This window comes from Pagrus pagrus (assembly GCF_965226575.1).
Source record: "Pagrus pagrus genome assembly, chromosome: 14".
Taxonomy (NCBI): Eukaryota; Metazoa; Chordata; class Actinopteri; order Spariformes; family Sparidae; genus Pagrus; species Pagrus pagrus.
The window spans coordinates 3,831,070-3,975,248 of record NC_140198.1 but is presented as its reverse complement, the minus strand read 5'-3'; the positions used below and the strand labels follow the sequence as shown (position 1 = coordinate 3,975,248).

Below are 144,179 nucleotides of genomic sequence, written 5' to 3'. Positions count from 1 at the left end.
GCTGTTGTTGATTCAGGTGCATGCTGATTACACAAAGATGATGATGATGGCTGATGATGCCATAGTTTCCAAAATGCTCCGTTTTATGATGCACAGAAACTTGAGTTTTGAAAAATCTGCACTTCAGAAGAAATGTTCTGAAAGTCTCTGTTTCAGTGACCTAAACGCGAACAAGAGGCCAAAGCGCAGAGGAAAATGTTCCTGTTAGAAAATATCTGTAGACCTCACGGGCTCGGAGTCCCTCCTCCCTCAGCTCAACAGCTGTCTGATCGCTGTCCTGTTCTGTTCGTGTTCAAAAGCTGAAGCTGCTGTCAGAGACACTTTAGGTAAAATGTCCCTTTTCTCACCTGAACCTTGGCTGAACTGCCGGCAGTTCTGTCTGTCAGGTCAGATAGGATCCTCATCAGGAGTCAGGCGCACTCAAACTCACTGGCTACATCATGTTTTCACGATGCACACACTTCACAGTATATTCACTCCTCACTCTGTATTTTTGCAGGTGTCTCTGGTTTTGCTGCAGCTCGGCGCTCAGGAGAGTTTAGTTGTTTAATGAATAATGAGTTTCACAGTGAAATGAATTATAGATGAAGGAAAGACGAGTGTTAACGCGCAATGTTTGGACCACTGAATGTGTCTGCGCAAGGAAACAGAAAATGTACAGATATGTGAAGAAATGAGAGGAAAAACCAAGTGTGTCAGAAGGCATGTGCTCTTCTTTATTCTGGTGTTGTGATGATGGTGGAGAACATTTCTGAACATCTCAGCATGGATTTAAATCTGGTGATGTTATATGAAGCCTCTGCGATTGTCGTTTGTTCACTCGTTTTTCGATTTATTCTCCTTCCTTGATGTGCCACTCAAGCAACATTTTTCTTGTTGTTTCTTCTTACAGACCTTTTTCACATCCCGTTTGTTGGCATGTCGCAGCAGGAGAGGCCCAGATTTTATTGAAGACGATTAAATATTTGATATCGTGCACGCTGGATCCTGAACGAAGTTCACTCTCTCTCAAAGTGTCATCAGCTGATCGGCCTCCACCCGCGAGCTCCTGGCCCGACACCTCATTGGTTGTCTTGAATCTGAGCGAGCCAATCACCGAACAGAATCTACGTTAGAGGGAACGTTTCTGTTAAATTCATCACAAAGCTCTCTTTCATTGATGCCGTGTCACAGTTTCCGCTCCTTCTGGTCCACCTCAGGGACATAAAAACAAATGCACATGCAGGAATACAAATTGCCACATGATCTGATGAAGCACAATTAATTAATTAATGCAAAGACGTGCAGAATATTTCCTTTTGATAGAATGGAGGAGCCATTTAAAATGAAAAAAAACATGGAGTCACTCAGTGAAAACATCACTTGGCTTCCATGCAGCGCTGGATCAAGATGATACAGAATCTATAGGAAAGTGTCGATCAATCAGTCAATCAAACTTTATTTCTATAGCACTTTTCATACAAATCAATGTAACACAATGTGCTCTACACATACGTCGATGGAATAAGATGATTTTTCCAACGTTAAAGCTACACTGAAACTTTATGAAACGCTGACTACAAAAAAATCCTTAATTATTTGGCCCTTCTTGTAAATTTGGCATTATTGGAGAAAATCCCCAGACTCCCTTGAGAAATCAGTCAATTTTGTGAGTTGCTGAGTTGGAAGAAACTTTCTGTACTTTGTGAAACACTGTTGAAAACCAATTTGCAACTGTGTTGGCCTTCTTGTAAATTCGGCATTAAATGCATTACATTAAGTTGACTGCTTCAGCGTCTGAGTGCGTCTTACCTGCCAACATTTGGCAGCTGTTTGAACACACTGTCTCAACTGATTTTACTTTTTACACAAAATGTATTAAAGGCAACATTTTATTGATGGAAAACATGTCATATTTTACAAATGCAGTGAACAGTTACCAATATAGGCTACTTCTTTGTTGCCTGTGGAGAAAATCCCCAGACTCCCTTGAAAAATCGCTCAATTTTGTGAGTTGCTGAGTTAAGAGATACTTTATAAACTTTGTAAAACACTGTTGACAACAAATTTGTGACTATTTGGGCCTTCTTGTAAATTCGACAAACGTTTTACACAATACTTCTTTCTTTCTCTTCCACTTGTGATCAGGTCTTTCAGGACGGCTCTCGATACCAGGTGTGAATCCCATCATTGTGAAGTGGTTCAAAATTCACTCACTCATCTTACACTTTGCATGCACACGATGACACGCGCTCTTCAAACGTATCCTGCCGGGTCTCAGGTTTTAATTTGCAATCATGCGACATGAAGTGGATCTTGAACAGCGGCTGCATCGGGAACAAGAGCCCTCTTTGTTTTTATTGATTTAAGCAACCGCAGCAAAACACACAACACGAGGTGCTTTGATGGGATAAATGATGAAACATACGTGCACGTCATGGACACAATTGAGTGAAGATGGACCCACTTTAGCTCAGCAGATCAGAGTAGAGAAGGTGTAGAAGCAATTTTCTGGCTGATGGACACATAAAAGCAGAGTGCAGCTGACCTTCAGCTCCCCGACAGCTACAACTCACTGCTGTTTACTTCCTGTCCATAACTCCCTGAGGAGCTGTAGCTGTTAGCTTCACTGTGTGTGTGTGCTGGTGCATCAATGAGACAGTGCTGGGCTTTAAAATCCGTCTTCTCTCACATTATATTCGTTCTGTCCTTGATTTGTGGAGCTTTCTGTTTCGAGAGCAGAGCCACTGCTTCACCGATATCACGCCCTCTTTGCTGTTTCATCCATTTATCCAGTCACTTTGTGTCTCCGAGTCTCGGAGGAAGTGAAGGTGTGGATGCGCCCTGTGTGTTGCGTGTTTTGCCCGATCAGATGGTGTGAGGTTTTTAAAAGCAAAGTTTTGGGGCATTTGCTGACTTCCTACCGATTCTGTCCTCACCTTGAGTGGCTGCATGCCGGTGTGATTTATCCTCAGCCCGGTAACAACCGTGTCTGAGCACTTAACAAGGCGGTGTTGCATGTCGAACCATTCATTAAACATGCAGCGTTCCCTCACCTTGAATAGCCTCAGAAGAAAAGCTGAAGGTCTTAATTTCTCTCTCAAATATTTATTTCTAAAAGATACAGACTTTGTCAAACACTGACTTTGACAAATTCTTAAGTATTTGGGCCTTTTTGTAAATTCGGCATTAAATGAAATACATTACGTTGACACCAACACTAAGTTTCAACTGCTTTCACCGTTTACACTCAATTTATGAAAGAAGACGTCATTTCATTGATGGTAAACACGTGAAATTTTATAAATACAGTAAAAAGTAACTAAAATAGGCGACTTCTTTGACGCCTGTGGAGAAAATCCCCAGACTCCCTTACAAAATTGCTAGATTTTGTGAGTTCTTGACTCAGGAGAAACTTTCTAAATGTATGAAATGTTGACAACAACAAATACTTAACTATTTGAGCCTGCTTATGAATTCGGCATTAAATGAAATGCATTAAGTTGACTGCTTCTGTGTCTAAAAGGCGTCTTACCTGCCAACATTAGCAGCTTGTTGAACACACTGTTTCAACTGATTTCACCTTTACTGAAAATTCACAACATTTCAACATTTCATTGACAGTAAACATGTCAAATTTTACAAATACAGTAAACAATGACCAATATAGGACATTTCTTTGATGCCCATGGTGCATATCGCCAGACTCCCTTAAAAAATTGCTATATTTTGTGAGTTGTGCGTTCGGAGAAACTTTGTGAATTTTGTGAAATTCTTTTTACAACTAATTCTGAATTATTTGGGCCTTCTTGTTAATTCGGCATTAAATGCAACACGTTAAGTTGACTGCTTAAACATTAAACTGTCAGTCCCTGATTCTTGTCCACACAGTATGTCCCATCTCCGTCTCTCAAATGTGTATTATACAGTGTCTCATGAAGATAATGCAGTTTAATGGCTGACATCTGATGCAGTCAAACATCTGTGTTGATTTATGACGGCACCGTCGAACCACACTTCCTCAATTTCAGTCCAGATGGCTTCAGATTTCCATTCAGCAGCTCCAAACACGGCAGGTGTGAAAGCACCTTCATTCTCCGGCGAGAGGGATTATAACAGTCAGTCACACAAAGACGAACGTGTCTGCTCATTGAAAGTACCGGCGGATTGTTGGGATTTCATCTGTTCTGCCTCCAATCTCATTCCCCCTCATTGGATCACAGACCGGTGGTGGCTGTGAGTATTTTGTTATCAAAAATAGTTTTTCTTGTGGCTCAGGCAGACTATGGCTTTGTTTTAGAAAATAGGACAATCCTTTGCACAAAACCACTCTTAACGAGCTGAGGGACGGCTGAAAAGGAATAAAGGAAGGCAATTCTGCTAAATCACAACTGACTGCGATTACACAGAAGACTTGGGGAACAAACCCTGAATGGAAACAAAAACCTGAAATCCACCTTTTTTTCCTCCCGGTGTGCCGCTTCCAGGCAGGATTCAGGTCGTTCTCAAAATGCAAAAACCTGCAACACAAACACAATTATTTACACAAGTATGGGCACAGCTCACCTGCTGTTCGCCGGGATCACAAACGGCTCAGAGGGATGAACTTTAGCCTAAAAGCTGTGATTTCTTTTTTGCCAACAGTGATGAAAGCAGCAGCCTCTCCTGTGGAGAGGCAGGCTGGGGAGGTGGTGTTGCTGGTCGAATGCTCATGAAGACATCCGTTTGTAATTTGAATACTTTAAAAGTTCAGCTTCCACTCGTCCAATAAAACACTGTACAAAGACCAGAGGGGTGCTGGTGGACGCCAGTTTACCGACTGCCTGACTTGCTGACTGACTTTCAGCTGCTCACAGTTGATCATCGCTGTGACTGGATGGTGTCACGTTATAACTGACAGTGAGGCTCGGGAGTTTTTTTTTTTTTTCTTTTTATAAACTTTTTATATTGTGGTTTCATGAATGACATTTTTCACACATGAAGAAAACAAAAATTTTCATTTCAAAGCAAAAATTCTCCCAACAAGTTTATTTACTTGGTTTCACAGATGGTTTTTTTCTGTCCTAACAAAACTTTTGTTTTTCACACGAGGAAATTTTAACTTGTCCCGCCAACTTTTTTTCACACATGATTTTTTTTGTCTCCTCATAAAAATTTTCACCTTATCTCACACATTTTTTTCTCCTGATGAAACTGTTTTTTTCACTTTGTTTTTTTTTTACCACGATAAGACTTTTTTTCTTTTGGTTTCACATATGAAATTTTATATTTCTGAACTTTTTTCACTTTGTTTCACAAGGAAGAAACTTTTCATTTCAGAAAATAAAAAAATCTTCTGACAAACAAAATCTCCCAAACATCAAAACTTTTTTTTCTTGGTTTTACACGATTTTGTTTTGCTCTGTTGACAAAACTTTTTTTTGTCATACATCTTCAAAATCAAATCTTCCGCTGACAAAACTTTTAATTTCAAAAAATACAAAAATGTTCCCTGAAAGTTTTTTGTAAACTTTGTTTCACACAGTTTATTTTATAATGACAAAACTTTTTTCACGTGACATTTTTTTCTCCTGTTTGTTTTTTTTCACTTTGTTTGAAACAAAGATTTTTTTTTTATCTCAATTGGCCTCACGCATGAAGAAAATAAAATTGTCTCCTGCCAAAACTTTTTTCACTTTTTTTCACATATGAAGAAAATAATTTTTCTTCATATTTCCAGAAAAAAATTCTCCCAAAAAGTTTTTTCACACAATTTTTTTTATCATTACAAAACTTTTTTTTTTCACACATTTTCCCCCAGATTTTTTTTTTTTACTTCACACATGATGCAAATATAAATTGTCTTCTAACGAAATTTACTTTTCTTTATTTTATTTACTATTTTAACTTTTTTTCTCCTGACAAACTTTTCATTTCAGAAAAAAATCTTCCAAAAAGTTTTTTCACTTTGTTTCACACATTTTTTTTTCATCTCTTGACAAAACATTTTTTTTTTCATACATCAGGAAAATGAAAATTTTCTCCTGGAAAACTTTTTTTTTCACACATATTTTTTTTGGTCTCCTCACAAATTTTGTTCTACTTACACATGACATTTTTTTCACTTTGAGGAAAATTTAAATTTCCACTGACAAAACTGTTCATTTCGGACAAATACACATTTTTTTCCTCCAGATTTTTATCAACAAAGTTTTTTCACACATTTTTTTTTCACTTTTTTGTGTTTGTTTCATGCGTGATTTCCCCCCCCAACATTTTTTGTTAATTGGGTTCACACATTTTATCCTCTCCCAACAAAACCATTTTTTTCACTTTGTTTGAAACATCGATTTTTTTTCTCACATGAAGAAAATAAAAATTCTCTTGACAAAACTTTGTTTTCAATTTTTTTCACATATGATTTTTCTTTCTCTCCTGAAAAGACATTTTTTTCTGTCACGAGGAAAATTAACATTTTCTCCCAACTAAGCCTTTTATTCACTTTTATTCACACATTATTTTTTGGATTAAACTTTTTTTACCTGGTTTCACACAAGAGAAAAAGAATCTCCTGACAAAAACTTTTAATTTAAAAAAAAAAAAATGTCTCCCTAAAAGTTTTTTCACTGTTTCCCACAGTTTTTTTTCTCTTCTTTTTTGGTCACGCGTGAGGAAAATTATTTTTTTCCTGACAAACTTTAATTCACTTTTTTTTCACACATATATTTTTTCATGTTGTTTCAAGAATGAATTCTTTTCAGAATTATTTTTCTGAAACTTTTTCACTTCGTTCCACACATGAAATAAACTCAAATTTCTCCTGACAAACCTTTTTTTTTTCTTGATTCCCAACATGAAAGTTTTTCTCCTAATTTTTTATTTGACTTCACACATGAAGAAAATGAAAATTTTCTTCTGACAAAACTTTTTTTTTCCTTTTTTTTTTTTTTACTTTTTTCAGGTGTGATCTTTTTTTTGTCTCCTGCCAAAAAGGTTTTTCACTTCGTTTCCCACATGAAATTTTCTACCTCCTGAAATTTCATTTTCACTTTGCTTAACACATCATAACAAAGTTTATTTTCTGAAAGGACTAGTATAAAATGTTTTTTTGGTAAACCTGAGTCAGCTGGTGGTTTTCTCTCTAAAGCATCTGTCCAGAGTGAAGTTCAGCACCGCGGACAGCTACAGAAACCGGCCGCAGAGCTGATGCCAGATTCAGCACCACGGACAGAGACCACCTACCAGAGCTCAGCGGTGGAGGCCGAAACCATGACTGAACCTCCAAACAGCTGCAGGGCGCGTATCCACCAACACAGCATGAAGAGAAGACTCAGATTCGGATAAGAAACAGCTCATCAGCTGACTGACGTTTGGAAAAGTCTGAGTTTCCATCAGCACATGAACGCACCACAGCACAGACACAAATATCTGCTGCTCAGTCGTGATTTAACACTCTCCAGGTGACTGCAGTGAATATAATATCAGTGGAAAATACTTGTGTAGTCATTCAACATTGGCTTTTTTGTTTTGTTTGTTTGTTTGTTTGTTTTTCAGGTAACGAGAGTTCTGAGCTCAGAGGAATGATTAAATAAGTTGTTTCCATATGTTGTGTTTTTGTTCACTGTCCTTGACTGAATGACTTTATTTTTCTTAGTGTTTTCAAAAAGAAATAACAAACATTTTCTATCTTGTGTTTTTCTGTTATGCGTTTTGTTTATTTTCATTTTCTAATATTTGTATATTTTCTGTTTTGTGTGTGTATACATGTGTATACATGTGTCATTTATTCAACGTCTTCAGATTGTACGGGAAAGATAAATCCTGCTGAAAATAAGTTTAAAAGTGAAAGTTTAGTCGACGTCTGAATTCATAAAACTTCATGAAATCTTCTGAACGTCTAATAAACGTTGAAAAGGTTCAGGGGCTAAAACCTGACGTCTACTGAACTTTCACTTTTGAAACGAACCACTTAGACGTTGTGTAGTCGTTTGTATCTTGTTGCTTTAACTTGTACAAAAACCTAATTTCTGTGAGGTTTATGAGCTCAAGGTCACCTCAGTAGATTTAATGATGGAGGGAAAACCACTTCATTGTTTCCTCCCCACCCACATTTATCCTGCTGATGTGGAGATCCTCGCTTCTGTAACCTCCAGTCAACCACAATGATGATGATGGTTGATGATGTGACTTTATATCACATGAACAGACTTTCATACTCTGCCAAACCACTTTTTTAGGGAAATTATATTTTTTTATATCATCATCTGCTGCTAAATGATTTGTCGTGCTACCAGATGTGATCCACAAATGTCAACATCTGTTTATCTCAATCATCATAAAATGATGGTTAGATGGATGATTCATGAGCAGAAATGAAGCTCGGGGACGACGGTGACAATAACCACAGTTGGTTTGTTGGACGGAGGATAATGGAGAGCTGCGGCTCGTCCAGGCCAGCTGTGTTCAGGCCAGCTGTGAGGGACAAAGACCAGAACCCACAATGGGACACACACAATCCTTAATAACCATAATGTGTGTCACTGCTCTGAACAGCAGCTTATGCATCAATTTGGGAAGCGTCTGGCCGGCTGACCCGGGCCACACGGACCGCTCCGACTGTGTGAGGCTTAAATGGTGGTGACATCACAGCTGCCAGGATTAGCTGCGAGCTAAAAATAGATATGTGTGTTTTTTACAGCGCGAGGCTGCAGAAAAACAGGACTTTCAGTTTAGACTTTTAAACTTTCCTGGACCGCTGAGAGAATTAGGTTGTCAGGCCTCATGCTAGCTGGTTAGCATGCTAGTTTCAGTAGATATCTCTTCAACACAATACATCAACGTCAAAACTGTTATTTCTTCATATTCTTTTGCTAATTTTGGTTATTTTTTTTATGTTTTAAACCTTAAAATCATACATATTGCACCTTTGATTAATATTTAACATATTTCATTTAAGTTGACCAGATATGACGTATTGAGGTTGATGTGTTTGATGTGTGGGTCGTTGTTTTGTTGAGATTGTATCTTGATAAATCTAAATAAAATCTTTATCTTTAAATAAAACAAACGGTAAGTTGTGTGTTATGTCATTTGTTTTGTTTTTTCTAATTAGTTTCACGCATGAAAAAAAGAACATTTTCGCCCTCAAAAAATATTTAGTTTTACGCTTTTTTTACATTACTTTTTTCTTAAAATAACGATTTTCTCCTCACTTTCCTTCACACATGAAAAAGATCAATTTTTCCAATTTTTCTCCTGACAAAACCTTTTTTCACTTTTTTTCACACATTTTTTATTTTTTTTTTATTTTGTTTCACATGAATTTGTTTTTCCTGAAAAAAATCTAATAATAAAAATGTGTTTGGGCAGATAAAAGATTATTACTATACTGTCACATACTGTAGCTGCCATGCCGAGATTTTGCAGACATGTAATAAAAGACATCAACATCAATATTCTGTCTGGTTGTGTTGAGTCATCTGGTTTGTTCATGTCGCTCCCCATCTTTTCCCCGGAGGAATGAGGAAAGAGTCTCCATGGTACACTTTCATTTAAACAGAAACTTTTTCCAATTTCATCCAGTTTAAAAGCAACCGAACCCAAATTTTAAATTTCTTAAGGGGGCTGACAGTGACGATGCGATGTTTTGAAACATCTGTCGTTTTTTTCCCCCATTTTTTAATCTCAGTTCAGCTCTGTGTTTACGAGGCGCTGACATTTGGAGGAAAAACTCATCACGATATCATTTTGAGACATCTGTTGGTATTCCTCTTTGATTTTCTCTCTCACACGCACACGCACACACACACACACACACACACACACACACACACACACACGCATGCAGAGGCTGCCATTGTAAATCCAGAGCACAGCATGGCAATCTGTTAATTACACAGCTCCCAAAGTTCAATATTTCTGAGGCCATAGCTACAAAGGAAGGAATGAAATGTATAAATAATGAATTCAGCATTCTCTGTGATTAAAGCTGAATATCAAACCAATCAGACAGCCGTTGCGGCAGCTATCTGATTATCATTCGCAGACTTTTTTCTGGCTGGAGCGATGCTCACTTTCCTCTGCTTTCATGCTTAAAACACCAGGGAACACAGAAGTGGAGGGAAAAAAGAGTAAGCATGAAATATTTGTTATTCATGAGTTCATTTTATTCAGATTTGGCTCCGTGTGATAGTTCATATCTCGGCCTAATGCGGTTTCATGCCGACGAGTGTCTCGAGTGAGGCTCCGCAGTTGGTTTTGTTCATGAGAGAGACAAAGAGATGACTTTGAAGTGTTTGCACAGAAAGTGCCAGAACACAAAAGTCTTTCTGACGCTCTGACTCACAAGGTCAAACACACACGGAGGGGTGTCGGCTGTGGGCCTGCATCACTTGACTCAGATGAATAAGAGATGGGAGCTCGAGATAAAATGCTCTGTGTTTGCACTGCAGCACCTCCTCACCTCGGTCCTCCCACAGCACATTCATGTCTCTGTTTGGAACAAAAATATGTATTTCAGTCAATACCTCAGGCATCTGCTTTGCTTCATCCCTGTCCTCGTTCCTGTCCTCTCCCACCTCATCCACATCAGTCCATCCTTCCATCATTCCCTCTGCTGCTTTTCTTCTCCCTGTGTTCCTCCCTCCCTCTGACTCAGGGTCTCAGGTATAATTATTCAGACTGATGTTCACAGGACTTGAATGCAAGAAAAAAATGCATCTCTCTGTGACGAGTGGTAAAAGTTTGGTTTTTTTTCTCAAGAAAAAGTCTATTTTTTCCAAAGATTTTGACTTTTTTTCCTCTTAATTAGTTTTTCTCAAGATTCTGACTAAAATTTTGTTTTTCTCCCTAAAAATTCTAACTAAAGTTGTGGGGGGTTTTCATCGCGCTCCCTGGAGTGACTTAGCATGCTGCTTGTCAAATCCAGGGAGCTTTTGGAGCAGAGCCTTCAGTGCCAAGCCTAACTGTATAACATTTGTTGCAATAAATGGTTTTAATCAATGACGAGAGTGTTCCTGAATGAATTGTTCCGAAAAGAATCAGACAAAATTTTAGACTTTTTCTCTAAACATTTTAGACAAAAAAATTACTTATTTTCCCTCACAATTGTGATGTTTTTGTCGAAATTCTGACAAAAATTTAGACTATTTTTCTAAAAAAATCTGAAAAAAAATCTTACTTTTTTCTCAAAATTCTGACGTTTTTCTCAAAATTCTGACTAAAATTTAGACTATTTTTCAAAAAAAAAAAAAAAACGGACTCAAATTTTGACTTTTTTTTTTTCAAAATTCAGGGAAAAAAAGACTTTTTTTCCTCTAAAAAAATTCACACAAAAAATCTGACTTTTTTCCTCAAAAATTTAACGCTTTTCTCAAGATTCTAACTACAATTTAGTTTTTCTTCCTGAAATTTCTCACTTAAGTTGTGGGGGGTTTTTTTGTCAAAAATTCTGATTAAAATTTTGACTTTTCTTCTTAAAAATGTTATTCCATTTCTATAAACATTTCAGACATACAAATTTGAGATTTTTTTCCTCAAAATTCTGACAGAAAAAATGACTTTTCCTCTAAATTCTGACGTTTTTCTCAAAATTCTGACAAAATTTTAGATCCTTCAAAAAATTTCAGTCTAAAATTTAGACTATGTTTCTTTGCTGATCGCGATTCAGAAGGGGACTATTGCCCTCTGATGACGATCGCTCTTCAGACACGAATGACTCTGTTTGACTCTGTCAAACAAAAAAAAACTCACCTTTTTGGGAGAAAAAAACTCACTTTTTTGGGGGGGGGGGAAACTCACTTTTTTGGGAGGGGAAAAAAACACTTTTTTGGGAGGAAAAAAACCTCACTTTTTTAGTAGAAAAAAAAATCACTTTTTAGGGAGGAAAAAATTCATTTTTTGGGAGAAAAAAACTCACTTTTTTTTGGGAGAAAAAACCCCCCACTTTTTTGGGAGAAAAAAAAAATCACTTTCTAGGGAGGAAAAAAACCCTCACTGTTTGGGAGAAAAAAACTCAATTTTTGGGGAGAAAAAACTCACTTTTTTTGGGGGGGGGGGGGGAATCACTTGTTAGGGAGGAAAGAAAACTCACTTTTTTGGGAGAAAAAACCTCATTTTTTTGGGAGAAAAAAAAAAAAACTTTTTTAGGAGAAAAAAAAAAACACTTTTTAGGAGAAAAAAAAATCACTTTTCAGGGAGGAAAAAAAAACTAACTTTTTGGGGAGGAAAAAAAACCTCATTTTTTTGGGAGGGAAAATAAACCTCACTTTTTTGGGAGGGAAAATAAACACTTTTTAGGGAGGAAAAAAACCTCACTTTTTTAGGAGAAAAAAAATCACTTTCTAGGGAGGAAAAAAACTCACTTTTTGGGAGGAAAAAAAACTCACCTTTTTGGGAGAAAAAAACTCACTTTTTTGGGGGGGGGACTCACTTTTTTGGGAGGGGAAAAAAACACTTTTTTGGGATGAAAAAAACCTCACTTTTCTAGTAGAAAAAAAAAATCGCGTTTTTGGGAGGAAAAAAAACCTCACTTTTTGGGAGAAAAAAACTCAATTTTTGGGGAGAAAAAACTCACTTTTGGGGGGGGGGGGAATCACTTGTCAGGAAAGAAAGGAAAGAAAACTCACTTTTCGAGAAAAAACCTCATTTTTTTGGGAGGGGAAAAAAAAAACTTCTTTAGGAGAAAAAAAAACACTTTTTAGGAGAACAAAAATCACTTTTTAGGGAGGAAAAAAAAACTCACTTTTTGGGGAGGAAAAAAAACCTCACTTTTTTAGGAGAAAAAAAAATCACTTTTTAGGGAGGAAAAAACTCATTTTTTGGGAGAAAAAACTCACTTTTTTGGGAGAAAAATAAACTCATTTTTTTTTGGGAGGAAAAAACTCACTTTTTAGGGAGGAAAAAAACTCACTTTTTGGGGAGGAAAAAAACTAATTTTTTTGGGAGAAAAAAACTCACTTCTTTTTTGGAGAAAAACCCCCCCACATTTTTGGGAGAAAAAAAAAAACACTTTCTAGGGAGGAAAAAAAACCTCACTTTTTTAGGAGAAAAAAAATCACTTTTTTGGGAGGAAAAAAACTAAATTTTTTGGGAGAAAAAAAAAAACACTTTCTAGGGAGGAAAAAAAAAATCACTTTCTAGGGAGGAAAAAACTCAAGGTTTTTTTGGAGAAAAACCCCCCCACTTTTTTGGGAGGAAAAAAATAACTTTTTAGGGAGGGGGAAAAAAACACTTTTTTGGGTGGAAAAAAAACCTAATTTTTTGGGAGGAAAAAAAACTCTTTTTTTAGGGAGGAAACAAAAATCACTCTCTAGGGAGAAAAAAAAAACACTTTTTTGGGAGGAAAAAAACCTCACTTTTTAGATAGGAAAAAAACCTCACTTTTTTAGGAGAAAAAAAATCACTTTTTAGGGAGGAAAAAACTCAAGTTTTTTTTGGAGAAAACCCCCCCCACTTTTTTAGGAGGAAAAAAAAAACACTTTTTAGGGAGGAAAAAAAACCTCATTTTTTGGGAGAAAAAAACTCACTTTTTTGGGAGAAAAGAAATCACTTTTTAGGAAGGAAAAAAACTCACTTTTTTGGGGGGAAAAAAACCTCATTTTTTTGGGAGGGGAAAAAAAAACACTTTTTTGGGAGGGGAAAAAAACACTTTTGGGAGGAAAAAAACCTCACTTTTTTAGGAGAAAAAAAAACACTTTTTTGGGAGAAAACCCCCCCACTTTTTAGGAGGAAAAAAACTCACTTTTTTGGGAGAAAAGAAAATCACTTTTTTGGGAGGGAAAAAATAACACTTTTTTGGGAGGGAAAAAAATCACTTTTTTGGAGAAACAAAATCACTTTTTTGGGAGAAAAAAAACTCACTTTTTTGGGAGGGAAAAAAAAACACTTTTTTGGGAGAAAAAAAAACCATTTTTTCGGGAGGAAAAAAAACACTTTTTTAGGAGGAAAAAAAAAATCACTTTTTTTGGAGAAAAAAAACACTTTTTTAGGAGGAAAAAACATCACTTTTTAGGAGGAAAAAAACTCACTTTTTAGGGAGGAAAAAAAAAATCACTTTTTTGGGAGAAAAAATCATTTGTTAGGGGGGGGGGGACTCACTTTTTTGGGAGGGGAAAAAACACTTTTTAGGAGAAAAAAAATCACTTTCTAGGGAGGAAAAAAAACCTCTTTTTTAGGAGAAAAAAACATCACTTTTTAGGAGAAAAAAACCTCACTTTTTTGGGAGAAAAACCCCCCACTTTTTAGGAGGAAAAAAACTCACTTTTTTGGGAGAAAAAAACTCACCTTTTTTTTTGGAGAAAAAAACCTCACTTTTTTGGGGGGGAAAAAAACACTTTTTAGGGAGGAAAAGAAAACTCACTTTTTCGGTAGAAAAAAAAACTCAAGGTTTTTTTTGAGAAAAACCCCCCCACTTTTTTAGGAGGGAAAAAAAAATCACTTTTTAGGGAGGAAAAAAAACTAACTTTTTTTGGAGAAAAAAACTCACTTTTTTGGGAGAAAAAAAAACACTTTTTAGGGAGGAAAAAAAACTAACTTTTTTAGGAGAAAAAAACATCACTTTTTAGGAGGAAAAAAACTCACTTTTTTGGAGAAAAAAACCCCACTTTTTAGGGAGGAAAAATAAAATCACTTTTTTGGGAGAAAAAATCATTTGTTAGGGAGGAAAAAAAACACTTTTTAGGACAAAAAAAATCACTTTTTAGGGAGGAAAAGAAAACTCACTTTTTCGCTAGAAAAAACTCACTTTTTTGGGAGAAAAAAACCCTCACTTTTTTGGGAGGAAAAAAACTCACTTTTTTGGGAGAAAAAAACTCACCTTTTTTTTGGAGAAAAAAACTCAACTTTTTTTTGGAGAGAAAAACCCCACTTTTTAGGGAGAAAAAAAAATCACTTTTTTAGGAGAAAAAAAATCACTTTCTAGGGAGGAAAAAAAACCTCTTTTTTTTTGGGAGGGGAAAAAATCCCTTTTAAGAGAAAAGAAAATCACTTTTTTGGGAGGGAAAAAATAACACTTTTTTGGGCGAAAAAAACCTCACTTTTTTGGGAGGGAAAAAAAAACACTTTTTTGGGAGAAAAAAACCTCACTTTTTTGGGAAGGAAAAAAAAAACACTTTTAGGAGGAAAAAAACCTCACTTTTTTAGGAGAAAAAAAATCACTTTTTAGGGAGGAAAAAACTCAAGTTTTTTTTGGAGAAAACCCCCCCCACTTTTTTAGGAGGAAAAAAAAACACTTTTTAGGGAGGAAAAAAAACCTCATTTTTTGGGAGAAAAAAACTCACTTTTTTGGGAGAAAAGAAATCACTTTTTAGGAAGGAAAAAAAACACTTTTTTGGGAGAAAACCCCCCCACTTTTTAGGAGGAAAAAAACTCACTTTTTTGGGAGAAAAGAAAATCACTTTTTTGGGAGGGAAAAAAAAACACTTTTTTGGGAGAAAAAAAAACCATTTTTTCGGGAGGAAAAAAAACACTTTTTTAGGAGGAAAAAAAAAATCACTTTTTTTGGAGAAAAAAAACACTTTTTTGGGAGAAAACCCCCCCACTTTTTAGGAGGAAAAAAACTCACTTTTTAGGGAGGAAAAAAAAAATCACTTTTTTGGGAGAAAAAATCATTTGTTAGGGGGGGGGGAACTCACTTTTTTGGGAGGGGAAAAAACACTTTTTAGGAGAAAAAAAATCACTTTCTAGGGAGGAAAAAAAACCTCTTTTTTAGGAGAAAAAAACATCACTTTTTAGGAGAAAAAAACCTCACTTTTTTGGGAGAAAAACCCCCCACTTTTTAGGAGGAAAAAAACTCACTTTTTTGGGAGAAAAAAACCTCACTTTTTTGGGGGGGAAAAAAACACTTTTTAGGGAGGAAAAGAAAACTCACTTTTTCGGTAGAAAAAAAAACTCAAGGTTTTTTTTGAGAAAAACCCCCCCACTTTTTTAGGAGGGAAAAAAAAATCACTTTTTAGGGAGGAAAAAAAACTAACTTTTTTGGGAGAAAAAAACTCACTTTTTTGGGAGAAAAAAAAACACTTTTTAGGGAGGAAAAAAACTCACTTTTTTGGAGAAAAAAACCCCACTTTTTAGGGAGGAAAAATAAAATCACTTTTTTGGGAGAAAAAATCATTTGTTAGGGAGGAAAAAAAACACTTTTTAGGACAAAAAAAATCACTTTTTAGGGAGGAAAAGAAAACTCACTTTTTCGCTAGAAAAAACTCACTTTTTTGGGAGAAAAAAACCCTCACTTTTTTGGGAGGAAAAAAACTCACTTTTTTGGGAGAAAAAAACTCACCTTTTTTTTGGAGAAAAAAACTCACCTTTTTTTTGGAGAGAAAAACCCCACTTTTTAGGGAGAAAAAAAAATCACTTTTTTAGGAGAAAAAAAATCACTTTCTAGGGAGGAAAAAAAACCTCTTTTTTTTTGGGAGGGGAAAAAATCCCTTTTAAGAGAAAAGAAAATCACTTTTTTGGGAGGGAAAAAATAACACTTTTTTGGGCGAAAAAAACCTCACTTTTTTGGGAGGGAAAAAATAACACTTTTTTGGGAAGGAAAAAAAAAACACTTTTAGGAGGAAAAAAAAAATCACTTTTTTTTGAGAAAAAAAACACTTTTTTGGGAGGAAAAAAACACTTTTTAGATAGGAAAAAAACCTCACTTTTTTAGGAGAAAAAAAATCACTTTTTAGGGAGGAAAAAACTCAAGTTTTTTTTGGAGAAAACCCCCCCCACTTTTTTAGGAGGAAAAAAAAAACACTTTTTAGGGAGGAAAAAAAACCTCATTTTTTGGGAGAAAAAAACTCACTTTTTTGGGAGAAAAGAAATCACTTTTTAGGAAGGAAAAAAACTCACTTTTTTGGGAGGGGAAAAAAAAACACTTTTTTGGGAGGGGAAAAAAAACACTTTTGGGAGGAAAAAAACCTCACTTTTTTAGGAGAAAAAAAGCACTTTTTTAGGAGAAAAAAAACCTCACTTTTTTGGGAGAAAAAACCTCACTTGTTTGGGAGAAAAAAACCTCACTTTTTTGGGAGAAAAAAACTCACTTTTTTTGGGAGAAAAAACCTCACTTGTTTGGGAGAAAAAAACACTTTTAAGAGGAAAAAAATTACTCTTTCGGGAGGAAAGAAAATCACTTTTTTGGGAGAAAAAAACACCTTTTTGGAGGAAAAAAAAACACTCTTTCGGGAGGAAAAAACTTTAAAGGGAGAAAAAAAACTCACTTTTGCGGGGGGGGGGAACTTTTCTTGGGGAATAAAAAACTTACTTTTGATTTTTCATTCTCATTTTGTTTTGTTTTTTTTACGAAAAACAGAGTGGCAAAAGAGTTTTCACTCAGTTTTACGGGAAAAAAAAAATTTAGGAGAACATTTTTCAGCAGAGTTCTTTTGCGGAGAAAAAAAATCGCTTTTGTGAAAAATGTTACTTTTTTTGGGTGGAAAGATTACCTTTTCCTGGACAAAACATTCACTTTTTCAGGGGGGAAAAAATACTTTTTTCTGGAGGAAAAAAAAACTCACTTTTGTTTTTTCATTCTCATTTTGGAATTTTTTTATGAAAAACAGAGTGGCAAAAGAGTTTTCACTCAGTTTCACATGGGTAGAAAATTCCTCCGGGAAAAAATAAAATAAAACATTTTTTAAGAGAACATTTTCAGAAGAATTTTTTGCGGAGAACAAATTTCAGCTTTTTCTGAAGAAATAAACACACTTTATTTGTGGAGAAAAATTTCACTTTTTTGGGAGGAAAAAGTGTCAGTTTTCTGGGAGTAAAAAAATCACTACTTTGGGAGAAAAAAACACTTTCGGGGCGAAAAAATACTTTTTTCAGGAGAAAAAAACACTTTTTTTCATTCTCAATTTGAAAATTTTTAATGAAAAACAGAGTGGCAAAAGAGTTTTCACTCACTTAGAAAATCCCCCCCGGAAAATATAAAATATAAAATTTTTTAGGAGAAAATTTTTCAGTAAAAACTTTGGGGGATAAAACAATTAACTTTTTTCTGAAGAAAGAATTCACTTTTTCGCAGAGAAAATGTCACTTTTTTGCGGAGAAAAAATGCACTCAGTTTTTTTTCTTGTGTGAAACCAAGTGAAGAAAAATATTCAACTTGCTTTCCAACATTTTCTCAACCCTACTCCCTGGTTATATCCAGAGTCTTACACTACACAACAATAGTTATGGTTGTGAAAATGTTACAGCTGATTATATCAGACTCTGTCTTGATGTAATGGATGTGAGGTAATCAGATCACATACTGTAGCCTCGAGCCAGCGGCACTGATGTGTTGTGTGTGGTGGGAAACAGAATCAGTGTCACCAGCTCAGCTGATGGCTGCAGACAGCCTGATGTTGTAATGATGGAGAGGAGATGCAGTCAGGATGTTTGTCATCCTGCATTTAACGTGATTATCTGCGTGCCGGTATGAGGTAAATAATAAAATGGCTCAGATCTGGCATGTTTACAATAAAGACCCTCGTACTCGTATTTGCAGAGAATTCAATCACATGCATCCTCTCTCTCGCTGTTTGCCTCAAGCTGAGCAGATCACAGTCGGCCTTCCTCTCATTTAACAACCTATATCCTCTTCACTGCTGCCTCGATAGTTTCTTCAGCCTCAAAACAAATAACAGCAATAATGGGTTTAGCTGATTTCTGTCTGAGGATGTGAAGCTGAATTTCAGAGAGAGAAGGTTCGACTGACCCGTTGTTTCCTGAGCTGCTTTATAGAAAATATAATCTACAAGACAAATTGTTTTTGTGACTCTTTAGCCCGACAATCTTTTGTGCCTTTCGAGGAACCGCAGGTTTTGGTACTTTCACGTCGGGCCTCATTTTTCTGCCCCAGAGGTTGCTGGCGGTCTGATCTAAGTATTTCAAAATAAAACAAGGATGTTATAAATGCAGGAGTCGATACAGCAGTTACTTTCACTCACGTCAGTGCAGTCTGTTTTGTCTTGTAGCCTCCATTTTGGCAGCCTTCTGTATCGACTTTAACATGCAGCTTTCGCTCGATTCTCGCCTGATCCCAGTCAGAGAGGAGGAGATGTGTGGAGTCTGAGGGAGGACAGTGAAATCTCTGTGTCTGATTGCCACTGAGGGGAGATCCTGTCGGATGATTACGGGCCCAGCGTGGGGCGGATCACTCTCTGATGGCAGTGATGAGTAAACTGTCAGATGGCTGTCAACCTCACATCCCCTTTGTTTATTGGACTGTCAGGCTGAAAGCTGTGCTAGCTCCACGCTTATGTGAAAATACACCAGTATCATCCGTCTAAATCAAGAGCTGCTGTAGGGCAGCGTCTTATCAACACTAATTGGGGCACGGAATAAATATGAGATTTTCACTCTCGCTCGTCACTGGGAGGAATATTTTTCTGTCTAAAGGGAGCCACAGATCAAGATTCAGGAACCGAGTACAGAGCAACAAGGAGCTTTGTTTGGGGGAAATTCATTGATTTGAATTGTTTCTCACATTCTCAAACCAAATTGCTCCTGATGGCTTTTCCATCAGTTTTCAAGTGGTGGTATGAACGGCTGAGCAGAGACGGTGGAGCACTTTGGTTGAGAAACGCTGTATCGATCCTGATGACTCTCTGGGTGTAACAATCCATAGATCTGGATCGATAACTTGATTTATTGATTAACGATCCATTACCATCAATGCAAAGATCCATATTATCATCTGTAGGCCACACCTTTATTTTGAAATTCCCGTGGCACGTCTCCTAAAACGCTGCTCCTGGGCTTTTAAAAGTGGACAAACATGGCAGCTTGTTTGGACACTAGTTCACTGAAAATGTGTTTCTGAAGACATTTTTAGCGAGAAATAAGCTATTCTGAGTAATTTTACCTCGACAATGGTTCATTTTTATAGGTTTTCAGGAGTTTCCAGAGGCAGCGAGGTGGGCTGGACTTGCATAAAGATGCCTAGTACTCGCCAAAGCAGCAAAGAAAGAGGTGGCAGCTCCTTCTGTGGACTGGTTGCGTTAAACGGACAGAAGATAACATCTCATATCGATCGCAGGTATCATATAATATTGTCTTGTGATGAAACTAGTGATTTACGCCTTGCGTCCTGTCTCTATCATCAGTGTATGAATGAATGTGTGTGTGAATGGGTGACAGTGGCCAGTGTTATAAAACACTGTGAGTGGTTTAAGTTCTGTTTAAATCCAATTAAATTTAACATTTACGTGCCTAACCTGACATCACTCGCTAGTTAGTGAAGCTCTTTAAATGTAACAGCTGATCTGAGGCAGCATGAACGTGAGAGAGACGACTCTGGGGAGAAAGCAGGAGGCCGACTTGATTGGTATTCGAGGAGACGCCACCCCCCGATCCAGTCACGGACTGGAGGAAGAAACTGGAACTGAAATGCATTCGAACACAAGTCGGAGGGAAGGGAAGGTACAAAAACGGGATGTGGCATCTTTGGTTTATTGTTGCTCTGCCCACACGTGTCGCTGTCAGTTCCTATCGGGGCTGGAAACAGCCGGCGTCCTGATGTAGATGCTTGGAGTCATCAGCAGAAATGAGATATGAGCGGTGACTCTGAATTCAGCACGAAGGTCTGCAGTGGGAGTGAAGCCGTATGTCTGTTTATTCTCCCAACATCTCGACTGTCTGCTCGCCTTTCGCACTTTGTCCACCTGAAATGCGCTGTCTCTGTTTTTCTTTCAGTCTCTCAACTTAAAGCTGCTGTAAGTGAAGTATTTTTTTATTGAAAATAGTGTTAAATAGCTCTTTAGTCCAACAGTAATTACTGTTATAATTAGTTATTTGCTCAGATACCCATGTCTCTCCTCCCCCTGCTCATGTTGTAAAAGGGAGAAGAAATGTTGTGGTCCTGTCTGGTGGTGACGTAGAGAGGAGGGAGGGGAAGTTAGCAAAAACGACTCTGACAGGAGCTTTAAATAACTCGTGTATATAAATATAACTGTAGGGAGACTGAGGGGGAAACTGTGGACTGAAAACTTTCCAGAAAGTTACAATTTGAAGTATTGTTACTTTGCTTGAGTATTTCCATTTTCTGTTACTTTAGACTTCCACTCCACTTCATTTATTTGATAACTTGAGTTACTAGTTACTTAGATTTTCTTAGATCGGATAAGCAAAAGAACCAAGCAATGATTACGGTAATCAGAAAAATGCTGAATAATTATATATGTATAATTTACTTGTACTTTTGATACTTGAAGTTACTACAAGGAAGAAATAGTTAATCTTCTCACTGATGATCTCATTTGCATACGCAGTTCACACAGATGCATCGGTGTTAATTTGAGACTGTTTCATAAACTCCTCGGTGTCGTGAGACTTGCTCAGAGATTTGAGTGACTTTTTCCAGATGAATATTTTAGCGTGGGGGTTCTGCTGTGAAGGTCTTTAACTACGGGCGAGCTGTTATTATTCCCAATTATTCTCGTAGCAGTCCCATTATTCTGAACCTTCCATCTTTTGATTTCAGCTGAATGTCGAGTCCCTCTTGATTGATTGGAGTGGATTCAGATCACCTGTTGCTCAGAGAGTGGAGACTCCTGATTAATGATTGAGAGCAACTTGGTGCATTGCCCTCTCGAGTGTGATGGCGCCATTTTTTTTATAAGGTGGGGAGCGGCACACCCGGGTCATTCTGATCCTTTCTCGACTTGCCGCAGACTTCAATTTAACAATTTTCCAGACAGAAACTCTGCTCTGTTCGGGCCCTGTTGAGCTTTCTTTGTTGTCTTTGTTCTAACTGAGGGAAATTTTGAGCATCCTGCAACCTTGACTGTTTAAAAAGTCACCGTTCAGTGAGGTGAGTTGACTCAGTGCCTTTCAATAGCCTGGCGCCTGCAGGTTTCTTTTGTTGTATATCTTCATTGAAGCCCTTTATACCCGAGCCCCTATAGACGTGTTTCTTTGTTTCATGTAACTTGGGAAACTTTAGACGGAGATTAAAGGAGGAACTATATTCTGGTTTCATCATCATTGAAGAGGCAGTTAGTAATATATGTTTTATGTTTCTGTGGTTTTGAACTGGTTCTCAGGCTTTTCCCTCCAGTGCAACCACACGCTGTTTCAATATAATGAGAGTTGTGGGTTGACAATATGAACAATAAATGACAATGACTCACCAGTTCCTGTGTATGTGGGCTGAGGTAAAACACAAGAAGGTCAGCTCACTTCGTTTTGACGTTTGTTGGGCAACACTTTCCTAAACTGCTCCTCTCTTACGTGTCTTTTTATTGCACCATTACTTATCTGCAGCAAATCAAACTTGAATTGAACCTGACCTCTGCACAGTCTCCATCCTGGCTCCGTCCTGAACTCGCTAGCAGCAATGTGGATGGACTGTGTGGGTGCGATCTCCTCCTCTCACCCTCTGCCCTCGTCTAATTTTATCATCTGTCTGTCATCGTCTCTCTCATCACCTCTGCTCCTCCCTCATTCTGTTCTCCTGTTTTCTTTGACACTTTAATCTCTAATCTTGTGTCTGATTTAATACATTAACGGCTTCTTTCCGACTTTGTCCTCTCACTAATCTGTAAAACCACAAATTGAAAGGGGGAAACTCGTGCAGTAAAATCGACACGTGACACCATCTGAAAGACATCATAATGATACAGATGGGAACGGTTGATTTTTACACCTTGTAAGAGACTGTTGACATATTACAACTCTACTGTGTCAGTATGCAGCACATTTTAAATTAAATCTGTTATTTCTGTTTTTATTGTAGTTATATTTTATCTCACTCCATTTACCATCTGCAGCACAGTAAACTACAGGGAAACTGTGTTTGTCATTCAGGACATTACACTGACTGAGATGAGTAAAATAAGTCTTCTTGCATTTATAAGAACTTTCCTAAAAAAATTTAAATTAATTTAATTTTTGATGCATGAAAATAAACAATTTCAGGGGATTTTTTTCTTTCTTCTATGAAACTGAGTGAAAACAAACTTTGGTCAGGAAAATTATTTTTTTCCATGTGCGTAACCGACTGAGAAAAAAAAGGGGAACAAAAAAATGTTTTCCAGGTGTGAAACAGAAATTTTTTAATTTATTTTTTCTGCCGGAAGGAAATCTTTTTTTTTTTTTAATGTGTGAAACCAAGTGGGAGAAAAAAAACAGGATTTTTTTTCATGTATAAAACTAAGTGATTTTTATTTATTTTTTTTTTCATGTACGAAACCAAAAAATTTCAGAAGGGGAGAAAAACAAATTTCCAGGTGTGAAACTGAGTGTTTATTTATTAATTTTGCCAGAAGGAAGAAAACAGACATTCATGTGTGAAACTAGGAGAAGAAAAATCAAGATTTTTTTCACGTATAAAACCAAGTTATTATTTTTTTTTTTTTTTCAGGAGAATATTTTTTTCATGTGCGAAACAGAGTGTAGAAAAAAATTGTAAGTTTAGTTTTCCAGGAGAGAAACAATGTAGATCAGACTTAGAAAATGGATCACCAGGAAAAAAGAAAAGAAAAATGTCTTCACCTGCCCCTCGGGGCTTCCATAGATGGAAATATCCCCACGTCTCCTTTAAAAGTATCCAGTTGTTGACTTGAACTTGTTGGTTAACATCACAACACCACCGTCACCTCCTGATGTGAAAGGTGGCTGGTAATTATATAATGTCAACGTGATATATCACTTTTAGAACAAATGTCAACCTTGGACGTATCTGTGGTTTGCAGAAATGTTAACTGCTGACAATGATATCCTGGAGGCTGGGCTGGAAATCCTGGTTATATGGGGTCCTAAAAATAGATAAATGGGCCAGACAGGGGTTTTAAAAAAAAAGCTCAAATGAAGTTCAAGTTGTAGCTGCTGAGGATTCAGTTAAACTGTCTTAAACCTCAGCGATTAGCCGACTGAACCTGGGTTGTTGGAGTTGAAGCTGCTCAAAGAGTAAATCTGCCTCTTACTTTCCAGGCACTATTTAAATGTCAAACTACTTCCTGTTTCTAGTCGTGTCTCGGCGTAATCCTTTCATGCCGGGGAAAAGGATTACTCACTTCTCAAGTCATTAGCATATGTAGACTTCATGCTCGTTTCAGGACATTTAAGCAGGCTGTGCTCAGCGTCCAGACTGAGACACAACAGCGCTCTCACGCTGCCACCTAAACTTTATCTCCGCTCGGCTGCTTTAAACAAGCAGGACAGTGATGAATGTCATTTCTCTACAGAGCTGCACTTCTAGCAGAAGAAGAATCGATGTGAAATCACTGGAGACTTATCCTGCTCTTTGTATCCCTGCCACAGCACAGACACAACGACCTCAGCATGGGAATCACAACGGGCCTCATTCATCAATCCGAACCGGCTGGAGAAAAGAAAAAAAATCTATCCAGCATCAGTACATCAGGGTGTGTAATGGGTCTAAAAATAAATGTTCTGGCGTTTATTTAATCAATGCTGGGAGACAAAACTCACTTTTCTTGTCATTCTGACCTTGGAGCTGCGCGTCTGAGGAAACTTCAGACACTCTGAGATAATTACAAGTATGTTGATGATCATTTAGTTTGTACTTGCCATTCATTGAAAGATGGGTTGGGGTTAGGGTCGAGTATGTGTTTCAACATTTGTGAGATTGAAACTACTGGATATATAGTTAAGGAGACCTCGGGACAAATAACAGATATTTTTGACAGGAATTAGGGCCTGCAGCCGTGTTTGTGGACCCCTGACATCCCCATCTATCTTCGTGTTTTCCTAACCCTAACCGAGTGGTTTTTGTGCCTAAACCCAGCCACAGCATGAGAACAGCATTGAGACGAGAGAGATATCGAACCTGAAGGAAACGTAGAGGTTGAAGTTCGCTGTAGTTTCGCAGAAATGTACTTTGCCAACATTTATTCTGGTGATGTGAATAAACGAGTGTCGTCAGCATAGAGACGTCCCTTTTCCAAGTCATTTATAAAAATAGGCCCTTAAATGGACCCCTGAGGGACGTCCCTGGTTATCTCAAAGTCAGACTTGTTGCCTTCTGCATATACACACTGAAACACTAAACTCACTTAAAATGTTATCAAGTAAAAACTGTTTTTGCTTTAAACTGACCTCAAAGTCAAGGGAATGATAAAACTGAGAGTTGAGCACGAGCACATGTGACTCTCTCCATTCATTTGTGAAAGTGTATTTTGTTGAGGGGCGAGGTCGTCGTTTTGAGGTCAAGTCCAGACGAGTTTATGGACATTTCCCTCCCCTCCAGTCCTGCCTTCTGTCCATGAGCATGCTTTTTGAAAATGTTGTTCAAAGTGCCTCTCTTCTTGTAGTGTTAATGGGAAAAAATTAGCATTTCATAAAGGCTAGGTTACATGACAGGGAAAACAGAAAACTGTCCTGTGGCTCCAGGCCGCCCAAAGCCCCGGCCCGACTGTTTGTAGTGAATTTATTGATTGTAACTCAGTTTGGGGGATATGCAACACTGATGCACAATATGAACAGATGTGATGAGGGCCTTCAGGTGGGTTCTGCTCCACCCGATCGGGTTATAGCTTTTCCTACAAGATTGACCCTGGAAAAAAGTACAGATTTTTTTTTTAGATGATAACATGACTCACTGCCTCTCACTACCCCTGAAGCTAAGTAAGTCATTCAGTTACAGGAATCACCTACGATGATGTCTGAACATGTCAAGGAGGCTGTACAACATGCATCACAGTTAGATCTGAATAATTTTTATATAATTTTAGGATCTTAGGATTTTTATATCTGAGCTATTTTGCAGAAACAGCTGCCTGCTGCCTTTTGAAACAGGACTGATGAGCAGTGAGTGTGAACCAAAACGCAACTGAAAATACAAAAAAATACTCTGCAGAGTCGAGATGAACTGTTGAATCTTTGGGTTCAACATGTGCTTCTCGGCTTTAACCAAATTCCTGTTGGACTGCACACAGAAAGGATAATTTCAGGATTGTATTATGAGGCAGTTAAATATTTTTCTCTGTGCATGAGAGTTTTTATGTAATGACTTGGCACCAAAACACAACACTGACATCTGTGTGCATATCCCAATAAAACAGTTTAAATGGAAGCAGAGAACAATAAACTGAACCAAAGTCAAGCTGCAGCGTGGACTCGTGTTCGTATGCAGCATCACAGTCCTCTGTTTGTTTTGTGTCTGAGCTGCAGAGAAGTAGAGCGCGGGCAGAAACACCGATCCTTGGCTGAAGTTGAAAGAGAAAGTTTCTCTCGTTGCTCCTGAACACTGATGTTGTTCCTCTGTTTTCTCTCACTAACGATGAATCGATGAGGACGGTGGAGCTTCGGCTCCAGCTCGGTGTCGTTTTGAATTTCATGGGCCGACCTGTCTGCCTGTCTGTGGAGCTTGTTAGTTTGTTTTGAAGCAGGGAGTGGACGGTGATGTATTATCTCCCAGGCTGGTTGTATTATCCTTCACTGACCCAAGACCAAGATAACAAGGCTGAGGAGCAGAGGGCTGAAAGCAGAGAGAGGAGAAGAAGAGGGAGAGGCCATGAGAAACAAACAACATAATGTAGTCCACACTTTTCTTTCTTTATTATCTTTGTTTGTGTTGTTTTCTTGTCTCTTGGATAATTTAATCTGACTGAAGCTGTCTTCTGTTTTCTGCTGCAGTGAAAAAAACCCTCCAAACTTATTTCAGAGTCTGGTGAACTGCAGAGTTTGTTCATTTTACTATGAACACATATATATGAACCATAAAAAAGAAAAACAAACAAACAAAAAAAATCATCTAATCTTGTCAAGATCACAAAACTTTAAAGTTGTAGCCACCTTTATGTTTGCACTTAAAAAAAGTCAACCTGCATATTAATGTCCTTGTATTTAGCATTAGGTCATCAGGTCCTTATAAGTCTTTTTTTAGATGAAGATGCTTATAAAAATCATGTGTGAATAAGACTATATAACATAATATTAATTATATTTATGTAATAGTTATTATAAGACATAATGAGCAAAAACTTAAATGCTAATAAATGCACAATAAAGTTAGTATAAATCTTAATAAAGCAACAACAACGCTTAGTAAAAGTCTACAATGACATAAATGACTTTGTCATCTATAAATCTGTAAATAATTACTATAAGACCTTATAAGATGCTAACACTCATGTAGTAGTATCACTATCACTGTTAAGAAGTTTTTAAAAATGTCTTGTTGATATTGTTTACACTTAAATAGTCTTAACACAAAGTTAAAAAGCATCTTAAAAGGAAATTTATATATATATATATACACACATACACACACTATAGGCTAAACTAACATTTATAACAAGGACCTGAATATAACGCGTTACCACGAATGCTACATTTTGCATTGACAACATGCTGATTGAGAAACAGCAGTGGCTAATTGATAAAGAGGGGTTCAACTTGCTTTATCAGAAACTGTATTTTGCCCTGGTGTTTGATCCATAACAATAAATAAAGTAAAAGGGTTAAAAAGTCAAGGATCTAAATATAAAACAGAAGTTTACAACACAGTGTGTATGAACCACAACGATAGCTAGCTTTTGCCTGTTGGCTACTCATTACAGGAAGAAACCCTTACATCGTTCCCCACAGTACATGTGTAAGAAATTCTGCTGAACTTGTGATATAAAATATTAATGAGACCACTTCAGCTTTCTATGGTGGGGTCAAATGTTTTTACTGGAGGGCTGGATTTACCCTGCAGGCTGCTTTACAGCCATGCTAGCAGCTGTGAGGCTGTTTGAACATGTACATTTTAGCAACTTTCATTCATATGTGGGAAAAAAAAGCCAATAACTTGTAGAAATGTCCACCTCACATGTGACATTTTCTTTTCACATGTCGCTATTTGCAGTTCACGTGTGAATATACTGAGTTCACATTGTGAGAAGCCGATTTCTCTCCACATTTCCTCTGTAACCGTCCTGGTTTGAGTCCAACAGCTTCCTGCACAGCCTCCTCTCCTCCACTCTAAACTTTCCCGTCTGTCTCCATTTAGTCTCTCCCTCGATAGCAGGAAAAGCCAAAAATAATCTTGAAAAAAGGCAAAAAAGCAAGTTTCCCCACACAGCCCCGCAGTTAAATCTGTCAAACCCAACCAGCCCTCGGAAAATGTGTGCAACCAGAACCGTGACACACTGTCATTGAAACATCTTTCCATTTTGCTGCGTAATTGGAAAGAGCTGTGGGCCGAGAGAGGGGGGAGGCAGAGGGAGGGAGGGAGGAGGGAGGGTATCAGTGAATTATGGGAGACAATTGGATCGGCTTTTTCTTTTTATAATGGTGCTGAGCCCAATAAAGAACCTTAATGGATATCTTCAGTGGAACAGTGTGCAAATGTAATAGCCTGATCTCTGTCCCAGTTACAGCTCACCAGTCTGGGGGAATGCTGATTATTTGCTAATTAACTAGAAATAAATATAAATGGGGAAAAGCATTACGCAGAGAAATAACCTGTGCTGATAACATTAGTTTAGTTCCAGTAATAATACAATAAATAAAAACGCTAAATCCAATTTAATTAGCATTTTACTGCTTAACTGTTCTTCTCTTTACTGTGACTGTGTAATTATGCGATAGCTCGGTAACATCCCGACCGTAAAGGCGTCTCACGGTGAGACAAACCGAAATGTTCTCCTCCGTGACGCGACGTCCCGGGAGACGCCGAGAAATGGGGACGACTCGCAGAGGCAATATCACTCCAGCCGCGCATAAATCACCTGAAACCTGAAGGCTATCAGAGCTAGCAGGGTTTGCCGGGGGGGGAAATGATTATGGGATTAACGTTTGGGGAAAGTGTGTTTTTGTGCCATCAGTCACAGAAGCGATTAAAGTAATACAAAACCTACAACAAGAAGTGACAAGGGGAGGAAATTAGAAAGCTCTGGGCAGCTGAAGTTATTCAGAGGAGACGATCGCGGCTGGAATGAGCCGCCTCTCTGCCCAGCTGGTGCTCTGTGGACGGGTCGCCGCCTCACACACATTATTAAAGCTGCTGCTGCAGATGTGTTGGAGAAGGTAAGATGAGAAAACCTACATGCATTGGATTTGTACAGCCGCCCTGAGAGCTCACAGCACTGCAGCTCAGACTCATACAAATACAGAAATGGTGGGTTAAAGAAATTGGTTTTAACAACAGCCTCGTGTATCCTGCGTTTGTTCGGAGCGTCGGTCGTGCACTTCCTCAGAAATTAACGCTACATGTACACAAGATGCAATACGCTCATGAACGGGAGGCAAGGACAACAACGGGACAACGAGCTGACGTGTGCCCACTAGTGGTGTCCTCTGGTAACATGCAGGCAGGTATGGGGGCAACTACGTTCACGACACAGCCGGATGTCCACATGAATGTGTGGCTCAACAGCAGGTTTATCTCCGGCCTGAGCTGGTGTCAGAACACATCTGGCTCGATGTAACTGCTGCAAACTGCCCCACGTAAGAGTCTCTCCTCCATCCATGTCTTCTTCTGGAGGTCTGAACCATCTGTTTACCTTTAAAAACAGTGTGTGAAGGCAGAGAGGCGGCCATGACAGCAGCTGTGTAGCCGTACGTGGGCATTGCTTTGAGTCAGATGCTAACATTAGCATGCTAACATGCAGGTAGAATGTTAGTCATGTGTTCGCTGCTGATTCGACTCCTTCTGTTCTGCTTTCACGAGATTTATCAGCAGCTTTCATGCGACTTCTTTGGACTTTTTGGAGAATGTAGTTTTAAATCAGAGTAACTGGAGACTAATTTGTCACGTGTTGATGAAGGTTCTCAGTCATCCGGGTCGTGGTAATTCTACAATACAGCACTCAGAACTAATTCTTGTAAATTTAACCCCTGGTGAAAAGTTGCTCTTTGTAAATCACATCCAGTGGTTTAACTTGGGTGTTTTTTAGAGAGCAGGGAACAAATTATTGACAGAAAAATTACGAGCCACATTAGATTTAATAAAAATCCCTCATGACTGTCAGAAATAATAATAAAAACAACAACATGCATCACAAAGACACTGAAGTTTTGCACAAACTTTGATTCTGCCTCTGAATCATTTTGAAAGGCTTCTGCTCCAGCATGTCTGATTGTGTTTCATCAGTGTTTCCTCGTGTGAAATAAAAAACAAATTAATATTTCATAGAGAATTTTTCAATTTTTCACGTGCGTGTGTGTGTGTGTGTGTACGGGGTATTTAAAAACACATCAACAATTTTCAGTTGCCAGGAACTGTGTTTACTCAGCGATCAGCCCGTCTGTGATCTCAGCCCTGAAATGTTCCAGCAATAAAAACATGAAGCCTGACGAGGAAATAAAGCGAAGGGAGATGAAAAAAAAAACAACAACAAGAGATTTTTTATTTCTGGCAGCTGTTTACTAACCTTGCACCTGCAGACAGTTTCTATGTAAACACATGAAGCTGCAGCGTTTTCTTCAGACAGGTGTACTCCCACCTGGACAGGTTAAATATTTCAACCTCAGCCAAGATTGAAGAAGAAAGAGAGGAAATCAATAGGAGGCTGTCGGGCAGCATTTAGTCAGCTGTGACAAGCGTTGAGAGCGGACAGGACCGTCATTTTCTGGTTGATTTTAGATGAAAAACAGGAAATGTTTACCTGCTGGAGGAGGAGACGCTGCTTATGACTGCTGCTCTTCCAACATGGCGGCACGTTTTCATCTCATCACGTTCGTATTAAATCCTTCACCACAGACAGTCTTTTCCTCCAAATATAGAAACCTTTTTATTTTACAATTTCAGCAAAAATATCATACAATTCCAGTTAAATTGTACAGTTTGTTAAATATCTAAATACACTTTTACAGTTGCGATGTCAGTAGAAAAAAATATCGGATATTTTCTCATGAGATACAAAATTTACACGTCCCTACACGACAAAACTCACACACACACACGTACACAACACGTGTGTGACCGGCCCGACGCCGGCCGCGGACATTAGAAACCTTTTTGCTCTTATAAAATGAGATTTCTTTACATTGCTCAACGAATTTTAGTCTGACCGACAACGACATGGGGAAAAATCATCACAACAACGACAACAAAAAAAAAAGGCAGCACGTTTACACCGAGCTCATCCCAAAAACTGTGGAAAAAGTAGCGTGAAGACGAGATTTTATGCTGTTAAATGGTTTTTCAATGAGTGGATACAGGGTCGTTAGAGATTTCAATACTTTACCACAGTTAAATGTCACCTAAAGACTCAAAGCTCGACCCAAGTTACAGTTTGATGTAATGTGCAACAGAAAGGTACAATATTAGACGTTCACAGGCTTTCTCAATTAAGAGTTCACTTCAAGGATACAGTGAGCAACATCTTGGGCTAATTTCCAAAGAAAAGTCATTTAAGTCCCATTTTTACAGCTCAAGTTAACGACACTGTAAATGACCACAAATGTTCATAAACACTTCGACTTGGAAGTAACGTAGTGATTTTAGGACGCACACGTTTCATAAACCGAACCAGACTGCAGCACACATGTTATATTGGAACAGTGATAAATGTCTTATTGAGCTGCTTCCTAAAGCTGCACTGATTGATATTTTTTGGCCACTTGGAGGCAGAAGATCTCCACTGACGGACACAGACCGGACCTGCTGTCATCTTATAGTTGTTGCAGCTAACAACAGCGATTTTATATTTGATTTGAAGTTATGTTAATGTCCAATAACTACGGTTACGTTATGTTTGTGCCCATGTCCGTTTTGTTTGAACGGATTTCTACAAGACTTGGATTTCGGATGAGAATAGATCCTTTTACTTTTGGTGCTGATCATGATAAAGCCAGTGAGTACAACTGATGCAGATCGAGCAGATTTAAATGTTTAACTTGATGTTGGATGAGGCTCGACTGAATTAAAAGGGACTGAGGAGAAAAGAAAATACTTTTTAGCTGCTAAACGTTCCTTATTAGGGGAGAACGGCTGCCTGCTGCTGTTGAAAACGAGATGATTGTTCCTCTGAGACTGAACTCATCTCAGCTGAGCTCCAGAGTTTGGCGATTTTCATGGTGATGAGCGACTCCTTTCACATTAACTTCTTTTAATTTATTTCAATAAAATCTATTTGTGCATCTTTTAGCATTTTGATTTGTAATGAAAAAGTTAAACGTAGCATGACTATAACTCCAGATACAAGGGGAGCATTAGCGACCTTGCTGTCATGTCAGCACAAGTCTAAAAACAGGAATATTTGACTTTCAGCTGCGGTGGTGAGCAGAAGAATCCACCTTTCTCTGTTAGAGTTCAGCCGACATGAATCACAGTCAAGTTTTTTATTTTCCGAGACACTGTGGCCGCTCTGTGAGACGGGCTCGGCGGACTCAGACAAACCAGATGTTTTCAAACTGTTCTGATGTGGAAAGCCCAACATGTTGCTGTGTATCCAGCTCTTTACACAGCGGTGTCCCTCAGTACAGTGTCGGTATTAAACAGTCCTTCACAATAAAGTGACGTGATTGAACAGCGCAGGTTGAACTTCTGATCCAAACAGCTTTGTTAACACTGTGGTGTCACCACGGTGTCAAAAGGTCAGACAGGTGTTAGGTTTGGTCCCGTAGTGGAGACTCTGCTACAGCAGAGACTCCTGCTCACCTCTTAACAGTCTGACAGAGTACAAGTGGTCCACAAGGTCAGGGTGGACTCCACACACAGAGACAGGTGACCGGACTGATACAACAAGAGATTTTCAAACTGCAACAAAAACGACGAAAGACGACACGTGTTGACTGGGCAGTTCTGCATATACTGATAATTACTCGTGACTTTGGTTTTCAATTCAAACTTCTGACGTTTCCTCTGGAGCAGATGAAATATCTAACGGTGAAGTAAAGCAGACAGTTGGCTGAAATATCTCAGGGATGTCATGACTTTATAAAAAGACAACAATGGATGAGTCAGAGAAACTGACTCTTACTGACAGATTTTAGATTTCAGTCTGACGGTGACGTCCTCCTGACTGATTACATTTGGCTGATATAATCGCGACAGTTGAACGTTTTCTAAGTGGCATCGCTGAAATCACTGGACTCAAATAGTCGGCCGATGGCTGCACAGCCAGCTCCAGTCACATGGGGGCGCTCATCAGTGTTTTGCATGGACTCTGTAAACTGACTGTGGGAATATAATAGCTGTAAATAACAAGATACGTGAAATCGATTTTTATTTTTTAGCTAATTTTATGTTCAGTTCGAGATTTATCTATCAATTATTTATTACTCAGACTGAGATATCTGGTTCAACAGTTTCTGATAAAGAGATATAGACTTGACTTTTATATTTCGTGTGTGTGTGTGTGTGTGTGTGTGTGTGTGTGTGTGTGTGTGTGTGTGTTTGTGTTTGTGAGGTTGAGATCCTATCCTGCTCCAAACTATCTTCATATCGACCTGTAAGAATCCATCAGTCGGCCTCTGATACTGACGTGAGTCCAGATCAACTTTTTAATTCAAACATCTACAGTTCAAGCTGCTGGATAAACCTATATGAGCTCAGACTTTCAGTTTGAGTCGCATCAGCACAGCCAGTGATGCAAAGTAACTAAGTATATTTACTCAAGTACTGTACTGAGCTACTTGTACTTGATTATTTCCATCCTCCACTACATTTATTTGATAACTTTAATTACTAGTTACTTTGCAGTTTGTATCCTGCATCACAGTCACAGCAGTGCATTTATCAATTAACTTATTTCTAAGGCTGATAATCAGTCGAACGTTAGTTAACTGTTGATACATACATGTAACTATATTCGGAATTTATTTCTACTTTTGATACTGAAATATGCCATTTATTTAGCCAGAAAAGTACTTCACTACATTTAATATCAGATACTCAAAGTACCATTTATATGGGTGACTTTCAATCTTACCAAAATTACATTTTAACACGATATCTTTACTTTTACTCAAGTACGATTTTCAGGTACTTTTTACAGCTGCGGCTCCATTTCATCTTGATAAACTGTCAGGAGATGTTTGAGTTGATAAAATCTGCAACTTTAATCAAGATTCATTTGGAAATGTATCTTTTCTTGCTTTAACATGTTTGTGTTCGATACTAATTATCACCTGGAAGGTTTTCTTCAAACCCACACGGACAAATGTCATTTTTACCAGAGTACATTGTTGATATTTTATGTTTCTGCCAACGTTAAATTTGTAGATTTCATGTGTTTCACTGGATATTTTCCAGGCGTGTTTGTGGAGACAGAACCAGGTATTTTAAGCTGAAACATGATTTTGTGCCTCAACCTAACCAGAACATAAGCACAGTTTCAAGTTCAAGTTTCAACATATCCACAATTTTGCAGAAACGTAAACTGCCAAGATTTATTCTGCTAATGTCACCAAGTTAGCCTGATCAGCGACTTCCGAATACTCTGACTGAAGTATGTTTGAGGACATTTTGTTTTTGGTTTCACACCAGTCGAACTGAACACAACACCTGGAAGTGATGATTGAAACGACACACGCTGTACATTGTTCTGCTTCACATAATCGGATTAGAGAGCGATGCAGGCGACAGACCAGAACATCCCAGAACATCACGCCGAACAAAATCATCATCGGCTGAACGACGGGATCAAAAACAAAAACACGACAGAACATTTCATTAAAAAAAACAACAACAAAACAAATTCAAAAACAATAACGACAATAATTCCCTTTTCCCATGAAAGTACTTTGGATTGAACAGGTCGGGAAAAACAGCACAACAGCATCATGTCATGATTAAACAGAACGGAGGTCTTTCTTAGGGCTAAAGTTAACTTTTCAAGGCAGGAGGAAAAATAAGGTGGAAAGAGTCTTTAGCTCTATTCACAGCCAGCAGATACATGTGTGTTCGTTCAGAAAGCAGAAACCAGCGGTGCCTTCAGTGTCCTCGCCAGAGTCGAGGTCGAGTCAGCTTCAACTCCAGTTCGGATTTCAAGAAAAGTCCAGAATTGAATGAATCGTCCTCTACGCTGAGATGGACACACTGCACCACACACACACACACACACTCACACACACACACTCACACACGCACACACACACACACCTTACATCTAGTCCTCGACGACAAGGCACTAAGATTTCATTCAAGTTTATCATTACACAAGTGCTTTATGCATTTAAACCCCCCACATGTGTCTCGATCCCAGAGCTACCTCCACCCGTCTCTCCTCCTGCTCGCACTGTACGCTAAAAGTGATGTGTCAGCTCGGCGGCCGGCCAATCAGGCGGCCCCTGCTGCGAATCAGCCGGCCTGCCAGTCACGTAGCTAGTCATCCAGCCAGGCAGGCAGTCGGGCGTCTTTGCGGCCCTGCCCGCTGCTTTGCGCCGCGACGTGACCCCGCGCTCAGCCGTGTGTGACGAGGTCGTTCCGGCGACCGATTGGGTGGGGAGCAGCGAAGGGCGCACAGAAAGCAGGGGGAGACTCTGGGAGGCAGCTCATGTCACCATGACCACCACCACCACCACCACCACCACAACAAACAAGCCCTTAGCCAGCAAGAGTTGGCCCGCACAAGAACGTGGCGGCGGAACGACTCATCCATTAAAAAATAGCGAGGAAAGTACAGAATAAAAAAGGAAAAAAAGGAGCGTCTCTTTGTCGACTTCCTGCTGCTACGTTCAAAGCAGAGAGAAAGAGAGCAGGCCAGCAGGAACTACAAGTTGTGGGGGAGCAGGAGACACGAGGGAGTGAACGCGGGGTGGATGAGGGTTGTAAAGGAGAATCAATTCACCAGTTGATTTTCAGAGTGGTTCTGCCCGACTTCACCCAGGTGTCAGGATGACTTTGGCTCAGTAGGAGCGCTGTCCCCCATCCCCTCCCCTCCCCCCCGAGGGAGGATGTCAGAGCTGGAGAGACATAAGGGGATTTGAGAGGGAGAATGAAGAAGGTGGGCAAAGATGCAGTCATGCAGGCAGATAGAGACGGACGTGCAGGGAGAGGCGAAGCAGGAGAGACAGGACGGGAGAAAGAGATGGAGACGGAGGATAAAGGGAGACAGAGAGGCAATAAATAAACTTTAAAAGGAGACAAAAGAAATAAGAAAGGAGAGGAGAGGAGTGTGAGATAACTAATCAACAGCAAAATCAGGGAAGCGAGACGGACCGACCGCCACAGCGACGCCGTGACAGAACAAATACATCTCACACACACAGTCACTTGAAAAACACACACCCATCCATCAGAGATCAGTCTCTCCTCTAACTGATGTGTTTAACCAACTCCCCCCCCGCAGGTATCCCATCCTTCCTCACCGCCAAAGAGAGGCAGCCGTCACCTCAGGGGCAGGTAAACGGGGAACTGGAGTAAATGTAAAAACCCCACTTTCATCAGCGGCGGCAGCAAGTCTGCCTGCGTCAGGAGTTTTTCTTGTGGATGCTGCGGGGCCTCAGTTGGCGCCCTGGTTGAAGTGATCCAGTACGGTGGAGTTGGTTCTCTCAAACAGCCACTGCTGGGTGAGAGACGACGGGTCGCACGTGTTCATGAAGATCCGCCGCTCGTTCGGGCTGCAGTCGATGCAGCTGTTACTGACCGGGTGGTACAGACTCTTATCCTGCAGGACGGAGGGAGAGAGAGGGACAGGAAGGAATGAAAAACCAACAAAATAAAGCTTTTATTCATGTAAACCTTTAAAAGCCCACTGGTGATTTTTTTTCGGTCCACCACAGTCTCTTCCTGTGGTGATGCAGTTGCCAGCAGGAACCTTTTCAACACTGTTGGTGGTGCATTCATTGACATTCAGAAGTCTTAAAGCAGCGTTATGTATTCTATCTTAAAATAACAACTTTGCAATCATTTAAATGTTACGGTGGACTGTAACAGGGTTAACATTTAACAAGTGAAGCCATTTATCTGTATCTGTTTATCAGGAAACTCATGTGAATCACTGAGGGTTGAGGCAGAGCAGGCCGAGGACATCAGAGGGGAAATCACAAAACTTTGTTACCATAACATATAATTCAGTTTCACCCAAATCTGTTAGAAATGTGTTTTACAGTAGAGTAATCAGTGGAGCCCTCTGAGCCACCCGCTCACTGCTGGTAGCTGAGGATTGATGGGTGGATGGCACGATAAAACATGACTGGATTTTCATATAAAAATACAAAACGATTCATAATGTAATGTGTAGTCATGTTAGAGGGACCTCCGCACTCCTTTGCATTTAAATGATTTTTTTCGAGCAGTGCTCTGCTGAGCCTTTATCGTCTTTTCTTGTCTTTCAAGTGTTAACCGCTGCAAAAAAGCCTTTCTGTGACACTACATTAAATCCTACAAATGCCATAAAAATACAAATGTGGCCTCCTGCACGCCGTGTTTTTTGTAATAGCTGAGCTTAAATGCATAACAACGGCTATAATGAGGTCCTGTGAATATCCATCAGCTGCAGGGCACGTTCTGTCTCAATGTGCACAACTCTGCAGAATGATTTAAGACGCCTTCAAGTCATTTATTTTATTGCAATTATGTTTGGAGCTTTGTTGTTTTGTACAGAAAAGAAGGAACGACATGTTCAGAGGAGACAGACAGACAGACAGACAGACAGACAGACAGACACACACACACACACACACACACAGGTAATGTGTTTACAGTCGGGGCTCTCGTTACCTTCCTGTAGCGCCACAGCTGGTTGCCCTTCATGCCGTGACAGTCGTACAGGGTGACGGGGCTGTTGTGGGAGATGGCGTCGAAACACACTTTTTTAGTGTGCATGGGGTCGCCGACACGGATGTCCTCTCTCCAGCCGAATGTGAACACCTGCGGGGAAACACATGTCACAATCTTCATGATTTCATGTTAAAATACTGAAAAACGCCCAGTCGCCATGATAAATAGCTGCAAACCACAGATATGTTCGAATCTGTCGAGCTAACTTTAGATGTCTAGAGGTCAGTGGGGCCAAGAGTCAAGACAGGTACCAAGCCAGAGACCACTGTTCAAGAAGCTGTTTCAACATTTGTGAAACCACTGGATATTTTAAACGAGACATGATCTTAAAAAGTCTTTAAAAGTTTGAAGATTCGACCTTCTGTTAACTCTCCATTAAGACACGAGGCACCAAAATATGTTCAGTGTTGTGCCCTCATTTAAAACGTTAACCTCCATTTAAAGTAATAACCTCAAAGCAAGAGGAAAGTTTTGACTATGAATCATCTCTCCTCCCTTCAGACTCTGGTGTTGACCCTCGCACTCAGTTTCACTGGCTGGACACAATTAAAGTTTTACTCCTCTTTCACAAAATGTCAAGGTTCCCCTGACTGAGTTTTACTGTAGCCTTTGCATTCACTATCATTGGATGGATATTGTGTTTGGTTTTACTGGCTTTTAACTATTAATCCATTAAATGTAAGTGTTTGTTTCTGTCTCACCTCAGATCTGAAGCCTTTGTGGGTAAAAAACAAAGCTAATGCTGAAAACTGAGCAGCTAAAAGGTTCAGTCTGACTCGCGTAGGCTGCTGGGTGATTTTATAGGCTAATCAAGGTTAAATGTTTCACAGGCTTGTGACTTTACAGCTGTATTGAGCTGAAAACAATATAGCAGGTACGTAATTCATATCATCATTGACTGTATATATAAGGTATAATCACCAAGGTCAAGAATGAACCTCCACACTTCATAGGAGAAAAGTTCTGAGTGCTGAGAATAAAAAGCTAACAGCCATTGAGATTGTACGTCAGCAGATCTGAACACAAAGCAACTGAGCAAGCTCCATCCACAGATGAAGACCGTGTGGTGTTGATTTAATTAGAATGAATTGGAAAAGGCTGGTAAAGACTCATTTATACTGAATGTCTGCAGAGCTGTCGGTCTGAACGATGATGTTTTTTTCACGCCGAGTTGTCTCCTCACACTTAGATTTAGTTGTTTTTAATTGTTAGTTGGAGCTGCAACAATCCATCGATTAGTTGTCAACTTTCAAATTCATTAAGGAGGAATAACACATAAGATACGATATATCTGTGATATCCGCAGATAGCACTGGCCAGTCCATATATCGGTCGGACAAAACGCTCCGATTCCGACTTGTTAAATGTGAATATTTTCTACTTTGTTTCCTCGTCTGTGACAGTTCACTGATTATCTTTGGGTTGTGGAGAAAACAAGACATTTGAGGACGTCATCTCGGGCTTTGGGAAACACTAATTGACTTTTTTTCACCATTTTTCTGACATATAGACCAAGCAACTCATCGATTACTCCAGAAAATAATCAACAGATTTATCAACAATGGAAATTACTCTCCACCTCAACAAAGTTTGAGGTGGACCGAGACAAAACACAGACGGTGAAAGCGTTTCCTCTGAATCTGAACGCATGTGACAAAACTGCAGTTTAACACATGATATATGTCGTGAAGATTCCCTGTACCGTCTGCAGAAGCTCCCCAGAGTTCACTGATCATCTATATTGATTTATCTAAAAACTGCAGTGAGATTGTGATGACTCGGCACACTGAGGAGACTCGTACCGGACGCTGAGATTGATGATCGTCCCTTTTATCTAATTGTTTGTCACCCTCCGTCCGTGGCATTAAAAACGACCACGATGAGCTCAGCAGTCAGGACCGGTGACTTCTTTTGCTTTTACTGCAGTTTTTAACTAAAACAATTCTACTTCCCCATATTTCTGTTGTCTGTGATTTAATTTTGGACCTTGTTACAATCTCGTCAGTGGCGTCCGGGCGGCTGCCGCTGCTCCAGCTAATAAAGACTTTGTGAATAACTTCCTCTTCTCCTCTCGTACAGAATCAAAAAGCCCCCGACAAGGACAGCTGCCAGAGGCCCTCCTGTGATTTGCAGTGAATCCATTTCTCGCCCCGGCTGCTGAATACAGACTGCAACTGTGACACAGATTAAACTACAATGCATCTTCAGATTAAAGCAATTAAAGTGTCAGAGCTGTGAGGCGGCAGTATTTCAGCTGAGGAAACAAAAGGGGACGTTCAATCCATTAAGGTTGTATTATGAGCTCGAGTTTAAAGATCCTCAGTGTGACGCGCGAGAACAAACAGACTCCTTTAGAACAATGAAAAGATGATGAAGCAGCACAGTGTGTTTGTGTGTCAGCGTTAGCTCCACTGACATTAATGTGTGTTTAGCATCACTGACGAGACAATCTACCAACAACAGAGGTGATATCTCAGCATTCCTCTCGGGATGGGAGCAGGAAGATTTGCCCCGATAAACTATCATCTTTTACTCACGGTGCTCGGAGAGGGGCCGGACACTGCGGTCAGACCGATGGTGTGTGTGTGGTGTGTCTTTAAAGTGGGAATATGTGCGCAGGTTTCCTGGGCCAGGTGTGACATCGATGAGCGATGCAGCAGCGCGACTTGTGCTGAGAAGTTGAGATTTTTTCCCACATGAGAGCAGCACAAACCTGCCGTGCTGGTCCACAGGAAGATAACAGTTTTGCTGGCGACACGTGTCGGTGTGATCGACTGCTCAGTTGAACTGTTGTTGTTGCTGTTGTTGTTGTATCTTCCATGTCTTGAGGAGCAGAAGCTCAGCTCTTATCTGTAGTCTTGCTTGCCTCGCCTGCAGTACTTGTTGCTACATTTTTTAAATTTTTTTTATTAAACCAGCCCGGGGATGTCTTCTTCCTCGCCTTCACCATTCTGGACACTGTCGAGCCAAAGCGCGGGGCTGTTTGCTGGAGTGTATGGCATTTGAACATTGTGTCAATATGTATTTTTTTTCAGGCAGAAGTTGCTGCAGAGCTTCTGCAGTGAGACTAAAAATGCTGCACATGTCGAAACACTTCAATCTCGAACCCAAACTCTGCATAATATAAAGTTACATCGAGTGCTATCTGGGCAACGTCTAACATAAGTTTACTTTATATGCTAATAAATTCATTTATTCAACATATTTGTCAACGGACATTTTGGTCGTTGATATTTCGCGCCGTGGCCTGATGCTTTAAATAGTTTCCATCAGCTCCTGTCGAGATGTTTTGTGAAACTAAATGTTTGGAAAAATGTTCAAAAGCATTCAGCAGGTGATCGGACGTCATCTCAAATGTTTCCAACAATGTTCAAACCAGAGAAATCCACAGGTTCACTCTTGGTAACGGTGCGTTCATTTGGAGAGAGTCCACCTGACTGTTGACAGACTTCATTTCTATTAATTGATATTTGATTTGCAGCTCACCTGTCCGTGGCTCCAGCTCACCTCGCCCCGGCCCTTCACGCAGCTCTCCAGGCGGATGGGACTCCCCGACACAAAGTGTTTACTCTCCATACACATGTTGCTGCCCACGTTACGAACCTGCAGCAGAAATACACACAACAGTCATTAACGAGGACAGAGCAGACACTCAGCACTATCATCATTAATGTCTGTAACGGTGGCTGTACCTCTCCCCACGCTGCAGCAGGAGGCTCCACCGGCGGGTAGTGTTTGGGCAGATCCCAGGCCACCTCGCTCATGAACCACTTGAAGTTCTTGCAGTTGAGGTGGTTCCTCAGCTCCTTCTGGGCCGCCATGTCTCCCGCTGACAGGTGGCGGTACTCGGGCCGACGCTGGTAGACGTACTCGGCGTATTCGTCCATCCACACCTCCGCCACGCGCTTCAGATTCTGAAAACAGAGTCGACGTCGGGTAAGAAGTCGACATCCAACAACTTACAGAGAACAATAAAGAGAAAAGGAAGAACAGGGACTGAGCAGATTTATCTCTAAGATGCAGGGTCTCACACAGGAGTAGAGGAAAGAGGAAAAAGAGTCGAGCAGCGACACGAGGCAGAAAAATAAGTGACTTAGTGGTTTCTACATCGACGGGAAGTCATTTAACGCTGTGAACATTTTGTTATGTGGTGTAAATGTCACTGATTTGTCGACTCTAAAAGAAAAATCCTCCCCGCTGTGCCAGACGGTTAAAAAAGCACTCCGACTTCAAAGCACTCGAGTGAACTGGCTTGTTAGCAGATCTTTGTGCTCGTGGACATGAAGTCTTCATTGAAACAACAGACGAAGCCGTCGTCTCTACATCCTGCCATCCTTGATGTTTTGATTGATCTGACATGACAGAGTGATCAAAGCGGCTCAGCAGAAAGGCAGCCAGTCATCACACAGGACCTGTCGTCGCCTCCCAGAAGGCGAGGGGTGAAAAAATAGAAGCGACTTGTCTCGAGTCATGACGGCAGATACGACACCGAGCTCAGTTATGTGCTAATTCACAAGGTGGCTTCAGAAAATACTTAATTTCTGTCTCTGGTTTTTATCTTTGTTTCTCTCTGACATTACCCATCACACCATCTTATGAAACACTGAATTATCGTCATTTTGAACTGAATAAATTTAGGACGATGATCCTCGGAGCCAAAAAACATGACCTTTATGAACAGAAAGACCTTTTTCAAACCAAGAGTGTCCAGAAATGTTCCTAAAACAACTCCTGCACTGCTGGGAAATCATTTAGAGCCTTTCTGTTCTTCTGGTCGAAAGAAAATTACTTTAAACTATTTTGATAATTGATTATATTTTGATCGATGTATTCGGTGGTATGGTTCTGTTCTGGGACCTCCTTGCCCTTCTCCGTGTGCATTCATGGGAAGCCTAAGGCAGGGAGAGCAGCCGATGGAGTACAGAGCAGAGCAGAGCATCAATGACATTGATTAGTCAGACACAGCATGAAGAGGAGGAGCTGGGAGGAGCAGCAGCGGCAGGACTGTGAGCTGAGCTCGACTTCGTGGCCTGTCTGAACAAACGCTACGCTCGATGTTTGGCAAGTTGTTTTGGTTTGTTTTTGTAATACTTGTTTCAGCCACAAGAGGCTGAAGTGCACCAACACACCATGTTCTCAACATTCATGTTTTCTTCCATGTGAGTTTTTCTCCTCGTTCTCTAAACACAAGGTGCTTACATTGTGTGGCAAGTTGTGTAACATTTATGCACATGAATCTTTCGATCAGATATCCACCATTTCAGCTATGATTCCCTCAGTATAAGAGTTCATGTTGAACTTTAGATGAATGTGAAATTGTGCTCAGGAGACTATTTGTAATACACTAAATTCTTGCATATTGTGAGTGGGATTATTTTGTGAAAAAAACAAAAATCTGCACCTCCCAACACTTTATTTTCCAACTGTTTTTACAGATGAAGAAAGAAAATTAACTTAGGAAAATGATCCTTGTGAAACAGAGTTGTCCAACACGTTTGCCGGCATGTGAGGTGATTTTGTGTGTTTGAATTTTTGCAGTTTTTAGGTGTAAATCACTGCTCTGTATCTCAAGTGCACTTTTTTTTGGCTCTCCTTTAACTTTAAAATGCTTTTTTAAGTTTATATCATGTCACACGTCATTAGACCACAAGAAAAGCAGCTGGGATTTAACTGTCAAAACTCAATGTCATGTCAAAATGTGTGCAAAAGACTTCATCTAATACACAAAACTTATCAGACATGAGGTCCCATTGGCTCTTCTTCTAATTGTTACATTTCAGATTGAATAAACCTACAAGCAGGTGATCGCCAGAAACCGTAGGCAACAACAACTGCAGGGCGGACAGCTTCCTCAGCAGCCTCTTTGAGCTCAGACAATTGCAAACATAAAAGATTTACACCCGAGCAATGGGAAATTCATCCATCTGAGGCCTGTGGGGTGTAAAAGAGTAGAAAACACAGAGCCTGTCAGCCTCCGAGGGACGGATGCATGTGCGAGAATACAGATGGAAGCAGCCTCGCAGGTATGGATGGTGAAACGAATGAGAGCACATCCAGAGAGCCTTCCAGGAAAGTAGAAATACAAATCTTCTGCCCTTTGGAGGTACAGATGTAGAGGAAAAAAGCCTCCAGCCAGCCACACACACTGTCTCACACACACACTGTCTCACTCACACACACACACACACACACTGTCTCACTCACACACACACACACTGTCTCACTCACACACACACACACACACACACACACACACACACACACACACACACACACTTCCTGTAGCATAGCTCATTGCCTGCAGCTAAATTTGCCCCCTCCAGGTGAAATTGAGTTCAGTGGTTACATCTCCCTCCACGCCGCCGGAGCTCAGGGTGTCTGGTGCTGTTGGAGGGACGCCACTGCTCCTGTGGTGTTTTGTACAATAACTGTGGTATTAATTAAGTGAAAGAAAACAGCTTTTCTCCTCATGAAAAAGAAAACAAAACTATGACACGGGTGAGAAACGCCTGAAAAATCAAGAATAGATTGATTTTAAAACAGTGAGAAGGAAAATAAAGATCCGGGTTTAATTCTCACCTCAGGCGAAGATTTTACAAAAACCATGACTGGAGCTTGTGTCGGTGAAGCGTGAGCTACAACACAGACCCGACTAAAGGAAAACTCCACAGGAATAGTTTAGCAAGTCTATGAAGCAGGAGCCAGCCTGAGGACAGAGTAAAGTCAGCCGTCTCTACAGGTACAGTTTGTTGTCTCATCACAGTAATTACTCATTAGACCTGCAGTAACTGATTTTTCTTTGGTCACTTGACATTTCATCACCTTTTAAGTCAATATGGTGATCTTTGGCTGATTTTCAAACCCAGCAGTTAGAGAAATATGAACATTCATTGAGACTGTTGTAAAAGGCAGCCAAAAGTGGTACTTAAGTAAAGATATTAAAATATTACTGTGGTAAAAGTGAAAGTCAACCATGCGGATGGTACTTGAGTAAAAGTCTGAGGTACATTTGATGTCAGATATTTTAAGAATCAAATGTAAAAGTAAAAGTAAACTACAATATCTGTGTTTCCTGATGAAAATGTGTGTGATGTGGCGAGTGACGCGTGCAATAATCAATGTTCTTAATTGGCAATTTTCTTTTTATCACTAAAAAACTGAACCTTTAAAATCAGGATGATCCAAACAAACATGTAGAGCAGATGATCTGCAGGTCAGAATATCTCTGCAGCCGACAGTTTTTCTTTCTCACGCCGTCTCTCACATTATATCTTTATCAAACTGCTGCTTTTTGGATGTGAGTATTGCACCATACTGAGACTTCGATAATATTTGGATTAGTCGTGCAGCCGCGGCCAAAATCAACAAGAGAAGAACAACATTTCTTCTTCTTCTGCCTCGTCCTCTTTCAGTCGCCAACAAAACTTTCTCCCTCCACAGACTCTGGATCTGCTCCCAAACTACCTTCAGTAAAGCTCTTTGGATTTAAGGCATTTCCTCCTCTATCTCTGGCCGCCCGGCAGTTACATTTTAAAATATTCAAACAGTTTCACCTGTGTGAAAACAGACTTGGATGAAGCTTCTCCACCTCTCAGCCCATCGTCTTTGATGGAAGACACAGAAAATAAAACAAAAAACGTCTGAATAAGACGAACTCTTGCATTTTTTATCAAGACACACAGTGTAATTATCTCGGCTTCACTCCTGACGCCGTCCAGTCGACTAAAGTAAATCAGCATGTTGTGTTTTTTTTCTAAGCACAGGGGACTGACAGGATTCATCCCAGCCTGAGGTACAGTAAGTAATTCTGAGTTGTTAAACCTGCTGCTCTTTTGAGATCAGCATTCATGCGGCCTCAGTGAGGAGCTAATGGTCAGACCGACGAGGCAAAAACAAAGGCCAAGAGGTTTAATAACATATTCAGCCGAGCCAAAACAGAGCCGGGTGTCAGCCTGAGTCATGCATAATGAACACTGTGCAGCTACAGGCCAGATGAACTTTATTATTTCTTTTTTAAAGATTTCTCTCCTGTTTCAAAGTGTCAACGCTCACACAGAGCGAAGGAACGTGAGCTCGTTATCGGAAAACTGGAAGTTGACGGTGGAGACACGAGTTTGATACTTGAACTGGAAGTTAAAAGATGTAAAAGCTGCGACTGTTAAAGTCATTTTCACTGCAGGGCCTGATGCAACAGCACACTGGAATGATGATTAAAGTGTCATTTCACCCAAATTACAAAAAAAAAAGATTTTCCATTTTCATACTTTCAGTTTATTTATGACTGAGTATCAGTTGAATCATTTCCGTGCCCCAGACCCTCAGAGCTTTGATCGAGAATCAAAGCTTCTCTGTTTGTTCTCCTTTCATCATTTAAAAAATTACCTCACAGACGGAGCAGCGTTTATTTTCAGACTCACAATGAAAGGTAAAAAAACCCCCAAACAAATCGTTGCAGCAAAACCAGAAAAAAATTGGTATTTTATTACAAGCTTTCCACGTAGCTGCTAATGTAGCCTTGAACTGCTACTGCAGCATCAAACAGCAATGAAGAGCTGATTTTAGGAAGTCTGCATTTTTTAAACCACATTTAGAGGTGGAAATGCGATTAAAGTTGGATTTCTACATTTGTGTCTCAGTCGGGCTGCTCGGGCAGCTCATATCAGAAGTGTCTTCTGTGTCACTCGCAGCTGTGACGCACAACGACGAAATCCAGAGTGACGGAAGTGCATCAGAGGATGAGCACAAAATGATCTGCTCTGCAACTCGACAGCATGATTGTTTGGAGAGTCTGAAAGATCTGGTTTGAGAAGCAAATCTGATCGGCCTGCAGCCCCAACAGAAGTCTTCAGCCCCGACCGACCTGAGCAACATCACTCAATCAGACTTCACACAGCTCCCTCTGCAGTTTTACTCAACTTTTATACGTAGAAGACAAAAGCCAGAAGACAAAAAGCTCTCGTTTAATCACAAGAAGTTTCAAATACACATCTTGTTAATACTAACAAAAAGTGTTGAGTCTGATACCCAGTCCTGGTTTTATTAAGCAAAGTCTGAGTAACACTGAAGGTGAATGGGATGTGGTTTGTGGTGCTCAAAGCAGCCAGATAATATATTCAGAAAAACTAAATCAAATAAAAAAGTCCTTTTTACAGCACCTACTTTCTTTTGAAGGCAGAAATAACACAAACAAATCTGTTCAGCCATTTAATTAGTGTGTTTTGTTCTGGAGCAGCAGCAGAGATCTCATCACCTCTGCAAGTAGCTCTGACACCATCAGCATGGAAATACGTTCATTTATTTATGCTGTTTAGGTGAACTGACTCTTTATCGTATTTCTGATAGAAGCGTCCTTCACATCTTTTCGGCATTTGTTTCATTTTTCAAAATCACTAAACCTCGGCACGTTCACTGAAAAACATCTGACCATGAAAAAAACAGAAATGGAAAGTGTAAAGACAAATATTCTGCAGAGACAGTCCTCGTCCACATTAACATGTTATAAAACCACCTGAGACTCACCCTGGCCAGGCTCACCCCTCCAGGAACTTTGTAGGGGACGTACTTCCTGTAGATGTGTCCCACCCTGGAGCAAGGGATGTCCTCCATCCGACCACCACACATCCACACCTGCAGACACACACAGAGATTCAGCAGCGATAAAACTGGGGGAGGGGTGCTGGTGAAAGCTGCTGCACTGGTGTTTTGTGTAACTGAACAGCGAGAAGGTCGACGAATCAGAGCGGTGAAACCAAAAGTGTGAGAAAGACAAAGCGACTGAGAGGAAAGAAGGTTAGGATGTAAAGAAAAGGCGAAGATGAAGGAGTGGGAGGATGTGAGGTCGAGGAGAGAGGGATAAGAGACGGGAGAGGGTACGCCTGGAAGAAAGAGGAAAAGAAAGAAGGAAAAGTCAAGATTAATATCGCGTGAGGTTCGACGGGCTCAAAAAACTGGTGATATTAATCATCTTGTGTGAATAAAGAGCAGAAGAGAGAAGACAATTGAAAACAACGGCAGATAGTTCGAGTGTTTTTCTCGACTGCAGAGACCAGAGAGAGCGAACGACATCAAAGAGAACGAGACGAGTCGATCACGCTCAGCTAAACGACAAAGACTTCACATTTGATTTGTTACGCTGCTTTTTGGAGAGCAGAGAGACCTTTCAAGTCTACAGGGAGCGAGGCTTAGAAATATTAAAGATGGATTTTAGGTGATGTTTCGCTTTAAATCTAATCAGTCAGAGGTCAGATATTAAAAGTGTGCGAGCTCTTTAAAATGAAGACATTTCCACCCTGTGCACAGCCGAACCCCTGCACTTCTCTTTGTATTGCATTAATCTTGCTGAGGCAGTGATGAAACTTAATTTAAAAAGGACCATTTCACACTTTTTTCTCTTTTTTACTGTTTCACTCAACAACTTCAAGTGTAGATGTCACATCACAGCTGATCATGCTGCCGTTTTAAAGCCTCGGGACATTTTTATCATTGTTCCCGTCATCAATCTGCTTTTAAGCTGCGATATCTCACAACAAAACTGATGCTGATTTGATGTGTGAGCATACACAGCAACTGTGATGCTTCTTGTGACTCGATCAGAACCATACCGGGTTAATCAATACTTTCTTTGACCTCTCTTGCCACCTCACAGCACACCATCCTCCACAAACTCACAGGTCTCGCAAACCTACTCCTACTTCTGTCGTGACTTGAATCTCTCTGTTATATCAAAGAAGTTTTCCAGACCAGAACCAACATTTTTCAGGTTTATCGTGCTCGATGTGCGACGCCTCAGCAGCTTAGAGTTTGGTGACAGACAGACTGGTCACGGGAGAAAAATACAGCTCATTCCCTTCTTTTGGTTTTGGACTCGATCATTTCCAGTTTGTTGATCCTGCATCCTCCAGAGTTGACATCAGCTGGCTGCAATTTCAATTCAATTACTCCTTGTCAAGTTTGTTGCACCACTCCAGCTTGGACAAACAGAATCGGGGGGGGGGGGGGGGATAACAGACTGAATCCACCGTCTTCACATCTCGCTGTAGGGAAGGTCTGACCTGCTCCTCCTGATCCCTTCAGTTGTCCTCATCCCTGAATGAAACACTTGAGCTTAATAACGCGGGCGACTCGCTGCAGGAGGGATCAAGAGCTTGAGTTTAGCTCCCGTAAGATTAAATTGAAAGTCTTATCGCTCACCTCGAACACACAACCTCTACTATCCGCTCATCTCGAACCGCGAAGACAAAAACACCACCACCACCGCGGCACGGGGGAGGCGTCACGATGCCGTTTAGATATAATAAAGGCTCTGCTCGTACAGTGCTTTTCAAAAAACAAGCAAGAAAACGTGAAGAAGTTGGTGTCAGAGTTTGCATTTCTGTGAAGAGGCAGGAGAAGCTAAAACAAATTTGACAGTTATTTGATTTGGATGCTCAACTTTTAATACAACAAATCCTCTCCAGTGGAAATTCACTCTGAGGAACGACATTAAGTATCACACTGCAGCATGTGTCCAATCAAATCAAGCTAGCCGGCAGTGGCCTTTGTGCTTAATTGAGTGAGACGACAAAAGTCCTTACTCATTCAAACCAGAATTCAATTATTGTGACTGGCCCTTCTGTCTGTGTGGAGGCAGCAGAGACGAGATCTTAACATGCCGGCCGAGTCGCAAACAGTTACGGCTACGCTGCAGAATAATTCATGCTGAAGCACCAGAAAAAAAAACAAAACATGATTTAATATGGTCTTCTGATTATAGGGAGAGTCGGCCATGAACAGAGCATGTTTGGCTCTAATGGATGAGGAACGTCTCGTGGCCACAACAAGTTTCTCTTATTAGCTATTTAATCCTCATGTTGAATCAACGTGAGAGGAACCGTATGAAGACACTTTCCTCCGTTACAAGCAATTTCATGTCAACATATAGACTTTTATTAAGAGACCTCTCAGGTCGCTGCACAACACAAGGATGTCGACCCTCATGCATCATCAGCTGTCGCCGATGGCATTTATGTAAACTAGGGCTACCACTTTTATTTTAAATGACACCTAATAGTCTGAATGCATTCCCGGTTATTACAGCTCGATTATGAACGTTTCACCTCACGTTCAAACAAACGTTGGAAATTTAAATAAAAAGTCACAGCGGTAACGTAAACAGACGCGACAGGTGGACGCTCGCAGTGCGTTCACCACTTCATGCGATTTTTCAAATCATCAAATAAAAAGGAACGATGCTACATTAGCAAACTGCGCTAATGCCCTGCCAGTCTGCACTGATATTAAGAGGAGCGGTACCAAGTGCAGCAACCTCGCTGCTGGAGACGTTAGTGAAACTAAAGAAAAGGAGCTTGATACATCGAAACAACAGTTCTCATTACACCTCGGCTTGAAATGTGCTTCTGAAAATCCCATTAAGAATCCGGACCCGACCCTGAGGTGTGGCAGGGGGAAGGAGTGTGCTGGGATTGGGCCTAAATGTTTTTAAGCAGTGAAAATGTGTAATTCTGATATATTTTGACTGTAAAATTACAAAGTTGCGGTACAAAGTACAAACCGTTACGGGGGAAAGTCGTAATATTTTACTGTGGTTTTACGGGAACAGTGTGGCATCTCTTGCTGCCGGACAATTTTCCATTTTTACTTCTTTTTATTTGTTTGTTTACGGTTTAATATTCAATAACAGCATAAAATATTCAGAACAAAATGTCCACAGTTCGAACACTGACTGACTCCAACATGTAGCTGCTCACTTGTTCTCTCCAGAAGTGACACGGAGGTCAAAGTGACACTGTTGATTTTCTACACTTGACTGCAGCTGTGTGAGTGTGAGTGTGTGTGTGTCTGTGTGCGTGTGTGTGTGTTTCATTTGTTACCTTGAAGGAGATCTCGTACTGTTCTCCCCCCCAGATCTCCAGACCTGTGTCGTATCCTCCCAGCTCCCAGAACCACTTCCTGTCCACAGCGAACAGTCCGCCTGCCATCACTGGTGACCTGCAGGACACACAGACCACAAACTATAAGGGACAATAAAACCAGAGTCAAGAGTTTTAGTGCTGCTCTCCACCGTCTCATATCGTCTGTGCTCATTCTCGTTCTACTCCACGTGTCTGCATGTGTTTAGCATCTCAGAGAGACTGCACACAGCAAAAACCAATTAACCCATCTGAACCATTGTGAATTCTGACTGGTGTGACAAGCTCAGCGGTGCCAAACAACATAATGGTGTTCGGCTCGGTGCAGAAGGGAGCTCCTCCCTGGAGGGGAACTGAATCAAATGTATTGAGCAGCTTCTCATCAGGAGTCTAGTGGTAGAAAACAGGAGCAGCGACGGAGAGGAGAGAGACTGATAATCCAGAGAGCGTTGTGTGTGTTGAACTGTGATATAACATGAGGAAGACGGTGGATAACCCTCCTGGTTGTCCTCACTGCTCTAAACTGCATCAGACAGAAGGCCACATGCAAAAAGGTCCTCTAATTATTACAGCCACTGCCACGTTCACTGAATGTGCTATGAGTCTGAGGTCATTTGTGAGTCGGGTCGGACGAATATGTAACGCTTTTCATTTTTTAATTAACTGGCACTGACGACCAAGCGAGATCTGTCGCTGAGTGAAAGAAAAAGCGAGTAGAGACATTTTGTTTGACTCAGTGAATTAAAGGTAAAGTTTGACCAAACCAGAGTCGGTGATTGTTGGAAAGAAGGAACGATGAACCAAGACGGTTTTGGTGAGTTTTATTTTGTTCCTGTGGAGTTTGAGTAGAGTGAGTTTTACACACATCGATCATGTTCAGCTGTATTTTTCTGTTTATAATAAGGACAATGAGTGCAGGAATATTTTTTTTTGTGACGTTTTGTTTGTTGTTTAGTTTATTTATTGGACTGAAAAAGCAAAACAGAGGACTGTAGCTTGTGGAACGAGCTGGTGCTCACCAGGAAAAATGACCATACAGGCTGAAAATGAAAGCAGCTTATTACGACCCATATTTGAATCTGTTATTAGGCAGCGACTTCCTCTGGCTGAAGTTATTATTACAAGTCCGTACAGGGAGGAGGTCAGGGGTGGACAGTCGACTATTGTCCATGTCCAGTGTGAAACCAGATGTCAACGGTGAGTTATTTTAACTTGCTAGTGAAGATATGTCGCATGCATAATGTAATGTAAGTTACTTAGGTAATGTAGGTAAGTTTGTAACTTAAGTTACATAAGTAACGTAGTGATTTTACCACAAGACCACAATGTCTAATAAATCTAATCAGATACGATCGCATGATGAAGGTCCGGTGCGACCTGTTCAGCTGTGTAGGTGTGACAAGATGTTGGTATATTGGCTGTTTGTGGGGAATAAAAATGGACTGCACGATAATCTGTAGTTTAGTGGCTTCTAGCAGTGAGCTCGCAGACTCATTCGTACTTTACGAATTGCTGATTATACCCTTGTGAAAACACAATGATGAATATATTATCTCATCTCTGCTTCTACATCCTACACACTGAACCCTTAAGACAAACAGTAAGTAAACAGCGACTGAGCCCTGAAATAATCACACATTAAATCTTGTGAACACGCTCTTCTTTCCCTGCCTCCTCCTCCTCTGGACAACATGGTGGACTGTCTGCCGAACCTCCTTCTAATATCTGTTCTATTTTAAATCTGCAGAAAACTGTCACCCAGGCTCCACAAAGCTTGTAAGATTGAGTGGAGACGCAGGAGGCACAAACGTTGCCCTCCAACTCTTTAAATATGTTTGTCACACTGACTGACTCCATTTGGCTGACCGGCCGACAGACAGTTTGTCTGAGCAGTTCATCGTCCACGGCTGGTGATCGTTGCACGCTGGAGGAAGAAAAAAAATATCACAAAGCCGACACACACAAACACACACATCGCCTCTCTGGAGTCGCCCCACAATGAAAAGCAGCTGACAGACTTTCATCGGGAGACAAAGCATAAACAACGGTGGCTGCAGGGGGACAAAGGAAGGGTGTGTGTGTGATTGCAAACTGGTGTATGGTCACTGGAGTGTGTGAGAGCAGAGACACTGTGTGGGCACTGATTTGTGGGGTGGAGATTGTTAGCTCTTGTTCGCCGCAGGGAGAAAACACAGACACACTCCACCTCAAACACACACTTCAGGATAGACAACAGTGACAAACCACAACTCCAGATGAAGCTGGTGAACATGAGGAGCCATTAAACACAACAGGTTCCAGTTTAATGTCCAGAATCACAGCCGGAGGCGCCTTCGGCTACAAATGTGCACCAATACGCACCGTTCACTCTCAGTGTGACCTCTCAAAACATCTGTATTTCTATTTTTTTGGTTAATTTGTAAAAAAGCTTAGCTACTGCAGGTAGCAGGGCAAAACATCGATTTCAATGTTAAAAAATAATATACATCTAAATATGTCCAAGAAAATGTGGTTCATATTCACTCACAATGTCTGTTAACGCTAACTTCCCTGCATCACGCACGAGCTTACATACAATTTAAGTACCTTTTGTTCATGATGTTACATCCCATTCATCTAAAATTCATGTTTGATGCTGTCAAATCTCATTAATTATACTTTAAGATGTAAGATTGGAGACTTGAGACCAGCTTGAGTTTACCCCAAACTAGCAGTTAGTCTGAGATCTCGCTGTTGGTTAGATATCAAAGATGTTGGCGGAGCACCACAGTACAAACTACACAGTGTAAACAGATCAGCATGTTTAGCTGTAGATCTTTAAACGTTACAGTCACAGCTGACTGTTACTGTTAGCGTGACATCACAGTGATTCGCTCTTTTATTACTCAACAAAATATTCCAACAATTTTAAAATTTAAAATCTCAGGTACAAACACACACTATAATGTGCAGTTCATGCAACAGCGGCCCTCGTTTCACAGGTATCGTCTCCTGTATTTAATAAAAGCCTGTCGTGTCAACCTGACGGGAGCAGTTCATATTCTGAAGGCCATGAGACGGTCTTTGTTAATAACTGAATACTGTACGAAAAAAAATCAACAGCCTCAGCCTTATTCAGTTGCATTCAGTTGTATTCAGTTCATGTATTTTGGCAGCTGTAGTAAATATAATACAGGGATACAGACATAAATAGTAGAACTGTGTGTGTGTCCATCTGCAGACGACTTATTCAAAAGTCTGGAAAGCAGCTGCAGTGTTACTGACGTCGAGGACGTCGTTCTAACGAGGACTACACTCTTTGTTTTCAAGCAAATCACATGTGTTGACTTTGAATTGTTAATTAACAGCATTGAGTGCGATTGTATGGTTGAAACGGTTGTGAAGGTTTCGGTTTTGGACGTTGCAGCTGACAACAAACTAATGATTTCGTCTGTAAGTTTGATGTCAGATTAATATAATGTGATATTGATTTCATGATATAATCCTGGTACATGCAGCACTTGAGCTGTCGGGCATGTCGGACTCTGGGGTTCTGCAGTTGTCGCTAAAGAACGATCTCTCGGTGAGATGAGTTTTTTTGTTTTTTCCCTCCACGTGTCCTCGGCCACATGTGAACACTCACATTTATTTACAACACAAACAGGGACAGTTCTCTTCAGCCTGCCACTCTTCCTTCAAAAGCAGATAATGCACAACCCATTTAAAATGGTAAGATGTCGACCCAAAGTCATCGCTCACACTGCTGCTGCTGCTGCTGCTGCTGTGTTGCTTGGCAACTGCTTTGTTTTGCTGATGTTCAGGAACTTTTTTTTTTTTTTTTTTGTGGTGCGACTGTTTTGCTGGAGGGCATTTAATTCAATTTATTCCTTTTGACAAAACAGTTCAGTCAAGTGGGGATGTGGAGTTATTTTCCTAAATCAACAGCATTTGAGTATTTTTGTAACATCATTTTCTGCATCTGTAGCAGCACGGCTCCACAGATGGCATTGTTGCCACTTTGGTCCTGAATATCAATAGTAACTAGTGGATGGACGGCGATAATGACCCAGTTTTGTGCGTTGACGTAAATGACTCACCCGCTTTGAGCTTAAAATTAGTGTTTGTAGTGGCATGTCTCAACAACTAACGGTGGCTTGCCATGAACACATTTATGTTAACCTCACCTCATCATCAGGTCTGTTTTTTAACTGACCCTACACTAGTTATTCATCACAATGTCCCACATGAGACTGACTGGACAACTGATCACTCTGGGCTTCAGTGCTCCGCAACTAGATATTACACTTCCTCCCAAACAAACCTCAGACAGCTCTGACTGGCAGTCACACCTCCTCTACGTTAGCGCTCGGCACCGGAGCCACGATAATGATGAAGTGTTTGGAGAAACTGGTTCTCCAGCACATCAAACAAAAAACAACCCTGCCAGCCTGGACCCTCTGGACCCGCATGCTTCCAGAACCAACAGATCCACAGAGGATTCAGTTTAAAGAAAATGAAACACTCAATTATCAAAACAGGCATCAATTAATCTAATAGTTGACAACTAATTAATTAATTGATCGAGCACTGCTAGCATTGTCACTGTGAACATGTTAGCATGCTGACATTTAGTTTGTCAGCTCCACTGTGTCCAAGTTCAACTTCAAGGAGACGCTCATGTGGCTCGTTTTGCTTTGAGTCAACTGCTAAAATGTCATTACTGTTATATCTGAAAGTACACACAAACACACACCGAAACTCTGCAATGAAAGACTGTCTGCTAGCATCAGGGCCCCATACAGACTCCTTTTGATTACCTGTCCACAAACACACTGTGAGAAACAAACTCAATATCGACCAGAATGATGTCGGCAAATATGTGCAGGAAAGTCTTTTAAACGTTTGTTTTTGTAGTGTTTCAAAGAGAAAGCAGCGAGGGAACAGTGCAGCTCTGAGTGGCTGTAATTACCTTCTCAACCTTTTTTGATGTTACATTTTATTTTTCTGGGAAGGAAATCATTTTGGAAAATGCAGCAGCAAATTGGATTTCTTCTACTTTCAGCCAGTGAGAAGCTCCACTGAATGAACATTGACCCGCATCGACTGAAGTGACCTCAACAGTTCAGGAAATAAACAGAAAAATTCAATACAAATACTGAGCTGCGTATCAAACCTCAAGACTTCCTGACTTTTGACACTTCCTGTGTGCTTGACCAGATTCTTCGTCTTAATTATTCTTCGATCAAACATTCAGCTGCAGCGATTAGTTGATCAAAACAAAATGAATCACCAACTAATTTGATAATTAAATGTTTCAGTCACAACATTTTCTGGTTCCAGATTCATAAATGTGAAGATTTGCTGCTTTTCTTTGCAATTTGAAGACGTCACTTTGAAATTGCAATAAGCATTTTTCACAGATGTTTGACATTTTCGACACATAACAACGTATACTAAAAATATAAATAGACGATAACACACGAATGGAGATTTTAAATAGGTGTAAGAATGTCCAGATTTATGCAGTAGACCTGGATTGTCCATTATAGATTTGACTTTTAAGTGATTAGCTGTCAATCAATAATGAAAATAATCATTAGTTGTAACCCTGACATTAAATTTGAGGTTGTTTATTCAAAATGACACACACTGTAGCCTTGATGATGAAGACTATTAGGCACTGGAACCTTGGATTTAAACTCTCATTAGATTTACACTCTTCTTTGTTTTTTTCTTACTATTTTAGTTCAGTAGTACACCTACCATGACATCACCCGTTGGTTTGTGGAGAAACCATTTTGAAGCATCGAGTTTGGCATTACAGGCGTCGCCATCTTGTTTTTTTGGCGCTAGAAGTGACTGTATTTGGACGAGAGAGTGAAACTGGGAAGCCTAAGCATTGAAACGCCAAAATCCTTTTAGGCAGGCCATCTTGGCAGGAGCCCTGGGCAGTTTATTAGGGCTAACAAGACCAGGCCCCTATCTAAATGAGTGGTGGAGAGAGCCATAACTTCAATTTCAATGGTCACTAGGACATAAAAACTGCATGTAATGAACCGGCAGTCAAATCTGATCAACACCAACAGCTTCTTTAACGGCTCGATGCAGAACGCTGTGACGCGAGGCCGTCAGCTCATCCAACCAGAGCAATGCAAGTTTAATGTCCCTCCGCAGCAGCAGCTGCACCAAATCAGGTGAATCTCAACTGTTCACTCGCATCTGTCAAACAACAACTCACGTCTGTGGCTGGTATGTTTTCCGGTTCGGCTGTGATAAAGCAGACGGATCTAATCAAAATGCTTTAAGCGGTTTGTTTCCTGTCTTATGACGTCTCTGGTGCTGCCTCTATCCTGGCTGTCAATCCCAACGCAGCCAGGCTGTAAAACATACCCTCTAATTTACACAAAATGAGCATCATACTGTATTGAAGAAGACCATAAACTCATTAGTAAACTGTTTACTGAGGTAATGAATCAAGTGAGAACTAGGGTCATTTTCTCATAAGCTTACATACAGGCTTCGCTTTGAAACCAGTGGAGTTGCTGTTAAGAATGCAGGTTTAAGGCACTTCTGCACATTTCAGAGGTTTTGTTCATATGTCAGTTTCTCCAGCTGGACAAACTCCCTGCAGGTCTTCCTTTGTCACTGTAAGATCTGACTCAAGGGTCCATGAATATTCCAACTTACAATTTTGATTTAATTAGAAATGCTCAAGTTGATATTCTCCATTTCAGTCTATTGACCTTGAGGAAAGAGAGTGTCAGGGCCTGAGCTCATCGCTAAATGAAACACTGGAGCCTGAAGGAGGGATGAGAGGGAGACGGGAGGGAAAGAAAAGAGGGGGAAGAGAGAGCGGCGATGGCATTGATGAGACAGACAGTGACAGAGGCATGAGAACGGGGATAAAATCATACTCCCATGCACACACACACACACACACACACACACACACTTACACACACACACACACACCTCCAAGATGGATTTTGCCGTCCCACAGTGCCTCATCCTCCGCTGCGGCAATGTCAATCAGAATGAAAATGAAAATCTTTGCGACTCAAATTGGATTTGCACTGATGAAGGTCATTTCATTGGGCAAGAAGAGCAGACTAATTCAGCAAATGAGGATTGATTCTGATTGTTCTGCAGCTCATTTCTTCTTCTTTAGTCTCTTATCTTCCTGCACTACAGCCGTGCCTGATGATACCTGTACTGTATTTTCCCAGGACGCCCAAATAGACTTTGGCATCCGAACATAGAGAACCGTTGTCGAACTAATCCCCCCGAGGCTCGCAAATAGAGTTTCTGGCATCACATGCCGAGTCATTTGGCCTTACAAATAGCAAAGCGAGTCTCTGGGTGAGGTGTATTTATGTTGGCTTCCATTACTTAAAGGTTACGTATCTGTGCTGCTGCCGCGTGTTGACGAAGGACACTGTGGTGGGAAGCTATCAGTCCTGTTTGCACTGAAGTATAACCTGGGGATCTGATGTTATACAGTAATACACCCTTATATCTGTGGTTTCCATTTCCAAGGAGTTACTATTCTTGAAACTGAAATGAGCCACTAGGCTGAAACGAGCATTACTTTTATAATTGAGTTGATAAAATGACACAAACTATAAAAAAAAGAACTTATTCTATCCGACCGACGGTCCAAAACCCAGACATTAATGTATTTACAGTGGCATAACACAGAAAAACAGCACATCTTCATACGTATATGAGAGGCAGTGTCAATGAATCTGTCAACATCTTCTCGATTAATCTATTAATTCTCAGTATAAAGTTCGATTAGGTCTATAAAATGTCAAGATGACGTCCTCTAATGTCTTGTTTTGTCCACAACCCAAAGATATTCAGTTTACTGTCACAGAGGAGCAAAGAAACCAGAAAATATAAGGCCGTATTTTATAAAAGAATAAAAGGACTCAAACGCTTTTCAATCAATTTTGTTGGTGATCCATTTAATCGCTGACGTATCATCGACTTATAATCTGCATTTTGTGTAAGGCACTCACTCATCATTTTCTGTAAATCTAAAGTTGTGTTCAGCATGAAATAGAAAATGCTGCAAATAATTTTTGCTACAGCTAGCTGAGCAATATAAAAATGTGTCCTTCACCATCAATATATGAATAGTTTTGTCGTGAAGCGCTCGACCGCATCTCTACGTTCCTCAACAGTTTGAGTTTATAGCATGAACAGCGACATAATAGACGAATCTGAAGAAGGACGAGGAGGACGAGGAGGAGAAGAAGACATATTGGATTTGCACTGATGTCCAAGAGACGGATGTTATTGTTAATTAGTGTAGATCACAGCATTATTTTTTAAAGATCTCACTTTTCAAAAGCTACATATTTGAATGGTTTGCACAGAAAGAGAAAGAAAGAAATGCATTGTCTGACTTACAGCTGGAATGCAGGTGTAGTCTAATGCTTTAAAGACTATTAGCCACAAACCGCACCTCTGTCATCGTCTATCTCGGGCAACACCCAGGGCTAATAGAGGATGTGTGTATGAGTGCAGAAGCAGGGCAGTGCTAACGAGGAGCATGTACACTCAGAAGCCCCCTTCACTGAATAACGAGGGTTGTGAGGCCGGCGGATTCAAAACAGTGTGACGCCAAAACACTAAGCCGTGGGTTTCATCTCCACTCGTGTCACAGATGTGTGCACAGTAAGATAGTCAGGATATGATGTCAAACGTGTCAGAAATAATTGCGCTCACTCGAAGGGTTCACTGGGGTCACCCTTCTGCAGCTCGGTAGGGATGGGGATCCGTTTGTAGTACATTTCCCAGTCAAACGCCCCTCGCATGGCGTCCCCCGCCTGCGTCTCGTAGCCGAAGTTGTCGTGGTCGATGACGTCGATCATCGGACACACGATGGTCTTCCTGTTCTGGGCAATTCGATCTGAGAGACACACACACAGAGAGAGAGAAGCCATTAATGACAACAGATTGTGCAGAGAAGCTTTTCTAGTCCATACAAAGCAACATCTGAAGCTGCTCGTCGTGAGCAGCTTCACAGATTGCAGATGTCTGGGAGCTGTGAGCAGTTCACCCGCAGCATGATGTTCTCTTCTCAGACTGCTTATTTTTAATACTTTTTAGAGTCCTGGTGGGTAAAAAGACTTCAGCATTTCACAAACAAATAAGAAAACTCAAAGATTTGAGAAAAGTTAGAAGGAAAATACACAATACAGCACCGTTTAAAAGTTTGGAACTGCTTGGAACAAAAGTTTGAATTGGTATATGTGTTGAATGCTCTTTTATATGTTTTGTGTTGCAGAGAGTCCTCTTTACAGACAGATGTTATTTTGTACGAAGGGTCTGTTTAATACACGGAGAACAAATCGCTGCACGATGGTTCGACCAGACCGACTGCTGCTCTGATCTGGAGCTGTTTGCAGGCGGGAGGAGAGCTCAGAGTTTGTTTAAACTTTTGGGATTAAAAAGTGGATGTCGGAGGATTTTTGGCTCAACATGTTACTTTGTGAACAAGGTGAACGAGTCTGTCACTGAGCAGCAGCGCTCGCTTGTTCTTTGGAGGCAACCAAGGAAGGAGGGAAAGAAAAAAAAACAGCCAGTGATGGATTCAATCAGTATGTTCGTTTAGATGCCAAACCCCACTCGTTTGACACTAACCGGCCAGTCAGCGGTCATCTGACGATCGGTGTTTTTCTAGTTAGAGTGTAGTAATTTAATGCTGACGTGTGTTCCTCACCCAGCAGCGGAGGCAGCCAGTTGACGTTGGCCTCACAGTGGGAGTCCAGGAAGGTGATGACTTCTCCTTTAGCGAGGCCGGCTCCCAGCAGGCGCGTCCTGATCAGCCCCTCCCTCTTCTTGGTCCTCAGGATGCGAACCTTCGGAAGCCGCACCATGTACTCCTCCAGCGCCGCCTTCAGGTGCTCTGCAGAGGTGAAAACAGAGAGAGAGTCATGTAAAATTGTCACCAAAAGGAGCACAATGGGTTCAAACCCCTAGTTATTGTATGCATGCAGCTAAATTCGTGCTGTGCTGACATGAAAGAGCTCTGATGCAGAATTGTCCACAAGTGACAACCTCACCAACACGCTCTCCGACAAAAAGATCAAAGTAAGCTGAACCATTAGCAGACACCATCAAACACGACATCTGCTGATGCCACATGCGCCACGCTGAAATGTGTCCCCGAAGGCCTCCACGATATAACCCACGCTGGGATCAACTTTACATTTCACTTACTTTTCTGCACTCACAGACTTTTTGTTATATCTTTACGGCAGACACCAGACAGAATATGTCACCCTAAAGAGAACGAATCCAACTGTGAGGAATGAAAGAGGAATTAAGTCAGCTCCTCCTAACACGTGTAGTCATAAAGCCTTTTGGCAGAAAACACAGCTTCCTCTCAAATTGCGTTGATGCAACATTTCACCCAACAAAATTCATAATGCCGAATGAGGGAATTGCAGATAATGCTGCCTCCAATAATCTGTTCGGTTTATTGTCGCACAACTTTTAAAGAGCTTATTTATAACTCTTGCAGACAGTCGGAGTTGTTGGTGCAAAACACGAGTTCAGATCGAAGCTGATTTTGAGTCTCGAGCTGCTGTGACACATTAAAAAAGCCAGTTTTCTTCAGTTAAAACAGCAAAAAAAAAAAAGAAATAGAGGTGAAGGTGAAAGGATATTAAAATACAGACAGAAAAGACAAACCAGAAACTGTAAGAAAGCATTAATCAATCAAAGACAGAGCTCTACGTACACAATCTTTCCTCAGAGCTGCCGCTGACAGAAATCAATCCTGTCCTAAATGGAGCCTGTAAATCTTTCTGCTCCCACGTCAAGTCACTTCTGACAGGTCAATAAAAAAAAAAAATGGAGCCAGACACAAGGCCATGTTTCATTCGCTGTCCGTCTACTGTCACTGCGTGTCCAAAGTTGAAACACTTTCATAGAGATAATCCACTCTGGTCCAGCTGCTTTTATATCCTCGACTACTGAAGTGGTACGAGGAGTAAATTATCAGCATGATTCAAAAACGCATGATGGTTTGGAAAAGGTCGACCAAGCAAGACAGGAAAAGTAGTACGTGGAGGCAAAAGACTGATACAAATAGACACATGGAGCTCCGTTATGGCTCCTGATTATATAAAATCCCAGCACACATAAAAAACTATCTAAGATATGTGTGAAGGCATCTGTCTCACACCTTTCATCGTCTTCCATCAACTTTTTCAGTCTCTGTTTCAGTCCTCGACATGTTGCTGAAGTGCGTTTGGATTTTGACGCCATCTTGATTGGATGAAGTCTTGATAAAATACCATATGGTACAAATCAGCTGGCCAAGAATAGTTCCAGTTATAATGTTGTCCACGTTGTGTAGACACACAACAGATGCATGTGGGAAAGAAGACGTCCAAAATGTGGCACTTAAATGCTCGAATTCACCAGAGAGACGAGACTCAGGAGTGTTTTGTTGTTTTGTTTTTCAGCTTACATGTATCAACACTTCAACAGTATGGTTGTTTGCTCTGGACAACAGTGTATGAAGGCATTGGCTATATCACCCTGTGGCAACTACGGGTTTTACAGAATAATCAAATAGTTAAATATTCGGCTATTAAGACGACACTTTGCACTTCATCTCAACCATGAAGCCGACTGGAAAACTTTCCACTCTAGGCTGGAGTGACTTCCTCTGGTGTTGTTAAATGATCAATAAATGAATCCCTGAACATAACTTGGTTGTTGTTGAACAGTCATTACTTTATGCTATGTTAAATAAAACAGAATTTAATGGATTTAGAGAAGTAACGACTCCCGTTATTCCAGTAAAAAGCAGCCATGTAGTAACTGCAGTCGAACTGAATCTCATGCTCAGACAGGCCTGCTGGAGGTTTAGTCTAATAAGATCCCACCGCAAACTACTTCACCTACCACCAGGTTCGATCCAGCACTGTTTGAACCCTTTTAACGAGAACTGATCATTGTTGGGTGAGAAAACATTTGATATCTCCTCTGATTACTATGCTGTTCGACTTCTTTTTGGGAGTTGTTGATGACTACCAAAATTCAGCATTCATGAATGTCCTAGTGGCTGTACAGACTTGTTTTGGACTCGGTATTGAACTTTTTTTGGTACCCAGCAAAATATGTCCAGAACATTGCAGAGTATTTGAAAACTCGTTTAAGTCTAATATTACAGACCAAAAACGTGCAGTGCAGCTTGTGTTTGGACACTCTAGGCAATAACAACAACAATAATAATAATAATTTTCTCAGAATATGTTTGTTTTCCCCAAAGCACTGAAAAATGACATTTTCATGCATTTTTCTACCATCTTTCATTGCGGAGACTCTTGCAGGTTGTTATTGATTGTAAAGTCAGGATAGCACACATACGTTTTCTATAACAGCGGCCATATTGTAGAAAGCAATGGAGAACATGATCCTGTAAATCAATTCTGATCCAAAAAGATACTAGAACTGTACTTGAACTTTACGATTGGCCGTTCATCTTTAGGATTTCGACAATAAGACAAGTGAAGAGTCTTGATCTTTCCGTTTTGCCGTTTTATTGTTTCTTCATCTTTTCTGTTTCCGTCTCTGAACGCCCAACGCAAGAAAAAGTTTGGATGTCTCCACAAAAAGAGCCATTATTTGCAGAATACAGGAAGACATTAATAAAATATTACCTCTGTCAGTGTTCCTCATTGATAGCTCTTCTTACAAATGGGCCACTGTCACAGAGGAAGCCCGCTCCAACACAACCACTAATTGGATTCTGAATATCAGCGAAGAGGATGGAAGAGAGGCAGCAGCCCTTTCAAGCCTTCACAGGACAAACTGCTGGTGCTAAAGTGACAGACAGGACGTCTTTATCTCGGCACTCTGTTCCTTCCTTCCTGCTTCATTCCTGTTTCTCTTTTGATTTGTTTTGTTTGTTCCTTCTCTTCATCTTCCCTCCCTCATTCAGCTAGTCTTTCTGTTTTGATGCTGTCTGGCAGCAGCTGCCTCTCGGGGAGGCACTCCTGACCCCAGCGGACAGCTGACACGTCCAAGACGAGCAGGACCAGCCAAAACCAACAAACCTGAAGCCAACAGGTCCGCACATCTGTCTCTGCCTTCTCACTCCCTCCCATCATCCTTCAGTCCGTACTTTCTACTGTGGTTTATGCTTCAATGAGTCAGTAAATGACAGCCCATCCCTTCGAGTCAAACGGCATCAAAACACACCATCAGCTCGCCGGGACGAGCCAGAGTGTTTGGGCGAGACCAGATCTGTCCAGACATTATTAAAGCCGAGCAAACCAAATTAGAGGAGAGCTGTAATCAAGAGCAGAGTGAGGAGTGCTGTCTATCAAACTGTCACACAGGCCTCTGCTGGTTAATCCTGAAAGCCCCTTTTGGGATGCAGCCTGCCTGAAGTAGTCTGGCTCAAATTAACCCGTGTCACATGTGTTAAAGGTGCTGCCAAAAGCTCTGCTTTAAAGCCAAGTGATGGATTATCCTCTGAAGTGATAATTAAATTTGCTTCTGACATTAACATACAGCGCAGGCAGAAGAATGAGGACGGCCAGATAAAACAATGACAAAGAAGATAAAGTGTCGACTTTCAGCTTTGATCCGAGGGTGTTCACATCAAACTGTGGCTCTTTAACCCATGATTCTCCAATTTGACTAGATACCTAATGGAAAATAGACAAGATATACTCAATTATGGTATTATTAGTATCACTAAGCATCATATAAACATTCAATAAATAGTTTATAGCACTATAATGTAATTAAATGCCGATATGAGGACAGTTTAAAGTTTACAATTTCTCCTTCAAGCACATATTTTTTTCGTTAACTACGTTAAGTGTCATTCAGGTGAAGGATAATGAGGCTGTTCAGACGGTTCTGGACTCTGTAATCCATTAATTCCTGATACTGGACACCTTGATGGGCTGATACCATGGCCTCGTGCCAAAGAAACAAAACAAGAAGATTAATTTATATGTTCATGTTTTGTACAAACTTCAACTCTGTTTCCCCGGCAACACCCAAAGGTTTGATTAATCCCATTACCATCCCATAAGGTTCTTATACAATGACAACATTGTTCATGTTTTTTCCATTGCTTTGTCTGGATGTTTGCATGTTGATTTCACTTCAGCAGCAATGCGACACTTGGCTGTACAAATGGTAAATGGATTTGCAGTTGTATAGTGCTTTCCTGGTCTAGACTCCACATTCACCTGTTTCTCTGGACATTCACACAATAATGGCAGTGGCCTCCATTCAAGGCACCGACTTGCTCTTCAGAATCGAATCCTGAACAAAGCTCCCCCATGATATTTCTATACCCAGCCATTCAAATATCCACTGCTCAAGGACACCTGGGATTGAACCAACGACCTTCTGATTAATGGACAATCTGCTTTACCTCCTGAGCCACAGCTACCTCAATAAACTTTTTTTTTTTCAGTCTTTTGAAAACCCTGAACTATGGTCATCTGGCTAAATCTGGCACATTTTCATCACAATGAAGTCCAAGTAAATAAAGTAAAATAAATGAATGCACCTATAAATGACTAATCTCTAATTATTCTATATTAAACGACCTCATCACAGGATTAACATGTGCTGCAGGGTTTTGATATGAATCGCAGGCCGAGTGGCTCCATACGGTCGCTGCCACCCTCGGAGGAAAGGGCGAGCCTTCACCTTCATAATAGGGCAATAAATCAGCCCATTAGCTATTAACCATTAGGAGATTGATTCAGGCGAAGCTTTTGCCCTGCATGGGACGGTTCTTACATAACCTTCCTAATGACAGCCAGTGAGATTAAACAATGAACATTTGCATTGCATGTACAGCACATTCGGCGGAGGAGAGGGCAGTGGGAAAGGTTACAGCGTCTAATTATGAATGGTTAATTTGACCAGAATAAATTGGAAAACGGCTCCTCTGGTTTACTGAAACTCTGGCGAGGCAATAAATCACCCTAACGAGAGCAGGCTGATGTCTGCAAACACATTAGTCATTATTAGAATGTGAAGTCCAGGACATGATGAGGGCTCAGACATCATCGATGCCTGGATCATTTCCGTAGACCCCATTTACCAAACAGCCGAACATTCGCTGCCCTCCATCTGTTTCTGCTGCAGGAATGCGCCGCATCTCCCTGCGAGCTGCTAATTAGAATCAAATCACAAACACTAAAACTAAGCAAAGAGGAAGACGGTGCCGAGCGGCCAGCAAGGAGGGAAATGTATGCATTTAATGACGGTTTACCGTTATCACAAGGGTCAAAACCCTGGTGCATAAAGCATCCAATAGTTTCCATATAGTTCTTCATTTCTCCATTACTAACTGAGGAAGGAGAGGATTTTTAATTCAATTAACCTCAAATTACAGTGGATCCAATATGGCATCCAAATCTTTGTCTTTCCAAGGTGCTGGATTACTTCCCAGAAGTCCTGGCAAGGCACCAGAGAGCCAAGCTGCTAATTTATTCCTCCAAAATATTCGGCTGCTCCTGTGAACTCGTACGTTCTCCCTTTTTGCCGAGAGCCACACTGGGAACATTTGAAGCTGCTTTTTCTACCAACCGTCAGAAAAAAAGAGAAAAGGATGCTGGGGGAGAGTCTGTGATGATATAAGCAAGTCTGCACATCAAAACACACACAGTTTAAACAGCTACTGAGGCTATGAGACGAGATGTATTACAGATGTGCACATCGCCGGCGCGTCTCAAACTGATGAAGGCAGTCTTTTGATAAGCGAGAGGAGAGGACGGACAATCTCTTGTCTCTGCCTTCAAGCTCTGTCACACATGCTACACCACACACACTAACATCTCTATCAGAGCTGCTGTATTTCTGCTGTAGACTTGAATTTAAAGGTTAAACAATGTTCAGAATATGAAACCAATGCAACCACATTTATAAATATGAATATTCAAATACATTTTGTCGCCGAATCTGTGCTTAATCTCAACTATTTGGCCGCTGGTCTCAGTTATATATGTCAACATGGATGAAACCCAATTGGACCCAAGCAGACTCTGATCCTGTGGTGTGTCACAATCACAAGAGAAAAATGTGTTTGAACTGTAGAAATGACTAGTATAGCTACTGTTTTAGAGCACAGCTGCTTACTAATTAATGATTCATCAAGCCGCTGCCAGTGTCGGTGTTCACTCTCTGTGTGGGTCTGTTTGGGTCGACTGTTTTTTTGGATTGGATCTAATTATTTGGACTTATTTCAGACGGGCTCCGACTGGAAATGATAATGAATTCTTGCACCGTCCTGTCTGTTTTGGATTCAGTCCATAACTTTGGATCTGCGAAGGCCTCTGGTTCAGACAGCTGGATACTTTGAGTCCAATTCGGTAAAAAAATCTGGATTTGTTTCATAGTTCATAGTCAAATGACCCTCACAATCAATCATAGTCAATATTTTTGGAGTATTTAATTCTTTAAATAATAGAATCAGTATTTATAACAACCAGACCAGAAGGAAGATGCTGCTTCTGGGTTATGTGTCAATTTCTGATTTTGATATTTTGACCAGGAGTCAACATCTGCAAATGTTTCTTTCACATTCATTCATATATATGTGGTGCTGTCCACTGACATATATAAATGAAGAAGACGTCTCCACTTCAACTGGTCAAAAGTGAAGCCAAAATATCTTGGATACGAGCACCGGCATACTGCGCTGAGCCAGAGTCGGGGTATTGCGGTCCAACCCATAGCTGCCGACTATACCGTGAAGCATAGCTAGAAAAAAAAAACACTGTTTTCCTTTCATACAACACACCTGGCACTCCTTCTTCTGCTTCGGTTTTTAAAGTTTGAACTAATTTGATTTCCAGGTTGCACAAGCAGCCCTTCGCCACAGGTGCACCACACAGTTTTGCCCAAAACTCTCATTCCCAAGGTGGTTTTGAAGCGGCTCTTCCTGTAGCAACGAGTTTTTGCTTGATCAAGGCCGAACACCTGTCCAACTCCATGATGCCATTATCACAGCATCATACAGGAACATCATCGTTAAAAGGACAACCTGAACTGAGGGGAGGGATTAAGGACCTATACTGCCTATACAGCCAGCCACCAGGGGGCAATCGAGATTATGGGGAGCTGTCATGTCATTCATCTTTATACACAATCAATGGTGCCGTCAGGTGGAACAGTAAAGTCAGACCTTGGCACCTTGTTGACCACCTATCACTCAACTCATGACAGACAGCTACATGTAGTCTACCACGTCTCTCAGCCGAGTCATGCAAGAATTTATGACTCTATGACCACCTGATCTGACACAGCGGCCTTCACGGAGGACACGACTATCATGTAGTCTAAATCCTGCATAAAGAAAAACTGTGTACAATTCAGCAAGACAGAAAAGGTAAAGCAAGACTTGACCTAGAACCCAGTCTGATGCCAGGCACTGGGATGACAGAGAAGAGCAGAGGCGAACTGACTTCATAAAGAAAAAACAGGAACAACAGCAGCAGCGTCACTGTTAGTCACTGTTAACACGGCAGCACCGATGTTGTGTTCACTCTGGATCTCCAAACCTCCTCATGTCGAGCGGCTCTTGTACTGCTGCTGTCGACTGCTGTAAAAATATCCCTGTGGGGATTGTTAGTCCTTGAGAGAGTCATTGTCAGAGTCCGGACAGCAGCCTGCCAGCTCAGACCTGCGAGTTCAAGTTTTCTCACACACGCTGTCGTCGAGCTTCTGTTACGAGAGGACGAAGAAAGACGGCAACACGTTTTCTGGACCGTGATCCTGTTTTTAGGTTTCAGATTTACACGTAGTCTGAATATTAAGTCATCTAACATGTGGCTCTGACCTCCATGTTGAGGAACTTAGAAGAAAAACAGCAGTTCGTGCAGGTGTGAATCGTGAATCATTTGTTTGTTATTATTTTTGGTGTTTTATGTTGGTGTCATTTTGATGCTAAGGGCTCATTGTTGTCGGGTTTCAAACCTGTCAGAGTCGATGTGGGAGGTGCTTTGTTTTGTTGTCGAGCTTAGTCAGGTACCAGACTACCTACATCTTTTTATTCTACTCTTGTCCAAAAAGCAACAGAAATATAAAATGCATCACTTCTGATTTGGTACCCGGTGTTCGGATCAAAAAGTACCTATAATACCTACAATCTATAAAATGATTTAGTTATCTTCAATTTATTACTAAAGAGGCATCGGCCCACAACAAATTAAATGATAAAAAAATAAAAACAGAAAATAAAAGCGACCCTATCGCCACAATAACTGTTGGCAATATAAGTTAAACCTTTACAGTTCCTTAGGTTTATTTTTCTATTTTACACCTTGACAATTAACTTATGATCTGGTCAGGTTTAGACATTAAATCACTTGGTTTGTTGCCACATACACGACTGGAAATTGTCCCACGGTCTCCTTAAAAATATCCAGTGGTTTCACACTTACAAATATTGAAACACAGCCACGAACTGCAGCTTATGGCTTGGCAGCCGTGGCCTTTCCCCCCATAACTAATTAACCAACCATAACCATTTCCTCAACTCGATGTAAACATAGAGTGTAAGTTGTCTGCAGACATTTTATTCTGGCGACTGGGCTGATAAAAGAACGGGACAGGAACACAAAGCAAAACCAGGCATCAGAGAGGAAGGATAAGGAGGTCTGAGGAGATTATTTTCTTGGCCATCATTTCTGGCTGCGGACTCATTTCTACAGATCAGGAGCAGGTGTCTCACGGAGCAGGTGTGACACCAACATGCACCCTGATTAATAAAACACAAGTTTACATGGACTGGCTAACATGCAAGAATTTTCTTGTGTTTCCTGATCTACTTCTTCTTTGCTTCTTTCAACTTGCTGAGCAGCCAAAAAATGGCATCTGCGCTCTCCAGGGAAGGATATTAAAACATAATAACACGTCTTTAACTCAAACACCACCCCGGTCTCGTATTGGCCATTTCTCTTATCATTGCTCATTTCCCTTCCTTCCATTTTCCTCCCATTCTCTTTTGTGCTTAATGGTTAACTTGTGTTTATGATTGTTTTGGTACAAAGATTGCCCCCATTAAGCTGGCAGGATGCCAGTTACTTCCACGATTACGGATGCTAATGGCGCTCCTTGGGGAGCAGCTCCAATCCTCAATTTAAGTTTCAATGAAACAGAAATAACAATAATAACCACTTTATGGAAACAAGACAAAACAAAGAAGGTGACTTGTTGTGTGAAGCCATGTGTGTCCTGCGTGTTAACACAGGGAGAAAACGACATATTGAGACGCGGCCAATTAAAGATTGGTCTGGAAAGAGGTGAAACATGACTCAGTTTCTGATATCACATCCAAATATTTAGTGACAAGCATTTATTAAAGACAGCTCCCCCGACATGCCTCTCTCTCTTAATCTCTTCCTTCTCAGCTAACATGCCTGGACACTTACAGGTGCTAATGAAGTCGGCTCCCCAGGAGAACGGCTCTCATCTCCAAAGTACACTCCAATTAAAAAGGAGGGGGAAAAAATAAACACTTGCTAAAACACGATAACGTGCTCCACTGCCTCTCGCTGCCTCTCGTATAAAAACGACGCCTTTTACCCCCCGGCCCTCACAGCTTTATTAGAGGAAATAAAATTAGCTGAGAAAATTTTTTAACCGGAGCGTGGCTGAGAAGGAAGGCAGAGGAGAGTAAAAGGACAAATGTTTCCAATTGCAGTTGGACTGTGCTGAAATGTCTCTGCACGGTGCCCTGAACACATCCTGTGAGCAGAAGAGTAGAAGCCCTGACCCGGACCACACTTTCCAACGGCCAGAATGTAATCCTTTACATATTACTAGTTACTATCATTTGAGAGTAAAAACTCTGATGTTACTGTCTGTGCAGAGTAATGTGTTACGCTGTTTTACATTACTACACTAAAAAAAGTGCAGAAGTCCGACTCAGCACTATAAAATGGAAGACGGTAATATTTTTTGATTATTATAGCTCAGATTAACCAGGTCTCTGTTGACTATATAATATAAAATATTTTACTATCATATGAAAATTATCATTCTCTTTAATCTTTCGAACTGGGAGCACTTGCTTTACTCCAGGTGGTGTCCTGTGGTGAAAACTAGACAGAAAAAGGTGGAGACACTTTAAGTTGGGAAGGAAGAACAGAAGATACGTCTTCTGTCGAAAGAAATGTGATGTGGTTTTTGTTTGACGAACAAAGTTGTCCGATAGTTGAGAGATGGACAACGTTCACAACCTTTTGTAACACGGACAACGATATAGGTCGACTGTGCAAGCAACCTATTACAGACCATACTGACCTTTAGCCCCCATTTGAATTTATATAGCAGCAACAGGTGAAGAAGAATAGAGAGTGACAAAGTCCACACAGTAAAGTAGATGGATGGATGCGTTGGTTTAACAATCGCAAGACTTCCACTGAGCCTGTTCTCAAAACACATCACATTTTGAAAATAAAGATTCCATCATGTGAGGCGTTCAATGACATGGCCATAAAAATCACTTAATATCGATCCTCTGTTAGATAAACTTGAATGCAACCTTCATAGCAAAGAGTGTACAGACATCAACGTTGGGCTGGTGAAATAAAAACGATAAAAAAGTCTGTTACATCCATTAAAAATCCTTAAATAGTTTTCACTATTCAAACTGAGGCAGCAAACTGTGTGTCCACTGAGGAGCTCTGCTGCTGCGACACTCGTTGATGAAATCCATGTAAAAACTTTTTTTGGGAAACAAAGATGAATGTCCTTCATTGTCTGTGTGGTCAGCTGTAACACTGGGACACTGCAGGTCCTTTGTTGAGCCGCTGCCACAGCTTGTCTCAGCTGTTATCAGGGCCAGAGGTGGTCGACTGCAGTGCTGAACAGGGTCTCTGGTAGAGACTCTACAGCAGCATCACGTGGTCGATCATACACCTGTGCTTCTACATGTTCAGACATGAAGATGACAGACGGCAAGCAGAGAAATCCGGGGAGAAAGTAGCCCATTAGCTGAGCTAACCTTGAAAGTATCGGGGAGGCTGGGAAGCCGGAGCGAGCCAACACTCCCCTGCAGGGAGAGCGGGAGCCGAACATCCTTCCTGCGCGAGCTGCGGAAATTCAATTACAGCCTAATGAAGAGTGAGCTGACCTCCCCTCACCATCGCCACCCTCCTCACGCCTCCTCCTCCCTCCATGCCTCCTTCCTCTCACCCAGCTGCAGCTAATCATGGACTGTAGCTGGGCAGGTTAGCAGGTGTAACTGGTTTCGCTGAGACCAGCGGTGTGTCTGTCTCCTTGTCTTACTTCACTTGATCATTGTTACACTGAATCCCTCTTTCTCTCCGTTTCAGTCTCAGTTTCTCCTTCATCTCTCTCTTTTGTTTTTCACTGAGCCTTGCAGCCAGTTCATCCTGTTTAAAGGTGCTTGTTGTCGATTATTATTCTGGTATTGATATTGAATATATCATGACATATTAAATACAGCTAGGAATAAACAATTGCATGTCATCAACATACTCATGAAGAAGTTTTGGTTCCTTCCGGAAGACAAACCAATGGTAGATATATCCTGTCATATTATCACTGTAGCGCCCCCTGGGGGTCACATTATAAGTAATGTTAAAACTTGGCTGTATGTATGACACCCCCAAATTGGATTTCAGTTGAATCGTAGCATCGAAGAGTTACGGCCAAAGAAGTGCGGCAGGTCAAACAATATCCAAAATCATCTACATAAGGTAAATATGTATGAAGTTTAGTAAAGGTCGGATGAAATAGAAGTGAAAAAATGCAGCGCAACAAAAATCACCCACACATTGTCAAAATATAGGTCAGGCTGTACCTAACGAGCTAATGGCTAACTCTCAGTTAGAAAGCCCATTAGCTTGGCTGCAAGCAATAAAATAAGTTAACACAGTTCATCCGAAAGATGTATTTGCACCATCGACTGTCTCTGAACTGTGTAAAAACCACATCTTACTTGTAAAGCAGCTGATATTGCAACAGGGGAAGAATAAATCACAGCTGATGGTGCAGCAGAGCTTACAGGTTTTGGACTCTCCAGCTTCCTGTTCCCTCAGAGATCAGCACTGTCAGGACATCCTGCTCTTGGTCAATGGTCAAAGGTTAAAGAAGTTAGTATTTGATACTAAAAATCTTAGTTTTCGGTGGAATATTCCTTTAAATGCCCTATCAGAGCAATGGCATCATATATTCAGGAGGCTTTAAACAGCACCAGTGACTCAGTGAGTACATTTGTGAATTGATTTATGTATTTAGATGATTGACAGTAACCCAATTTCCCAAATGAGTTTTTGATAATCAAGCTCATGCCCGAACAATGCGTGGTCGCCTACGGGATGTGAGGAACTGGGGAATATAAAAGAGAGAGATAATAATATATAAAAAAAAGGGTGTTTGTTTTCCTCATCATGACAGCCATGTTTGTCATTTTTTTTATTTTGCACCTGTCCTGCTGCCAAAACACTGGCAAACCAGCTCCTCTGCTTACTCCGACTGCAACATGAGTAAGATAATCTGGTTAAGGTTTTATTCGTCTGCCAGGAACTGACGTGCTCACTTTCAGGCTCCAGACTCTCTCAAGTGAGATTTCAACACTTTCAATCTCAAGCTTGAGCGAAAAAAAAAAAAAGCCAAATGAACTCCTCATTACACGTTTCTGTTCTCCGTCCATTTCAGGTCATCATGAGACGAGCCGGAGGTCTGTTCAATGCATTCACTGATGCAGGTTCTTAAAAGTAATAAAATTAATTAAATTCAAAGCATCCAGCTCCCCTCTCTGTCTTTCACATCATCTCTGCTCCCTCCTCCTCTCTCTGAATGTTGTTTCATGCGTCTTGATTGCTCCATTTCTCACTCTATGACTACATTTATGGCTCGCGCCCATTTATCACCTGCCTCCACACTGCTTTCACGTTTCCTGCCAAAACACGATAACCACCATTAAAAACATGTCATACAGTCTGAAATTGTTACAAATTGACAAACCAGTAAACAGAATTAATTACATTTGAGAAAAAAAATACACTCACAAACCTTTCAGACATTTCAGTCTCTTGTGTAATTCTTCTATTTCTTTCATATCAACATTAAGTCTTTTCCAAATCAAATGTTCCCATTTCTATAGTTTCTATGACAGTCGTCTAATTGATCCCATCAGGCAGTGGACAGTGCCTGAATAATTGGGCGATCAATCTGAAGTCGGTGACAGGTTTCCATCACAGGAGGTGATGCTGCGGTGTGGCTCAGTGGTCCTGCTGAGAGCGATTGTCTCTGTCATACACCACAGTTAACCATGATGGATACATCTGGGCTCCCGCTGTCCCTGCTTTAATGAAACTCTGCTATGAAGACATCTGAGCCCAATAACACGCCAGAGCAGAGATATGAAAAGAAAATAGGAAGCTGTCCTTTAAGGGCTGATAAAATCTTTTTTAACCAACTGGTTTCTTCACATTTAGGAATCTTTAATAACACAGCAGAAGCATTAATGATATAAACTTCTAAGCTAGCTTTATTTTGCCCTGAATGTGTAAAAGACAACGACAGTGATAACTGATGACTCTTTGAGCTGACACAACAGCTGGCTGAATGCAACCGTCACAGAAATGCAGTTTCCTCAGTGCATAATTTAAAACGTCAAACACGGACAGACCAAATGTAGTTCTTACAGATGCTGTGTAAGAATTTATAGCCGAGACTGTAGAAAACACAGCTGGAGGCTTTGCAAGATACACAGAATGGCGACTACCAAGAAGAGCATGAAGTACAGCGAGACCATAAACCAAAAAGTAAAGATACTGACACTGACTGAGAGTCACCAACCGAGCCCGTTTTACTCACTCTGGTATGTTTGCTGATGGTTTTCAAGATCTGTCTCTAACCAGATCTGATATGTTTCCAGTCACAAACTTCCACTCGTCTTGTCCAGCGTTATGCATGGCCTGCAGTTTTCCCAGTAAACACATCAACATCTTCATCTGTCGCAGTCCCTGCTGACCAGCCGACTGCTGCTCTTCTTGGGTTTACTCCTCCTCTGCAGCAGCACTTTACTGCCGGAGTGTCTCTGGGCAAGAAGCAGTGGACAGGCTGGTTATCTGAAGGGTGGGCTGCCCCTCCACAAGCAGCCTAGCGGCTATGCTGCCTTGCTGAAACCAAGTAACGTTAAGGCACAGTGTGTAGGTGTAGCCCTTCCTGCGGACAGCCGGCCTGTCCACTCTGCCTAGCCCAGAGAAAAAACTGCAAACTGAAGAGGTCGGTGTGTTTACCTGGACAAAGTACAGCTAGCAAACCTCTCACTGTCCGCAGCAGCACAAACAGTGTTAAAATTGTGCTTGGCAGTCTGTGAGACAAATTGTGTGTGTGTGGTAAAGAAAATGGTTTAGGAATAAAGATAATACATGTCAACACATGTTGTGAATGCACTTATATACGAAAAAATAATAATATCTTTTGCAATGTTACTTGCTCCAGTAATTATATTGCAAAAACAACGAAGAATTGCAACTTGCATTTAAGTTTCTTAGAAAAACGGGCCTGAAATCACACGTTAGGTCGCAGTAATCCCAAAAATAGCCTGCAAATATACTGCAGGGACTGTTTAAAGAAGTTAGGAGGCGATATAAGCTGTATCACCATGACAGCTCATGTGAAGAGATTTCCTTTTATCAAGAGAAGACCAGTTTCATTTTGTGCCAGAAGCACAATATGCGAGCAATAGAAATCAGTCCTCACCCTAACTTAAACCTCATGTTGTGGCTCTATCACATTATTTCCTATTCAGGCGAGAGGAAATATTGGTCCCTCTGCCTTCTCTGTGATGGATTCTTACCTTTATGATTGTTGAATGTCAGAGGGAATATAGAACCAGAAAGAAACAACAGCTGCTCTTTGATTGAGGGACTGACACTGAAACCTGACATTTACTGCTATCAACAATCTTCCACTGAGTAAAGTCAACAGTAAAGTTCAGTTAGCAACATGACAGCCAACAATCCCAGCAGTCACTGGAGCTGACGGATCTACTAGAGTCAGATTTAGGAGCTTTGTTGATCTGATCCCTGGAAAAGGTGGATATCAAACCCACTTACTGTAAACGAAAGGAAAGTCCAAGGGACAGAAGAGGAGAGAGAAACAGGAACAGAAGGAATGAGAGGAGAATAAAAGGGAACTTTAAATAGACTCAAACTGGGACGGACTGATGGTCATTTCCAGAACCTGACCGATATTATCAGACAATTTTAGCTCATTGCATATTAGACATTGGTATTAGCCCACAAATCTGGGTGACAAGCAGACATGTGACCAAGTCATTTGGTCTCAACCAAGTCTTTATTCATTTTTTCTTTTTTCATTTTTCCTTTTTGGTAACAAGTAACAAGAAATACTCGTGCAGGAATTCCAAACAAAATCTTTTAGGTAAGTTATAACCAGTGTCTCCATTAAGTAGATTTAGTAAAGACAAATGCAAGTCGGAAGATGTTAACACGCTGACATGACTTAATGGATAAATGAAATCAATTTCACTTTAGTGCACTGCAATTATTCTCATGTTTGCAACTCCACTGGTTCCAAAAATAAGTCCTACTGTATGTAAGTTTATGAGACAACAACTCTACTTCTCACGTATTTACCTCAGTAAACACTTTCCAAACAAGTTTACGGTCTCAACTTCTAGTTTCAAGTCTTCTTCAACACAACATGATGTTCATGTTGCTACCACAGCATGTCCTCAGGTTGTCAGTCACATCCAATCAGGATATCCTCCCCAGCTCCACACTGTCATCCAAAAAACCAAGAAGGAGACGGCCATAATGTCAAACTTGAGGCCTTAAAACAATAGTCCACTGTCCACTAAGTCCAACGAATGATGAGGTTGGAGTATTTTTTTCTGCAATTGCAAATTTAAGGGATCTTAAGCAAACAAATTATATTAATAATAATATATATTAACAACATATATTCATATAGTAATATTATATTGTTATCAGATTTATGAGAAGCTGAAACCAGGAGAAACAAAAGACAAAATGAGAAGAACATGAAGAAAAGATAACAAATGAGACAAGACTAAAAGTTTTCCCTTGAAAGGTGCTGAAGTTAAAAGAGTTAAAGGACAAAATCCAGACTCTGTAAAGAAACTGTTGAAAAAAAATCTCCCCACAATGGACACAAGGTGAGAGAGGAGACGCACAAACAAGAAGAGATGTCAAGAAATAGACAGAGGTGCTAAAGACGAGACATCAAGAAAAGACAAAAGAAGACACAGAGACAAAGAAGAGATTACAGACAGAAAAAACTAAAGAGAAACAAGAGGAGAGGAGGTTTGAAAAGAGACACTGAGGACGATGAGGGGAAGACAGGAGATAAAACCAGCAGGTTTCAGTGTTTGCATGTTATCTGTGAGTCACGGTTCTGCCTGAATGAACTGCTCCGACAAGCAGAGGTGAGCGTGGGCGAGAGACAGCGAGAGAGGCAGAGTGAGCGAGGAGGGATTGAGATCATTTTACATTAACAAGGTGATACGCATTGAAAAACAGATGAATATGGATGCAAAATATTGCCAGCTTTTAATTTCAGGTTTTCTGCACTCGCGTGGGCGGAAGGGGAAATTATTATCATCACTTGAAAATAACAGGTGAGATTTTTCTCCAAATATTATTCTGCAGAGGAAACAGCTTGTGCAGAAAGAAAAAAAAAAGTGTATGGGACCACTTTCCTTTTCCTTTCAAAATAACAACTTTGAAGGTGACTGTTGTTTTGTTGCCTGGCTACGTGCCGCTGCTGGAGACATCTGCCTGCAAAAACCAGACAACTTCTCTTTTCTTCTGTCAGAATGTTTGTACTGAAGTATCCAGGTTACAGATGGCCGACCACAATCCATCAGGACAACTGTGACGCATCGTGCTTTGATTCCTCACAGCAACCGATTCGACTTATCTTTTCTCCTTTTTAAGTTCAACATCAAAATAGCGGACGAGAATGGCACTCGGTAGAACGAACACCTCCGCCATGGTTCTACACTTGGTGGTCCATTTTTACCCTCAAACTTGAACGTCTAAGCTAACAGACACCGGATGCGTTGCCAGGTTGGAATGAGCAGTGTTGTACTTGTGTGAAGAGAAGTGGTGGAGCAGAGCTCAGTGGGGGATAAACAAATATAGAGACTGCCAATGAAAGCCATCTGACCCTCGCCTTGAATCTGATGATCCTCGACTCACAACCATCCCCGACTGACGCCAGAGCTCCTCACAGCTCCACACAGCTCCAACTCTGCTGTTCTGTTTTCTGTGCGTTTCTGAGACATAATGTTCACCAGAAAAACACCATCAAGAGGAGGTAAAACGGTCCACAATCCACCAGAGGCCCTCCTGAACCCAAAGAGAAAAGTTCTCCTTTCAGATACAACAAGAAGTCAACGCCAGCCCGGCATACAGATAAATATAAATCATCAGGTATCCTTTGAGTCAAATATGAATAGATGTATTAATTATGATTTTAAAAAGGAGAGAAGAGGCTGTTCCTCAAACGCCGCTCTGCAGCGAGGCTATAATTACACCACATAGAAGCTGGGTACTAATTAGCACCCCAGAAAATATAACTGCGCTCCGAAAAAACATCTCATCAATTGTTTATCGTCCTCATGTCGGCTGTGAGGTACCGAAACAAAACAGCATCATTTAATGTGGCGGTGCATCGGCGTTACAGAGCGAGCAGACAGACTGCTCATCAGCATCAGGGAAAAGTGAGGGATGTTTACCTCAGGCTTTATTACATGGGGCTCGTCTCCACGGCGGAGCAACGACCACAACAGTCATTTCGTATTTTCTTGACCTTGAAATTTGCGTTGCCCGTCTGTGTGGTGTTTTACTTCCTGGCATCGAGCTCACAGGTGGGAGGCTCATTCGAACGAGGAACCGCAAAACAAGGAGTTTTTACTCTTGTTGTCTAGTTTAACTTTTTATTTACATGTAGGAATCTTTGCTTTATTTTAGCACATTTGCTCCAACTAATAAATACATAGATACAGATGACTGTTCTGCTCCACAGCTGCCTCATGAAAAGCTTCTCCTGCAGCCATCTGAAGGCAGCAGGACTGATAGGTTGATAAATCTGCACAACGTTACACCAACCGACCGGTGTCCTTGATTAAATCTCCTGTAGATGACACAGGCTGCTGCAGAATAACTACATGCACACCTCTTCAAACATCAGACTGGCTGGCTTTAACTTAATATTCTGCCTGTTTCCCATTCAGAAACCACCCAAGTATTTCTGGCAGCCATTTTTCACTTGTATTTTTTTTAATCCATCTGAGAGAATGACGCCATCCACCATCGATTACATGTTGACAATCTGCCCTCGCTCTCCCGTTCCAATCTACTGACATTCGCACATGCATTAATGCACGTGCATGATTGTGATCCAGCCTCTCTGATTAAATGTAGGAATGTGAAACTATGATTTAAAAGTGTGATCATATAAACCGCTTCAACCAAACTATTATCTATCATGTTTCTAAAGCCATTGTACTGATAAACTCTGGTGCCGCTCTGCACCCTCCAGTACACGAGATTTCCTGGAGAAGCTTATTCTTCTTCATTATCAGTATTGATGTATAAGGTTGAGGTTAAATGAATGATATAATCCAAAAGAAAATGAAAAATAAGAAATAAAAAGGTTCAACAGTTTAGACACTTTATACATAATAAGGGGTTTTAAGTGCTGAATAGTTTGTATGTATTGTTGCTTCATGTCAAAGGTTTTCTGTCAGAAAATGTACTTCTTTTATGTGAAGTTTTGCTAATATAATAAAAAAAGATTCATAATATTGCACCGTTTTTCTTCTCAAAAAAACTCATCTGATCTATTCAGTCTTTGAACAGGAAAGAGGACTGCACGGGGATGTTCTGTGGTCCACAACAATAGGAATAATGCTTTGCCAGGTAGCATCAACTGAGCTGGAGACATCTCAAGGTTTGTCTGTGATCTAGTAGCTTGAAAATAAGGTCTAAACTTTAATCCACTGAATATCGGTGATGGATTACATATGGGATGTTAATGATGTCTTTATATAAAGGAGTGCATCACTGTGATTGGCTCAGCTGTTTCAGAGCAATGAGAGCAGCGATGTGACTGGCTCAGAGTGTCTTTATCAAATCACCACACTCTCTGCTTCATACTCTGCCCTCTGAACTGCTGCATATACATGAACCAAAACAGCAGTCTCATGTAAAACGAGGCCCCATGTGTCCCTCTGAAGCTGCAACACTGAGCAAAAGAGTCACGCACAAAAACACTCGGCACACACACGACTTCATTTCCTTTTCTTTCTTCCCTCTTCATATATTTTTAGTGCATTATTTAATATCTTAGGAAATGGGAAAGTGAGCAGGAAATTATGCTTCACACGGTGGGCGTGAACCGGGCTTAATGATGAATATCTTGTTCTCTCCTCCACTCAGAGCCCGGCGATAATATTGCACTTGTCCCCCCGATTTATTATGCAAGGGTTCAAAGCTGTACATTAACTCCGCAGTTCAGACTGATTAGGCCGCCTGTGTGTGAATACCAATCCAGGCCAGGAAGTTTTTTTTTTTTCTCTCTCTCTCGCTAACACAAGCAGGGTCACACGATGCCCTCATCATCACCATCTGTCCAGAGGTCACTGCAGCCTTCAGCTCCAAACACAATCCTGATATGATTTTCATGGAGCCCGAGAGGGAGCTTGATTTTTGTAATAAAAGAAAAATAAAAAAACAAAAAATGTCTGATACAGGTAATGTTCCCTGCTCTCAGGTCTTGATAATAAATGAACAACAGGGTGGGTGAGTGTGTGTGTGTGTGTGTGTGTGCTCGTGTGTGTGTGTGGTTGTGTTTGTTTCTCCCTCTCTTTGCTTTTGTTCCTGAACGGCTTATTATTTGTCCAACAGTCACCAACACTTGCAAACAAATGACTCAGTGTTTTGTGTGTGAGATTAGTGTCGGTGTGTGTGTGTGTGTGTGTGTGTGTGTGTGTGTGTGTGTGTGTGTGTGTGTGTGGGCATGAAAGAAGGAGACGGAGGGAGAGGATGCCGCAGTTCACAAAAAGTACTAGCAAGCTGGTACCGACTGCAGCTGTGCGCATGTACCTGTGTGAACGTGTGTGCGTGTGTGTGTGTGTGTGTGTGTGTGTGTGTGTGTGTGCGTGCGTGCGTCCTCGGTACCTTTGTCGCTGAAGTCGTCGACCAGGATGACCTCTGCTATGAGCTGTGGAGGAGAGCGGTTGAGCACGCTGTGAACGGTCCTCAGCAGCGACGACCAGCCCTCGTTGTGGAACGGGATGATGATGCTGGTGTTGGGCAGCTTCTCTCCGTACAGCTTCTGTTTACAGCTGCACAGAAACAACAGACAAACACAAGAGTGGGAAGAGTTAGTCATCCCATTTTCAGCCATGTTAGTGGTGCGGCTCGAGGGACGGACATGTTTGTTGGATCGGTCCAACATCTTGGAATAGTGAGCGAAATGTAAACAAGTATTGGATTCGTTTCTTCAGCCCTCCTCCTGAGGGACTGAAAACATTTAGAAACACAACAGAATGCAATCATTTACCAACAAACTGTTCACTGACGACAGCTCTCTGAAGTGTCCCTGAGCCCATGCAGTAACATCCTCTATACAATCATGTACTTGACAGAGTGGTTAACGTCGCCTCATCCTCGCTTGTGAACGACTGAGCCTTTGAAGGACGCTCCTTTCATACCCAATCACGACACCTGTTAAACTGCTGAACGATCCAAACAGGTGGTTCCTTTGTTGCTCCTGTCTCAGCTTGTTTGAAATGTGCTGCTGGCATCAAATTCAGAATAAACATATATTTACAAAAATCAATAAAGATGCAGATCATGCAAGTGCTTACATATTTTGTCTTTGCACTTTTGCTGATTGACCACATTCTGTTTCACACAGCGTCCACACTTTTTTGTATTCAGGGTTGGGTGACATTTAGACGACTCCTTGTCACCCTCCAACATAATTCAACGATGTGTTCTTCATTTACTGCCAACGTTACCATGTACCACGATGCCAGTGGTTTGCAAATACGTATACTAAAGCTTCATAAACATGCATCAGCTGCTCAAACGCTCCAGAAAACTGTTATTCTGAATCACAGTCTCTCTCAGCTCGTGTGCTGCCAGCTTTGCAGTTTTCTTGCTAGACTTTTTTTGCTCTTAACATCCCTTTAACAACAAGTTCATTCAAAAATCAACAGCCAAACAGAGACATGAAAACACTGTGAATGTGCATTACAATCGTGCAGCGAGCCCCAACTCCTTCGTCTTTGTTTTTGTTCTGAAAGATTTTACTTCGACTATTCAAGTATTATTTTCCTCAAAACACAGTTTACAAGAGGTTTACTCCAGCGTCTGGATCCTCTCTGTTCATGACATTTCCACAGTTCAGCAGCGTACAAAGGTTTAATGTACATTTAGATGCATAATGATGTGATGATAGCAGCTTTAAAAATGGCTGATAATAAAAGCTGGTTAGAGTAAATCATGTAGCAGCATCTGGAGCAGGCTCTGGCCTCTTTCTATTAAAAAATATACTGTATGAAGCATCTGTATGACCCAAAGCCCAATAAAAAGTGTGTAACGTTTAGCATGCTCACAAAAACAGCTATTCACATGCAACATGTTTATACTAGCTAACAGTAGCATACCGGCACGCTAAAGTTTGTGTTCCTTACATCAACCAGGAAAGAGAGACACAATGAATATGAGCACGTTTCATTGGTCTGCTTTTGGTTTTGTAGTATAGAAATGAAAGTTCAAATATTTGGCCACGACATACCGATGTCAGGAATGGAATTTATTTGTGTGTTTCTTTTAAAGTTTCAAATGTTATCGGGGAAGAAAACCCTCAGGCACCAACCTTTTCTTCTGTGGGTCTGAACCAGCCTCACCTGAACAATGCGCTGCCCTTTTTTAATAAGATGTAATGAAGCGTACCACCTGCTGGCTCGCCCTTCCATCCCGGCCTCTTTTCTTTCTCTCTGTCTGAGGAGTCAGCGAGGACTCTGTAGAGACAGTAATTATCTCAGAGTCTCTCAGGCCTGTCTGGCTGTCTGACACTCCCTCCCTCTCCCTCTCCCTCTCTCTGTCTCTATCATGTCACTCAGTCAGCGAGCGAGAGTGAAATGAATGAATGAATGCTGCTGGAAGGTCTCGGCCCGCTGAGGAGTGATGTGGCACCTGGCTGTCAGGCTCCTGTCACTCTGCTGTCACTTTGACCAATCAAACAGACACACCTGCTCCCCTCCACCATCCAGAGCATCAACCATGCCCCTGTCTGTCCTGTGTGAAGTGTATGGGTCCCTGTATGGCGGCTTGTTGTCGGTTCTTTGGAGGTCCAAAGCATCTCTGACAAGTCAGACTTTCACCGGCTTTTGTCGGTCTGTGCATGATTGAACCACAAACCGTGAACCCATCTCTCAAGCGCTCATAAATAAGATGCAAATGTTTTCTACCTGTTAACCCGAGAGTCTGCTTATCAAATACTATTATCAAAGATAAAAGGGATGGTTGCATGAAATAATGTCCTATCTTGCTACGCAACAAAGATCCTTAAGCAAAGATTGAGATTGAGTTCAATTCTGGCTATGATTGTGTGTCGGAGGCTGTCTCAGGCACACCTTTATAGCAAACACCGCAACTAGTTGTATTATATAAGGATAAATCTAGATCAAACTTTTTCTATTTGTTTATTTTTCATATGTTCGTGCTTTTGGCTGGTCCGGTATTCTAACTCGTAACCCTGCAGAAGCCTGCTTTCTGTTAAGTTTTCATATTTTGCTCAGAAAGTACAACAGTGTAGGTTTGACAGTAAGTCTGTAGGTGGAGAATGCATTCAGTGTTCCTGCATATTAAGCATGGATCCACAAGTTAGGACTGACGGGTCTATGTTTCCCCTCATAGCGACTGAGTTTGTGTTTGTGTTCACTGGACTCGCTTTGCATTTTTCTGAGGCTGACATTTTATATACTTTGACTGTAATTTAATGAAATGTAGTAAAAAATGCAAATGTAAAATGGCCAACAAGAATGATTATGTACTTGTTTTTCAAGATCCCCATCATCTAAAATAGAGTCCAACCGATATACGAGTCATGTTTTTCTTTTGACAGAACAAAAAGATTGCTGTTAACCTGTCAGATATCCGGCCTCGTCACACATCTTTGTGTTTGACAACCACAGTTGAGGGACCATTGCAAAAAGTGTGTGTTTATGTATATATTCTTTGTTTCTAAGAATATTGGCTGATATATTGATATCAGAATTGTTTCGACACCCTCAAGAACCCTTTAAAAGAGGCTCTTTACCGAACCAGCTGGGTCAACAAACTTTTATGAACATGGTTCCTTATGAAACCTATTTTGCAATAGTTCCTTGGAGCAGCATTTATGGCGCCGAAAAGAACGATTTTTTTGATAGTGCACCTGGGTTTCCTCTCATGAACCGTTTGCAGGAATGGTTCTAAAAGAACCTCTAGGAAAACGGTTCTTTGTGGAGACGTTTCTTCTGACATCAAGCTGAGGAACATTTGTGGTTCCAGCTGGTCCCGTCATTCTTCTGTGTGTATGTTTCCTCATTGAACAGCTGTGCACAATCAGCAGATTTAAAATGCTTAGTTGTTGCAATGACAAACAAACCATCACCAAACAGAACCAAAATCAAATGTGGATTGATCCATATGTCTTTGCAGAGTACATACGGCAGCTCAATCTTGAAAATGATCTATCAATCAATTAATTATTATCAATTATCTATATAAATTATCTTTATCTACAAAGGCTAATTTCAAGCTTTATGACTGGATATTTCACACCTCTGTGCCCCTCTGGATTCTCTCTTAACATCAGTGCTGAGAGAAAAGAGACAATAACTGTTCAGTTAACTTTAATAAAAGTCATACTGGATCTAGAGCTGCAGATATAATTTCATGGTCGATTGATTAATTGTTTAGTCTATAAAATGTCAAATGCTGTCCCAGAGCTCCAAGTGTCGTCTTCATTTCGCATCTTTTGTCCAACCAACACTCCAAAGCTCACGATTATTTGTTTACTTTCATAAATGACAAACAAAAGCAGCAAATCCTCACATTAAAGAGGGTTAGGGAACCAGCAAATGACGAAAGCAGTCGGCAGCTAATTTTCTTTTCCATCGATTAATTGACTCATCTTTGCGGCTCAAGTTGGTGCAAGATGGTTGGACGACTGTACGGAAACACGTGTTCACTGGAGAGTTCTTCATGAGTTGCATGATACCGGAGATGCAGAGATATAAGGAGAACACATAAAAAGTGCTTTCCACATGAAAGTGACAGCAGGGTCAAACAGAGGCTCTTGTCAGGTAGAAGGAAAGCGCTGAAGGCTGATCTGTGATGAATCGGGTCAGCAGGTCTGAAGCTGTTAAGCACACGATATTTATAGTGTCGCTGGTGTGTTTATTTTCAGTATGTTGTTCTTTAATGAGTCAGAGGAGAGCTGGAAGAAACCCAGCAGTCTGTACTGTAGCCTCGGCTCCATATGGCTCACCGGCTCTACAGCGGCTGTTATTTCACTCTTTATTCGACTAGATTTCGAGCTGAAGGTAAATCTCCTCAGACTCGGTCCTAAAAATGTAAAGACCTGGAACTAATTAGCTGCATTCAACCGCATTTTGCAGCATGTTTACTGACTAACATTTAGCATATTAGCTACAGTTTAGCAGACGTTGTTCCATCCATTTCTGGCTTTTTCCTCCATTTATCTGTGTTGCATTCGGACCAGGTTGAGCAGGTCAGCCCCTTCACATCCTCCTGGGGGGATCCTAAGGTATCCTCAGGCCAGATGAGATATGTATCCCAACAGCGTGTTCTGGGTCTGCCCTGGGGTCCCCTCCCAGTCGGACCGTCCCCTCCACAGAGACATATGCAGGACGCATCCTGATAAGATGCCTGCACCACCTCAACTGACCCCGCTCAACAAGAGAGGGCAGTCCCTGAGGCTGAGCCCAGCAAGAAGAAGAAAAAAAAATAACATAAATCTCTCCATTTTTTATCGGTTATTTATTTTTCTCTGCTTATATCAAATCTCATGACCTCATTTGATTGGTACATAGAGAGCTATCTAAGCCTGTGATAGACGGTGATGGACACACGGTTCGTCCAATCACCAGCTGGGCCTTTTTTTTTTGAAGTGTTTGCCCTTTTTTAAACAGTTAGTGGTGCTAGTGGAGCCAGATGGTTCTGTGTAGCCAATCATCTGGTGTGTCAGGTTAGAAAAGCTACCCAACATTTACATAGCACATTCATGTTCTCCCGTGGGTGAAGCCCTTCTGGTGTCTAGTCCATGAGCTTTGAGCAATTGCCAGCCTGAACGCAAAACATTGTAAACAAGATATCTTTTATAAAAAGATGCAGATCTCCAGGAGACGTGTTCCCTATTTACTTTAGTCCTCCCAATGCCATGGAATCTAGCTTTGAATGACCCCGTTGCCTTTCCTCTGACAGAAAAGATAATGTGTCATATTATGGAGACCGATGAACATGGTGGCCACTGGCGTCACACCTCACCTCTATTTTCATCCCTGTTCTTCATTCCAACAAACCCTCCATGGAAAATAACCCTAACACACATCTATCATGAGTTCTTCACACCTCGCTCAGTGCTCGCAGGGGAACATCAATGACGCTGATAATTGCTGTCAGGACCACAGTGTCTAAGAACATAGGTGGTGTTGTGTGGTGTGTAATCAGTGTCTGTCAGTGTAAAGCTGCATCTCTCCTGTGAATCGACCGGGCAGCTTGATAATTGGAACGATTGTTCCAAACGGTGCTTGTTGTAATGAGTTGGGACAGATCCAGCATGCAACAATAAAGGTGCAAACAATGCAGGAACTAGGGTTTGGTGTCGGGGCAGGACAGTCCACTGTTCAGTTCCTGCATTGAATCTGGCCTCTCTTCCAATAGTCAACCTTATATTGGGGGGTGGGGGGGGGGCAACCATCTGCTTCTAACGGCTGGGAGTTTGCTGGTTTTTCAATCCAACCTAGGAGTGCACCAGGTGATTCATTTTTCCTCTGCGGTTGATGGAGTGCCAATCTGTGAAATAACCTGCTGCAGTCTTTGGCTGGAATGAAAACCTGCAGACTGCTTGGCCCTGTGTGGCCTGTTCCTGCCCTCATTCAGAGGAAAACTGCTCACACAAACACAGGTGATTTATTTATTTCTTTTTTTTTTTTGTAGAGAAAAAAATGGCAGTTTTTCCTGAGATCACTGGGCGCTTTACTGGAAAAGTTAAAAGGAAATGTTTTCCATCTGGTCACCATTGCACCGTCCATAAAAAAGACTGATGTGGCCGATTGAGATGGGATAGAAATCACCAATATGCTCCATATTTCTCTTATTATTTACAGAGTCGTAAAATCTTATGACGAATCAACTCAGTGACAAATTTATGCTTGAAAATGAGGCAGGTTTTAGTAGATAAGTTACAGGTCTACAGTCTATCAATCACTATTGATTGGCATCTATTAGGGGTTGAAATCACCACTTTAATTACAATACTATATTATTTGAATTCAATTGACAACAACACGACATTTGCTAAAATATCACAAACTCCAGAAACAGCAATATACTGCCACCCTTTTCTGTTGGCCATTAAAAAACACATAAGTAATGAAAATATTTGTGAATTGCTTTTTGGCAGTCACCATTATTTGCTTCAGCCTATAGCATTTTATATTGCATAAATTCTTATTCACCGCTGGCTTACATCTCCTGACAGAACATCACAGCTGGATCTCAGCCTGCACTCATCATTTTTCAGCCTAACATCGTTGAATGAGAGCTGCTAATATCAGCGTAGTCAAAGCGACAAGTTAGCAGACCGCTGAGTGAGTTGTTGTGTTTGTCTGTTGACTCGTCTTTTCTCAAAAATCCAAAATATCTCCACACTGCTGATTTATTCCTGAGAGGAGAGTAAATATCCTTGTAGTCTTGTTCTTGGCTGCTTGATATTACCCGCCCGGCACTAGCATGGTTTGGGTATCAAACTTTTATGGGACCGACTGATTTGCCTCGATACTATCGTGTATAAAAAAATGTCTCATCATTCAACGCCAAATTTCACTGCCTTAGGAGTTAATCTCACCAGCATCAGTGAACCAATAAGCATGCAGCATGCTTGCTGTGCTGAGATCTAATAGTGCTGGTGATTGGCTGCCTCGAGGCATGCAGGACACAGACTAGGTCAGAGATGGAGCTCACCACCTATTGAAGAAGTGTCGAGTGGGAACCAGGGATATTTAAAAAATGAAGGCACATTTAAAAATGATGATGTTCATCGTTGAATCGATCCGGATTGAAGGATCATCACACCCCTGACATCTATTGCCACAGTTGCATCATGAAATCTGTATTATACTCTCAGCTATAACACACTTACTATCTATTGTAGATATATAAAGCGATTAGTAAGTCAAGATTTGTCCAAAGCTGACTTTGAAATTCTTGCTAATGTATCTGAAAACGACCTTTTTAATGTTGCCTTTATATCAACAAGCCGTCCAGTGGAGTAAGAGTCCAAATGCACTTGGACCAAAGTAGAGTGACATTTCATGTTCAAACTGGCCCCACCTAAATCTTTATCAAGCTCTCCCTCCCTCGACAAACAAACACACACAGGACTCACTTTGGATGGCGGATGTCTGGGACGGAGCGGTTGAGGGAGATTCGGTCGCTGACATAAATGTTGAAGCCGTTCTCCCTGTAGGCCTGGTCCACCCGGTCAGCGTCGGTCAGGGGGAACGGCTTCCCCTGTTCACCGTTACCTGCGTCAAACACACAAAATCAACATGTCATCACATGTAAGAGAAACTCAGACCATCATTTCCACCAACACTGTATCTCCTCTGCACACACACATATATCAGGAGTTACCACTTCCTTTAGCATAAGATAATGTGCAAAATCAAAGTTGAAACAATCATTTCTGGCAAACGAAAAGCAGCACGCCTTCAGGATGGGAGTGCCCTCACACATAACCGGGTGAGGAGGTTTTTGTTTTTGAGAGTGAACACAGATGAACAGAACGTATCGACATCAATAAACCAACAGAGCCATCTCACAGCCGATTGATGGGGCCAATTTCATCACAGGTAAAGTTTACATGAAACAAAAACCTTTAAAAATATATTTTAAATTATAAAGTTTAACAGAATTTAAGACAGTTTTAGTTCTTAAAGGTGCAATACGTAAGAATTTGACATAAAGAATTAGTTAAATTATAAAGAATAAGACTGTGAAGCAATAACAGCTTTGACGTTATGTTGAAGACATCTTTGTGCTTGTTGCAGAGATGTTTCATGACGTTAGTAGTATGCTAACCAGTGAGCCCTTGGCCTGAAAACATCGAGCTCTAATACTCTGACAGCAGTCATGGATGCTAGAATACAGTAAGCAGCAGTTAGCACCTCAGGCAGATTAAGACATAACATGAAGACTATTTTTTTTCCTCAAATGAGAGACACACTTACTGCACCTGCAGATCCATGCATGAAGCTACCGGGACTTTGCTTTTAGAGGATATTTAACTACCAAATCAAAGAAGGTACAAGAAGACAAAATGTTCAGTCGTGGGTTGAAGCTGACGTTTAAAATAACTAAATTAAACATGTGTTTACACCCCTGGTCTGGAGCAAGAGCAGGAAACCCTGATGAACCTGATGAAACATGATGAAATAACACTAAATCTGAACTCTAATGGCTGAACTGCTGAAGACAGTTTCATATTTTTTACAGGAGAATCAGGGACGTATGAAGTCCCAGAGGACAAAAACAACCCTCACCATTCACGGACATGCATGTTTTATTAGGCACTTTCCCTCCTAAAGGTAACAAGTGAGGAAAATAACTGAGACTTCCACGGCTCCTTTCAGGGATCAACCCATTTCAGCTAATTTACACAGTTTGTGTAGACGCTAATTTCCCTGAACAGAAAATAAAACTGAGTTGGTGATTATTGGAGCAGATATAACTGTATTTACGACGGCAGAAACTGCATTCGAGCACAGATTTACACCTCTGCTGGAGAGCAATAAGACCCAGAGAGGAATATGATTGTGTGTATAAATGTGAATCTTTCTTATGAATAACTGAACACTGCGTACCTGATGAATAAATATGAATATCTCTGAGGACGTTTGGACCTTACCTGATCGAGATGCATCTCTTTTGATGGCTTCATAGTTGTGCCAGTCTTTCCTCCGCACGCCGTCGGGTCCCACCTGAGCGTCCTTCCCCACCCGGTTAACGCCCTGCAGACACACAAACATGTAGAAAGAAGGTCATGAACGCTGTCAAACACACGGACACACTCCTTCATTTTGCTTTCATCGAAGCACCGTGCCACTACAGGACATTTCTGCCCGTCATCGTCCGAATGCACGGACGGTTTTAGATTGATTCCCATGCAGGAGTTGGGTTTTTAGATAAACTGAGGGACACTATGGAAGTCAATTTGCGGACTCTTAAAGCGTTCACATCACATTTACCAACTTGTTTATCGTTAGTCGTCAGAGATTATAGTTATTATCACAACACATGACAGGGATCATTTTGAAAATCATCTTCGCTGATGCTTTCAAGAACCATCAGGCCTCTGAGGGAAACATCCAATTCATGAACTGTATAATGAGAAAGTTAAACTGGAGGCAGGACGATGAGCTCACAATGAGTCACGGCCTGCTGCTGTTTTATCACATGACGAACACCTGACTGATCAAATCTGATCAATTAATTGTGATCTCATGTTGTCGGCAAGTAATAGTTTCTAATTAAATCCAAAAACATCGATAACAAAGAATTTCTTCATCAAGATCGATGCTTCACACAAATATCTCAAAAAACACCCTCACTCGCAAATTAAAGGAGAGCGAGAAGGAAATATTCCTGCATCTGTCTCTCAATCTGGATCCACACAAAAAGTTACTGTGGTCTATTCTGGGTCGAGATCCATCCTCCATCCAAGTTTGGAGAAAATCTGTTCAGCATTTGTTTGTGTTGTCCCGCTGACAAACCAACACACACACGGGTTCGGTGGTAATGATTATTTATCAAGCTCATAACTCTTTCAAAGAAGTGCAGAAATAAACTACAGATGGGCTGAAGAGCTGGTGAGTCTGTGTAAATGTAGCATGTACTATAGATTGGAAACTCGTTTAGTTAGAAATTGGCTTGTGACTGCTCCGCTGTTTCTAGGGCTGCAATTATTTTCACATTTCATTAATCGAAAAATGCTCGCTGCGTCTTCAAAATTGCTTCTTTTGTCCGACCAACAGTCCAAAAACCCAAAGACACTTAATTAACCGTCATAAATGACAGAAAAAAAAGCTGGAGCCAGCTCAGGTTCGACAGTTTAGATTGAAAAATGACTGAAAAACAGTCATTACTCAAACATAATAATAGCTCTATTTGTTTTGCAGCTGAATCTCAAGAGTCGACTGTGTTTGACTTTCCCCACCAGCCCCCAGTCTCCCACGTCAAGCTGCGGCGGTTCGGTCATCTCAAATGAATCCTCAACTTGTAGGAATCACTGAGAAATCATTTAAAATAAACACACTTTCCTGTAAATGAGCTCAAATTTGCAAAAACCACCGATGTGCATCTCCAGAACTGCTCCTCAGTTATACAACAGTGCAGCAGACACAATACGTTTTTTTTCCCCGGTACTCTGTCAGTATCAGTGTCAGCAGGAGATTTCTCCAGAGCATCAGACTCTCACTATCCAACAGCGTTATGCTGGGGGTTTATCCACAGAAAGTGTGCTCTTCTATTTCATGCTTGACGACCCTGTGAGGAGAATACCAATGCCGTGACGCACAGCTCTCCGCGGAGGCCTTATACACACACAACCACACACGTACAGACAGACGCGCTGCAGCTCGGCATACAAACGGCAGCGGCTGTTTCTTCTTCCACTTACTCATTCTGCACACCGAGTGACTTTCGGTGACTCTGCATCGTAAATTGCAGGATCACAGCACAATGGAGAAATAATTAGCTCAATGGTAGGAGGCAATTAGTGAAACACTTCAAATACAAATGGCACAACTGACTGCATGAAACACCGTGAATTATTAATCAGACTGCCGGCTTAGAGGAACGTGACACTGAATAACAAACCACTGTACAGTACGAACACACACACAGATTTGGCTGAGGGTCTTTGTATTGTTGTACTTCAATCTGTTTGAGGTCTGGATACTTTGTCCTGTTATCACTTTTTCAAAGGGTGGTTAAGGTGTGAAGACTTTGCTTTGGAGTTAGGAGTTGTGTTAGGTTAAGCTGAAGGTCAGGTTAAAGTGTAACATCACGTAACATCACACCAATCTGTCTCTCAGGACTCATGTGGGGACAAATCCGTCCCGACAGGATTAAGAGTACGAACTGACTGAAACGGAACAACATATCACGGCTCATGGCGACTAAAGTCAGACTGAAGTTGGCAAAATCTAATCAAAGGGGGCTTTATAACTCTGCGTTAAAGGAACATTAAAATGAAAACTCTGTCATTATCTCCTCACCCCCGTGCTGATGGAGCGTCGGGTGAGTTTCGTGGTCCACAAAACATTTCTGGAGCTTCACAGCAAAACAGAAGTTTGAATAAATAAATAAATAAATGGCTCCCTACGCCGTAGAAACATGAGCTCACACACGTCGAGGGGCGTAAACAACATCTTCTCAGATTGATTTGGGATCTCGGGGCTTCTGGAGACTTTGATCAAGCCGGACGAGCTGCATGGAGCCACTCATCGTTCATGTCTCAACCCTGTGTTGTTGTGCGGCTCCAGAAATGACACACAACTACTGTGGGTGAGTAGATAATGACTGGATTGTCATTGTAATGTGAACTATTCCTTTAAGACGTGATGACATATCTTCCCATACACAATACAAGAGCATTAATACAATGAATTAATGTGCCATTAGATGCAAAATTAGAAATAAATGTAGGAATAAATCAATTTATAAATTGTTGCATGAATTGATATTAGTTTTAATTTTCCTTGCTGCGTTTTCTCACTAATGTTCCATTTTATTTAATGATGTATGAGTTTTGAATACATTTATTTGTTCCTGTATTACTTTTACATTTCTTTATGCATTTCTAAAGAAGCAAAACAAAAACATGAATTCATAATAACCTAATTAATGGCGCCTACATTTAGCTTTTTTTTTACTTCTTTATGTATTTGTGACTTTTGCAGTTTCAGTCTTTCACACAACAACAACCACGACATGCGACATGTCTTGTCGTCGTGTCTCCGTAGCTTGTTGAAAAAGCCGCCAAACAAAACACTCAGCGTGGAAAAGTTCACTGCTGACGTCACTTTGCAGGCTGGATAGCCAATTAGCTTCTCAGCTGCAGCACATTACACAGCATGTTAACATACCTGAAAATGTCAGTGTGGTGCGGTTAGATGCTGCTGTGGTTCTCACTCTTCATCACCACTAACGCGCTGCCTGTCCGTGACGTGGACGCAGACACCATCACTCCAGAAACAACCTTCTTTCCCACTTTTGATAATAAAAACCTTTGAACAGGCTGCAGCTAATGATTATTTTCATTATTGATTCATCTGCAGTGTTCTTTAAATTAATCAGTTAATCATTTGGTCTATAAAATGTCAGAAAATAGCAGAGCTGCAACAAGTAATTGATGATTTGATTGAAAAGAAACTTAGGTGCCAACTATTTTAAAGACTAATTAACCACTGAAGTCATTAATCAAGAGAAAATGTCAAACATTTGCAGGTTCCAGCTTCTTAAATGTGACGATGTGCTGCTTTTTCTTTGTGAAACTTTGGGTTTTAGACTTAACGGACAAAAGAAGCAACTTGGAAACGTCACCTTGTGCGCCAGAAAACTGCAATGAGCATTTTTCACATTTCTTTTTCACTTTCTGGATGTCAAATGTCACAACTTCATCATGTCAAGCTATCAGATACTTTGACCTATGACCACCAGTTCATCCTTGTGTCATACGAGTCATATTTAGCCCGCTGTGACATCGCAGAGGCATAAAAATGTCCATCCCAGGTTCTCGTGGTCTGACGTCATGTCAGCCCAAAACCCAGACACACTCAGCTTAATGTGATATAAAGCAGAGAGAAGCAGGAAATCTCCATATTTTAATGGCTGAAAACATCATTTTCCTTTTTGCATTGAGGAACTACTTTAACAGTTACCTGATTATCAAAATAATTGGCTTTTCCCCTGTCTGTCGATGGCCAGGTCTAATTAACAATCCATTAAAAAAAACACACGAGTACAAAAACGGAAGACTTAATGTGATTTCAGTGTCCTTGAGCAAACTGCTTCTGATGGGTGAGTTGGAAAGATGGACGCCTTCTTCTCCCCCAAAGTAAGTAACTCACTGTGGGAAGAAAAAGAGTGCCAGATGAATGTAATGTTGAAAGACAGTGACACTTTACCATCTGCTGAGGAACTGGCACTGCTGAGTGGATGAGTTTATCTGTCATTCTGGCTGCTTTTTCAATTTCTAACCACCACATGTTAGACACACACATACTGTACGTGGCAGTTTGCACAGACGGGCTTAAATATTTTCGCAATTATCTGAGCTTGAAATGAAACTTGGGTCAGTGTTTATATTTTAGGTTATTTCACATTTCCCCCCAGTTTAGTTTTTTTCAGTGTTTATTTTAAATTCACATTCTCCTGAAAGCTTCTATATGCGCCGCTCCTTTAAGCTCCTCTGCTGCATCATTCCCTCCGTGCAGCATCCGACTGTCTGGGTCAACCTGACACACAGGAAACCTTGAACACCTTCAGCCCGTTTGTGTGATGAATGTATAAGTTATTATTCCATCCCGTTGCTGTCCTCCGCTCCGGCACAGAGATGCTGCATATGAGAGCCTAATACAAAAATCCATTCAGCTTCCTCCTCTTTTCTTTTATTCTTCATCCTCCTCACCTCTCTCCTTCACCCCCTCCACCACCACTCCTCCTCCTCCTCCTCTTTCTGTCACAGGCAGACGCCCTCGGTGTGTCACACAAGGACCTGACAAGCAGCAAGAGTCCGTCTGTGCAAATTTATACTAAAAAGAAGCGCGATTGTGCCGCCCCATTTCCTCCTGATTAAAATTTCAGCGCACGTCGCCATGATATTCCTCTGGGGCTTTTCTCGCTGCTCGACGAGACCTTGAAAAACAAGACAAGGAGAGAGGGAAACTTTTCAGCTAATGTGTGCACATGTTTAGTTTTGTGGAAGCAGAACGTGGGCGGGTGAAAGTAATTGAGACGGACAGTAAAAGACGATGAGTACGAAAAAGACGGAATAATCTTGAGGAACAGATGGGAGACGGGATCGCATGTTTGAAACGTAAGTGGGGTAAGACAAGTAAAAGGACTCAGCGATGGAAAGGCTTTAAATTCACAACACACTCCCCCATAACAGCCACTTGACTTGACTTGACTGGCTGACAGACAGGCAGCACTAAAAGCTCATTATAAACTCAGATCTGCAGAAACTGTTGTCGAGACATTTCTCTCAAAAACAAAAATGTTAAACTACTGCTGGCTCTACGGGAGAAGTCAGGTAATTAGCAACGGATTCATCCTCTCGGGACCATTAAAGCTCCAGTGTATTCTGATATCTTTATAATGTGTCATACAGTGATGCATGATAAATATGGAAATGTATATTGTGGGCTATAAATCGGTACAGGTTAAAATTATAGCTGATAGAGGGACCTGATATTATGAAGCCAAATGGCACAACAAGTGCAACATCTACTCACTTCAGCACAGTGGTGGCTCGGAAACTGGGTTACATTTTAATAACCACAGGGGGGACGGAGGAGGAGGAGGAGGAGAAGTAGACGGAGAAGAGGAAGAAGAAGAAGAAGAAGAAGAAGACGGCTAATATGAAATCATCCATTTCTTCTCTCTCTATCTTCACCCTCAGCTGTGAATAAACTGCAGTTCACATATTTACAAAGACACAAAGTTGTTTCCTGACGATGTCGATGAGCCAAACTGTTCCCCAAATATCTTCTGACAAATAACTCCAGCTACAACTATCTAGAAACACCAGTCTTCACTGTGTTTAGCTGCTCAGTTAAATATTTACATCAGTGTGCTCGCAGTCCCACGAGGAACAGAGCAGACTTTAGAAAAGACTGAGTGAATCTTTCCACTAAATACAAGTTGAAAAACAACATGCATTGTTGATCAGGAGACAGATACTGTGAGCATGAAGCAGGAGATGGGATTCTCAGGGAGGCGTCAACATCATTTTCATTTCTACGTCAGTCCAGTTAACATCCACACCAAATGGAAAATCGGTCCGGACCCAGCTCCTGGGTCATGTCGCATGTTGTAAATTCTTACATGTACATCTCTCTGTACGGCAGCGTGAACGGACACCGACAGGGACATCATGGTGCACTGAAGTACATCGCATAAACTATCTGTGGCTACAGAGGTTGGCTGGTTGCTTCTAACACATCATTAATCCATCACTACTTTCTTGTTCTTTCATTGAAGCACTTTTAATAATAAGATACTAAAATAGTCACAATATCCCATCTCATTTCTACATGGTCAGATTTTAAAAAAATCTCTGTCATTAGCAAACTCAACAATACTTTTTGTACAACAGGTCCCCATGTAGCCCATCTCTGATCACTCTCACGTTCTTTTACTGCATCATTTATAATAATTACCTACTAAAGACATGAAATATGAGATGACGGCAATAGAAAATAAAGAAAATATTTAAAGTATCCTACAGTGATGGATCCTGGTCTCAGATTCATAACCACAATGTCCCAGCTTGAACATTTGTTACATTCACACCTCTAAAATGTAATAGACTGACTTCATGATGCTTTTTTCAGTTCACTATCAGTGAAGATGAAACTACTACAGGAGGTGAGTGTTTGATTCTCTGAAGGTTTCATGTTGTTTGGTTGAGTCCCAATTTTCATTAGGAAACACACAATGTGTTCTTGAAAGCAGCATTTGTTTACAATTAAAGCTCCATGGGGTAATGTGCGGTGCAGTAAACATAATGCAGGATTAAATTCACCAGACGATTCCAGCTCCATCTCCGCCAGCTCATAAGGATGCACATTCACAGCCGCGCTGCCAGCCCAGATGAAGCTGAGCTGAAAATAAGGCAGCGGCAAACACAGTCATCTGTTCCTCTGCTGTACGACACAGCAGAGTATTACCTTCCTCTACTCTGCTAATCACCATCATCAGAAAAAAAAGCCGAGGCTCCACGCTGCCACAAACTCATTCCACTCTGGGCACTTTTCCGCTCGATTAATATTCAAGACACAGCACAAACACTCTGATGGGACGCTGGAGGAGCGACACCGCCATCCACACAGCGCTCTGTTGTCTCCATCCAACGCGCTCTCATTAACTGACGGGCCACGAAAATGTCTCATGAGTGACACGACAACACAGAAATGCATCTTTGGAGCAGAACACACATCCTCGCTAAAAAGTAGAGAAGCAGCAGGAGGATGGATGGATGCGAGCAGAGCCGAGAGGACAGGGATGTAACTCGCGTCACCTGGCAGCGTGATCCCTCATTAAATTTAATGCAGCCTTTTAGTGGTCCATTTAACTGATGACAAAAGGCCACATGTCAGTCAGTGTTTGCACACGGATTCACAAAAGACAGACTGAGAGTGTCAGTTAACAAATGAGCGAGTCTATATGCGTAAGACACGGAGGCAGGCACGTGCACGCCGCCTAATCTACCTGAAATGAGATATTAGCTGTGTCCAAACTCAGGTGTCGTCTCCTTCAGAGGACACATCCTGCTCAGAGTCTACAGAGCATTCGCTATAACAAGTGTCCGCTGTCAGGGTACACTCGATCAGAGTCCTGCCACATCAGAAATGACATGTTTATAGGTGTTTTGAGCCGTGTTTTCAAATGGTTTTCATCCATCAGCAAAGACACAGAAAAGCACCAGGAGACAAGTTCAGACCCTGGCTTGTTTCTCACCTCTACATAGCTAGCAGTTAGCCCATCGCAGTGCATTTGAATGTTGGATTGTTGGTTTTGTTAAGACACAGAAATAGTCGGACAAAAGCCCAACTTCATCATTAAGATGTGAGGGGAGGGGTCTTCTGGACCTATCAGACTCTCCGACAGGCACTTCTGACAGCATATACTGGCTCGTTTAGTGTCAGTAACTGATGGTGTATTCTGGTTGTCCCCGTTACCCCGTCACCACTCCTATTTTCCCAGGTCCTCAGGTCCGGTAACAGTGTGGAAGAGATCACAACCCCAGGGGGAGGTGGGAGGTTTGTGTGCCGGCTTTGGAAGGGGATGCAAAGCAAGTACTGTACAGGTAAACCACAACTCTTACAGTCCTGACTCAATCACAGAAGAACACATTCACATGTTACACATGTTTTCAGATTCAGTCTGGATTACACCTCCTCAGGATATATTCTGTCCAAAGTCCGTGACAAATAAATACTGATAAATCCTCTTCAGAAGAAAGAAGCTCGTTATAACTGCAGAACAGCACAGTTGTCTCAGTTTTGCCCCCCAGTGTCAGCCTGTGAAAGCCCCGTGTTTAACCCATCATTATGTGTGTTTCACCAGTTAGAGTTAACTAAACTGTTAAAACGTTGCATGTTTTTGCTTTTGTTACCTGCAGTTTAATATAGATTAATATAGAACAGTGGTTTAACCAGCTGTGGGTGTTGTATAAGATGTTACATGACTTTATCTGCTAGCGTGTCCAAAACAATTGCTTCCTGTGTTCGTGATGTGATGTAACCGGTGACCGATGTTGACCTAAATGCCAGCACCTGATCATTAATTAAAAATGTGACATCTTGACTTCAAGAGCTCACCAGAAGCGTTTGAAGAGGATTACGGTACAGTCAAGGCCACATCCACAAGTACGGATTCATTCTTCTACATTTGACAAAAGAAAGCGACATGTGGAGGACTGAACTGCTTAGTCATAATGAAATATATCCAGTCTCGTAACGTGGACAGCACCTGAATGAGGACATTATGAGAGGCACTGAAATTGCAGTCAGTCGCCGGTCCGTCAGTTTTTCCTCCTGGTGACCTCGATGGAGGGATTTGCAGATTATAAAGAGCCTCTCTGAAACGCTGGCTGCCTAACCTCATTTCCATGCTGCTGTGGTCTTCTGTTAATCTGCCCAACAGCAGATTATGTTTGCTATTCGGTCAGATGGGGGGGGATTGGTGCTGCTGCTGTGAGTTCAGGCTCTCAGCAGCTGTTGTGGGACATTACACAGTTATACAGCACCAACATGCCAGACAGACATGGGCCGAGTTGCGGTTCCACAGGGACAGACGTAGAGCCAACTTCAAGTTCAAGTCTCACGGTTACAAATCCACCGATGGCTGATATTAAGTGAAAATACTTGCTAGCTGTTGGAGTATTTTCTGAATGGTCTTATGGCAATATTACCGTCATCCATGAATGGTACCTTTAAAGGTGCTGGTGAAAGGAAGGAGCTCTGCAGAGTAATACAAAATATTTTTTTCTCTCTTCCGCTTCTTTACAAATTAATTTCCTCGCCCGCTGCCCAACACCTTCAGGCATGAATGAGGCCCTGAGGCATGAAGTGGACACACAGGAAGCGACGGGGGTTTTCTTTTAAGAGCAACCACAAAACACACCTGTTTCTTTTCCTAATTTTCAGAATTTTGTAAACTTGTTTGCTACATCCTTTCTGTAATAGCTGTGTTTTTAGCAGTTTTGCAGCGGACTTTATAACACCAGGTCAGGCAGGAAGAATATCCACTCAGGCTGCATGCAATGTCTACTGCATTTGATGTGAGGTTAAAGATAGAGCTGACTAAAAGAAGACACAGTTTGCAACTTCCCTTTTCTACTGAAGGAGAAAAAACTACATACAAGGAAAAATGCATGATCTTGGTATGTACAGTCTTTGTTCCCTGAAAAAATTTATTACCAAGTTTACCTGAAGGTCTAGAAGTCTAAATCAAGTGACGCTCTTCCAAAGTAAGTATTTTTTTAGACAAAACTTCCTCTGAGTTTTGAGTGGATGGATAGTAACTCAAAGAGGGAATTGTGTACCACATTGTTTATTTTCATGGCAGATGCTGACTTGATATGTCTGATTAAGACTACTGAATCCTCATGTTAGCTTATGAATATAATTACATTGGACGCACATTTGGAAGGGAACTCCTAAACGGGAGGAATGATTACTGCAAGGAAAACCTATTTCAGTGTAATGTCATATGGACAACTGACGGTCTGAAGAAAAATGGTGAACATATCCTTTAAGACTGGAAAAATTAGACTGATTTAGAAGTGACAGCTTCGAGTGAGATTCAATTTTTGCATGCAACAACACAACAGGGTGTCCACAAGCACCAGACACTTACATTTAGAGCTTTTCAGTATCTTTTCAAGTGATTTTTTGACCAAATTTAAGCCTGTTTTCTGGTACTGTATGTGGTACATATGTGGCCCCATGCAGAGGTCGGTATTATGTAGGAATACGGTTATTTGTGTGAGTTAGAAAATCAGAAAGTCTCACTGAAATGTAAGAGAGACGTCTTAATGAATGTTGTACAGAAGATGTCGCAGTCTTGAGGCTTGTGTTTGATCAGTCAGTGATGTTCAGTCCTGCTGGGCCGGTACTAACCGGGCCAAGGGACCTACTACCTCAAGTGTGCTGCTCAGGACCCAAAGCTGGAACTACATGCCTGCAGTCGAAAGGCGGGCGAAAAATCAAGAATGTGTAAAAAGATTCTCGGGGCTTCATGGAAACATTTTCGTTGTGGGAAAAGTCCTTCTGACTCTTAGCTGTAGCTGCTTGAATTCAATTGAGCGCTGACTTTTCATACATGGCCCATAATCTTCTTTCGGCAAGAACTTCAGGCTGCCTTTGGCGTAGTGGAAGAGCCGATAAGTAAAGAGATGGCCATTCATTCTCTGAGGAGGATGAATCACATCACCTTAGGTCAATACTTCTCTTTTCTGTTTCCTCACCTCCTGCTGTGAATCGACAGTATCTTTGAGCGAGAAGACGAAGCTTTTTCTGTTCTTCTTTTCTTCCTCTCCCCGTTCTGTCAGATCCAACTCGACCCCGGGGGACGCAATTACCTGTCTTTCCTGTTCCGCCTCACCCCCTGCTCCTCCTCCACCTCTTCCCTCTCCTCATCCACTTCACAGACGAGTCAATTTGCCCCGGCTGTCCTGGCTCATCACACAGAAACATAAGCTACCAATCCTCACCTTCTAAAAATAGTTCACTGTACCACAATGCCTCCACCTCCACACCACTTACACATCCAACAAGCTGTTGATCCAACCGCAAAGTGAAGGTGAATCACATCCTCTCCTGCAAATTGGTTTGTGTCATAGTTTGGATTTCTTTCTCTGATGCTGTCCCTGAAGAAGTCCGACTGAAAGCAGGAGAAGGAAGTCGTTTGTTTTCAGATAAAAATCACCCTGAAGGTGTGATGATTCAGTCTGCAGTACAGAGAAGGACAAAGCAAGCAACAAAATCTTAGGCAAAGGGCAAAGGAAAGGAGAAAGAACTTAAATCGTTCAGATAGAAAAAAAAACAACCTTCGACATCTTTAAGAAAAATGACTACTGGCAGCGACTGTACTGCTGTATTTCTCTTAAACCCTCAGAGAAACACTGAGTTGTAGAAAAGCCAGTTGGGAGTTTTGACTGTAGATCTTTTCCAAATCCCTGTCCATCCCCTGTGCACCGGCTTCACTGCTCCTTGCTGCTCGAGTTGAGGATCTCCGAGCGCAGATTGAGGCGCTGAGACCTCCCTGGAAGACGCATCCTGGCGGGGCTGCCACACAGCGTCTGATCTCCCGACAGGAGTCATTATCCAGAGCTCTGCTGCGACCAGAAATACCAGGCAGAGGACTGGACAAAGGCCACGACAGATGGCCGCTTGTCTGACTTCTGCAGGCGCAGAACTGTGCTTAATTCTTGGATGCATGACATGCAGACGCAAAAAAACTGGCAACTTTCATGTTGTGTGAACAGCTTCACCCCTTGGAGCATGTTTACTCTGCGAGTCGGAGTTTATCTCGCTGTCATCAATGCCAACAACAAGCCCTAACCAAACCGACTACAGCCCGACCGATTTGTATCTGTGAAGAAATATTTTATTCATGAAAGCTATATGAATGTTTGACGACAATACAGATGATCTGTGTTGTCATTATGTGTTAATTTGATGTTGCAACTGCCAAGTATCCAAAGGGATGAAGGTAGCACACACACCCTTCTTCAGGACGGAGTTGACGAATTTCATTTTCACCAATTTATTCTGTCCATTTCAAACCACATGCTAACGTTTCAGCCTAGCGGCCTTCATCAGAGCATGAGAAGTCGTGTCAGTTATATACAGGGGCTGGCATGTGATGAGTTCAAGGTAATGTCACATATATCTATAGCCTTAGATACAGCAGCACTTAACAGGACAAACAGCCCCCGATGCAGACAGTAGGTCCACCACTTGTTACCACTTGCCTCATTTCTACATTTTTGTACAAACCCAGCCTCGTCTATCAGGTAAAAATGAGTTCAGGTCGAGTATCCACGCTCCAGTGTATACCGTTTATGCACGTTTTCAAAGATCCCCCAACTGTGGTTACCAAACACTCCAAAAGATGTAAAAGAGGCAGGATATTTTACAGTTTACATTAAACTAACCCTAACCCTAACCCTTACAATAAAGTGCACTGACACTGTAAACTTCATGTGTAATTAAATACTTTTTAAGGTTCCCAAGCATCTTGTTCTGCATTGTGTTTTGTTAAAATTGAATATTGATCAGGGATGGGTCATAATTTTCAAAAATTCAAATAGTTCCTGCAACTTCAATGAATTTGTCTGTAAAATATATTTTCCATTGTGTTTACTGGCGACCCGCGTTACTTCCAGGTAGAATCGCGTTTTTATTACCAGGCTCCGGTAAAACATGTAGCACGGTCTTTTCCACACGAGGTCAGTATAAGCCTGTCCCGCTTTATGCTACAGTAGATACAAACAGCAGACAGACAGACGAAAAGCTTTGAATAACCAAATCACCGAACAGTTCCCGGTGACTGTCGATTTGCATTTTTGCTTGAAATGTCAGTCCCTAGTTTGGATATCGCTTCACACTCGTGAACATGTTTGCCTACACACTTATATCTGTGACGGGCCAATATAATGCTGACCAATACGTCAAGACTTTGGCAGCACGAAGTTCATCTAATTCTAGTTCTTCCTCACTGAGTGTTACAAAGTAAACAACAAGAAAAAAGCTGTGCGTCTGTCTAAAGAGGAGAAACAATAATCCCCTAAATACTACATGCCTGACCAGAGTGTGGTGGTGTTAACAGGAACTTGGACAGACGTGTCATACAGAGCATATGTTAACCTGTTGAAGGCATCTCAGGCAACATTACACATGACAGATTACACCACGTCATTCCAGTTAAAAAATGAATTTTAACAGGAGACATAGTGTGATGGATTTGTAAGAGGCCTTCGCTGGTAATTTACAGCTGTGTTGCCGCTGCCATGATCACAGCTTCCACTGGCGCCTGTCCAAACCCATCTGAGCAAAGTGCTGTTCAAATAAGCCCCTTATTATCATGTCTGAGAGAGAGGAGGCAGAGAAATACTGTACGTGGCCATTAAATGCTGCTGAGTTGTGGCGCTGCCAGCTCAAAGAGCAGCCTCTGTCTGGCCAAACCCTCCTCCTAACGTCCCATGGTCCTTGGATCTAACGCAGACCAGCGGACTGTCCTTCAGGCCTTTGTAGAGTCAAGGCGCAGTGATGGAAACAATCTGCCCTGCCGGGGCGTCCGTGAACACGGCGTGTAATTCTTCCAGGGACGCTACTCATCAGTGACCTCGAGGGGAGGTCAAGAGAGGCATATTCCTACACTGAGATATTAAAATGTCAAAGTAAAATGTTTCCATCCACCTGTTTATATGTAAGTGTACTTTTAATTTCAATGTTAAGAGAAGTGGAGGTAAAGAAAAGAAGAAAACTCGATAGGAGCAACAAAGAAGGATCCTTCTTTCAGGGTGAACGGACATGCCGCAGATGTGTCAGATACAGGCTGCACGATATGGAAAAAATCTTACTGCGATTATTTTGACAGACACTGTGATTGCGATGTTATTCACAATTAGTGGGAGTTTTTTTGGGGTCTGTACCAAACAAAGGTGCTTCTAGGAGTTTCTAGGCATCTATGCAGCTTTCATCATGTTGTTTGTCACATTTTACCTTCTACAGCTTCTGTGATTTGAATATCGCACTTTGCCGTACTGCAATTTTCAACAATATTTTCGTTAATGGGGATTTTGGACTAATCAATGAGCATTTACGAGTTAGTGATTAGTAAAAGAAATAGTCTGATCAATGCAGGAAATCTCAGCCTGTCGTCCGAGGACAGTCCAATCTACCGTATCTGTCGGTCAACTCTTGAACTGGAAGAGAAACGCTCGGCTGGTCACCCGTTCTGTCAGTATATGAACAACATTTTCATCATCTGCTCAGTGTTTCTGCGACTAGCAGCCGGCAGCGGCCCTTCCCCTGACTTCCTCTGTGTGAGCAGGACTCAGAGACTCGTCTCTTCATGTTACTGCTGCTGGGCTTGGCTGCGTTCAGTGTGGGAGGCCAGATGCCACCGAGGGGACAGAGGACAGATGTGGCTTACGTAATGATCAGCAAAAATCAGTTGTCTCAGTGGCCCTAATCCTTCCAGCATCCCTCCATACATCCATCCCCCTGCGGCTGCCTCGTCCGTCTGCGCCAAGCTTTTTACTGTGCGGCGGCCGGCCGGAGAGCTCGAGGCACGTCGCTTCCTTCCCACCACTGGGTAGAAAAGAGCGAATCAATGAGCTCAGCGGGGAGAGATTTTACAGCTCCACTGGAAGGTAATTATCAACATTTGTCAGTGATGGGGACAATCAGGCCACGGGATGATAGCTCGGGGTTCAACAGACAACAGTCCAATATGAGAGAATAATGTGAAACAAAGTGGGCAGAGGCGACGCTTTGAGAACGGCTACAAAGACCCCCATTCAGAGGCTGCTTCATAATGGAATAACGCGCTGTAAATCTACCCACGTGTTTCAGCCCGCCGCCTCGCATCAATGCTGGAAACTAATGACGAGCACCAGTTCATCTGGGCAGCAGAGACCCGACTATAGAAGCAGAAAGGTTCAGATATGGAGTCACTGAGTCACATGAGATGAAAACTACTGGGGGAAAAAAAGAGGAAGTTTCCACAGAAATATGAATATTAAAATAGCAGAAGTTTATAAATCCAATAAAAAGAGCTGTGCCATATTTGTTTACTGTAGTAATCCAATTCTGTATTTGTTTGCGATCACTGGGACACATGACATGGAACTGCAATTATTTTCAATTCAAATATGCAAATCAATCACTGAAACTCTCTGCGATGGTTACTGTGCTACACAATCATCAAAATCACAGTACGGCCCTCGCAAAATCCAGAGAAGCTGCAGTTCTTTGACAAAAGGTAAAATGTGCTGCAGAGATGTCTCAGCCTGCAGAGATGCTCTGCAGATGGAAGATGTTAGCCTTGGAGAAAAATATATATACAGGATCCGGGGTCATCGACTCTGAGAAAGGCAGTACACAGTTTCACAGAGAAGGGACACAAAGTGAGCTCGGCTTCTGCAACACAGCAGCTCAACAGCTCGATAAATAAAACAACTGACCAGACTGTGTTCCCACATCTCGAAAGACTGAACACTGAGCGCTCCTCTTCTTCTTCTCAAACATCCACCAGAGAGCCACATTCAGTGCAAAGGTCTGAAAACACTGACTGACCCTCTTTGACCCTCTTCCCAAAGAGAGAAGACTTGATATGAATAGGCTCCTTTCACTCCACTGAAACTGAATCTTTTGTTGATTTTTTTTTTTTGGACTATTGCAGAAGTTTGAACCGCTGCCAGTGCAATTAGAAACTTGTTGACATGAGTGGCATATCGAGTCTCTTCATTGGCAGCGTGCTCACAGCAGCTGATGATGTGAGTTATTTTTCCCTCCGCGGACGTGTTCGTCTTGAGCTTAATTCACATGTGTCAGTCACACGTCGGTGGTTGAAAGCAACTAATGCAAATTACAGTTCCACAAGTAGCTACACGAGTGAGTCACCAGTAAGCAGCGAGTGCCGCAGTTCCTCGAAGGTTGACATCCACCGTTTCTATCTAAATGACTTCTTAAAATGTGACATTTCATGGCAGTATAAATCAGCTGCTCCCTTTAACACTCAATCATTTGCAAATGATGACGCAATGAGGATATGTTCGATAAACAATTCACCAATCATGATGCCACAGAATAAATGCAGAAGAGAAACAGACCTGCGTCTCAGCAAAGAAGCTGCACTTGAACGCACCGCAAAGACTAAGTGTGTGAGAGGAATTTACTCTCCACACCACCAGGTGGCAGTAGTCTGTATTCGTCATTCAAAAAGGGAAACCGGCAGACATTGGGACTGTGGATATGCAAACCGCAAATTAGCTGAAAAATAAGGAGAACCCACGCTACATGGATGAAATCATGGATACTACAGTAACAGGCTCAATTGGCTTTCCCTTTCTTTTTCCCTGTCTCTTCTTGTGCACTGCCGACAGGTTTTGCACAGATTCTGATGGCTCATTCAGCTAAACAGACGCCAACAAGGGCCAACAAGGGTCAACTTGTGCCAGTGGTGAGGGACACACTGCAACAACTAGGGCCACAGACGGTCCCGACATCTTGCGACACAACTTGCAGCAGGTAACGACCAGTTCTGGATACGTTTTGTTCACCTGAGGGGGAAACAATATGCAAAATGACCAAAAGTTGCACACTGTAGTTTTAAAATATAATATTCTGTTCTGTATTGACACAGAAATGCATCAATACTACCAAAAACATTTAAAAATCCGTCCAATAAATTCAGCAGACCAGCACTTGAGTGACAGCTGAGTTAATGTCCCCATTAAACTGGACTGTTTCAACATTGCATCAGCAGCCACCACCTGAGCCGTTCCCTGAGCCTGGAAAAAATCCCAGCATTTACAGCTCATTTCATTTACCTTCTCCTCGCCCAAACAGCCTGGCTGTTCACGCATCGCTTTACAACGCTAATCAATGCCAATGAAAATATTTTACAAGATGAGGGGAAAAAAGGAAATATCCCCTGATTGTGATCCAAGATGAAGACGGGTGGGGGGGTAGGTGGTTTGTATGTGCGTGCCTGAAATGATCAAAGAAGCATAAATGCTAACAGTGACATCACCTGCTGTTCCTACAAGTAGCTCAGTAAGGAAGGCCACGGTCTAACAGAGCAAAAAATGCAGCAATTTCTTCCGGAGACAGCACGTCAATCTTGAAACAGCTGCTCAGAAGTGCTGGGGTGGCTGCAGTCTGATTGCTGAAAAGTGCTTTAAGACTCGAAAAAGCGACCGACTGCCTCAGCTAAAAAGCATTCCTCTGAAGCCGTTTGAACTATAGGATACATCTATTGCGCCGTGATCTGTCAGAGTGAAACAAAGTCGTCACTTGACAGAGAAGCAGGGTGGCTGCAGCCTTATGCTGAGAGAAGAAAGGCTTCAGTCTTTGAATCACAACCGTGGGAATGTGGGTGAGGAGAGTCGAATGAAGCTTACAGTATGCCTGCAACAGCTGCTGAGGTGCTGCTGAGCAAAGAGCTGAACCCTCCACCACCACGTTCACATTTATAGAAGAAGAGATTATTCTGGGTTATCAGGATATGGCAGGAAATCAGACAGCACTATAAGCATTTACAGCACAACACCTGTTACAACACCCGGCCATATATCAGCAGGTTTATTAGCAGGATCTTCTCAGCTGTGCTGTTTATGATACAGCGTCATTCACACTTTTAATGCTGCCAGTCTAATGCCTCGAGACCTGAAATTCATACCTTTGCTTTAAGTGGTCTTACACAGTCACTGCTTCTGTGTTGCTGGGCGTTAGATAAACATATAAAGCTGTTCTCACCCAATAATCACACACCGACTACCAATTTATTCCTATCGGGCAGCCATTTTCTCCTGTTGCTAGTTTACTAGCTAGTTTACCAACCCAAACTCCAAACAATCTATTATCATATAGCTCAGCCCTATGTTAACGTAGCAAAGCACTTTATTAATTACACTTAACATTAAGACGTGTGCATGAAGTTGAACCTCTCTACCTCCTCAATTGTTGCTGCAGCTGTTACCGGTCTACTGATGTTTTCTTTTTAAATAAACCAACAGAAACAAAGCTGCGTCTTCAACTTGCTCAGTCTGACTGACAAGTAATAAAAAATAAAACTACTGCCTTTTAGATTTCTTCTGGTAAGTTCATCCTTGAGTCTTAGTGGACATCGGTCCCACATTTGAAGAAATTCCTTCAAGACCTTCTAGAGACACGGTGTTCACTAGACTGGGACGCTGTGAGATCAGTGTGACCTTGACGTTTTGACATCTGATAACTAAATTGGATCAGTTCATCCTTAACTCCAAGTGGATGTTTGTGCCAAATTGGACAAAGTTCTCTCCAGGCGTTCTTGAGATATTGTGGTCACAAGAACAGGATGGACGGACAATCAGAAAAAAACATAATGCCTCAAACTACAGATATCACCGGCGTGATGGCTTATAAACCTGCACAGATGGAGTATTTTCACCAAATAAACGACTTAAAGGATTATTAGTTATTGGCAAAAGGATCATAGCTGAATATCAGGAAGATTTTCATGCACTATTTCATTCTGATTTAATAAAAAAAACAAAAAAGAAAGGGCATTAATAAACCATACAATGGCTATCAGGGGCCATGTCGTGTCTCTCCAGCTGTTTTCGTTGAGCTATTCTTAATCCTTGAACCTCCAACGGGAGATACAAACTGACATTTCTGATTCGGGCGACTGCTCAAAGAGGAGAATAACCACATTACTGAAGAGCATGTGAACACAGCACAGTGTTCAGAGGTTAACAGACACAGCTGAGTGAACAGAACATACAGAAGCAGAAAACTGCCTCGGGTTAAACGGTTCATCTGTTATGGACACTGCTCCTTCTTCCCATGATGCTCGACTGATTTAACTGTCATGAGTGTGTCATGACTGCCGTTTTTTTTTTCCTTTATCACCTAATCTGTACTGCTGTACAGCCGAGCATATGGGGAAGATAGTGCTTTGTCTTCTGGGCACACACACTCACACTCACGGCTATTATCTAATGTGCACAAAGCCAACAGCAGACTGCCTTTAAATGCCACTGACTCCAACAGTACGAGCTACAGAAACTCCTCACATCAAAGTGTGCTGCTGGAGGAAAACTGAATATTCTCTCCGGTGAAAGCGCACTGTGTGTTTTTCCCCTCAGAAAGATAAACTCATCACAGGTCAGTAGCTGCGGTCAAGTACACAGCACAGAGTTTTTCAGCAAAGATGAGCAAAAAACACATTTTCCCAGCCGGCATGTGAACGCAGCAAAGACGAGTTGAAGTGAAGGAGAGCTGAGGTCCATTTATCAGCCAACACGTTAATAACATGTTCCCGATGGTTCCAGTTAATTGTGAACATTTTACAGTTCAGGAATTCATCTGAGGAGCGGCGGTAATGATACCAGCAGGTGAACTTTAACTCCAACTTCATCGAGATTACCAGTGGCCGATAATGAGGAGGACAAGGGTCGAAGTCAGTGTTCAGACCGCAAACCTCACAAATAAAAAATCTACAATAAGAGCACGAGATACAGAGAAGAAGTTCAACAACCTGTGTGACACAGTTCAGCTGTACTTTCATTTGGGGAGCAAGCGTCCTGTTCAAACCCAAACTGGACCGTTTCAACCTGGCTGCTACAGGGACGTGCAATCTAACATGGCGACCATGTGCACATATATAATAAAACTCCACCTTACTAAGTTACTGCACCTTTAGCTCCATCACTGTCCAAGATGGTGAGCGAGCGACTGCCAGATGTTCAGCTCTGAGCCTTTAGTCTCTGAGTGATGGCGTAGAAAGTTTTCACAATATTCTCCCGTTCATCTCACTTAGATATTTATTTTATTCCTTTTCTTTTGTTTTTAACTTGAAAGATAACTCTAGCGTGTACAGGCTGTAGAGTTTCAGGGTGCTGCACCGCCCTCACCACTCTTATCCTAATCAACTTTTTTTGTCCACCACCCAGAACTATTTGTCACTTTTCATTAGAAGTCGACCAATACGACTTTTTCAGGGCCGATACCGATTATTTGAAATCAAGGAGACTGATAACCGGTAATTGGGACCGATATTAATTTGCAGTAAAAAAGAAAATAGTGTCACAATTTACTCAAGAACTGTTTGAGTACAAATTTGAGTCACTTTACTTGAGATTTTCCATTTTCTGCTACTTAATACTTCCTCTCCACCACATTTGTCTGATACATTTAATTACAAGTTACTTTGTAGATTCAGATTATTCAGTGTTTATAGGTTATTAACTGTGACATGTTACCAATCAGACATTGTTGGGGGCGGGACAATGTGTGAGAGGATGCTGCATCAGAGCCAGAGCACATTTTTAAATCAGTTTATTTGTCTACAATCTGACAGAATAATCATCAATAACAGGGGAAAAAGCTGAATATCAACCCCGATAATCATCCAGGTGATAATCAGCCGATCCCTACTTTTCAGGGAAAGGCCTTCCAGGAGACACGGTCTGTTAATGTTTGCCTTTATCCCCCTCTGTATGACAGTCAGCTGTCCAGGACACACACAGTGTTTCTGTGGTGAGTACCATAAAGGTGAAGAAGGCAACTCTGCAGAAAGACAGCTGATCGATGAGTCCTCCAGGTTGTCAAACACCAACACTTTGGGTCATTATAGTGTTAAAAACTGCACGTTTCAGATTTGGTCAGGAGCCCAGAAATATTATCATCTGACCTCGGGTCAGTGCGAGTGTGGAGCAGGTTTAAGTTAAAATACAGGTCCACTCAAAAAAAAACCTAAATATATTAACATGAAACATTAGAGTGCAACTTCTTCAGTGTGAGGCTCAGCACAGAGCTGCCCTTAAATTGGCATCCAGGGATTAGTGTAATCATCTGAACATGAAAAAAAGCAGCTCCATAGCCCACGTGGCTGTAATTAAAAGGCTGACTCCTCGCTCCGTATCCACAGGCTGTCTGCTGCACCTGTCCCTCATTTGGCTCCTCGCGCTGATCTGGGGCAGCAGATCCCTGACAGGCATACAGAGCAGCTTCTGCACGCGCTCAGTCGGTGCCGCAGCCAGCAGCGAGTCAACGTCTGCCTTGTGTGAGGAACCTGGGGAGGAAACACTCTCCAACAAAGTCAGGCTGTGAACAAACACCTCTTTTACCCACTCACTCTGCCTTTTTCTCCCGAGGTGTTTCATCCCCTCCCTCTCTCTCGGCACTGAGTGATAAAGTGCAACGACTTAAGTCTGCAGCGAGGAACTGCACTTGTCTTTGCAAATGACTTTCATCCCTCAGTCTCCCTCGTTTCCAGAGGCTTAACACATTAAAGGTAAAATCTCATTTCCCAGTCTAGCAGCAGAGCTAGCCCCACAGCCTCAGCGACACTGCATCAGGTAGCGACGCTAACAGCTTGTCTCCTGATCACAAAATCCTGCAGCTGTGTGATTTATTGTCTCTGTGAATAATCTGACTGTGACCAAATCTCCTTTCAACACCAGTTAATTCCTGCCTAACTTCAGTCAACGTTTCTCTGAAAACGTCACTCTGCAGTAGAGCAATGAAAAATGATACTTGTTGGGATGTGATCACAACATGTAGCTGTCAGAAACATGCTGATATTTAGCACGACATTAAGTTTGTTCATCTCAACCTCAGCTGGGAGGGAACATAATGCACATGATGATAATCGGAATGGATTAATAAATTCATCGTTTTTCATGAGTTCCTGAAAATACTTACATGCTCATTTACACTGGCGTAGAACAAGCTAAGCTCTTCGAATAGGGCTGGTGATCAGATTATTTTAAGTCCTGATTGATACTGAAGGTGTCCACAATCTGCTTTTCAGGCAAATCATAAAGATAGCACTATTTAATGCCCCTGAACTTGTGTTTCCAAATGTCTCATAACTTCATTGACTAGCCAACAGAGTGATGCAGTGAGCTAAAAGGCTATGCTGACTGGAAAAACGACTTCACATGGCTCTTTCTTGGGTGACGTGCAGTAAACAGTGCAACGTGAGTTACAGCTAGTAACACGGCTGAAGAGGAGCTTGTGTGCAATGTTGGGTTATAACAGTGCAAATTAAGACATCAAGTCATCAGGACATTTCCGGCAATTTAGATCATGTCTCGTCATTGGGATTAAACAAATCGGATGTTATTTTTTTGCCAGATCGTCGTGTCTTGTTGGTTGAAAACACAAAAATATTCAGTTAACCATCCTATTGTTTGAGGAAATGTTTGGAACTTCTCTTCAAAAATGACTGAAATGCTGCTTCAGTTATTAAAATGCACTAATTAACTGCAATAAATCAAATGCAATCTCCAAGTCGCAGAAGCTACAATGTTTTAATAAAGATAAAACGTGTGACAGAACAGAGTTATAATGAGGCACTGAAGTGCTGCAGAGATGCCCTCACATGACCCAATAATCATGAATCATATCGCATGATGAGGATCAACGTGCGTCAACTAACTGACCGATCAACTTATATTCAAGTGCTACCGACCAGGAGACACTGACTTCATATCCGCTTCTTTATTAAGCCACAGTCCAGCATCTGCAGTGTAACGTGTCAACATCACGTCCATCTACAGGTTCATGACCTCTGTGTTGTTTCACACCCTGACAAACAGACACTGAGGGGTCAGCCTTGCAGCGATACATGTTTTTTTTACGATGGCGTAAAATGCAACAATGCACAGTATAATCAAGTCTAATGAACTCTCACAAGTGTTATCATAAACCATGTTAAATTGTCTTAATCCCACTCACAGCCTCTCTAATTGCTCTTAACCTCACAGGATTCATAGAGTTGATGTGATTTCCTTAATTGCAGAGAGCCGGCGTCTCCTCGCCTGTTTGCAGGAAAATCACTGCAGCCTGAAATTACTCCCAATTCCGAAAATGTGCCTCGAGGAGGGCTCGCTTTTTTTTTCTTCAAATCCTTCTGCATGTGTGGTGCAATCCGCGTGAGCCGTTTTTTGCGAGGGCAGCCTAAATCCATTCAATTTCAATTTTGTTTCTTGTGCACTTTTGATTCGTGCTTTCCCGTAGGTGCAGCCTGGAGGATCCCGAGCGTCTCTGAAATCATTGCCTGCTATTGGCATGAAACATCATTCCCTCTCTCCCACATGATGTCAATAGAGCAGAAAGGAGAGATTTTTCACAGGACCACGGGCTAAACTCTTATTCAACTTTAATGTTTATCAGAATAGCAACAGAGAGAGAACAGACAGGGCGCTGCGGGTCAAACAGCTCGACACCGCCGGAGCACCGAGGCAAAGAAGGGGACCGGGTCTTACAGACGACTGTGCCGAGGCATCAGAATCTGGGACATTTAGATGACTTTATATGTCGAGTTTGGCCCAGTTCCTAGACTTTAGTTGTAGTGATGAGAGACGCGTCGGCTCTGTCTTATAAAAATTTCATTGCCGAGTAAACTCTCTAAGAAGAAGCCGTTCATTCACTGATTTGGAACATCATTTGTGGAGACGCTGCTAACAAACACCAACATTTTTGTCAATAAACGCAGGAAGACTTCCAGATTTTTTCCTCCAAGTGTTTTCCCATGAAAATATTAGCTATTCTTATTCTAACCATGGAGGCTGCAGAGCTAAATATATTCCATTAAATGATTTCCTCTGGTCCCAATCTCGTCTCAGCACACAGGTACAGCACATGTGTTCTTCAAAAGGTCTTGAACAGTTAACGTGAATGAATAAAGCATCGAGGGTTTGTTTATTTTCCTCAAAAAGGACAAATGTCAGACTTTCAATGTGTCTTAAGGCCCGTGGGAGCCCTGGAGGGCAGAAGGGTCAGACAAATATCTGATTTGCATCGTGACTGTGGGGTAGGAATACATCAGAAGCAAGACATCCAGGGAATTCAAAATCAGACTGAAGCACTGGGGCTGTTTACTCAGAAAACCAGTTTGTTCTTAATAATAATAAATAATTGTGCCTGGTAAGCTTCAACAATCTGTGACCTCTGAGGCAGAAAACACAAATTGAAAAACCTTCTTATGCTATTTTTCTGCCGGGATTTTTCCTTGTCCGGAGATGTTCTACATAGATGTCCTTGTTTACTCTGAGCTCTGCTCATTAATAAGACCAGACCGTCGCTGACTGACCTTCTACTGGCTTTAAAGTCAGTCTGTGTAAGTGTGTGTGTGTGTGTGTGAGTCAGGGGTTGTACTGTACATGTGTCAGAGGCGAAAAAGCACAAGGTCCTGCAGTGATGAATGAACAGTAATCCGGCCTACAGTGTGTGGCTCATAACTGTAGCCTCCAGTGCACAGAAGGCTGTGTGATGCTCGCTGCTCTGTGACAGGGCCGTGAATCTCAGCCAACTTTCCTTTCAAGAGCGCACTTTATCTTCTGGACTTTTATCAGAGCTGATTACATCCAGTTAGTGAGAGGGAAAATCCACCGGCAGTTTGGCCCAAATCTATATTTTCTGCATGGCTCTCTTTGTTTAGTCTAACCCACCTCCAACAGTTCAGGCTGGGTTGGGTTTACTATTTATCTGAATTTCCTCCATGTTTGGGTGAAGTAGTGGTTCCCAAAGTGGGTGACTTGAGCCTGGGTGAAGAATGGTTGCCATAGTAAGGCAACACAGTTTCCAGGATGGACTTTTTCACAGAAACCGAGCGCTGAACAGACATCCTGAAACATCTCAGTCCAAACACACCTTAAAACAGGGTTTAAATGGACCGGGGAGCAAACTGTCCCACACCGCAATACCTCATCACCAGGAAAAAATTGTCAAACACAGCAACAGTGCCAAATAAGTTCAAGAGACATCTTGAGAAAACAGCTTCCATGGCCTGCCAAGATCTAGAGTCCTTTAAGTGTTACCACAGTGTTGCCAAGTGCTATTATTCAGTGTTCTCCACAGAGTGGCAGTGTATCTATAGCGGGTGGACCCGAGCCACCAACCCAAAGCGTTGGTGTTTGACGACCTGAGAATAAGACTGAATATCTTTTCCAGAAAAGTCGGCCTACATAGTGTTGCTTTAGTTGTGTGCTCCCAGTTTGTCTTGACTCCCTGCATTGCCTGTATGTTTCATAAAGTCACCCAACAACTTGTGTTTTGGTATTTTTCACGCCTAATTCACGACAGTAGGTGAGCCACGTGTGGAGGAAGCTTGTCGTCAGTTATCTAGCCTATCAGATCAACATGGTGCCGAATGACATCGCAACATCCTGGTTGCACTGAAACAACAGCATACATCGCCCTCAATGGAGGTGTAACGCAGGGAGATTGTACACTAGTTGATCAAAAAAATTCAAGACACTCGTCAGGCGACAGTTAGCCGGGCAGCACAGCAGGCAGCAGGTCAGACTACGCAGCCTCGTTTTAATTCTACCCACTGCTCTCCTCGTCTCTACCCTCCAATTAACCTGAGCTGGTGGAGCAGGCAGGTGGAAGCCGAGCCACCTTTAGCTTCAACAGACGTCCTTAATAACAGATGGGAAATGTGCAAATTACCTCTCTGTCACTGTCATGGTGGGGAAGCTGTGAGGCGGCTCCTGTTTGCTAGAGCGGTATGAAATACTCATTCAGGCAGCGTATGCATGAGCACATGATTACAGCTTTCACTGCTCGTAGCTGCTGGATTTCGATACAGTCGTGTTAGCACGGTGCGAACGGGGGACGCCTCAGAGGAAGACACTTTTATCTGGTGCTTAGATCAGAGCTGTACTACACCTGTGGCCTTGGCGTTACTACAACAGTTGTAGAAGTAGAAGACAACAGTTGTCAGAGAGAAGGTACGTATGATATCAGTGAGATACAATGTGCCAAAATAAAGACTATCAAGATAATTAATCTTCAAGGGAAACGTCAAAAAGGCCTTCTATCACCTCAAGTCCCAAAATCAAAATGTTGCTTCTTTACTTTTTTATTATCATCTATAGCTGCTGGTTAAATGTATCAGCAATCAGTACTTTTGCCTCTGAACTGTACTCAGCTGAAGTAACTCATTTATTTACAGTACATCTGTTGTTTTGTCACATTAAACTGCAGTGCACTGTTTAATTCCTCATGGTCTGCTAGACTTCAACTCTATCAGTCCTGCTATGTAATTAGCTGTTAGCAACATTAGCTCTACTAGCTCCGTTAGCTGTATTAGCTCATCCTCAACTGTATGTTTGCTTGATTGTTTGGAAACAGGACACATCCTGTTTGGGAGAGTTCAACCAAAAACAGGAAATCAAACTAGTTTGAATTCCTGTTTTTTGGTTGAACTCTCCCTTTAAAGGCTCCTGCGTTAACGGAGAAACTGGCCTTGTTTTTCAAATCAGCCCATCTGTCTCTTATCAAACGGTCTTGAAGGTTGACAGCTGTTATCACACAGTTTGCTAATATGTAACAAGCTTTTCCCGGCCTCGGAGATGTCCTTTAATCCCGTTCATAACACTTCTTCTCATTTTAGATATCACAACCAAACTTGGGCAGAGAAAAGTAATCGTTGGGGAAGATCGGTGCAGAATAAGCTGTTTAAAACAATCCCACAATTCAGGATGCAAATGATCTGTAGCTGCTGATAAAATGAAGATATCACTGTGGACATTTACAGGATAAACAATGGTCTTTTCTAACACAAGCTCCGGCTAAAGCATCAAAACTGAACTCTCCCTTCGCTTGGTTCCTTTTCTACAATCAGTCCAGTCAAGCAGGTTTGGTGGATTTGGACAAACTCCACCACCACCACCCAAAACTCACACCGGCACACATGCACACACACACACATACCAACAGTGAAAGCCTCCATTCAGCAGATTTGCCTCATTTGAATTAGAGGAGCCACTATTGTCTGCCAAACGCCGTCCTTCTGAGTGAGGTTTTTTGAATTCTTCACCTCACTCCAGTTTGTGCCTCTCACTTATTCAGCTTCTTTATTTTTTTTTTACTTTACAGACTTCTGCAATGATGATTCAATCACAAGGTCTTGCTTTCATTAAAAAGTCAAACCTTTGACACTCCGAGATAATGAAGTTGTTCAAAAATACTTTGAGACCCTGCTACAAATATGTTCAGTTTACTGTTCAGACTATTTGAAGTACAACTCCTTTCACATGCTGCGACTTCATGACACTGTATGACACAAGGACAAAATGCATTGTCGCGTAAGAATGTATCAAAGAAGGGGTAAATGTAAAACTTTGTAATATCAGATGTGTCCTACAAGATGAGCAAAGAGATTAAATGCTTGGGCTGCTATTTCGCTTAAATCGAAGGAATAAAATCCTAATTTTTAGAAATCTAGTTTACTGTATGTGTTGCAGTATACTTTTTTATCCAGGTTGCCAGGTTGGAGGAGTATTTAAGGATTTCTGATAGCTCAAGTGTAGCTAAACATATTTGCTTTTATCAATTTTACCAGTAAAACTTTGGCATCAACTGAACTGCACCAGTCTGCAGAAGGTTGTCTTTTCCTAAACACAACAACTTGTATCATCAAATTAATTGGAAAGAAACACTTAGTTTATGATCAATTCATCAATCAACAAGTGGTTTCCAGCATCTAAAATGTGAGGATTTGCTTCTGTTGTAGCAATTTGAATATTGTTGGATTTCGTATTGTTGGTTGAACAAAATAAGCAATTTGAAGAGTCATCATGGTCTCTGAGAACTTCAACAAAAAGTTCACCCAAATATGAAAATTCAGTCTTTATCTATGGAAAGTCAGGTAAAGTTTCAGAGCTCACAAAACATTTCTGGAGCTTCACGGCAAAACAGCGTTGCAGCATTCTCGTAAAAACCGGAAGTAGCTGGAGACTGGCTTTATGACGACCATTAACCTCGGAAGTTGGAAGTCGGAGCTGGTAGTGACAACAAACCCAAGTTGACCACGATCCAGTACAATACGTTGGAATACCAGTTGTAGCCATGTTAACCATTATTAGCGATACCATTTCATTGTACTTTGCGCATAAAAACAATGAAGCAACACGTCCACCGATAGAAGTTGGACAGTTCTGTGTGTACAACTGATTTAATGAGACACAAATAAGACAGAAGTGCTAATAAACAATATATCTACAGCTGTTGATAAGCGGAGTAGCCATCTTGGATTCTGAGGTTGGGGTTGGTGAGGTGCATCTGACTTTCCTAAGGACATTACATTAAAACCAGGATACAGTGTTGGAGTCGGAGCCCCACTCATTTCTATAAAAGCTGCTCAGTGGCGCAAGAACTTCACGGTTTCAAAACTTGACCCTGATCTTCATGTTGTGCTTTTTAGCATCTGGCTAACTTGAATGTGGATAAGATAATTTACGCCCCTTCTGGTTTGCCCCATGGAGCCTCCTTCCTTTAATAAAGGACACTTCCTGTTCGCTGACATTGTACAAACTAAATAATCATAAAAGCTATAAAACATATACGGAAGAGTATCAATATGCACGTCGTGAATGAAGTCGTAATGTCGAGGTTAAAGTCGAATTTTTGAGACAACATGCTTTAGTGGCTGGTTGTTGACCTGAACTACGTTAGGCTGGTAATAACTTAACGATATTGATATGATATACATATCAATGAAGCGTGCCATTAGGATGCAGTGATGGCAGAGACTGTAGGCTAGGCCAGCTCGCATAACTTAGTCACTCCCCTAACTGGAATTGATGGGAGTGATGGAGAGTTGACTTTATTCTTGACATTTAGACTTTATTTACGAACTTGTATTTCGACTTTATACTTGAAGTGCATCATGAAAAGAAAACTAAACATCCTCCTCCTCTCATTTCTTTTCTCAACCCCCGGCCCTAACAGTCAAAACATAGCTACATAAGTAAGTAAACATAGCTACATAAGGGCTTTTTAAAAAAATAGGGCCTCGGGTCTACAAACACTGTGACACAACGACCACATGAACGCATCACGATAAAAACAGACCCCATGTTGCGCCTCTAACTCCGCGCTGACGTCCTGACCTGTGAACGCACCACCGCCCGCTCCTCACTGCAGACACAACTTCCTGAACTCCGTGTTATTGTAACTTTACTGCGACGCCCAGCTCCGCTCAGCTACGTGGCTCGTCTGTCACCCTGCTCCGCTTCGTAGCTCATGACCTGCCGGGCTGACACCGAGCTGCGAGAGGTCCATTTTGTAATAAAAATAAAACACCACCACATCACGCACGCTCACAGTATGGGAATGTAAAGGTTGACGTGTCGGGGAGTAACGGCTGAGGCTGAGATCAACGCGGCGCCTCGGGCGAATCTCAGCCTCCACTGCGGCGAACAAACTCACATTTCACGGCTTTTCTGGCGGGTACAGTCCCCGTGAATACACAGCGAGGCAGCCCCGTGAAGGCGGCGCAGACCTCCCCGGCCACCACGTAGCCGAACCCCTTACCTGTATGAGGGGGATGCCGCCCGGACCGTCCACTGTGTCGGGCGAGTTGTCGAACACTCGGTCCCGGTACAAAGACCACAGCCCGACGTTGGGGAGGAACAGAAGAGCCGCGATGAGCAGCCCGGCGACCTGCAGCAGCCTCTTCTCCTTCCGCCTCATGTCTCCGGGAGGACGCGTGTGAAGCAGCGGCGGTGGCAACTAGCGAGTCCCGAAGCCCCGCTTTCCCAAGCGGAGACAACTTTCACTGTGACTGGGGGGACGGACGCCGGCGCTGTGACGCTGCCTGCGCGGCGGGTCAGCTCTGCCGCTAGGGGGAGCGAACCACTGCGCTTCCGCCTGAGCGGGGGTGAGGCGGCGGCGGCGGCGGAGGAGGAGGAGGAGGTTCAGCCAGCACAAGACTTTAATGTCCTGAAGCAGATCTCTTTAAATGAACCCAGTCAGCCAGCAGAGGACACAATGAAATACACAAATATCAGAACCGAGCTGAGCCTCCAGGAAAAGTTCTGTGACCAACCGGCGGCTTGTGCTGCCTTCACATGCACCTCGGAAATAAGACCAACGCTGTTTTCTAGGGTGATAACCATCTGCATAGGTAATAAATCCACCCTGGGGAAATACATTAAGAGTTCATTTGAAAAAGACAGAAGTGGTAAAAGTATCGCTACCACCAAAAGTTCTGTACTGAGGTATAATTTGAGGTATTACTTGAGTATTTTCGTTCTATGCTACTTTAAACTTCCTCTCCACACTTTACTTTGTACTCAACTACATTTTATTTGATAACTTTAGTTACTTTGCAGATTACATGCTGCATCACAGCCAGAGTAGTATGTATAACTTACTTAACTTGTTATTTTGATACATAAGATACTTCACTACTTTTTCTCTATTACTAGTACTATTGATAGGGGGGACTTTTCTCAAATACTGTACATCAGTAGGCTACAACTTCAAGGTATTTGTACATAAATTAAGGAGTCTATTTCCATTTTCTGCTACTTTACATTTGTACCACTCTCTACACTTTGGAGGCAAATGTACTTTTTACTCTTTTAATCTGACTTTAGTCACTTGTTACTATGCAGATTACATGCTGTATCAGAGCCAAAGCAGCTTATTTGAAAAATTGGTCAACCCATAGTATACAGTATATACATGTAAATATATGTATAACTTACTTAAACTTCCATTTTTTAATACTTAAGTATGTTTATTGCCAAAAAATCTATACTTTTGATACTTAAGTACATTCAATATCAGATACTTCAAGACTTTCTCAAGTACTAGTAGTATGGGTGACTTTCACTTTTGCCAAAGTAATATTTTCACACGGCATCTGTACTTTTACTCAAGTAGGACTTTTGAGTACTTTTTTACGGCACTCAGTCCCTTAGTGAAAGTTACTCTTTTACTCTGTTCCAAGTAAAAATCATGCATTTCAATTTTTATTGAAGTAAAGGTACAAAAGTAGCCTGATAGCATCACAATCTACTTAAAGTACTAACAGTAAAAGTACAAATTTTGCAAAATTACATATTTCAGAATATAGTGGAGCAAAGGAAAAGTAGGAGAAAATGGAAATAGTAGATATCTCGCCTTTATTTTATTTTCATTAATAGTGTTTTTTGTGCACTCAAAGGGAATTTCAATCAAGTTGTTTTTATTAATTTTTCATTATTTTTTTTAAAAATCCAAATCTAATTAACTGACGTACAAACCACCTCCTGAATCATTTTTAATCGCTGGAAGACTTATAAAGTCTTATGAAGATAAATTGACATGAATTCTCCCTTCAGATTATCATAAACTCAACTCAACTTTATTTATATATTATTTACACACACAGTTGATTCAAAGTGGTTTACAGCATGAAGAGGAAAACAAAATAAATCGTAAGGATACACACACACACGATACAAAAAGGAAATAAGTGTAACATTTAAGGTTAAAGGGAGAGTTCACCCCAAAATCATATACATATTTTCTCTTACCTGTTGTGCTGTTGTGTATCCATCTAGATTACTCTGGTGTGAGTTGCTGAGTTTTGGAGATATCGACTGCTGAAATGTCCGTCTTCACACCAATAAAATGGAAATAGAAGGCGCTCGACTTGTGGTCCTCAAAGCAGCAAAATATATATTTAAGAAACAGTAACATCTCTTTCCAGATACCATGGCCTGGTTACTATAGACAATCCACAGACCTTGTTGTGACCAGTTTCATGAAATATTTTCTTGTATCACCACGAGTCATCTCTACAGCCAGTATCTTCAAAACTTGGCACATGCACAACAGGTAAGAGGAAAAATATGGATTTTGGGGTGAACTGTCCCTTTAAAACCTGAACTCCTGGTGTCAGATATCATTGGATGGACTTTCCTGTCACTGCCAAACTAAATCAGTTCCCCAATATGACAGTTTTAGATCATATTTCCAAAACTTGAAGGGCAGATGTCATTTATTGCAAACATTTAATGGCACTGTGGTCAATGAGTAAACACAGGGTGAGCATTAATGTCACTTTATTGTGTCAAACAACCGCCCTCATCAAGACTGAGTGGCTAAACTAACCAACAGGTGACTTCTCTGGATGGAAAAAGCAGCAATTTGTGGTGAAAAGCAAAACAAAGACGAAAAAAAATCGCTTTGAAAGGAAAAATCTGTATAAATGGTTTTACAGAACGAATGCAGAGGCTCAATATCACAAAGGCAGATCTCAACCGAACTAAAACTCAGATGCATCATAAATAAACAGCACTCGAGATATTGATGTTGATTTCTTGTATGTATCTTCACACCCAGAATAAAACACAATTCCCTGAAGAAGCCTCTGTGCCTCGCAGGATTCATCAGCCTGATCACAATCTCAGGGACTTCAAAGCACATGGTGGTCGTCTTTGAACACATTTGTAAAATATTTTTGATTTTATTTCATGTTTCATTCAGATAAGCACGTATGTGGTTAGTCGAGTGTCCTTTCATGTTGCCTCTCTTCTCTTCAGCCTTCATCTTTCTTTAAAAATCTTCTGGCTGAATTCTTTTCTGGATCTTGTTTGTGCAGCCCATTGAACAACGACTCTTAACAAGTTTGCGGATGCACAAAGGCAGATGCTGACTGCGTTGTGTTTGCCACTCAGCAGGGAATAATCGTCTGCATTCAGCAATGTCACGTCAAAACGCTCCATACAGCTGTAGGCCACCGTCTACAGTCTGTTGAACAGTGCGGTGGGGATGTCGCGCTGATATCTTCTGCTTTTTGTCACCACATCTGGTCGATTAGCACAATACAAATATGCTGATGGAACAAGTTGTCTAGCCGTAATGATAAACTAAAAGTTAACCTTGCTTTATTTAGACAATAGGAACCTGTTTTACTTCTTTTAACACGTGGGACATTTCAGTGGACGTGGGCGGATTCTCATCATGACACAGCGCTTCTGAAATATGCCACTCATCCAAAATAAAAAAAGTCTCAGAGCAGGGCAGTGCATGTTGGAAATGTCATCAGACTGAGGCTGCTGTTCAGCAGGTATTTACTGATCCAGTGAGGTCCAAACCCGCCACCATCTGTTCCACCAGGTTGTTTTGTGCTGCTGCCCTCCTTCAACAGAGCCGAGCCGCAGCCAGCAGAGGAGGAAATGAAGCTTAATCGTGTCTCTGATGGAAATCCGAGCAGCCACCACATCTATTTTGTAAGCACAGAACAAAGCATATGTGGAGAATGTGATGTGAGCATGTGTGAGCGCATTTCTTCTCCTATTCCTTGTTGGTGGAGAAAAAAATGTGCATTCAAAGGATGACAGAAGAGAGATAAAAAAAAAGCTATTATGTAGAAATTCTGCATTAAAATGTCTGAGGTCTTTATATATAGTCTGTTGAGTTGTGCTCATACATAATCCACAAGTTTATTCAACGTAACGCTGCATTTCATCAGGTCACCGTCGCTGCTAGACTTCGTCCACTACAGTATGACAGCTTATGCAATAGACCGTCTACATGTTGGACTGTTACCTTTTCTATATGCTTCAATTTTGAATTTACATAAAGTTGTTTATAACATAAATCTGGCACTGAGACGAGGCACTGGAGAACGTGCATACAGTCACATCCTTTTGACCGATTCAGCAGCACTGAATAACTTCAATCATCCACGGGCTTGTATAGACGACCGAGAAGGGCAAGGTGTTATTTTCATGTTATGTTACATCCGCTCACATACGGCCAATAAAAAGAAGTTATTCATTCATGTAAATTGCTACAAAGAGCCCTTTTACACTGGTAATAGGCAAGTTTTTTATTTTTATGAAACAGTAAATGTGATACGGTTTAAAAAAGGACCCAATCGCAAGATACAAAGAGGCAGTAAAAGTGAGCTTTAATGAAGAAAGCCGTAATCCAAAAACGGCAAAAACTCAATCGAGTAGAAACAGATGAAGAGCTGCGAACACGAGGAACAGGACTGATGCAGGGATACAGACGGGAACAGGAGACGCAGGACAAACAGGACAGACGAACTGACAGAGACAGAGGGGACGACGAGGGCGGACAGACTGACAGAGGGAGGAAATGGAAAGCAAAACATGTCACCTGAGGACAAAACTTCAAAATAAAACAGGATATAACAAAACCAAAAATTAAACTATGACAAAACCTTGACTGCACGATGTAATGGCCATAGAATGATCAGTTCCCTGTAAACCTCGCTTTCACGATGCTTTTCTGTCTGGCACCGTGCACCAAATCTCCCGGGAAGGAGAAGACTGACTGGTGATCCCGCCTGACACCGTTTGCTTTCATATCTCCATAAGTCACTAAATGAATTAAAGTCATGTTTTGTCCTGCGGCCAACAATAATACCACGTGGAAACGCTGGGGGAGAACCATGTCTGTTTCCACCCTATATCACTTTTTACTGCTCGTCGTCTGTGAATGCTCCAAAAGACATAACACACGTATACTGTGCAGGAATCTCTTCCTTTTTCGAACATCCTACAGCTCAGGAAGGTGGACAAGGTCCAAGATCCTCTCCTCCGGACCCACAGCTGCACCATATTTTATTGTCGGATTTTGGCAGATTACTGCAGAGCTGCCAGGCGACTTTCACCCTCTTTTGAATAAAAATGCGGGCGAAACAATGGCGTTGTTCCTGTGTGTTATGTCTCATCAACCATAAGCATCGTCAGTCCGTGCCTGTGCAGGTCCAGTCCCTGGATCAGATCCACTCACGACAGCCCCGGAGGAGATGAGCCTGCAGCTGACGGAGAGCAGAGTGGCTGTTCAATAGAAGTGAAAGGAAAATAAAACAGGAGGACACACACAGGGTGGCAATGAGGCAGAAAAGTTATTAAAATATTGTATATCACAAAACTGCAAGTACATTTTTATGTCTGTGGACATCCGGGAAACAAACTGAAATTTTAATGTTGTTTTACTGAAGAAAAACCCAGAAGAAGAGCAGAGGAGCAGAAGGTCTTTTCATATTTTATTGTGATGCCCTGCTCTCCGCCCGCTGACTTTCTGTTCTTTACTGTTTGTTGCGTCAGTATTTATACCTGCCGCCTGCTAGCACCACACCGCCGCTCGCTGCCTCTGTGTCTCTGCACGCAACCTTCAGAGTTATGGATTTAAAAAAAAAAGTGCTCGGCAAAAAATCAATGCGAGTCGAGACACAAGAGTGTGGCTGACACACAAAAAACATCAAATGCATGAGCAGAAACGTGCAACAGAAAATCACACAGCTGGAGAGCGCGCTGACAGAAAAGGTTGAGCACAGCGTCTGAAACACAGATTTTTATTGTTGACGTGTACTTTGAAGATGATATTCATGCACACAGCTGCATTATGTGAGAATAGCATGATTTGGACTGATGCTATTTTCCCCTGTTTACACCTGACTCTGACGTAAAAGGCTTCAGCTGAGATCTATAATGTGTTTTTTCACAGAATGAGGTCAGAATGAGACTAATCAACACGTTAATGATGAAATAAATGAAGTTGGACATGCATTTTTGGTTTGGTTTGAGATCTGACATTAAGGATTGACAGCGAGATTACACAGAAATGGTGATGCATACTGTACATCAAACTGACTTGTCACCACGTAGTGTCACTGACAAATCAGGGGGATTTTAACATACAAATACCAGTCAATAAGTATATTTTTAAAAATGTTTTACACATTATGAAGGATTTTACACAACACACTTCCCCAAGCCAGGTTTTAAAGCGTCTTCATCCCTGCACCACGTGTCCGTAACTTCGCTGTATTCAGCCTCAGAAGCTTAGAAAAGCTAAGAAAAGGCAAATACAACAGCACGATTGAGAGAAACGCAGTGACAGCAGCCCACAGAGAAGAACCAGCACTGCCACCGACGTAACCGAGGGTCTTTGGTTCGCCTAATTGAGCTGGTTTGATAAGAAAATAACATACAGGACACGGAGACGTAATGTTGGTGCATCGAGCAGTAACAAACGTCTTTTCATTTTCTCTCTCACATATCACAAACACCAACAACTCTTGACTTATGGCAACTCTGAGAGCAGACACTACTTCTTCATGCTCTCTGGTCATGATGTGAGGATGGTACAGCGCCCAGCAGTCGAATACTGTCAGCCATCAGCGATGGACGATTGCATCGACTACAGAGCCAACCCAGAGCATGTTGCAATGTTCTGAGGGGCTTTTTTGCAATAAAAATTTGAGAGAGCAAGTAAAAACTGACTTTATCACACACACACACACATATCTCAAACTTGATATATTGACACACACACACACACACACACGCACACATATTGTCAAGCAAACAAGCAAGCAAACCAATTATGATACATACTACATAGTTACCATTAACCATTAAGCAGTAATTCTTTTAATAAAATGGGAGACTTTCATGTTACATGTGTCTGTGTCATCAAGCAGACTTGGCCGTGCAGGCTACCCCTCTGGCGTCACTTCCTGAAGGGCCCCTCAAGTGCAAGAAAAGTCCAAGTGGAGGGGCTGTTGGGTGGCTGTATGGGTCTTACACTGGGCTCCCGCAGTTGAACCCCCCTGGAGACCCGGGGTTTGCATCCCAAGTGTCAAGGTTTGATTTGTTTTAAGTGAGTTTTAATACTTGTTTTATGGATGTTTCCTTAAACCGAACCAAACCGTAACATTTTCACAACGTTAACAACAGTCCAAAAGTCTGTTCATCAGCAAGATCAAGCTAGAGGTGTTGGTAGAGCACTGACCGCGAGTGAGAACGTGTTGGTGTGACTCATTGTTTTTTGAAACTCGCAGGACACCACGATAGTCAGTCAAATTTGTGGAAAAGTTGCTGTGTGCTGTGCATCGCAACGTCCTGGGTGGACCCATTATGTGACTACTGAAAATAAAGCATTTATTCTGTTTGGGTCCTGCTGAACACTTGATGATGCTCGATGATACTCGCCTTCAGCAGCTCATCCGTCCTCACTGCACAGAGCAGAGGAGCAGGAGTCCGTCTCGCTGCTTTTAATGAGTCTTGAGTTTATATAACTGTAAAACAGAGCACTTTGCTAAACTCAGAAACGTAGAAATAGAAAAAGTTACACTCAAAGATATCTTCTCCTCCACTGCAGCTCAGCTCAGAAACACTGTGAGCAGATACAAAAATGATAAACTCGCACTTGAAAGACTTTGGGAGATACCCACTTGACTATTCTGACTCAGACTGCTGAAGCCTCATATAAGCTCGATGTATAATGCATCTTTGCACAGAACGAGGACTGGATTTTTTATCCCCCAGCTCATACACGGGAAGTGCATTAAGACAGGATCATTTCAAATCATTTGGGCATGAGAGTGTTGTTTTAAGAAGACCAATCCTTTAAACAACCTGTCAGAGGAGTTTCCGTCACTTAAAGAGCTGAACATAAAGTTAAGTCATATTCCCCAAGACGAAATGTGTCCTACAGGCTCGGGTCATCCGTTCTGACAAACGGCACAGAGATATCACTCCACTCAACTGGCTATCGGATAAAAGCTGACGTCGGCTGATCGGAGACTTCTTCTCTTCACACTTTCCTTGAAACAGAGCTGACCGGACCGGTGGATCACAGTGAAATCATTTCAGTGCTGATGTGTGAGCACCACAAGTGAGCTTTGTACACTCTCTGTCCCTGCGGTGTTTCCTGTTTGTTCAGCACATGGGGGCACATTTCATGCTGCTGTTTCAGTGAGTTCAAAAGGAATGGATGTCGGCCGTTAACGTTTCTGCAAACCGCTAATTCGTTCACAGTAGCAGGCTACGCAACACGTCATATCGTGTTCACATTACATGTTTATTACAAGACTTCCATAGCAGGAGGTGGAGGGGATGATGGTGGAGTTCGAGACAGCATTTCAACATTTGTTAGTGTGACTTCACTGGATGTTTTTAAGGAGAACTCTGGACAATTTGTGAGTTTTTAGGAGTTTGAAAGATGGGACTCCAGGTGTGTTTTTTTTATGACCAAAACAGATATTTAAAGCCAAAACCTGACCTTTTCTGAACGCTCACCAATTTGATTCTGTGCCTAAACCTAATCAGAGATTTGTGGATGGCAGAAATGTCAGCTGTCAGCATTTATTCTGGTATTGGGTTGGGCTGTTTTGTTGCTCTGTCAGACAGTTGTCTGGTTTGTCTAGTTGACTGGTAGTGCTTTTTTTTTTTTTTTACATTATTTTTTTTTATAGTTGCCAGGGTGATGATGTGTGAAGTCAAAGTAATGCACATCAAATTAGAGGACTTCATGAAAGTCCTTTAAGGCAAGTCTCACTACTGGGCATCCATCTTGGCAACGTCCCTTGGCAGTTATTCCAGGTTAACAAGACCAGGCTCCAATCTAAATGAATGGAGCAAGAGCCAGAACTTATTTTAATGGTCAACAGGACATAAACCTGCATGTATAGAACTGCCGGTCCAATCTGATAAAGAAAACGTTTGGCGATTCGGCCCCAAAATGAGGTTAAAACACTGTTTTCCTACAAGTTCACATTTGCATGGTTTCATGACACCAACTTCTTTTTACGGCTTAAAACAGAGTGTCGTGCCGTGCCGTGCTGTGCCATGCAGTGTCGTGCATTGAATGTAAGTTTACTGTCTAATCTTTAACTGTAACCTCACCATGCTTGGTATATATTGTCATACAACCACCATTACAGACTTTTCTATTCAAGATGCCTGATGTGATCCGTCTCTGTCTTATAATGGCTCTGGCTTCATCCTCTTAATATGTTTGTTCAAAATTTCATCTCAATCCATCCAAAACAGATCGATGTTGCCGTCACCGGAGACAAAAAGAACAAAAAACTGGTAAATTGTAACTCATCTCTGGTGATGGGAAAAAACATCAGGGGTTAAAAGGATCCAACATAACAGTTATTTGTTTTCATATCTTTTAGTGGCTGTTTCACCCGCTCTCCGCTCTCTGAATGTTTTGTAATTGCACTTGACTACATAAAAACATCTTTCCACAAATCAATGGCTTCTATTCACCTGACCCTGGCAGCATCATCACAGCGTTCTCCGCTGAAGAGCTCTGATGCTGACTAATTGTTATCAGAAACGACTCAGTGCCAGAATGAACACAGCTAATGGGTTTCAGCACACACCAGTCAATCATGGGTCTGTCACCGGGGGAATAACGGCATGCTAACAGGATGCTTTGCTTTGATGCTCTGCAAATTACCTTGATTTTTTTTTTCCCCAACCTCTTTTCAAATCCACACTGAGCCGGTGACACGAGCAGGAGGAGTTATAAAGCGCGGCGCTGCTCGATCAACGTAAATCCCCACCGCATTCACAGGTTGCAGGGTTCATCCATAATTCATGCTCGAAGACGCCGAACAGATTGAATTGTCACAACTCGGGCCGGTGTAGACGAGGAGGACGAGGGAGGAATGAGCTGCTCTCTCTGAGTCCTGAGCAGGAATAGAGAGAGCAGGATTAGCAGCAGAGAGAGCAACTCCAACACATCCTCAGTTCACGGCCGCTCTGCTAATGTGGCTAATCTTTGCCCTCAGTGACCCGACACACGTCTGCATGTCGGATGGGATGAATTCAGGCCTAGAGCCACAACTGGCTGGTTTACGATACCGAGATTAAGGCAGGAGTCTATTAGGATTTAGTGATATCGTGAATTCAACAAATTAAGATGAAGACAAAACTAGAACATTTATATTATTCAGCCAGGAGAGAAAACATATTGCTTGGAGATCTCTGCTGCTCTGGGGATCGAGGTGAATTTAAGGTCACAAACTTCTTCCCATCACAGAATCCTCGAAATCCACTCACTCAGTCTCACTACGCATCAAAGTGTGTAATAGCTTCATTGGTCCACAGCACAGGAAGTATTAGATTGATAAGAAAAATATTTTAATTTCCTGCGTCACTGTCACGTGACAGTCAAGTTTCTGTCTGTGATTTGAACAAACAAACAAAAAGAATAAAATGCGACAGAAACAGGCAAATTTGCCTCTAATCACTCCGGGCGGCACGAGTGGTGTCATTGAAATTTTCGCGTGACGCTGTGTCACGAAAAACCTATCTGCGTTGCTGATGTCCGGACATTTATGAACAACAATGGAGGAGAGGATAATAATCACTATTATTACTCCATTCAGGGAACAAGCATTTTAAAAATCGTTTGCTTGTTGTCTGGCCGACAGACCTGATGAAGCATGAAGTTTTTACAAGATGGCATTATGATGTTGTTATTTCAGCGTCCTTCTGATACATTTATTGCAGTCAGATAACAGAGAAATCTTAGTTTTGGGTTCATACTGATGCTTTCGCAACACAAATAAGTTCTTCATGTTCGGTCTAAACACGGCATAACCCTAACCGAGTGTTTTTTGTGCCTAAACCTAACCAGAGAGTAGGGACAGCGTTGTCAGCAGACACACTTGAAAATTAAACACAAAGACGGAAGGTTCTTAATAAAAACATTTTCTTTTTCACAGTTTCAATTTTCAATTCACTGAACAACACTGTGCTTATGGTCTGGTTAGGTTTCGACACACAAACACTTGGTTAGGGTTCAGAAAAGCTCATGTTTTGGCTCAGACTATCTGGTTTTGTCACCACAAACACAGCCTGAAAATGTCCTGACATCTTGTGAAAAATATCCAGTTTTGAGCAGAATTATCCAGAGCAGTGGACTCTTGTCACTCGTTCTTGACATTCAGACAGCTTTCCAGTTTTCATCTGACTTTTACAGTCTTCAACATCTGTTCATAATCCAATTACACTCCCACAGCTCTCCTGAAGGCTCGTATTTGGTCTGTGTAAAGACTGTGTGTGTGTGTCTGTGTGTGTGTGTGCATCAACCTTCATTACCCAGATGCTGCACCCGGTCCTTACCTGCACATTAAGCCCATATGATCCTATAAACACTACTGCACTAGAAATGCCAATCTAAGTAATGGAAGTTGTGCTGAGTGTGAGTGACTGAACGCGTCTGACATGTTTCATTCTGGTCCCCGGCTACGAGCGAGGACTCGGCTCTCTGTGGCCACGAAACCAATCAAAAACAACTTGATGATCGACAGCTGCTCTGCAATAAAATGTAAAGCGTGTTACTGACGGATCATGTTGAGTATGTTCCTGAAAGTGAAGCAGCAGCTGAATGTTGAGACTAGTGTGGAAATGTGTCGAGCAGCAGTTCCTCTAACGCTGTACAGAAACACTGAGGCTCTCGACTCAGTATTTCCATCCGTCAGAATGTGTGACTGAGGCTTCAGTGTGTAGGCGGCATTTCACCACTGTCGCTGGTCGGGGTGAAGTTAGTTCTAACTACTTTTTTCGCAGTTTTGTCCAACCTGAGGGTCAATTCCCTCCAAATGGTGACAAAAATAAGGGAGGTCAAGTGATCACACACATTTTGGCCATTTTTTCTAATCATGTAATAGTAAATAATTTAACCTCTCTGGCTGAAATGATTAGACTGTTAACATTAAAGCATCTGCACAGTTTTGATGGAAAATCGCCCTTTGGTGGAGCAGCAAACCAAAATTTCGGGTCTAAAGCTAAAAAAGTTTTTAAACAACTAATTCAATCTTAAACAATACAAAGTATTTTATCATCTTATTTAATCTTAGTCTGAAAAGTAAACTGTAGCTACAGCTGTCAGATAAATGTAGAAGAGTAAAAGGTGTATGGGGTGTATGTTTCCTTAAAGTCCACATGTTATTTGCTTCTGCATATTTAAGCGTTACCTGTGAAAGCAGTCAGGTAAGGAGGGACTTGTTATTGTAGCCAACAGCATAAGTGCTTAATATGACTTAACGCTGCCCACATGCCACAGTAGCCAACTCTGTCTGCCCGGATCACTGGGAGCTCTGAGTAAACACAGCTGATGAAGTGATGACGGGGCAGGCCGAACACGGCCCCAGCAGCACCGAACACCGCGTCTGAGTTTGCCAGTTTGACGACATATATGACCAAATGAGCGAGTGGTAACTGTCCAGCTGCAGCTGAGCTCTGTGCACCACCTCTGTACTGGATTCACTGCTGTCAAACTGGCAGCAGTTGGTCGCAGAGTTTATATTTGGACGCGTCAACGACCGAGCCCGGTACAGTTAGCTGCTGTTAGTGGTTACATGAGCAACAACAAAAGCCATCTGTTCATCAGGACAGTGTGTAAATCACAGAGGGTTCAGGCAGAGCAGCCGGAGGACATCAGAGGGAAAACCAGAATGAAACCACCGGATATTTTTGATGAGACGTCACAACATTTTCCAGCCACGTCCTGGTACTTAACCCAACCAGACCACAAGCACAGCGTCGTGACAACATCAAATCGAACCTAAATAATTATAAAGATGCAATTTAAAGAAATATTAAGTTTTAATATATCAGTGGTTTGCAGGAATGCACATTACCAACGATTATTCTGGTAATTGGGTTCTGAAATGATGAGAGTTATGCTTTAGAAAATTAATCATTGAGATAAATAATAAGCAAATATAAATATTGAAGAAAAGATCGTGGGACGTTGGGCGCTGTTCTCAAATGCAGTCCATCGAGATCATTAAGATAATTATGTCACACCGTGAAAAATAAAACCTGAAACTGAAACAAACTGCCCGAAAGAAATGCAATCAATCGAAATAAAAACTAAGTAAAGGCCTTTGAAAACCAGCAGTCTTTATCAAATTATGAGTAAAAAAACACAAAACATCAGCTAAATACAAATAAAATATCAACCAGGCTTTAGCTTGTGACTCACAGCAGACTAGGACCAGATGCTCTGGTGCACTTTTCCTCTGCCTTCCTGTACAGTTGTGTCCTTCAGCCTTCGTTTTAAACCTCCCACATGCTCTTCCATGTGGCCACCTGTCCATTAAGCCCATCTAATCTGCTCGATATTGATGCAATAAAAAGGCCACAGTAGAAGTGCCTGATTAGAAGGCAACATCTGCTCCATATGGCCGCGTTGGCATGTTCGCCGTCCTCAGCCTTCACGCTCACAACGGTTCGCAGCACTCACCATTACAGGCAGCACTTCAGATTTACTGCCGGCAGCTGGACTACCTGTTATTTGATGGCTTGATTCAGTGTGTGATCCGTGTCGAGGGTTTACGAGCTGCAGGACTCTGCAGTGATCCGGATCAATTTATCGATGTAGCGATGACAATAAATTATAAATTCATCATATTATCTCCTATTGATTTATTGACCAGAGACGACAGTTTAGCCAACAGGAACTCGGGCGGTTAAAGGAACAGTTCGACATTTTGGGAATCTTCACATCTAATTATGTATTTGATGCTAAACTAGAGGTTTCCGTTGGTGGAAATTACAGTAACTAAGAATTTACACTTTATGCTATTTATTCTTCTACTCCACCTCATTATAGAGGGAACTATTGAACTTTTTACTCACCTACAATTATTTGATTGTTACTTTTTACATAAAATGCCAAATATTTTATCCAGGCTGAGAAATAAACAAAAAGATAAAGGACCACACATTTTCCTGGCTTTTGTTATTAAACTAAAACAAAAATGTAATTTCTATGCAGTAGACATCGTGATAAAAGCATTATTGTGAATTCATTTAGCCTCGATAATCATGTTGTAAAAAAGCAGATGTCATGAGAGTCCTAATGCAAAAGTAATAAAAACAGAAACATATTTTATAAAAGCATCATTCTGCATAATGAGAACATTTACTTTTAAATAAGTAGCATTTTGAATTCAGGACTTTTACTTGTAATGGAGTACTTTAAGACCATGCTCCAATTACTTTTAAAAAAGTTAAAATAAATAAATGAAACTAGAAAAGTATTTGTAGTACAAACCGGGTTCACGTTTGGATCCATATCTGACCTCTAACTTGTTGTTGTCTTGAAATAAGCAGCCTCGTACTCAGACGACATGCTGCAGTATAAACAGCTCATAATTCTCCAGGAGGAGCTGCCGCCACCCAGACCTGGAGAAAGAAGTGGGAGATGGATGGACTGATAATGTGAATGCTTAACTACAAATTTTGACCTTGCGTTGATAAATCTGGAGCGTACCCTGTGTGATCCTCGACATTTACATTTCCATGTATTATTCTCCCGATACTACCTCTGTGAGCAAACGTGACACTGAGCTGAAAGAGGCTAACGGTGATAATTTACATCTGGCTCATAACTACATGAGACACATTTTCACACATTTAATTCATTTATATAAAATGTGTTGCTTTCCGTTAAGCAAACATTCAGTAGAAGCTTCAGGATGAATTAAAAGCTTCTGCTGCTGCTGTATAATGAACATCATCATCAACACACCTTATAAATAATATTGTTTGTTTCAGTCTCCTGAGCTGAAACTGGAGGGCAACGCTTCCAAACAGAAAATATTGTTGCCCTCGAGCCAAACTGAGAAGTGTGATTACGTCGATGACTGTATGTAAATAAGATGAGTAAGCACTTAAACAAACACTTAAACACCAGATTGATCTTAAATGAAATGCAAACACAGTCATTTTCCTGTCGGTGTCGGAGCCGTTTGATTTAACAGCCCCGCGTCCTCGCTGCACTTTAGCTCTCACGTTGACATTTTAATGCACGTCGTTCTGAGCTGCAGAGAGTTCAGGTCGTTGCCACGCACAGTATCGATCTTTTCTGTTTTGTGTTTCAGATTAAAATCAATACGACACCAGTGTTTCTCCTCGAGTGATGAAACCTCCCCCCGGAGCCAGAGGGTGAGAACGCCTCCTGTTGAATCACTCAGACTGCAGGTCTGTGTAGTTACACCCACTGGTTTCTTCACGGTGAGCAAGTTTTTTCGATCTCGACCTACTCGTGGATTGTAGTCACACTCGGACTACACTGAGCACTGACAGTGAGGCCAAAGGATGGTGTTGGTGGTTAGTAATCAGAATAATTTCACCGTTAGCCTTCACTCCAGCTGACTGAATTCTGGATAAACTGTTTCTCTGTCTGCTTATTTTTATTTCATCAGCGGCCTCAACCTTCACAGCGTTGATTACATTTCTCTGCCGGGGAAGGTCGGCACCAACACGTCAAGGATGCACGGCTCGTTGATGGACAGCGAACAGATGAGGCCGTGGTGTCACTCTTTCACCTACACAAACGTATCATGAACACTTGTTTCATCATCTTGATGAACGTCACCTGTTTATGAGTAAGTTACATTTTTTTTGTTGCTTTTAATTTTGTGTACAGCTCCCTAAAAGTCACAGACGTTTCAGGCTGTTATTTACGGAAAATTACGTATTTAGGGAAAAGTGTTGACATTTTTCTATATAAAGATTAAAAAACACCATGTCTATATTCCATAGTCATATATTACATTTCACTTGAACCTGCTGTAAGCAACAATACATGTTTGTTATTTATTAAATCCACCTCCATTATGCATTTGTTCCATTAGAGTTATGGATTTTGAACCTACTGATTTATTTATGAAATCTATAGTGCAGAATCAGCAGTTTTTTTGTAAGTTTACTTATACAAACACAAAGGAGGAAAGGTTAATCTGAGAAATCACTGTAAAAGGAAACCTAATACAAAGAGTGAAGGGGATGGTGCAGCCAACACGGCTGCCAAATGGCCGACTGCAGTTTGAGTCACACAGCTGGATATTTTTACCTGCAGCCAGTTTCAGCCAGTTTTGGTCAAAACATGTTTTTCAAGCCAAACCACGATGCTCTCCTGACTCTAACCAAGTGGTTTTTCCTGCCCAGACATAGCACAAACGTAAAGTTGCAACTTAAAGAAATGTTGAAATGTATCTGTTGCTTTGCAGAAACGTACTAAGCGAACACTTTTTCTGGAGATTGGGTTGTTTCTGGATTTATCTATCCTCAGTCTGGACTTTCTTCTGCTTTAGACCTTGGGGACGGAAATTGTTTTCCAGGTGCACTTGACAATGAAAAAGCACAGGTGTGCTCTGAAGTTTGAAGGTTTTGAGAAGAAATATTCCTGTCTAAAATATAAAAGTAACTAAAGTTTGTGATTTGTATAGAAAAAATCATATAAAAGACATTTAATTTCTTCTTTATTTGAATGCAGTTTCACAGGGAGTTGTTCCCCTTCCATCATTCCAGACATGATCATCGTCTTTAAACACGTTTTCTGGGAATGTCGCTGCCCACAACTTTCTAATTCCCTTCCCTCGTCACTCCTTGTTGTAGGTTTTATATTACATTAATGGTCTCCCTCACTGACGCTTGCTAAAACACACTTTCCCTAAATGTTAATCCCATCATCGTTTCCCTTGGCATCGTACAAGCTCTGATAGTCCGCAGCTATCGCTGATGTCTTCATAGCTGGAGTGATATTGCTTTTTGCAGCGTGGCCCATTTCCCCGAGTCTCATGGGATGTCATATAATGCTCAACTTGTCACACCGGCTCCGAGAGCGGGAGAAGGAGCGTGGATATATTAAGGGACCGCATTATATTCGAGATGATTTCAGAGCCTGGACATGTGTCCTAGAGGATATACACTCTGAAATGCAAAAGGGATTTAGATTTTTCCTCCCTTTCCAGCTCGACAGTGAGAGAACCAAAGACTCATTTATCTCCTCCGCTGTTAGAGCATCTTATTTGCAAGTGAAATGTAAAGTCTGTGGCCTGATAAGAACTTTACTTTTATGCTTACGATGCTGATGTTGCTCCAGCAGTTCAAATCTTTGGTCCACAAGATTTCTGATCAACCACTCGGCACGCCATGAAACCCGCAGTAGATATTTATGCTCAAGGATGATTCCTAATCATTTTGGTGAACCTCTGACCTCGACCGTGTGAACTAATGGATGGACATGAATTTTGCTGTGGACATTAACCTGTTAAGCTGTGCAGCTATTTCACCAAAGAATACAAACACAGCATAAATAGGCAAAAAACGTGCCTTACATCATTAGAAAGTTTAGATTCTCATGATTTCATTCATGCAAACCATTTTAAGATAAAACTACATCAGCAGAGTACAGACATACAAACTGCAGAATGTCCAAAGTTATTCTGACTCACCGATAAAGTGTGTGGGTGTTTCAGCAGAGCATCAAACTCCAACAAAAACTGTCTTCTCCCATTCCCAAATGTCCACTAGATCCATTTCAATAACGGATTAAGTCCAAAACACTGTATTCTTTTATTAAATGTTGACACAATGGCAAAAAAAACTGATCAAGGATGCTTTTTCATGCTTTTACCTACACAAAGACTAATTTCACTGCAGACACCATCGTCTCTCTACACCAGAGATCCTGAGACAGCAGCCGTTTCACTGACAGCTCATTTGAACAGATATGAGCTTCTATGCCCACCCTAGAGCCTACAACAGCCAATGAGTGATCATGTAGACATATGACCCACTCTCTCGTCTTTCTCCTCTTCCCTCAGCCTCCGGATGACTGATGCATCATGGAGCCACAGAGATTTCAAATCCAGTAATATGTAGTTTACACTTTTTGTTATGCTACTCGCAGCTTCACCACCTCCTCAAATATGATGACGTCACGCTGGAGACTCACTGCCGATTACTTTTACCTTCTCTTATTGTTCACACGGTAAAAAAACTATACTCTCCTGATTGAAATGAACTTAGGAGCTGAGCTCTGGACTGCATTAGACAAGGTTCACAGAGCACAATGGCTTTTTTGAATGGGTAGAAAAATGAATGTAGGCAGCAGTGATGATTATTTACATTATTTATTAGTCTAGTTTGTTTTTTAATGAATCACTTTGTCTATAAAATGTCAGAAAATACCTGTCAAAATCTTCCAGAGCTAGAGATGATGTCCATAATCTGCTTGTTTTGTCAGACCAACAGCCCAAAACCAGAATCAATCATTAAAATCATCTATAAAATGTATGAAAATATCTGCACAATATTGAGATTAAATGGCGTGAAAAAGCAGGAAATGTGAAGTGATAGCATGCAAAAATTACCACCATTTAGTGATACCAGGCTGGACAGGCTGAAGAAAAAGGATGTCCCGGTGTCTTGTTAAAAATATCCAATGGTTTCACACTAACATGTCTCAAACAGTGGTCTCTCGCCTGGCAGCCACAACCACAACACTCACCTGTAATCTGAACATGTATCGTACAAATGTGTATAAAACATACAAATTTAACATTGCAGTGGTTTTGCAGAAATGTAAGATGCCAACGTTTTATTCTTGCGACTGAGCCGCTCAGCACCGTATGTCGCTGACCTCCCTCCTTGTGTTTCTCTACAGCAACATCTAAACTGCCTCACAATGAGCAGCGAGCGAGGCCTCTTGCTCAGAGAAAGCTTCACCAAACAGCGTCAGATCTCGTCCCCTTCCTCGTATAACGCAGCACAGAGCGGCCGGGGAGAGTAAACACGAGCTGCTGCGTGCAGTTTACTGATGAGGCACTGTTGGATTTCTGAGCGTCACAGTTCAAGATTTTCTTACAACAAAAAACTCTCAGTGCCATTTGGAGCGACCGGCGTGTGAAGTAACTTTGAAGAGGAGTCTCCAGCTGGAGTGTCTAGTGTGTTTCTCCAGTTTCGGTGTTTTGTCTGTGCCGGCCGGCCGCCAGGTGACTGAGTATTGTTATCTTAGTCTTTGATCGGTGAAGGACGATGCACGCTCAGTCAGAGACAGAATAGACCGGCTTCTAACCCCTCAGTGAAAACAGGGCTACACAGCCAGATGTCAATATTTATTCCAAACCACGCCTCGCGTGCGGTGTGCAGAGATAAAAACAGGAGAATCATCTTTAATGAGACCAGAGGTGAGAACTAAACTGCAGCTTTTCACGTATTGTGGAGCATCACTGTTCAGATAAAAGAGAAATCACCTGTTGTGTTGCCTGATACCACGCTGATTTCTGTCAGCCACAATCAGCTCAGGGAACAAAAGCTGTTTTCTTTTATTCATCGGAGGAGTCAGCAGTGTATGCTCGTCTGCCTTTTTTGTTCTTTTATTAAATGGCGGGAGGTCTGAACGGAGCACACAGAAGGGGAGACACCCGAGAGGAAGATCCTCTGATATTAAAAGACAGGATAGAAATACGGCAGAACCATTCATTTAGCCATCTACCTGTGAGCCGTCACAGTGTGCAGACTCCCAGGTCACCTTCAGAGGAACACTGGCACATCAAATTATACCTGCTTCTTCTTTACTACTTTGCTTTACAGATATTGAAAGCCTCTACACGCCCACAGCCCACCTGAACAGGTGTTCTCACGAGTAACCCCTGATAAAAACCCTAATTAGGACTGTGTGGGTGTGTACAGATGGTGAGTGACTTATTCCCAAATGTCCACTAGATCCATTTAAGTCAAAAACACAGTATTCAATGATTAAATGGTGATAGAAGAGCAAAAAACTGTGATTGTGGGTGCCTTTTCATGCTTTTATCTGCCACAAAACTTCTTTCATTTCACAGCAGATGTTATCATCCCTCTACGCAGATGATCCTGTTTGATTGACAGCTAATTTTGAGCTGATAGGAGCTTCTATGCCCGTCCCAGAGCCTAAAACAGCCAATGAGAGACTGTGTAGACAAGTGACACTCTCTCTTTTCTTTCTTTTTCAAATTACACACCAGCCTCTGGTTGATTGATCATCATGTAGCCAATGAGAGCTCAAATCCAGTAATATATAGTTTGTATCAGTTGTTTTCTTAAGCCCTACACTTCGAAATCATGCAAGTTTGTGTAGTTTAATGTGTTTGGCTCTTTGAATAGGCTGTTTTTCCACTCAAGCACATCTTTTTTTCACTATTTTTATGCATAAAGTTAAAGTAAATATGCAAATAAAGAACTAAAAGAACTAGAATAGAGGTTTAGGGGTTTTTGCCCCTGTTACTCTCAGGCAGGGGTATTTCTTTTGCCAGGCGCCAGGATAATTCCTTAGAAAAACATATATTAAGTGTTATTTTTACACTGATATTGTTATCCAACTTTAACTTGTATGTACATGTTGTAATATATGATGTGGACACATGGCATTTTCCAGGTAACAGGGGCAGTTATAGGTCATCTGCAGGCTCATCTTTATGCTTTATAACCGTCATTTTACATCCTGGTATTCAGTTCTGGATCATTTCAAACTCACAGGACAGAATACACGACTGAACACGCGACCCCGACTTGTCCATTCATGTAAATCAGGGGGAAAAAAAGTACCTCAGCCTCTCTCCGAGTCTTTCCACAGACAGACTGAATGATGAATGAGGCGTCGTCGGGATTCTCATGCTGTGGTCGTCGTCGGCGTGTGTGTGTGTGTGTGTGTGTGTGTGTGTGCTGTGGCAGGGATATAAAGAGCAGGACGGTCTCTGGGGGTTTCACATTGATTCCCCCTCCTGCCAGAACTGCAGCGCTGTGGAGAAATGACAACAACATTCATCATCTCACTGGTCATTTGTATAGACAGGACAGGAGTACAATACAAGGTGGCAGAGCAGGAGCACTGTGCGTCTGTGTACGAGGACGGTTAAGGGTGGTCTAACATGTTCAGAATAGAGACAAACCGTGGAAAAATGGATCGCAGAAGCTTCTATGGACATTGATTTTTTATTTATTAGAGTTTTAAAACTTTAAACCTTAAAGCCTGCAGGCAGCCGGTGTTTGTTCCTGAAAAGCTGTGTTAGATTTCTGACCACTAGAGGGCGGGCTGTACTGACAGCTAAAGGAGTAATTCACAAAAAATGACAACCAGGTAAAATCATTTCTAATACGTTGAACATCTGTCATCATCTGGCTCCCCCACTAACAGGACATCCTTGAGCTTCTAATTAATCAAATGTGTGTCATTTTGGGACCTAATAAGCAGAAAAAACACCTGCATGTCAACCTGTTTGGTTGGATTAAACAAACTTTGGTTTGTACGGGCCGGTGTGAAAGCTGTCAATCACATTTAGTTACGAACCAAACAACACAACCAGGACGGCCTGAGCCGAGAGGTATATTTGCCCCTCAGGATTACGTGACAAAGCTGTAAATGATAAGTAAATTACTCAATTAGTCCATCAAAAGGAAATGAATTGCCAAGTATTTTGATTACTGATTAATAAGTCATTAACATTTGCAATCACTTGACACTTTAATTGATAAACCGTGAAAATAATGGGCAGATTAATTGATAATTAAATGAATAATTGGTTGCAGCACTAGTGACAGTAGATACTGTATGTGATATAGGTGAAAATTTAAACTTTTATTAACTCCATCTGCTGATCATGAAGCCTCTGTATTAAAATCTCCAGTACTAGAAGTGGAAAAAAGAGTCAGAGCAGATGAAGGTGAGCTTCATGTCCTGTCCACCTGGTAATGCAGTAAGTTTATGGCAGTCAGAGGTCGCACACAGCCTCAGCAATCATGGAGAGGGGGGAAAAGAGTAACGACAGCTTGTGAGGAGGACCGGTACGCAAGAAAAGTCAGATACAGATACAGATAGACAACAGTCACTGTTACAGTTGGCTACCTGAGACTGTGATTGTCAGCTGTTTGCCTCGGAGCTGCTGTGTTGTTATGATGGCCGTCTAATCAAGTCCTCGTCAGATACTCTGCCCGGTCGTCTCCACCCCTGACAGTTCGTCGTTGCTCCCCGGTCAGCACTACCAGCCTCGTAAACTTGTGAGTCCTCTTTTGCCCGTTGAACTTTGCCTGAATTAACTGTATTTCCCATCTGCTCGCAGCCCTGCTAACCCTCCTCGCCACTCATTATCCATCTGGCTGCCGCAACCGCTTTGGACCCAAACCAGCCGTCAAGAACCCCCCTCCAGAACCCCTGCGACTCTCTGCTCCATCTTCTTGAGATTCCCATAATAAATTAAACTGATTTCCTGGCTCCCTGGTCTTTGTCTGTATTTGTGTTCAGTAGAATAAAGCCCCTTAACAGTCTCCAGTATTTGATTTCCCTCAAGTCAGAACTGTTCGATCACGACTCACCTGTCGGTCCGTACAGTATGAATCTGTGTTCAGTCGTGGTACGTTCATATAAAGTCAGTGTGAACGGATCCAACCAAAAACTAAACTGTCATTATCTATATTTAAACCTCCTTTTTAATGAGTTGTTTTGTTGGTCTGCTAAAGGTGTGAAAGCACACATGTGTCTGCTACAATAACATTTTGTACCAAACCATAATTAATCTCATAATGGATCAGCACATTTTTTACGGCTGCACCGTGAAGCTCCCCGAGGAGAAGTGATCCATACTACAGTGACAACGCTGACGTCCAGCCGCCCACGTACGCTGAGCAGATCAACAACAGTCATGTGGAATCAATGAGTTCTGCTGGATGTCAATAGGAGAGACGCTCGGGTCCAGGTTTTTAAAAGCCGGGGCTTTGTCTGACGCCACAAAGCTGCTGAGTCAGAGAGGAGACTGACAGCAGACTGGTTATCAATAATCAGAACGTCAAAGCCCTCAGCTTCCTCCTGACTGTCATCTTCATCATCCTCACACGCTGCTAACCCCGAGACAATCACACTTCGAGATGAAGCTCATCATTTAAAGCGATAGTTTAGAGCTGTGCGTTGTTTTGACCAAGTGGCCAAAGAACAACAACAACAACAACAACAACAACAACACACTGCTGCCTTCTGACTGGAGTCCATCTTGTGTTCACACGGACCATCTGGGGACTTTACTGCACAGACAGACAGTTTATCGCACGGTGTCTGTCATCCTGCATCATCAGCGATGCATCAACCCGAGGGGACAAATCAAACGTTTGGACACTGACAGCATTTTTTTTGTTTCCTCGGTCTTCAACAACGAGTCCGTGACCCCTCGAGAGTCCTCAGCAGAGTTTCTGCCAAAAACAAAAACTGTGACTACACTGTAAGAAATAACAGCCCCATTTAGTTACTGACTCTAACTCAAAGAGCTCCGAAGGATTTTGAACTTGACATTATGAGTTTTCAAAAGTTAAACTCACAATAATTCGTTGTGTTGACTATTTGTCAGATCTGTGTGTGTTGGTTGAACTTGGCTTTGTAAGTTATGGGAGCCGGAGGGAAATTTTGTTTTTCTTCTTCTTTAAACCACGGCAAGGTTGAAACATTATCATCTAGTTAGACGCTGCAGAAAGTCATATATTCAACTTCTGGCTAAAATATCGACACTCGTGGTCAATAAGAAAGGATTATTGCTACGTTACTGTCCTCAACGAGGAGCGAGTGCGTGCTGAGGATTTTCCTCCCACGCCAGCGTTAAGAGGTGAGTTGGGTATTTTTCTATAAACCTTATTAATACAGTTAATGGTGTCAGCCATGTTTATTAACAGCCTGGAAAGACTACATTTATGACTAATTGGGTAAGTTTAAAAGTTACTGCAATATTTGTAATTTTATTTCTGCCGCCCCGAACTTAACACGTTAGCTAATTTGCAAACGTTAGCGTCACTAACATTAGTAACCATGCAGTCCAGACCGACAGGATCGTTAACGTTACTGTGGCTCGGGGCGTTCACACTGAACAGCTTTGCTCTCTCTAAGTGTTTGAAATTCACCAGCAAGTAGGAAAATTCATTTATTAATGTTTGAATAAAGTTTTTTATGCTGATAAGTGACTTGTGATCATTGGGAGCATGCTGCGGACTGGGGGCAGAACTCAGAACTCATTTATGATCCGACACTTCCTCGTCGCCTTTCCCCTTCTCTGCATGAGTGTATGGGGCACTTTCTTTAAAAATAAATAAATTAAACGTATTTGTAATGATCCATAATTAAAATAAACAGATGAATTTTCTTTAACTCTCTTTGCTGAGCCATCTTCACCAAACCTCAAGAAGCAGCTCGGCTTAGAACGTAAACACAATGTGTCGGTTCAGCCTCAACGGCGTTCAGCCCGTCTCACTATATTCATCATAATGTTAAGAAATTAGTTAATATGAGTTCATATTTGAGTTAATTACCCATTTTTCTCCCGACGCCCTGCTGTGTGATCTCTACTCACTCACTCACTCAGTGACTGTGAGAAGGACACAAACACAACACACCTGTTTCACCATGTTTACTAGATGATCTTGCACAAATACACAAATTGCTTCATTTGACATTTTCAACCAGTGAACAAAAGCATCGTTAAAGGAAAAGAAATCATCTTTTAGATGCCCAGAAACTGTCAACAGTCGACCCTGATTGTTGCAAAGTAGACGTACTGTATTTCAAATGACTCAGACTATTTTCTGGCTTTCTTAATGTTTTCATCTCTTGGCGAAGTGAAAGCGGTGCAGTCGTCATCTGCAGAATGTAAAAGAGTTGAAGAGGTCGCTGCTTTCGGGGGCATGTGGAGGGTATTCCTCTCTCCTCCTCCTCCTGCGAGGTGTTTTGTAGGAGCAACACAGGAGAGATGCTCGTTTCAAACTAGCTCGTGATGCAAACAGTTAATGTATAACAGAAGGAAGCAGTCAGAGAAACTGGCGTCTGATTAATAATTCTTTCTCATGATGTGAGATTTCAAGACCAAGTCAGCCAGAGAGCACAAACATATAAACACTTAGCATATTAATGGCGGGGGTTGGGATCGAGTTCGAGGGGAAGCGCATGTGAGGAAGTCATACATTAATAATCACCGTACAGCCACAAACAGAGATTAAAGCTGGTTTCTAAA

At 41.5% G+C, this 144,179-nt stretch overlaps 1 protein-coding gene across 1 annotated transcript; it reads right to left on the bottom strand.

Moving 5' to 3' along the window:
• Positions 1 to 33,186: 33,186 nt before the first annotated feature.
• On the bottom strand, positions 33,187 to 119,768 carry LOC311268908 (polypeptide N-acetylgalactosaminyltransferase 10-like). Its single transcript, XM_084372856.1, has 12 exons — positions 119,117 to 119,768; positions 89,683 to 89,785; positions 88,162 to 88,300; positions 80,652 to 80,818; positions 60,164 to 60,349; positions 59,167 to 59,350; positions 50,416 to 50,533; positions 47,066 to 47,173; positions 41,239 to 41,460; positions 41,033 to 41,149; positions 37,487 to 37,636; positions 33,187 to 36,431 (listed from the first exon to the last, which is right to left on the bottom strand). Exons 1-12 carry the CDS (start codon positions 119,273 to 119,275, stop codon positions 36,267 to 36,269), a joined length of 1,818 nt encoding a protein of 605 aa, XP_084228982.1. The 5' UTR covers positions 119,276 to 119,768; the 3' UTR covers positions 33,187 to 36,266.
• Between the last annotated feature and the right edge of the window lie 24,411 nt (positions 119,769 to 144,179).

Excerpts from the sequence above, each read along its gene's own strand:
- LOC311268908 (XM_084372856.1), bottom strand. The coding sequence starts at position 119,275 with ATGAGGCGGAAGGAGAAGAGGCTGCTGCAGGTCGCCGGGCTGCTCATC. Across the intron at positions 41,461-47,065 it reads GAGGGGTGAGCCTGGCCAGG|AATCTGAAGCGCGTGGCGGA; the intron begins GTGAGTCTCAGG and ends CTCTGTTTTCAG. Across the intron at positions 36,432-37,486 it reads AGCTGTGGCGCTACAGGAAG|GATAAGAGTCTGTACCACCC; the intron begins GTAACGAGAGCC and ends TCCGTCCTGCAG.